This window comes from Xenopus laevis, chromosome 1S, assembly GCF_017654675.1.
Source record: "Xenopus laevis strain J_2021 chromosome 1S, Xenopus_laevis_v10.1, whole genome shotgun sequence".
NCBI lineage: Eukaryota > Metazoa > Chordata > Amphibia > Anura > Pipidae > Xenopus > Xenopus laevis.
This window is the reverse complement of record NC_054372.1, coordinates 162130418-162274596: the sequence shown is the minus strand read 5'-3', so window position 1 is coordinate 162274596 and position 144179 is coordinate 162130418. Positions and strand designations below refer to the sequence as shown.

Genomic DNA, 144179 nt, shown 5'->3' with positions numbered 1-144179 from the left:
AGCGTGTATCAAAAGTTATTTATTGGTGCATGGTGGTACCATGCACCAATAAATAACTTTTGATACACGTTGGATGGCGTTTGCTGTGAGTGCTTTCATGGACTGTAAATAATAAGTATTGATTGGTTAGCACCCAGCAATTGACTATGTGAATGGTGAGTGCCGATTATCTATATATATATATATATATATATATATATACACATATACAGCACCGATTCTGGGGCTGCTGCCACCTGAGGCAGCAGCCCAGATGCCGCCCCCTCCTCTCCCGATCTGCGCTTAAAAATTAAGCGGAGCACTAGCGGAGCCGAATTTCTGGGTTTTCAGCCGCCCCCTTGTAACTGGCCGCTCACTGCCGCCTGAGGCAAGGGTCTCACCTTGCCTCATGCCCGAAGCGGTCCTGTTATATATATATATATATATATATATATATATCCATCTAACACCATAGCACCAGAAGCACAGGTAGCAATTAAAAAACTAAGAAGATTTTAGTAATATAGCTACAGATAGCATTTGCTGAAGAACAAATGAACATGTGGGAATGCCCCAAAAAGCTTAAAATCTGCCTTGCAAATTTTTGCCATACATTAACTGAAAATGTTTGTATGTGTTTAGTATAGGTATAGAGCCTGTTATCCAGAATACTCTGGACCTGGTTCTTTTCAGATAACCGATCTTTCCGTAATTTGGATCTTCAAGGAACTGTTTTGGATCTACAAGGTACTGTTTTATTATTACAGAGAAAAAGAAGATTTTTAAAAATGAATTAGTTACTTATAATTTATTTGCTTATAATGAAGTCTATGGGAGACGGCCTTTTTGTAATTCTGATCTCTGGATAACGGTTTTCCAGATAACAGATCCCATACCTGTATATTAATATATGAGTGAATGAACAGACAAATCATAAAGCCTACAATCCACAGATATGGGACTTAAATTCCAAAATCAGTACATAATAATGTAATAGAGGTCACAAATGCTGGAGTAATTACACCTCCCTAATAAAACTGTGTTCTACATGCAAACACCCCAGATCAATCACAGGATGGAAATCCACCAACAGTATCCCATATGCAGCTATTCTGATTTCTCTTCAGCAATATACATTTTAACTGATCCTGTGGTTTGTTGGATCTCCTCTGGACAAACAGGCAGTAGGGTTGTCACATGCCAACTGCACTCATTTTTACCTCTTGGTGATTTGGATGTGAATAATCAACATTGACAGTTTTCTTTCAACACTTGGGAAAATTTGTCTCAAAAGAATTTTAACATAAAATACAAAACCTAATAAGTTTAACATATAAGGAGAGACATAAAATATCCTATAACATTGATTCTTAGATATTTTGGGGTACGTGGATCAAGCAGCTATAAAGGTCTACCGTACCCTGAAAATTTTAAACAACAAGAATTGTGACATGTTTTAACTAAGTACTTGCATATTCATTTAACCTGTTAAATAAACTATAATTCATCAGCACCTGTGGTTAATTGCCTTGTTGTACTCTAGAGAATTACCTTATTTACAACGTACAAGAATGTTTCTTCATCTGAAAAGAAACAGACTTTAGGGAATACTATATCAGCATGAGAAAAATTAAAACAGAAAGTGTAACAAGAAACACCAAGTGCAAATATCTTACCTATGCAAAATCATTTAACCATTTAATGATGCTGATTTATTTCAAGTGTTTATATCTTATTAACAGGCATACACTATATGTAACAGGATCATCTCAGAGGCAATATTTAAGCATTAAATGAATGTTGAACTTTTGAAACATCAGTCTCCATGACACAAAGAACAATTCTGATACAATACAATTCTGTATATAAATTGTTCTCTATAAAAAAAAGTATGGGCATCTGTTATTCAAAAATCCATTATCAAGAAAGCTCCTTTTCCCTACAGTCTCAAAAGGCTCCCCTTCGCCTGCTTGATTTATACACTGTTCTGTTGTGGAATATCTTAACGTATGTCTTCCTACAGTGCATTAGAGAGAGCTACGCAAAGACGGCTGAGTAGGAGGTGGTAGGGTCTCTGTAATCCCCCCTTACACCCAAATTGCTCCACTTTCAATTCGTTTCAAACCTACTCTTTGTTAATAGAACCAAAGCATACAAATATGGTGGTAAATTAATAAAGGAAGGAGATTAGCTGCTTGTTAATCTATACCATTTATAGGCAGGGAAGAACAATTACACTGTCAGGATCAACTGCAATAAACCTGTTATCCTAAAATACTTCCCCCACCAAAAGTATGGGTTAATAGAGCCCACACTCCGATTGGGGGTAACAGTAGGGGTTTTTTTTTTGTAAAAACTTGCCCCCCTGCCAGTGCTAAGACACCCATGCCAGGAGAGAGCAACTGGTTCTAGCAGCCATGTTGGGGCACACACATGAGCATAATGAGCAAATAACACAACTTTCTTATTATGTGCATGCATGTGATGTCAGATGCTTATTATGCACATGCATGATGCACAACATGGCCACTCATACCGGGAGCTCCCTACTGGTGTTATCGTCCTAGCGTTGGCAGGGACAATTTTTTTTTGTTTTTTTAAAACTACTGTAACACCCAACCAAAGTGTGGTATTAGCCTGCACCTTTGCTAGGGGTAAATATTTAAGGGTAATATGTGCCATTTAATTGGTTCTGTACGCCAAGTACAGCAACAACAATAGCAGTATTCTAGCATTATCAAAAGTAAAAAGGAACAAAATTTCAAACAGGCAATAACTGTTTTCCGATTAGAATATTTAAACTACCGCTCAATTGTTTCCCAGCACTGCATAAAATCTTCACACAGAGACTTGTGCATGATAAAAGATACTTATATGTAACACTAGATATTCTAATTCAGATTTCAACAAATATCTTCTTCCAACAAACACTTGAAGCATACAGAACTAATTAACATTTCTGTGCTATCTGAATTTTATAATATCTTTGAATAAATGCCAGTCAATTTTTCATGCCCTTTTTATAAAGGCATTGCCTAGGGGGGAAGTTTTAGGTTACCTAGAAAAACAGCTTTCTCCACATTAATGAACAAAATTGTAATTCCACTTCTGTAGGAAAAATTATGCAATAAAAAAATAGATAACTACAGATAGATAACTATATTGTAAAGATATTTTATATACATGAACGTTCAACTGATTTAGAAAGACCCATACGACTAGCACCGATACCAAACATATGTATGATGATGTATGATCCGAAGACTGCAGTGACTCCTCCATGCTGCCCATACTTGTTGTTGTAATCTCCCCCCTCGTGGCTTGGTCCTCCTTTCTTAGCCCTCAACCCTCTCTTCTACACTCTTGTCACTCAGTCCTCCATCCTCAGCCCTTCCCCTCTTAACCCTCCGTTAAGACTCATCTGATCTTAACTAAACTTCTTTTACTTAAGTGCCAGTTCTTCCCTAGCAGAGTGCACGCAGGAGCGTGTGTTCTGCTCAACATGTCCTTTCTGTACATTTGCGTCGATCAGCTGACTCGAGTATAAGCTGAGGTAGACTTTTTCAGCACATTTTGGGTACTCGGCGTATACTCGAGTATATACAGTACATGGGCATCTGCCCAGCAACTAGGGAGATCAGAAAGTGTAAAGATTTAAAGCCACAGGGGCACATTAACCATATGGGTCCCTACATATACAGTAAATATCCAGTTACTTCTGGCAGGACATACTTCCAATGAATTCAGCATTTGTCAACCATTCTTACCCTGCCGTAGGTAAGAAAGGATTTGGCAGAAGGCAGGAAATATCATCCCATAAACCTTTCAGTGCTGGTATTGCCTGATGATCCTTTAATGAACAGGACTGTGCATTGCTTAGCAAATTTTAATACTAACAGAACAGAATTGAACTAGAAAATGAAGACTCTATGGTGCGGCACTGAGATACATGTATTGGTCTCAAGGACTTATGAGCATCAGAGAAAACCTTCCTCTCAAAACCCTTGAGAAATCATTCTTAATACAATTACTATACCTTGCAAAGAACGTTATTCTATTACAATAAAAACAAATTCTAGCTCCTGCAATCAGAGATTGGTGTCAGCTTGTAAATAATAATGTGGTCCACACCAAGGCAGCTTACACACAACAGAAACTGTCAAGATACATTTTATTAAATATGGTTCAAATGGCTTGCGTTAGAGATAATGCTATTCCCACGCTACTAAACATAGCTGACCATATATAAAGGAAAATGTTATAAGGTTTAAAGTCAGATGGTAAAGTAACCCTGTATATTGCAATCTTATAAACATAGGGAAACACACTTTATATTTTTCTATTGCCAAAATGTTTAATTTACATTTATTTCATTTTCCAGCCCCTTCCCCCCAACAAGTGATATCTGAGCAGAATCATCCTTCTCACAATCAATACAAAACTAATGTAGTGGGAGATGAACAATCTATTTCAATGTTGTTATTGCAAATGTTTATTGAATGTATAATATGAAACTTCAATAAAATACAAAATTCAGAAACAGCAACAGAGGCATTAGAGGTATGGGACTTATTTTTCAGATAAGGGGGGTTTCTGTGAATTGGAAATATAACAAACAACATAAACATTCAACAATAAACCCAAAAGCATAGTTTTGCCACCGATATGGATGTATGCAGTTTAGCTGCCATCAAGTATAAGGTACTGTTTAATTATGACAGAGAAGAGGGAAATCATTTAAAGCATTTTTTAATTATTTGCTTAAAATGGAATCTAATTAACAGACTTTTGGATATTCGGTTTCTAAATAAGGGATCCCTGTATTTCTGCTACAAAATTTCTTATCAATTTTATGTACAAATGAAATGTACACAAACTAGAGCTAAACAGGATGAACCAAGGAGTTTAGAATTCACTGAACCACAATCTGCTCCTATGAACCATATACAATTTGAATAACTAAGTATCAATTTTGTTTGATAAGAACTGTCACACCATGGATGACAAATGTCACTAAATGAAGGATTAAAATGTAGCAGCTAATCGTTTTCATTAACAATCCCTGCAAGTCCAAATTGCTTTTAAAAGGACCTACAGTGTAATCAAAGGTTTCATAAAGAGGCTTTAGAGCAGAATAAAACACTACTAATACAATAACAGAAATGTTATAAAGTGCAAATGTTATGCAAACAACATATTTCTAAATTATTGAACCACAAATTAAGAAAAATGTGGACACCCACTCCAATGCCTTTACTTTGAACTCTAACTTCAGATATGTCAGTAATACATAATTAAGATAAAATGGGATCATTAGCTTTTATGACTGCAGTTTTCTAATCAATTCCTAACCATGATTTTGACTAATCCAATATAATATTCACAAAATGAGCGATTGATAATATCAAGATGTACGGTATGTTAAAAGGAGCCCAGTCAAATAGCAATGAAAACAAGGTCAAAACTGCATAATAGAAATAGCAAGTGAAACTACAATAGGAACAAAAGATCAATACAATTTTTCTGACTTACATTGTAGTTCCATAATAAAGAATATTTAGCATCCATGGCTTCTCTTAATATTTTTTGCAATGATTTCACAACCTTCTATGATCTTTGTCAAAGAAAATAAAAAGTGTTTGAAAATCAAAAACATTTTAGAGTAGGCATTAAGCTATGGACTAGATGCCCTTTAAGCTGTCCAAATTTTCTGTGACGGAACACAAAAGAAGCTAAATACTAAATTAAAACCAGAAGAGAAGGGGAGAAGAGAGGGAAGGGAATTGGAAGACCTCAGATGTGAGTAAACAGGAAATGGTAGGAACAAGCTTTAGCAACCAAAGCTTAGAAATACACAAGGATCAATACTGAAACACAGAATATAAGAAATATAGCTTTAGGTGGTCCTGTAGTACAATAGCAAGCTTAGTCAAAAAGATATGCTATGAGTAAGTTTTGGCTTGTGATTGTAGCTTCTAGTGGCTTTTGCATAGTAATTCAGAATTGCCGCTTCCAAACAGGCAGCCTTCATCCATTCTATACACTCTGCCTTGGGAAGAGTTGTAAGAGAGAGAAGGCTATTTTAGGGAGCATGGTTATAATGATTTGGCAAGAGGCCTGCTCAGAGGGCCTGTGATGGCTAAGTTGGTGTAGTTCTCCTTGCAAGCCCTGAGAAATATAATATTTTCAAAGGAATTATTTTTAATAAAGTGTTGAGTATGGGTTAGTGCAGTATGGAGGGTGGGATAGGGGTAATAGTATGAAGCTTATAGAGGAACTAAACTTATTATAGCACCTTCTTTGGGATTGAGGCAAAACTACAAAAGAAAATGTAAGCATGTTTTTTTTTTATGCCTCAGTTACTATGCAATATAGTACCAATACTTCAGGTCACTGGTAAATAAATAACATTTTAATAAACAAAACAAAAGAACAAAAAGTAAATTAATAATTCATTTTAAGAAATAATCTTTTTAACGTTCAAAACTTAACTGCCATGATTTTAAATGAAAAACAGACATACCTAAGGTTTATAAAAAATAGCTGTTTAACTGGAATAGCTAGAATTGCAAAAGAGAACAATGAGCCAAGACTAAATACTCTCATTGCTCCTATCAGTGCTCCCATAATCCAACACTGCACCTAAAATGGTGCCAACATTAAAACAAAACAGCTTAGAATATTCCTTGATTTAATGTATCTGTTATTATATAGGTTCAAACACAAGTCAGACACAAATCCCATAATTACATGCACGTGATCTGCACCTAAAATAAAAACAACATTGTATAGGATAACTGTAAAAATAAAGTCTGGCACCATTACTATAAATGTGACCATAATACAGGCAAAACAGACAGGCAGGTTAATTGGTTCCTGATAGAACTGATCATAGTGTCAGTGAATGTGAAATGGTCTGTAGAATGCAGCTCTGCCTGTGAAGGGACTTATGTGAATAATCATTATTGTCTGTTAAGTGCAAATTTCAGCACAATTTAAAATAGAAAAATAATAAAGAGGATAAGAGCAAAGAGCAAGTTAACCCCTCCCCTCCACAAATATAATGAAGTCAACATTATCTGTAATATTTTTCTCAATTTTGCCCAATTTACTACATAATGCTGGAGATATAGGTTGCAAACTCACAAATTCAAATCTATTAAGCATGCTGAACCCTTCTATGTAAACATATATTGAGGGGCACATTTATCAAGGGTCGAATTTCGAGGGTTAATAAACCCTCGAATTCGCCCATTGAATTTAAATCCTTCGAATTTGAACATCGAATTCAAAGGCTTTAGCGGAAATCCTTCGATCGATCGATTTAAGTAAAAATCGCTCTAACAATTTTAAGCGATCGATCGAAGGATATTCGATCAAAAAATTTTTTAGAAAAGTGCTGGGGAAGGTCCCCATAGGCTAACATTGTACTTCGGTAGGTTTAAAGTGGCGAAGTCGAAGTATTTTTTAAAGAGACAGTACTTCAACTATCGAATGGTCAAATAGTCGAACAAATTTTACTTCGAATCGTTTGAATCATTCGATTCGATCGAATTTAACCCATTCGATGGTCGAAGTACCCAAAAAAATACTTTGAAATTCGAATTTTTTATCATTCGAATTCTTCTCTCAAGCTTAGTAAATGTGCCCCTTAGTATACAGGTATGGGACATATTATTCAGAATGATCTGGACCTGGGGTATTCCGGATAATGCATCTTTCCATGATCTAAATCTTCATACCTAAAATCTACTAGAAAATCGTAAAAATATTTAATAAATTCAATAGGCTGGTTTTGCTTCCAATAAGGATTAATTATTAGTGATGATCGAAATTGTCCACTAAGGCAAAAAAAAAATGCATAGACTTCAATGCATTTGAGTGAATTTTCACCAAAGTGAAATGGGTCAGATTAACCCATCAGTATTAATTATACCTTATTATTATATTATATATTATTATAGTTATTATTATTACAGATAAAAAGGAAATCATTTTTACAAATTTGGATTATTTAAATAAAATTGATTCTATCGGACACGGCATTTCCATAAATCAAAACTTTCGGGATATCAGATTTCCAGATAATGGATCCCATACCTGTATATTAAAAAGGTATTTTACCTTACTATTAACTTTTAGTACAATTTAGAACAATTTAGTACAATTTAGTCGTTGTTTTTTTGTAGATTTTAAAACATTTACATTTACAACTCAGGCTGCAAATGTTAACTGCTGTTTGCTAGGGCTTGATTATCCTTGCAACCAAGCAGCAGCAGACTGAAAAATCAATAGGAGATGGCCTTAAAAGAAATATACAGTAAACAATTCAGAACTATCACAACAATAAATTTAAACAATCACAATAGTTTGTTTTTCTTTTTAAGGATTCTATGACCCCCTACAACGACTTTTCAGTAGTAGGTTAAAAATAGAAAGATACAAAAAAACACAGAAATGTAATGTTAAGCACAAGTATGGGCTCCATTATCTGGAATACTCAGGAGCTGTTGTTGTCTGAATAAGGGGTCTTTATGAAATTTGGATCTCCATACATTAAGGCGTTGATTTATTAAAGGAGAAGGAATACCATTTTACAATTGGGGTTCCAAAAGTTAGGCACCCCTAAGTGACTACTTTTACTTACTTCTACTTACTTTCTATCAGCAGGACCAGGGTTCTTCTAGCAAACACCACAAAGTAATCCTCTTCTTGCTTCTTCAATTTTCAAATTTCTAAATAGCTGGCTATTTCATTAAATGTTTGGCTTTTCTCTCTACTGTGCATGCGCAGCTGCGAGAAGACCCAAAGAAGCAGTAAGAGGATCTCTCCGTGGTACTCACTAGAATAATCCCGGGTCAGTGCAGTTGTCACGATCAGCAGCCTAAATCCAGAACCGGTGCTAGGCTCCCTAGTCTCGGCTCTTGCTTCTGCCTTTAACTGCCCCCTTTCACTTGGGGAGGAGCCCTCAGCTAATTGGATGCCGCCAGGTCTTAATAAGAGAGGAGCCAAGCAAAGGGTTCTGGACGAACAAAGGGGCATGATCGTTGTCTAGGTTTTGGATGGAAGGCACAGTACTAGGAATAGACAAAGCGTAGTCAGGCAGGCCGGGGTCAGTGCGGGCAGAGTACTAGCAAGGTCAGACAAGCAGGGTCAGTGCAGGAAGAGTTCAAGCAAGGTCAAACAGGCATGGGTCAATACCGGTAGAATCGTCAGGCAGGAGTCAGGATTAGCAGAGTTCAAAGTAGTCAGACAGGAAGAGATCAAAACCAGGAATCAAACACAGAAGCAGGTGCTTGAGGGGAAAGGACCCCACCAGGCCCTGGTCCCGTTAGACCACCAGGGTAAGCTATTACAGCAGTTTTCTGAAATAGTCATGGAAAAAAAATCCAACTTTTACGGAATTTATTATGCGACAAAATTCAATCTGAAAATACCCCAGCTAAAACCTGATCTTTCTTTGATACATGGTTTTAGAGGTTTTCTGGTGTGACGCCGGCTTTTGTACAATAATACAAAAAAATCATAGTTATTGTGCCATAAGTTGAAAAAGTTGCAGTTTTTACAAATCTTCTGCAGTTTTTCAGAATTTTTTCCCATTCTTGTTTTTTAAGTTTGGATCTTTTAATAAATGTCATGATATTCTTGGTTTTTAGAGAAAGTGAGTTTAGTCATGGTTTCTAAACCTCTAAAATGAGATTGTTGATAAATTAAGTATTAAATAAACCCACTAGGACTGTTTTGCATTCAATATAGATTTGTGCAGCTTAGTTAGGATCAAGAGGTTTTCTATAATTTGGATCATACCTTAAACCTACAAGAAAACATTTAAGAAATATGCAAACCAATAGGACTCTTCAATATGGATAGTCCCTCAAATACCATAGTTCATAACATTTCCATTAGTAACCTGATTATAAATCAACATCTTTGCCTATTGGTCACATATATCAAATTGACCATCAAAATATTCCTATTTGGCACCAAAATTGTTTATGAGACGTTTCCACTTCACTGTCAATTCATTTAAACAAAAACTATATCCACTGTACATTGCACGTCACAATAAAAGTATACTGCATAAAACAGCCCATTTGTAAAACACTGTTTAATCTTAATAAAGCATTATCCTAAAAATATACTTTTCTAGTAGCATGTGTCATTGGATAATTCCAAATACAAAGTAGTCAGACTAGGGAATAGAAAAAAGAAATCGAAAAATGGAATTTCGAAATTTATCATGTACTGTCTCTTTAAAAATTCAACTTCGACCATTCACCATCTAAAACCTGCCGAATTGCTGTTTTTACCTATGGGGGACCTCCTAGAAAATATTTGGAGTCAATTGGTGGACTTTGAGAAAAATTTCGAATCGAACTTTGAATTTGGCCGAATACGGACCTATTTGATTTAAAACGGACCTATTCAACCTATTCAACCAACAAAAAACTTTGACTTATTTTCGGTTGGTCTTTTTGAATTCGAATTTCCAAGTTTTTTCAATTCAAAATTCGACCCTTGATAAATATGCCCCTATGTGTGCAGGATTTTTTTAGCAGGAGAATTGAGGGTCTTTGCTGCTACAGTATATGCTGTATACACAGTGGGTATATAAATATATAGTGAATAAAGTACCCCCTCTTGTCAAATATAAGGATATTATAAGTTACCGAGGAGTTTCATGACCATATAAAAACATGAGGCCGAGGTAACTTCTAATATCCTCATATTTTACAACTGGGGGTACTTTATTTATTATAATACACAAATTTCAGTGAGTCATGTGACAGAAATGACATCATTACTCACCGTTTATAACTGATGACGTCAGAACTCACCGTTTATAAGGAAATAATTTACAAGATATTCATGGCTTTTGTGTATTATAAAGAGATATAGGGAAAAAAATATAGACATATACAGTATGTGTCTTCTATACAGGCATGGCTAGTTATATTGAGAAACATGGCAAAATATTGTGTAGTTTTTTGGAGCACATCCACCCAGAAAATACTATTTGTGTAACCATTCTTTGCTATTCATAATCCTCCAATGCGTAACCAACCCCCCCTAAAATGAGACTGTTGATAAATAGAATTCCACTTCTGCTAAAAATAAATTAAGCATTAAATAAACCCGATAGGACTGTTTTGCATCCAATATAGATTTGTGCAGCTTAGCTAGGATCAAGGGGTTTTCTGTCATTTGGATCATACCTTAAACCTACAAGAAAACATTTAAGAAATATGCAAACCAATAGGACTCTTCAATATGGATTGTCCCCCCACCGTGCCCAGGCAAGGTAAGGGCATGGCATAGCAGTTTTTCAGCAGGTCGAGTTTCTGCCCTTTGTGGCATTACCCCAACAAGTAAAAGGACTTGGAAGAGCGAACAAAGTGTTGTTTTTATTTTGAAACACTGATTTTTTTACATTTATAGGACATTTTGGTATAATATGATGGAAAGAAACGCTAAAAACTTTCATACCTCAAAAAGTTTATACGACGAAAGGAAACATCAAAGAGACAGCATTTCCATCATTCCAAAAGAACCAGATTTAAAGATTTGAAGTACAAAGGGAATACCACCAGCCTCAAAGCAGAGGATGATTCCATAGTCAATAGACCTTTTGTACAAGCAAGTAATTCAACTTTTCAGACCAATAGAAGGTTCTCAAGATAGCACCAGTTGTAATCTTTTTAAAGCCAAGAGGTAGGGATTGCAGCAGTCAAACTACTAAAGCCCCTCTGTGTTAATCAGCTGGCTGTTGGTATGAATTGAATAATCCAACAATACAGTATGTACTCACATAATACACAAAAAAATAGGCAGTTTATAAATTAACTTGAATACAATCAAATGCTACTGGTCAACACGCTCTCCTGGGAAGTATGCACTTAATCGATCATTTATTGTTCAGAGAAGCAAAGATAACATTTTTTTATCAGACATTTACATAACTAGTTTCTTAAACAAAGCTACTTTTCATTCAATTTAGCTAAATAGTATGCTGTTATTTAGAAACAAAAGTAGTCAGAATAAATGTATGCTCTAGTCTAAATGGTGGTATTTGCACAAGCTACAGGAGTACCATATTATTTTTAAAGACTTATAGTGCCATCCACCAACATTTTCCTTTTAGCACCAGAAGGCAGAAGGAGTTTTGGAACCTAATTGTGTGGATTCATTTTTATACTTGAATATTTGTATTTGTCTGCCCGGATTGCTTTCCTGACATAGTGCTGTTTGACCTGTGAGGGGACCCGTTGTGGTAGGGGGTTATTTATCAAAGTCCGAATTTATCTCAATATTTACTGCTACAAACTCAGATCAAATCCACTCAGGTTTTTTACACTTATTTATTATTACATTTTACCGAAAATTTGCTTTGCTGGAAAAAATCAGATCTCCAAGATTCTCACGATTTTTTTGGAATTTTCACACAAAAAACTTTGGGATATTGCACAAAATCCAGCGAACAAAACAAAAAAATCATTGGGGATTCTACCATTGACTTATATGCAACCTCGACAGGTCTGAGATGCCGGATTTTCAGATTCTGACTTTTCCATCTGAATAAATTCCGAAAAATGTTATGATATTTTAAAAGTCCGATTTTTGCATTCGGAGTTTAGTAAATAACATATTAACATATGCAAATTAGGATTCGGCGAATCTTTCACTAATGATTCAGGGTTCGGCCGAATCCAAAATAGTGGATTCGGTGCATCCCTAGTAATCTCAGCCCAGAGCTATGAATGAGCAGGGAGAGACACAGGCCGGAAGTGATGTCACACCAAGGTAATATGGCAACTGCTATGCTAAACAAACAGAGAACACTTCTAGAGCTGTTTGCTCAGGTATGGTAAAGCATTCTACAGAATAAATATAGTGTTATAGCTTGCACTATTGTGGTAATCTATTGGCAATAAACTGCCCCGTTAGCTTTCCTTCTCCTTTAAATGGCTGGTGCCGTGCAGTTTGCTGGTCTCCCTGCTAAACTGTGAAGGTTAGAGAGTCAATTTCACATCTACATAGCAAAATTATCTTATTAATACATAGTATAATTTAGCAGATATTTTTCAGATATTTTCTAAATATAAAATGCCATATGCTTTGAAATTTTTTTTAGCAATAAATCATCTTGTGCACCAGTCTTTGGTGTAGGCTAGGTGTGTAAGGGTGAGATTGTATGCCTTGAGCCTGAGAATAGGAATGTATAATTAACTTTTCTGTGACCTTGATTTCTAGTGATGAACTCCACCAGGGCTGCTCCTACCATGAGGAAGAGCTCTCAGCAGCATTCCAGCTGGCAATTTCAGCAATGTGGTTGCTAGGGCCCAAGTTCCCCTAGTAACCAAGCACTGATTTGAATACGAGACTGGAATATGTATATGAATTGGAGAGGGCCTGAATAGAAAGATGGGTAAGAAAAAGAAGCAATAACAATAAATATGTAGCATATACTTTTTAGATGGGGTCAATGACCCCATCTAAAAATTGTCAGACGAAGAACAATTGAAAAGTTGCTTCGAATTGGCCACGCTTTAACATGCTAAAATGTAAATGTATAAGTGAACCAATCATTTAATCGGCTGCATAATAATTTGTCTGGAAGCAATTGAAATCTTTGTCATTTCAAAAAGAATACTAAAATGTCACTTATAATAGAAACATGAATAAATTTTAAAAGAACAGAAAATACCATGGGGCACATTTACTTAGCTCGAGTGAAGGATTAGAATAAAAAATACTTAGAATTTCAAAGTATTTTTTTGGCTACTTTCGACCTTCGACTACGACTTCAACTAAAAATCGTTCGACTATTCGACCATTCGATAGTCGAAGTACTGTCTCTTTAAAAAAAACGTTGGCCTCTAATTCGCCACCTAAAACCTGCCGAGCACCAATGCTAGCCTTTGGGGAAGGTCCCCATAGGCTTTCCTAGGTTTTTTTGATCGAAGGATTTTAATTGTTTTCCTTCGATCGTTCGATCGAACGAATTGCGCTAAATCCTTCAACTTCGATATTCGAAGTCGAAGGATTTAACTATCCTTGATAAAGGCCCTAATGTGGGCCGAAACGTTGGACACATGAGTGATGTTGAAATAAAACTCTTTTGATTGAAAACTTCGGTGTGCTGGTCCACTTTGAACATTATATATATATATATATATATATATATATATATATATATATATATATATATATATATATATATATATATATATATATATATAATCAAAATAAGCCATAAATAACTAACAGAAGATTTGTAGATGTCAGTATGTTTCTATTTCCACACAGATAGGGGCAGATTTATTAAGGGTCGAATAGTAAATTCAAATTTTTTTTGGTGTTGAGAGCCACACATTCGAATGTTAATGCCCCAATGTATCACACCTCGACTATGGAAACAGTTCTAATTTGAATATTCGCCACCTAAAGCCTGCGAGTTCATTTCTAAGTCAATGGCAGCAGTCCGTTTAACCATTTGAAGATGTTAATTGCCTTCCTGACATTTGAGTTTTTTTCAGAGGGAAAACTCGATTCGAATTAGATTCGAATTTGATTCAAATTTTCAGGTAGGGACTATTCGATTGAATATAAGACAATTTTTCTTAAATAACCTCCCATTCGAGTTGTGAGTATATTCACATAAATTGGAAATTTCACCTTTGATAAATCTGACCATTAATATGAACCAAATCAACTTGCCGTTGTTCCATTCTTAGCAGTTGTTAAAATGTGTAACTTTCCTTCTTACTCAATATCTGCACAAGATTTCTTATGGAAGGAAAAAATATTTACAGTTGATACTATGCTACCACCTAATGGTGACACGGAATATCTAACATTTCAACACTAACACATGCATCATGTATAGTATAATCTCTTCCAGATCACAAAACAACTTTATAAAGCCCAAAACTGCTGTTTATTTTGCAAGCATGGGCAAACATGAGTTTATGAACATGCCAAATATATGAAAAATAAAATAAAATGTGTGGATAGCACCTCACTTCCTCTCCAGAAACAGAAGAAACATTAAACCCCCCAGGAATATTTTGAATTATGCATTATGGACTGTAACGGGCAGAATTATCAAAATGTGAGATTAGAGATCACCACAGAAATACTTACCTGCTTTCTATTCAATCATATGGGATTTTTAGAATGACAATTATCAAATAGTGAACTCATACTTTCACCCATTGATAAATACACTTCTAAAAATCCCATTGGTATAAATAGAATGTAGGGAAATCTTTCTGTGATGAGCTCTAATCTCACATTTTAATATATCTGCCCATTACAGTGTGGTGGTATATTAAAGGGATATGTTATACAGCTGCAGCTGGTGTTACCTGATTATTGTACAGGTATGGGATCTATTATCCAGAATGCTTGGATAAGGAGTATTTCTGTAATTTGGATTACTATACTTTGTCTACTAACAAATAATGTTAATATTAAATGAATCCTATAGGATTGATTTGCCTCCAATAAGGATTAATAATATCTTAGTTTGGATTAAGTACAAGTTACGGTATTATTATTACAAAGAAAAGGAAAACGTTTTTAAAATGTTTTTATTGTTTGATTAAACTGGAGTCTATAGAGAATGGCCTTCCTGTCATTTGGAGCTTTCTTGATAATGGGTTTTCGAATAATGGATCCCATACCTGTATTATGGAGGCAAAAGCATTATGGACAGTTTATAGGCAGTGAAATATTAAAGGGGTGTATTGTACAGTCGTAAGATAAAGTGTGTGAACCCTGTGGTGTTACCTGATCACTGTATTAAATACACACAACGGTAGCACTTTTAGTCAATGCTAATCATGCCTGTGCAATACTAACTAGAAACACACTTACATATTGTTCATCTCAGTTTGAACCATCCTAAAGAGAACTATTAGCAACAACCCTAAAACAAGAGCTGCAAATGGAGCCACACTGGGAACTAGCGAAGCAGTAGAACGCCGGCAGGTAAGCCTATCGCAGGAGGGAGAGCCGTGGAGTCAGGAACCACAGAGGTCTTACCCCACTGTGCACAATACCGAGTGGCAAGTGCCGACACAGTAGCCAGAGACGAGTCGGGGACAGACCAGGACTAACGCTATGAGCAGTTAGGAGATTCAGCTAGCAGTCTCACAAGCAGCAACCTTGTTTGCTGAATTGCCACTTTTACTGGCAACTGGCCCACATGCACATGGGCTCTAAGTAACCTTGAACAGCCACTGATTGGCCAGTTGCAACCCATTTAACTCCTGCTTCACTGCAGTGAGTTCCTAACAATAAGCAACCCCACAGTGAATTCAAACAAATAGTACCGGCCTGGGAAAAAAGTAGTGTAGCATCACAATGGCATCACAATCTTTGTTAACTTTTCTGTCTACTGTACATGTACAATAGTCTAAGTCTGTGCTAGTTATAGCTGGAAAAGTTAATAGAGAGTGCTGAATGCAACACAAATAGACAAAAGCTATTGGATTCACTGGGGAGGGTTGATAGCATATCAGAATCCAGTGAATGTGCTTTTCATTGACAGACATAACTGATCTGTTCAAATTGACAGCCTCAACACAAAATTTCCCTAACATTTTTGCCATCTATGCAATGTTCAGCTCAGCAAGCGTGTAATATGGGTGGTTTACTGCCTACTTGCCAAGCTTCAAATCACAATGCAACCTCATCCTTCATGTAATTTTGCACAATCCAATCCAAAAATGACCTGTGTAATTCTTTCATCTGAAAGCTTTTCTTGGTTTCCCACATGGATTTTTTTGCAGGGACGGGCAGTGAGTGGCAAGGCAATAAGTGATATGTCAGACAGTTGCTTACATCTGCATGCAGTGTATTCAACCAGTCCGGGACAAATGTTCTGTTATGTTTTGACTTCTAGAGGTAATTTCTTCCAGAACATTATCTTTAATCTAAAATGGAAAAAATACACATTAGAAACTTGTGAAAAGATTGATGTTAAAAAGATTGATGTTACTATAAACTTGGAAGGCACAATCATATTTCCTTTTGTATGCTGAAAAAGTAAAATGCAAATATGAAATAAAGGCTAAACAAAACTTTAATAAAAGGTAATGGTTAACACATTCCACTTATGTTTAGGGCGAAATTACAATGTGCATGAACGTACTGTATGTATGTAGTATGCAATCAAACAAATTTTCAAAATAGTAGCTACAGAACAGAGCCCCCATGGCCAGAACTAATGCGTAGGATGAAAAAGCAGAAGCTTTATAACTTGTATCTATGTCTAATATCTGCTTCTTCTTTTTAAAATTCACTCTCTGTTTGAATCTGTACTAGCACACACATGTGAATCTGTTAGCTGATATTGTTTACCACTGTATTTAGTTAGTTTAGGAGCAATCTCTTTCCATACAGTGTGCATCTCAGAAAAAATCAAACAACAAAATTCACCTGAGCACACAGGAATGGAGGCAAATGGAGGACACGTGTTTCTAGAAAAAGAAGTGAAAGAGGTACCCTGTTCCTAGGTTGGGCATTGAATGCACTATCCAGCTCAATAAAGAAGGAGGAATCGTTCCATCACTATAATATAACCTTTATGAAATAACTAAGACAAAAAAGGCTATAAGACACATTTCAGAATCAGGGATCTGTATTCAGCCAATCACCATCGGAAAGGATAGCTGTAGACAAATGAGTGTGTTCAACAAGCTCATTCTCCTTGGCATACAGTATTTGACCAAATTGAAGGAATAGTAACACCAAAAACTGAAAATGTCTTAAAGGAATGCTAATATAATGTAGTGTTGCCCTGCACTGGTAAAACTGGTGTGTTTTCTTCAGAAACACTACTATAATTTATATAAACACAGTTAATAATAACAGTTAAGTTCTGAAAAATCACACTGTATACTACAGGGTTTATCTGTTATCTGCTGTGTATCCTGTGCCTTTTCTCCTATTTCAGCTTTGAATGGCTGCCCCCGTGGCTATACAGCAGCTTATTTATATAAATTATTATATAGCTTCTGAAGCAAAAATATCAGTTGTTACAGTGAAGCACAACAGTACATTATATACAGTATTTTTTATTACTTTATAAGACTTTCATTTTTTGGTGGTACTGTTCCTTTAAGTATTTACTGTATTATATTTTAGCAGACTCTGTAATCTAAACATATGGTGATGTACTTCATACTAATTATCTGATCCAGTTATTGCCAACCAATGACTTGAAAGCAACATTGTGACTCCCTTATACGTATTACTTTTCAAGTGTGAGACACCAGCTGATACCTATGATTGTTCTATGTTCTGTCATTTGGTGCTGTATTATGGAAATGCATCACGTTGCAACAATGTCTGTATACCTATAACGTTCACCGGAAACAGGCAGCATGCAATATGTAATCCTGTCACACACTGCAATATAGCTCAGCACTGTCTGCTAGTCATAATGCCTTAGTTTAGTTTACAACACATTACAACATGTAAATATCAACTATAGTAAAGCAAGTCAAAAAGTGAAGGGTTTCACACAGAAATGACAGGGGTGATTAATTGCATCTTAATGCACAGTGCATAAAATACATTAAATATAATATTTCAAAGAAAATAAAAATATACTTTTACCCTCTTTTGTACTTTACTTATTTGTTTTTCATTTTACTACTCAAAACAGCAATCACTATGTTTTTGTGATCTACACAAAAATAATACCCCAGTGTGTAGTGTTAGCCTTCCCATGCCTGGCATGGCCTAAGGACCCCCTCATTTCATTTATTTTCTTAGCCTAATGATGGTCTGCTTTACGGGTACTGTTTTACGGTCACCGTGCATCCCTTGTTTGTGTATTTGGTACATGTGGCTCTGGGTACTGCAACCATCAACTAGAAACCTATATATATCATCAGCTAAAATAGGTTCAAATGAACTGTCTCTTGAGGTTGTGCTTGAGCAAGTTAAGCTTTTAGTAGCTTACCCTGTGCAGAGGCTTTGCTTATAAAGGAGGTGATTTCTTAACTCTCAAATTCAAATTTGACTTTTCAAACCGTGAATGTTCAAGATTTATTAAGCACAAAAAAACTCGAATGTAAAAATTTGACATCTGAAAGCTGTCAGATGTCTGGAAGAAGTTGAGTTGTAAGCAAAATGTATGTGATTTTTTGAAAGTTGATAAACTTAGTAAAATGAATTTGCTTTATGTTACAGTTTTTTTTGGGGGGGTGTTGTTCAGGTTTTAAGAGACTTGAGTTTTCAAAAAATAATATTAATTTATAAATATGCCTCCCATTGTTATAAATTAGTTATAAAGGCTACATTACCCTCTTAAATCCACAAGATGTCCTTCAAACTGCAAGAATCACACTAGCAGAAATGATTTAGTAAAATAAGCCAAAGAAAAGCAGACTCTAGTAAAATCTTATACTATAAATCATTTATACATTAATTAAAGTCATATTGTATTTTTTATATAAAGCTCTGATAAGATGAAATGAGATCTGTGTTAAAGGAGAATTAAAGCTTAACAAACAAGTAGGCTAGAAATGTACAATATGTTTTGTACCAGCCCAAGACATCCACAGCCCTTTAGCAGATGATCGAGACCAACTCACGATATACAGTATATAAAAAATACAAGTCACAATACAGAGTTGATTAGTAATTAATTCAGATTTTCAGTACAATTCTGCATCACAATGCAATAATCAGCCCTATAGCATTTGCTTCTATGAAACAGGAGTTTCATCTAGTGCTTGATGATTTTCAACAATCCCGCCTAAGCTATAGATAAAACTGAGCTTGTAGCTCAGCCAGCTGAGCAGCAAAACTCATGAAATATCCCTTGGCATAAAGATGCCTTCTCCCAAGGTAAATGTGTTGCAGTGGAATCTGGCAGGTCCTGGATAATGGCATTTGTTAAGAAATGTTTATTTTAATAAGATAAGAAATATTACATGTTCATTTTGTGGCAGTTCCCCTTTAAAATTCTGACCAAAAATAATTATTTGGTATTTTATTGTAAGGCTACTAAAACCCTGTGATACCGACACTTGTCCTTCACTCAATGACACTGTCTTGTGTTTAACTGGAAGTGACACTCATGGACACTTCCAGGCAGCTGTAACTTCCAGGCAGATGTCAAACCAGCAACACCCTCTATCCAAGCTGACTACTATAATGGTCTGTTAACAAGGACCTCCTTGGGAGATAGCTAGTCGAGAATCCTTCTTTAGGTGACTCCGGTGCTCCCCTGCAACTCTGGTTTTCACCAACGCCCTTTTTCGGCCCTGGAACTTTCTGCAGAGGAGACAACATGGGACTAGAGCATTACAGCTGTGAAGCATGGTACAGAAAAGGAGTAGGCAGAAAGCAAAGTCAAGGTCAGGCAGAAGTCAGGTCAGGCAGCAGGTATGGGTAATCAAATAAACAGGCTGGGGTAAGAAACTGGATCAAGGACAAACATGGGCTTAAGCAGGTACTGGGAAACAGACGCCAACTTGGGCCAACAGGAAAAATAAGGAGCAACATTTAAAGGGCAAGAAACCAATCAGGAAGTAGTAATTAGTGATAGACAGGCAAGGGACCAATCAGAACGAAAGAATTCTTTGTTTATAAAGAGAGCGTGCACTTTAATGATGTCATTGTGGTTGATGCACATGTCATGCACATACTGATGACATCACTGTGCTCGGCGTGCGTGCCGACGTCATTGCATGCCGACGTCATTGCGGGTGCAGGACCCCTGCCCTGCACCGGCCAGTCAGCGAACTGAAAGGTAAGGCAGCACATCTGTCCGGCAGGGAGGATTACAACTACTCCGTTGCTCTATCATTGCTTTTTATAACGCATAATGACAGCAGTTAGAGCACAAAGAGGGAAATAGGTTCAGGAAACACTTCTGGAAAACTTACAAGTAACATTTTAAAATAGTTTTTATGATGATTTGTATACTGAGTAAGCTAATGCTCTTTTTTTGCTGTAGTTCAATGCATTCTAACATGGAATAGTGCTAGGGTGAAAAGGGTTGAAAAATAATTGTAAATCCTGTAACATAATGTAAAATGTGTGTTATTAAAATTATAATTGATGACACTGAATTGGTTTTCACCTCTGTGATAGAAATTTGTATTTTTCTTTAAGGTCAAATTTCAGAATGCAAAGCTAGAGAAGCACTAACTAAAAGTTGCAACAAAATTGTGCATCAATTCAAATCAAGCAATGTTTTTGAATTGTTGACCCAAAAATTGACTTTATGGAATTGAGACTCCTGAAGGTCTAAAACATACTCCAATTGGAGTATTTTCGATTCTGATTATTAGCAGCTTCAGAGCATAATAAAAATTGAAAAGTTTTAGGTTTTTTTCCCCTCTAAAAAACGTTTTCACCCTTTTAAAACTGGACCAGAAAAATTACTTTTGGTTTTTCCAGTAGAATTCCAAAAAAAAAAGTATCAATACTGTGGGATACCGAGGCTTTTTTGGCAACTTTGGACTATGTCAAACGTGATATTCTCACAACCAGTGTAGAAAATGGAAAATTTTTGTTGAGAAAAATAGGGCCCAAATTTCCACAAAAAATACTACTCTGATGCAACCATCAAAAAAAGGCCCTAAACACAAGATTACTTTTGGTCAACTCAACAATTCAAAAAATGAAATAATCAGTCAGAGGGTTGCACATGACCCAGACCTTCAGCAGAGGGAGTTCGCACCAGAAATCATCAATGCAGGGTGGCACATACCGGACCAATATAGTATAAAACCAGGAGCTAAAGATAAATGTTAAGAAAAAGTTTAACATGTATTTTCCATTATGGCTAAAACAAAAAGCCTTATGTGTTTAGTGTCAAGAGGATACTTAATCATAGGCTGTTCACATGACATAAATTTTAAAGGAGTGGGAGCCAATAGTGAATAGGTGGGAGGGACTAGCAAATAACCAATCCTAAAGCACCTTGAGCATTCCTAATGGTCAATAGATATTTACAATGTAACATCATAAGGAAAATATATGTGATATATAGATAAATACTGAGAAACAAGTATAGCTATACATAACAAGACACATCAAAATCAATCTAGTACCCAAAAATAAAATCCACTTTATTTCCTTTTTTAGGAGTTCAGAAATAATGTTACCTCCTTGTATATTAGGAATAACTCTGTCTATACCAACTACTTTTAAGAAGGAGAGAGTTCTATTATTGCATGCCTCAAAATGTTTAGCAATGGATGTTTGACTGTTTTTATTAGTAATATTTAGAACATGTTGTCTAATTTTTTAGTTTGTCCTACATATTGTTTTACTTGTCACAAGTAAGGAGGTAAATTACATTTCGAGTATTGCAGTTAAAGGGCACGTAAAGTCTAAAATAGAATAAGGCTAGAAATGCTGTATTTTGTATACTAAATATAAACATGAACTTACTGCACCACAAGCCCAATCAAACAAATAATTTACGCTTATAAAGTTGGCTACAGGGGGTCACCATCTTATAACTTTGTTAAACATCTTTGCAAGACTAAGACTAAGTGCACATGCTCAGTGTGGTCTGGGCTGCTTAGGGATCATCATAAACAAAACTGCTTGAGTTCTGCATGGCTGGTATGTAAGGCGGGGCTCCCCCTGCTGTTCATAAGTATGATTGTTTCCCTGCTCAGCAGTTAGGGACCATCTGACAATTCCTATCCACAGCAGTAAATGAAGGGAAAATTAAATGCATACAGTCAGTATATATATAAGTCAGTGTATATATAAATATAAAAGTATATATGGGATTTTATTTTTTTGCCTTTACATGCCCTTTAACATCATGTTTTGTTTGATATATTTTATTAGTACCGGTTGAGGTGTGGGATTTAGTAATGTGTATGTATTTGCAAGTAATGCATTGTGTTGAACCACATTTAGAACTACCTTTTGTAAGTAACCAGGTATTGGGTGTAGTGGTGCTTTTTATGAGGTTAGGTGACAACTTATTCCCCAAAGTCGCGTTTTTTTCTGGATACAAACTTGTATCCTTTTCTTATAATTAATTTTAGTGTAGGATCTTTTCTTGCTTTTAAAAGGTTTTTTTCAGAATGTCATGACTATAACCCCTTTGCAATAATCTTTCTTCTAATTCTTTTGATCTATCAATAAAGTCTGTAAATTTAGTGCAAATGTGTCTTAGACATAAAAATGTACTATAAGGAATATTCATAATCAGGTGTTGAGGGTGACATAAAGTGGCATTGAGAATAGTGTTGGCTGTGAATAGTAGTCTTTATGTGAATGTTAATTATTACACTATTATTTTCCCAAAATAATTAATATCCAAATAAATAATGGATTGTGCATTAAATTCACATGTGAATTTCCAATTCAATGTATTGTGATTAATGTAAGAGATAAACCCAGTGAATTGGTCAAAAGTACCTGAACAAATAAGCAACATATCATTATTCCATAGTACTGAATGTGTTCAGAAAAGCTACAATCTTGAAAAATATTTTGTTCTTCCCACCAACCTAAGAAAAGATTGGTGTATGAAGGGGCAAATTTAGCACCCATTTCTGTCCCTCAACATTGCAATTAGTATTTGCTGTCAAATAGAAAAAAGTTATGTGTTAATACGGTAAATAATTAATAAATGAAGAATAAAAGTGATGAGATTTGAATCATAAATGTAGAATAGATCTAGTCAGTTCAATGTCCCTTCCCCAAGAGCTCTTATGTCCCCAAGTAGTGCTACCTGCCCCAAGTTACCTTTCCCTTTGAAAGTAGTAGCCACTCCCATGTGGCAGGTACACAAGCAATACCTGTCCTCACCCTGGGGAAACACAAAGTGGCGAAAGTATCCACAGGCAGGAAATTGGAAACTGGCTCTCCCTAAAGCTGAAATACTTTATCAAAGTAGAGGAAACACAGCCCTTCTCCCTGGAAAAGCCTTGTAAGCAGCACTTCTCTTTTTGAAGTGTATATGTAATGTTGGCTCTGCGCCTCTCAGTCTACAGGCTAAAAGCAGCAGAGCCAATGCTCTATTTGCCTTCAGTTGTAGAGCAAGCGCATACTATAGTGTAGGTTACAATTCTCTATGCTAGCATTTTGTAGATAGATAGATCTGCAGCTCCGTAGACTAACAGCAAGTCAACACACAGGGAATCTTTTCAATAGACACACAGGGTATGTTTTTAATAGAGGAAGTGGAAGAGAGATGAGGGAGGCATGAGGATGGGCTATGCTTTAGTCCCCCTTTAATCTATTAAAATACAATATATTGATAATGTTTGACTTTAGTGGACCTCTTGTGTGTGTATATATATATATATATATATATATATATATATATATATATATATATATATATATATATATATAGCCTCCGTGCAAGTCCGCACACGTCACTTTGTCTATTACTTCGGGTGCAGTGTGTAGATTGTAGTACACAGCGTTCCAAGGTTACACGCACACCGTGTTAAGAATCAATAATTTATGGTTTAATATATATATATATATATATATATATATATATACAACCTCATAAAATATGAGTGATACTATGCTATATTTTCCTTACCTATTTTCTTCTCCTGCTTGAGCTCAGCACTAGTTCCACATATCCATTTTATATATATGTGTGTGTGTGTATACAGGGGGTTATTTATCAAAGGTTTTTTTAAACTCTAATAAATTTTATTCACAATTTGAATGGTATGTTATTATGATTTTGAAATGTGATCGAATTGTCCAGACCCAAAAATCTTGCATCGAATTTAAATAGAATTTTCCTCCTAAAAAAAATCTTGACTTTTATGCGTCAAATTTTTTTTTGACGCGCATCAATTTTTTTTTTTTTTACATGGGTAAAACATTTTTTGACATGTGACTTTTCTTTTCTCCCATTGGAGTCTATGGAACGTCATTTTCGCAGCAAAACTTGGCAAATATTTGGCTCATCACTATATCTTCACATAGTTCAAGGGACCTCTGCCATTTACTTCTACATGAACTCTGCAGGTTTATGTGGAGAGTAGTAGAATTTAAATTTTTTAAGGGTCTGACTGTAATACATCTCACATTCGAAATCATATTTGAGTTTGAAGCCGAGCTGTGTCGAAATTGTGAGTTTTTACCAAAAATTCCAACTAGGGTTGCCACCTTTCTGCCAGTTTAATGCTGAAATGTGGACGGGGCAGTGATGTTGCAGGCAGGCCCGGATTTGTGGGAAGGCCACCTAGGCCAGGGCCTAGGGCGGCAGGATTTTAGGGGGGCGGCATGCTGCCCAACCACACCCACATTGGTTCAAAAACACTGGGGATGCACAGGAGATACAATCTCCATGAAAATTTGCACGAATAAAGGGGAGGGGACAGGGGCGACAAATGGCAGTGGGCCTAGGGGCGTCCGCTATGTAAATCCGGCCCTGGTTGCAGGGGCGGGCCATGACATCTCAGGGCGTGGCTGTGACTTCGCAGGGTTGGGCCATTTGTCAGGGGAAGGGTTATGATGTGGAGATTGGCTGATTGATGCGTCAGTCATGGGGAATCCTTCCTGGTTTTCCTAATTTGTAAAACCGGACAGGTAGTTTTGACCCGGGCAGCCCTTCAAAAAACAGGGCTGTCAGGGTCAAAACCGGACAGGTGCCAACCCTAATTCCAACTCAAACATAAGAATTGGAACCTTAGTAAATCTGCCCCATAGTGTATCATATACTCATGAATATGTTTGTCCAACAAAGATGCATTTTTAAAAAAAGTTTCTTAGGTTGAAAAAAGTGCTGGGATGGTATATAATAATAGATCAAATATGTCTTGAGGAATTTTACAGCCCCTCTGTGGGAAATTGAAAAACAAGTTAAGGGTTTCCAACCTTCCTCTGGAGCAACTAGCCTTTTGTGTGGATTAAGTTAGGAAAATATTTTTAAACCTATTCTGCTTTTTGTCTCAGATTGTTGTCTGACAACATGGGCTGAAGGCAGCAGCACACAAGTGGTTTTACTATGAATATACTTCTAAATTACATATGACGTTTATTTATTAGTCAAGTGTATAATGATCTAGTCAGGAGTTTTGAATGAATTTAGGTGCCACTTCAACGCTGTAAAATAGTAAATAGCTATTTTCGCATACTACAATAGCAACCAGGACAAGTTATATGCCGCTGTGATTGCCGGCGATTGTTATTGGCTGACGATAGCACGTGATCCAACACGCTGCGCGGTGACGTCAGGGGCGTCTGAGGCAGAAAGGGCAGCACGGGTCCGGAATCGCCGGGCATTAGGATTGGCTGATTTCTTTTTTTAATGTTTTTTGTCTTTTTTTCGGGGTCCGGAGGAGTGTACTAAGTAGCCGGTAGTGAAGAGGGAAGATGGCTGCCGCATTGAAGTACATCTCTATCGCATCGTTCTGGTAATGGAATTTATATTTTAACATTTTTTTTTACTGTACAGTTTAAAGGCATATAACATTACCACCACAAAGGGAGAGGTGTCAGAATCACTTTAAGCCTGTCAAATTTGACTGTCATTGTCTTCAGTGGTTGCGAGACTTGCACAACGTCTCTTGGTTCACAGTGAGGTTAGAGATAAGGAAGCCATTGAGATGATTAGGAACACATTGATAATGTATCAGATTAGGAACATATTGATGTATGAGCCATTCAGTGATTACAGTATAACAAAGATGGCATGTGGCTCTTCATCCCCAATGTCACACTATCTGGCTTGTTACAACAGACTGGGAGTTGTATCTAGGAAAACTCTTGGGCTTCTACCCAGATCTCATCCAGGCTAAGCACTGGCCATAGATGCAAAGATCCGATCGTACGAATCATCCAACGACCGGACTTCCCCATCTCCCGACCTGCCACTAACCATTCCGATCAAATAAAGTAGTAAAAGAACAGGTCAGCCGATGTTCTGCCCCTGACAGCAATCGTACGATAGTTTATGTCCGCCAAAAGCTGGTGACAGTCTCCCTCTTAAAATCGTACAATCGGCAATACATGCAGAGATATTATCGTTAGCCGACAATCTTTTAACCTGTCCAATCGACCAAACGACCGATCCCCGCCAGACGAAAAAATGTCAGGATTCTCCACACACGGTCCGAAAATCTCGTACGTTCAGATCTTTGCGTCTATGATCAGCTTAAAGCTGGCCATAGACGTGAGGATTTACCTTCATATCGGAAAAACTTTCAAATCTCCCGACCTGCTACTAACCATTCACATTAAATAAAGTAGTAAAAGAACAGATCAGATGATGTTCTGCCCCTGACAGCAATTGTATGAAAGTTATGTTCGACAAAAGCTGGTGACAGTCTCCCACTGATATCGTCCGATCGGCAATACATGCAGAGATATTATCGGCAGTCGACAGAAACTGTCTAACCTGTCTGAACGATCGATGGCACGAAAAATGTCGGGACACTCCACACACGGCCCGAAAATCGTACGAAACGGAGATCATACCATCAAATCTTTGTGTCTATGGCCAGCTTTACTGTTGGGGACCACTGATGTACATCCTACCGAAAGTTACACATATAGTAAAACCACTATACAGTAGCTAGTAAAGTTAACAGAACAGTAGCAACCAAACTAAAAGTGTTTTAAAGTAAATAACATATCCTATACTGTTGCCCTGTATTGGTAAAAGTTACGTGTTTGCTTGAGAAATTCTACTACAGTTAGTATAAACAGGCTGCTGTGTAGCCATGGGGCAGCCATTCATGCTGAGCAAGGAGAATAGGCACAGGTTACTTAGTAGATAACTGATAAGCTGTATCAGAATACAGTGGTGTTCTACAGAGTGCATCTGTTATCTGCTATGTATCTGTTCTTTGAATGGCTGCCCTTGCGGCTACACAGCAGCTGGTTCATAAAAAAACTCTAGTATTGTTTCTAAAGCAAAGACAACAATTGTATTTGTGCATGCAAAAGTACATTATATTTTAATTACATTAAACTAATATCATTATTTGGTGTTACTGTACCTTAAAGTCTCAAGCAACTGGACTTTCTGAGGTTTCTTGGAAACATTCCACTAGGGATGCCGCGGAAATGACGCCCTTAGACTTGTATGGCGCAATGCGTCAAATTTTTTTTTTATGAAACTGGTAAAATTCGCCCATCCCTACATTTCACCACTCATCCAAGTAGCTTCTTTAGTTCAGCATTCAAACCATTAAGCGTAGTAAAGTTGCACACATCCAATCACAAATGGTGTTGCCTGAAATTTACAGATGTGTGAAAGTGTAATCTTGTCACAATGGTACCACAATCTTCATAGAGTCAGGTGTTAATTTTTCAATGGAAGTGTGAATTGTTGGGTAACGCCAGGATAAGGATGTCAAAGCAGCTTTGTATGTTGATGACAAGTGTTGTCGATTTGACATTCTTACCCTGGCTTACCGCTACTACATGATGTATATCATGTCCTGGAAGAATGAGAATTTCCATAGACATATAGTGAAATGGGAAACCGAAACTGGTTAGAGTGAGAAGGACTAAAAGGAGCCAAAAAGCCTTTCATAAGCAATTACATGCAAAGTGAAGCCTTCTGAAATCATAGACATATAGTAAAACTAGTAATTACAAATGCCCTGCAATCGTTATTGCATATAATGTATGCTTCTGCATCTTTATGTATTTATAATTGTGTTTACTGTGCTGTACAGTGTTTCATTCAGTTGTAGAAAAGCAACCTCAGCCAACTATCCGAATTCATGAGGTTAATACTTACTAGAAAAGTGCCATGGCGTGGGTAAGGCAAAATTAGCGATGCAAAGGACATCTCTAATCTTTTTGTCTGATATCTAAAAAGAAGGCCTCTAAAAAAATTTTTTAAAAAAAAAACAGCATTGGTTTTTAAATTCTGAAATATGCTGCTGATTGTAATTTCTCATTATCTTGTGCAAAACCAGATCTGTTAAGGATGTATTTACTTAGAAATAAATTAATTCCTGTTCTTCCAGCGTCTCAGCGTAAACATTATGTTGTGACATATACACATTATGCATACTGTAAACAAGTCAGTAATTGCACTGTATAGAACTGGGTCCTCTCTTGCCTGCGCTAGCTGTAGTTGTTTCTCTTGTCCAACCAAGCTTGGCTGATCATCTTCTTGATGTCATGCTGTTTTACAAGGTGGAAAGGTGACCATATGTGTAACAATTCTGATCTTTGGTTGCAGGAAAGATTGTTCTTTTCAATACAAATGTTTCAATACAAATGTGTTAGAGCTGAATTGTCTGAAATAAAGGTGGAAACGATAAAATTCTACCTGTATCTGACGATTCAGCAATAACACTGCGATGTTATTCTACAATATTGTTATTCGTTACGGTCAAAAGCCTTTAAATCTTTATTGGAATTGTCCCGATAATTCACAATGTTGAATGACAGACTAGGAAGCAGATACTAGCTGCAGCTAGACTTTCATATGTAGTCAAGTGGGTTTTATTGTCATAACAAGTGATACAGTATATAGTGGAAACAAAAATAACGTTCCTCTAGAACCCATGGTGTTGCATATTAGACTACAAGATACAAAACTTCAATGTATAAAAAGTTCAAATGTGCAGCATTAGAAAAAAAAAAGAAGACATGAGACATATAAGGTACATAAAGGGGCAGATTTATTTATGGTCAAAACTCTCAAATTCGAATTATAACTTATCCAAACTCGAATTTTTATTTGAATTCTACTATTCGCCACCTAAAACCTGCTGAGTTCATGTATAAGTCAATGGGAGAGGTCCAGGGACCAATTTGGACAAGTTACCAGCCTTCCTGACATTCAAGTTTTTTTCGGGGAAAAAACTCGAATCGAGTTTTCGATTTTTTTTTTATTAAATAACCCCCCAATTGAATTTCCAGTATATTTTGAATCTATTAGAGTTAAAAAAAACTCACATGAATTCAGAATTTGACCTTTGATAAATGTGCCTCAAAGTGTACGTATGCAACATTTTGATGAGAGAAGGCGTGTAACCCTGACAGGTACACGGTCCTGCTGGGCAATAAAGTGCAAATAGTGAATAGTGCATATATGTAAGGCAATAAAACCAGTTAGTGGTAGTAGACATGCATTTGTGTAAATATTTCAGAGGTTAATTCAGTGTGTATTCAGTTCAATCCTTGAGAGTTGAGACACCTAACAGCTTGTGGAAAAAAAAACTGTTGCACATTCTGGCAGTCAGTGCCCAAACACTGCAGTATCTCTTCCAGATGGCAGAAGGGTAAAGAGTTTGTGTGAATGGTGTGTGCCGTCACCAACAATGCTGGTGACTTTCTGGATACAGTGAGTATGTTAAATATTTATAATGGGAGAGAGACTCTGATGATCTTTTCCGCTGTCCTCACCAACTTGGGATCCAATACAGTACCCCCGAATCTTCACCTGTGCCACCACCCTAACAGGAGTGTGGCTGGAGCACCTAATATTTTATTTGGCTCTCTATAATTATACTATTGGTGACTACTCTGGAGCACGTTAGAATCTGCTTCACTTGATCTTAATTATTTGCTAGATATTGTACCTTTCCCAGTAAACATAATGGGTTTATGGTAATCACCATCTGGCATGCATTAAAGTCAAATCAAAACTGTAACTGATAAGATAAATTTTAAGGGGATAATATCTGTATTTACCGTTTTAATTGGCAGTAGCCTGCTTGTTTGTGAGGTAAAGCACAATCTAGCTGCCAATTACTGAACCTAATTCAAACCCTAAATATGCTGACAAATTCTGATCTGAGGCCTGGATTTGCGACATGCCTAATTTATTGTTCCTTCTGTGTTAACTTCTGTAAAACAAGCACTTGGTTACGTGAAAGGTTAACGTTTCCTAGTCAGTGGAAGCTCCGTAGTTTTTTTTAGATTTGAGATTTTTAAATGAGAAAGAAAGTTTAAAAAAGATGTTGGCTATTATTGCTTTACATTATGTTTTGGGCTTCTGTACCAGCCCAAGGCAACCACAGCCTTTTACTAGTGATGATCTGCTGTCACTTACTGAGGTACTGAGCTTAGTGACCAGCACTTGATGTAAGGTTAATTAGCAATTAATTCAGATACACATTACATGGCAGTTTTACAACCAGTGCGTTCTGTAATTTACAAATGAGCCCTGTATCATCATGGCAGATGAACCTGGTTTTAGCTTCTCATCAGTTTCAGGGTTACGATGCATCCATATGTATGCTAGCACGTGATTTTGCTCTTCTCTGTCATTTGTGCTTCATTCATGCTTTCCTTCTGTGCTGTTAATAGTTTGGGATATATAAACGTCACAGATTTACAGATCAGTGAGTGCAGTTTTTCTTCCTCAATGACCAATGGACAAGACACTTTTCAATACAGCAAGTGAAATATTCAAATATCTATTTATAATTTTATTTGTAAAGCACTGCTAAGGAGCCACGGCACTGTACAGTGCATAAAAGTTCAATATATATAATGGTATACACAGGGAAGACAAATCATACAATAAATATACACAGAATTCATATCAGGACAAAGAGACTTAAATGCTATGTGGTAACAGACACAGAGCTTACCGTTTAAGTAAATATAACAAACCATCTGTAATAAGGCAGCATCTCAGGGTAGTCTTTTAAAACTGTCATATATACCCAAATAGTTGGACAGTATGGTTGAAGTTGGCCAAGCTGCCCAGCCAAATCTGCGCATTTATGGTTGTCTTTAGACCAAACCATTCAACTAAGCCAACTATCAAATGAAAATATTTATTGCGGTTGGATGAATTTAATTATTTGTTGATCTTCATAATAAACAGGACCAAGAGAAATTACAAAATTACATTGTGTTTACTCAAATAAAAACGTCTGCTGACTTCTCTAACCAATAAGAATATTAAACAAGCAGAGAAAAATGTCTTTTGAATGTCTGATAGTGTCGGAGCTCCCTAGTGAGCTTACAGTTCTCTGGTTATCGGACGGAAACATTGCTTTGTTAGCAAGTTATCTGTAATATGTACAGTCCTCATTTTCTCTTTATATAGATAGTAAAGGAACTTCCTGCTTCTGTGCTCCTTTGTGAATGTCCTGTTCCAGCGTGAGATTCAGCCCATGGCATAGCATTGCTATTCATAAAGCAGTTCTATGTTTAGCTGAGAAAGGATCCCAAAATGATTAAGAATTCCTGACGAATTAATAATTTGAAGGACCAGCATGCTCCAGAAATGGTTTAGTTTGCATTTTAAATAGGTTTATTAAAGGAGGACTAAAGCTTAACAAAGGAATAAGTTAGAAATGTTGTACATTGGGTAACCACAGTCCTTTAGCAGATGCACATACTCGGTGCTGCTGTCAGTTACCTGAGCTTAGGGACGGGTTCACTATACTCAAGTCACGATACAAGGCTGATTAGTATTTAGTTCAGATTCACATCACACGGCAGCTCAGAAACCAGCACATTCCGCATCAACGTGTATTCAGCCCTTTAGAATTAGCTTCCATGAAAGGCAAACCTCATTTTCTACTTGATGATTTGCTATGACCCCTAAGCTTAGGCTAGGGCCAGGCAACTGTGGATCTCTGAGTTTTTCCACAGGCTGAGAATCCACTCCCCCATTGCTTCTCTGCACCTGCTCTGCCTGCACCCAGAAGCATTGTCTCCGCTTGGGTGCAGGAGATGCGTTGGATTTCTATGCCGAAATGCGACATTTTGCATTCCGTGCTGAAATCCACCTGCCGTTTAAAAGACAAGGGAAGCAGCAGATTTTCCACCTGTACAGTCGTATGCATTGTCTGGCCCTAGCTTTAGCTTCTCAGACAGCTGCAGCATGTCCCTGACACTCCTAACAAGGGCCAAGTTGCTGACCCCCTGTGCACAACTTTGCAGGTTTGGATTATTACTTGTTTACCTTCAAACACTTTTTCCAATTTAGTTGGTTTCAGACAGTTCACCAGAAATCAAGACTTTTTGCAAACATTTTCTATTTGTGATCGTTTTTTTAATATTGAAGTGTAAAGTTAAATTTTTCACCTTCTAAAGCAGCTCTGTGAGGGGGGTCGCTGACTCTTTAACTGTTCTAAATTGTTACATATATTTGATACATTTCTTGTATTTATCCCTGCTGACCGGAATCCCTGAATTTCATTAAAGGCAGCTGTTAGAATGGATACAAAAGTTACTGCTGAGAAATGTATTCTCTCATGTAGCCACTAAATGTAGCAAATTGTAACCGTTCAGATGGAAACACTAGAGACATGAACATTTAACTTTAAACTTCAATTTTGGAAAAACGATTAATAATGGAAATGAGTTGAAAAAAAGACTTTATTTCTGGTGAACAATTTGAAAACAACTGAACTGAAAAAAGTGTTTGAATGCTTTAATTAAAAAATGTGTACTGTTTTATAAGAAACCTGACTGTTTTACTTGCTCTGACTGCTGCGGATAGGAAACTTTTGACGGTCCCTAACTGCTCTGCAGGGAAACCGATCATACTTTCAAATGGCAGGGGGGATCTTACTTCCCAGAACTCAAGCAGCTTTGTTTGTTTCCCTGTAGAGCAGCTGGTGACTGTGTAGAGAAAACACTGTGCGACTATATAGTCATAAGAAGGTGAAAAATGCAATTTTATACTTCAATATTAAAAAAACAGTCACAAATAGAAACCCCCCTAGAATGCTGCTGGGTGGTATGCCGCCCCTACAGTCTTGCCACCCTAGGCCCGGGCCTTTGTGGTCTCGCCACAAATCCGGGCCTGTCCGAGACCTGAATGCACCGGCATGCAAGCAAATGAACTCCTGTACTCAGAATACAGGATACCAGATTCCAGGTTGTCCTCTTAATGTTTTACTAAAATTATATTGTCCTCTTTTTAAAAGAGGTTATTGTGGCTTCTTGATGTTATTTTGTAACATTCTGACCATTGCACTTTTAGAAGTTCCAGAATGTGACAATGTTTAGAAACAAGCTTGAAACATTTAGCTGTACGTTGATGGTAAACTTGTATGCAGTGATGGGAGGTAGAAGAGCTTTTCAAAGGAGGGAAGGATGTAACTGTTATTTTGAAGAAAAACAGAGGAAACAGAAAAAGCCTATTGTTTTCTGTGAAACAGAGAAGGATGCAGCGCTGTGTTATATATATATATATATATATATATATATATATATATATATATATATATATATATATATATATATATATATATATATATATATATATATATATATATATATATATATATATATATATATATATATATACACATACACCACTGGTCATCCCTGAAAGAAGCACTGTATATATAATGCTGATAGCTCAATGCTTAATACTAGTACTGAAGAAGGGCTGATATTTGGCAGCTTCTCTGACATTGTTTTACTAAAACTCCCAGCATGCCTGTGTTTTTTATTTTTTTTTATGTTTATCTTTTTATGTTACATTTCACGCTGACTTATTTATGTGGTGTAAAAAACAATGGAAGCACACTTCACCTGGCATAGCAGTGTAGAAATGGCATAATCTTTTTACACACTTTTTCTTTGCGCACCTTCTGCAGGAACTTGCTTTCAACTGTTTGAAGCAGTGGAAAGTCTGGCGTTCGCATGGCATAACATATCGCACAACTTGGGGGTTAGTTATCTACATAATTATTTTCTGAAATACTTTGACCGAATCCGCACAGGTTATTTTCCCTTATTTATCAATACATTGTCCCGAAAAAAAATCCAGTTTTTGAAAAAACTTGCGAAAATCGCATGATAATTCGAATCGCACAAATTTTTCAGATTTTCCCCCCAGAACTCAGATTTTTTTTTTTTTTTAGTATTTTTGCCCTAAAACCACAAAAACTTGAAAAATTTTGAAAATAGCACGTACAAATTTTTCTGATTTCTTCTTTGACCAGCTTCTTCTTTGCTACCATGTCTATGCCACCAGAAAAATCAGACCTCATTGGTCTATTAACATGGTTGGTTTCCTGATGGACCTGCAAAGGCATGTATAAGGCTTTAAGAGGCATATATAGTATAAGATATAGTAAAAAGATAAAAACAAAGCAAACTCTGTCCTTGCACTTTTCTAAATATGCCCCTAATATTCTAGTCAAGTGAGTAGAAAGAGAAAGAGTTTTGCTCTGGTGAACTGTGTTTTTCACTTAAAGGAGAAGGAAAGCTCCAAAACAGTTTATTGCCAATAGATTAGCCACAATAGTGCAAGCTAGAACACTATATTTATTCTGCAGGATGCTTTACCATACTGGAGTAAACAGCTCTAGATTCTGTTTCTGTTTGTTTAGGATAGCAGCTGCCATATTCGCTTGATGTGACATCACTTCCTGCCTGAATCTCTCCCTGCTCACTCATAACTTTGAGCTTAGATTACAGCAGGGATAGGAGGAGGAGGGAGGGGGAGAGAGGCAAACTGAGCATGCTCAAGCCCTGCCCTGGAGGTTTAAGCTGAAAACAGGAAGTCTGATACAGAAGCCCATGTGTATACAATAGAAAGAAAGAAATGTGTTTTTTCTTTTGACAGAGGACTCAGAGCAACATTACTTTGAGGGTTTACTGGTGTGTTTATATAGACCTTTCTGATAAAGCTTACTTAGTTTTAACCTTTCCTTCTCCTTTAAACGACAAAACGTGTCTGAGATAGTCTTTCACTGCCTTTAAAGAGGTTTAAAACACAGACACAAGCACTGCATTGCAATCTTCCTTTGAGTCATATGTGTTGTATTGTTGTTGATGCCAGATGATCTAGTTCTTGGCATCGATAAAGAGGAGTTATCCTCATTAATGTTTAAGGCCTTCTGCAGCAATACCATGCCGTAAGGATTTTAGCAACAACTCTTTTCTGGATGGCACAGCTTGTATCATCCATTGGTAGAATATATTAATAAAGCTATTTGTAAGTGATCCTTTGGGTTTAAAAAAAACAAAAAAGTAATCTATAATTATAGTATAAAGGAAAACAATCAAACAAGCATGTATTGCTTTAAGGGTGATGCTGGCCCTGAGCCCTTTAGAAGTAAATGATAGGTATGTCTAACACATTACACCTCTGCCAAGCCAGCAACCTGGATGGGTGTTAGTGGAATCTTAAAGTGATGCTTTCCAGCAAAGCAAATGGATATAAAACTGATTTTTCATAGGATACCATCCGGTGGTTACTGCTTTTAATATAAATATTTGAAAAAAGTGTTTATAAAATACAGGTATATGACCTGTTATCAGGAATGCTTGTACTTGATGTTTTTTAGATAAGGGGTTTTCTGTGATTTAAAGCAACAATGGTGCAAATTAACTTATAAACAATAAAACAATAGGATTGTTTTTCACCAGTCATAAATGTATTCTATTTGCCATAAAGTACAATGTAGAGTTTTATTGTTACAGGGAAAAAAGGAAATACGTCAAAAGAATTGTTCACAAACACTTTTTTTCATTTGAGTTGTTTTCATATTGCAGAAATATGCATAAGTAAATGGGGGAAAAAGTCTTTATTTATAGTGAACAATCTGAAACCAATTGAACTGGAAAAAAAAGTGTTTGAAGGCGAACAACCAGATATAAAACTAATATAAGAAATAATTTCCTATATTTCTGACCTTTTTTGTGTTTTTTTGCAACTATAGCTTTAAGAAATGTTAAATTTTTAGCAAAATGAGAATTAATGGCATTGGCACAAGGGGCCTAAATATGCATTCCTCAAAACTCGCCTAAATTGTCCTCTCCACTTTTTTTGAATCTTTGAACAAGCACTTTTAGGTGATTGTTGTAGAGGACAGTGGGAAGTGATATTTGATATCCTGGCTGTTAAAGGAACAGTAACCCCAAAAAATGAAAGTGTTTTAAAGTAGATAAAAAATAATGTATTTTTGCCCTGCAACTGGTAAAACTGATGTTTGCTTGTGAATCGCTGTTATAGTTTATGTAAACCAGCTGCTGTGTAGCAATGGCGGAAAGTGAAAAAAGGCTATATGGCACAGGTTAGATAGTGGATAACAGATAACACCATTATGTTCTACAGAGTTTATCTGCTATCTGTTGTTTACCAATTTCTCCTTTGAATGGCTGCCCCCATTGCTACACAGCAGCTTATTTATATAAACAATAGTAGTGTTTCTGAAGCAAACACACCAGTTTTACTAGTGCAGGGCAACACTGAATTATATTTTTATTTCTTAAAAACTCTTGCATTTTTTGGTGTTCGTGTTCCTTTAACTTAAAAGAGTAGCTAGCTAAACAACTGGAATTGTGCTGTGTTCCTTGCTCTAATAGCTTGATTAATCTGTTTGTCTTTAGCTACAAAGTAACCAATCTCTGCTTCTTGAGTTAAGCTGACATATATAGTTCAGTATATATACATTTCTAGTGAACTCGTGAATTTCCAGTGGCAATGCAGAGTGAATACTTAAGCAGTTCCCTTTTTTTACTTAAATCTTGGTGTTTCTTTCAGACATCCGGGGATGTGTTGACCAAAACGCATTTCTGTAATCCTCATAGCGTCTAAGTGGTGTGGGGAAGATGGGCTTTGGCAAAGAACTCAGATCTTCTCATGATGCCTTACTCAAACTACAAGACTGGGAGCTGCGACTGTTGGAAACTGTGAAGAAGTTTATGTCGTTGAGAATTAAAAGTGACAAGGAGTATGCTTCAACTTTACAGAATCTTTGCAACCAAGTGGACAAGGAGAGCGCTCTCCCACTAGATTACATAAGCAATGTATCCAAGGTAAGGCTTAAAGGGCAAGTTAACCTCAAACAAATGTGCATAATAAAAGAAAAGTTTTCCTATATAGGAAAAACTTTCCAATATACATCTATTAAAAATGTTTCAGTGCTTTTAAAATTATTTGTAAAGACAATTGGCATTGAAAGCAGCATTTGTATAACTCCTGGTTGTTACTTTTTAAACAATGTTGCAAAAGTCTTAGTTCCCCAGCAAATATATGCAAAGTGATGGACTCTGGAATCAGAAGGTATTTACTTGTCTCATTATATTTATATTTACTTAGAGACACACACTCTTCGGGAATTTTTTTTTTTTTTTTTTCTCCTTCATCCTCTGCTTCCATTCTCCACATAAAAATTACAAATTGGGGATAGGACGGATGAAACGGGTTGCTAATATGACTGGAAAAATATGTGGGCTTTAAATGAGAGGTGAAAAGCCTATATATACTTAGAAGCTTCAAAAGAGAGAAGACCCTTATAAAGAAATATAGCCAAAAATGGAGACAAAAAATGATTAATTATGTGTAGCCCTTCAATGGACATCAAACGAGCTTTGTTGTTGTTTTTGTGATGTTTTGTATCTGTAATTGTATTTGGATGTATTTTCTTTTTTCTTTGTTTGTATTCTTATTCTTTTTATCTGAAAAACAAAGGAAAAATTTATTAATAAACTATAAGTAATAAAAAAAAGAAGGTATTTACTTGTCTCATGCCATACACACAGCACTGCCTAGATACCAAAAATTAGAGTTTTGATTCTCCCATAAGGCATCATGGGCAGAGACATGCAAATCACTCCTTTGTGTCCCTTTGGACAACTATGCATCCAGAACCGCTGGTTTATAGCACAGATACAGCCTAATGCAGGCATGTCCAAAGTCAGGACCGGGGGCCAAATGCGGCCCGTTTTCAAATTTACACCGGCCCTCAGCCTCCATATGAAATTAATAATAATGCGGCCCTCTAGTACAGTGCCAAGTACTGGCACTTAGTGACGCGTCGCTCTCTCATATGTCTTTCGTTTACTGTACTGATCAGTACGTCTTCAGCCCTAAAGAAGTATGTGAGATCACTATGTGCCAGTACGTGTTTATTGGTAACACCCTCAGCACACAGGCAGTAGTATAGACCAAGTGGCAGATTATTTCACTAATGTGCCCAAATATTACTGCCACGCGATGCCTTGTTTGAATGAGTTAAATTATGTTAATGGTTCAAAGAATGTCGGGTCTAACTGGTCGGCCCCCACACATTTTCACCTCACCAAATCTGGCCCTCATTGCAAAAAGTTTGGACACCCCTGGCCTAATGGTTCAGAGCCATATATCCAAACTTTCAATCCTGTTAGATCTCATCAGTGCAAGATATTGTAAAGTGATGCCTTTTGATTCCATAAGGCATCACTTTTGCATATAATTGCTTTTGGCTCCTTTCAGCCCTTCTCACCATAACCAGATCTGGTTCCCAATTTTGCTACTCTCCAAGTCCTACCTCTCAGAAGCCATGTTCCAATATCTTGCACTGATGAGATCTAACAAGATCGAAACAGGCTGTCTGCAAGTTTGGATATATGGCTCTGAACCATTAGGCTGTATCTGTGCTATAAACTAGCGGTTCTGGATGCATGGTTGACCAAAGGGACACAAAGGAGTGATTTGCATGTCTCTGCCCATAATTTTTTGGTATCTAGGCAGTGCTGTGTGTATGGCATGAGACAAGTAAATACCTTCTGATTCCAGAAGGCATCACTTTGCATATACAGTGGTGTGAAAAACTATTTGCCCCCTTCCTGATTTCTTATTCTTTTGCATGTTGTCACACAAAATGTTTCTGATCATCAAACACATTTAACTATTAGTCAAAGATAACACAAGTAAACACAAAATGCAGTTTTTAAATGAGGGTTTTTATTACTTAGGGAGAAAAGAAATCCAAACCTGTGTGAAAAAGTAATTGCCCCCTGAACCTAATAACTGGTTGGGCCACCCTTAGCAGCAATAACTGCAATCAAGCGTTTGCGATAACTTGCAACGAGTCTTTTACAGCGCTCTGGAGGAATTTTGGCCCACTCATCTTTGCAGAATTGTTGTAATTCAGCTTTATTTGGGGGTTTTCTAGCATGAACCGCCTTTTTAAGGTCATGCCACAACATCTCAATAGGATTCAGGCAGGACTTTGTCTAGGCCACTCCAAAGTCTTCATTTTGTTTTTCTTCAGCCATTCAGAGGTGGATTTGCTGGTGTGTTTTGGGTCATTGTCCTGCTGCAGCACCCAAGATCGCTTCAGCTTGAGTTGATGAACAGATGGCCGGACATTCTCCTTCAGGATTTTTTGGTAGACAGTAGAATTCATGGTTCCATCTATCACAGTTTTCCAGGTCCTGAAGCAGCAAAACAACCCCAGACCATCACACTACCACCACCATATTTTACTGTTGGTATGATGTTCTTTTTCTGAAATGCTGTGTTACTTTTACGCCAGATGTAACGGGACGCGCACCTTCTAAAAATTTCAACTTTTGTCTCGTCTGTCCACAAGGTATTTGGCAATCATTGAGATGTTTTTTAGCAAAATTGAGACGAGCCTTAATGTTCTTTTTGCTTAAAAGTGGTTTGCACCTTGGAAATCTGCCATGCAGGCCGTTTTTGCCCTGTCTCTTTCTTATGGTGGAGTCGTGAACACTGACCTTAATTGAGGCAAGGGAGGCCTGCAGTTCTTTAGATGTTGTCCTGGGGTCTTTTGTGGCCTCTCGGATGAGTTGTCTCTGCGCTCTTGGGGTAATTTTGGTCGGCCGGCCACTCCTGGGAAGGTTCACCACTGTTCCATGTTTTTGCCATTTGTGGATAATGGCTCTCACTGTGGTTCGCTGGAGTCCCAAAGCTTTAGAAATGGCTTTATAACCTTTGAAATTGAACTCAGGTGTGATAAACCACAGTTAAGTTATTTTTTAACAAGGGGGGCAATCACTTTTTCACACAGGCCCATGTAGATTTGGAGTTTTTTTTCTCCCTTAATAACGTAAACCTTCATTTAAAAACTGCATTTTGTGTTCAATTATGTTATCTTTGACTAATAGTTAACGGTTTTTGATGAGCAGAAACATTTAAGTGTGACAAACATGCAAAAGAATAAGAAATCAGGAAGGGGGCAAATAGTTTTTCACACTACTGTAATTGCTAGCTAAGGGCTTTTTGGCTCCTTTCAGCCCTTCTCACCATAACCAGATTTGGTTGCCCATTTTGCTACATTTCTCCAGCAAAGACAGATCTATTAATCAGCTGCCTTGTCTCGCATTGTATCAACAATCTGAGCCATCAGGGCAGAGAATTGAATGGGACAGACAAACGCTGCTTTCAGAAGCAATACATATACAAATAACTTAAACAGCATAGAACATTTATAATGAATGTATATTGCAAAATTGCTTAGAATTATGTTTTTGGTTTATGATTTTTGGGGAAGTTGACATTCCCTTTAAGAAATAATAACAAAGATTTCTTTTTTTATTGTTTCTAAAATCTCAATTTGAGAAGAATTCAACACTGGATTTTTGGATCAACCATGGTTTAAAACAACCTATGATCTTTGAGCTGCTGGATCATGCCTGGAAATTTACTTTATCAACAAATGGAGGACTTCATATTGGTGTTGTTTAGCAACTCACTCCATTTCTGCATAGTTTGTAGCCCTGTCCTTGTTATATTTATCTCTGTGTACAGAGTTTTGTTTCACAGTGAATGCATGTACAATAAAACTTATAATTATAATGCTTGGTGTGTGGGAAGTTAATTGCTCAGTGATGCAAGGTGTTGACATTGGAATCCAAACATGGGCAACTAAATATATTGGTTAAAAGTACTTCCTATTTTAGCTTTTAGATGCTTTCCCTGAACATTGAATTGTTAACCGTAAAAGGGAAATGTATTTCATGCTAGTTTGTGAATAGTCCACCTCTGCCAGTTCTGCTTAGTTGAGCATCAGACTTGCATCACAGAAAATGGGCTAAGAAGGCTGAGAAAGATGAAGTGAAGCTGCAGCTATTCACCCACCTGAAATAAAATTAACAAAATTTATTTTTAACTTCCTCAATTTTAAAAGTTTTGAAACCTAGAGGCTCTTTTTACCTACAATTACTATTACTTGTTGGGTCTAGTTTAGAACTTGAATGTCTGCTTGCCTTAATACTTTTCTCTGTCATTAAAAAAAAATGAAACCTCTGTTTCAGTGGTTGATGGTGTGAATGCAGAATATCATGTTTATACTCTGCATAGGCTATATAAATAAAGCTGGAACTACTGTATGTACAGAAATGTTTTTTTTCCCCCTGAATTCATGGCTGAATAATGTGCACGCCAGCATTAATAGCAGCATGGCATTTATAAACATTGGTGTTTAAGGTGACCATATTTAGCTGCCACACTGTTAAACAATTATTTGAGAAGTAATAAATTGTTTAAGCGGAATGTGTATGCGCTGAACAGTCACTGGTGCAGGGACTGGTTTAGCCTGAGTGTGATTTGCAGGAGCACTGAGGAGCTAGTATTGATTTCTTATGTAACTAGTATAACTGAATGTAGGGGAATGTTTTCAGATGTAGTATTAGGAAACACAACAAATAAACAGTGTTCTGCTCTCTATTTTAATTTGAAAGAACTGAAACTCCTATTTAGGTATTTAAATATAGCAATGTGCATGTTAGAAAATATTAATACTGAAATAATAACGTTTGTTTAGGTAGTCTAGTCCCACACCTTAACATTTTGAAGTTCCACAATTGGGAGTGTTCACTTAGAAAAGGGCAATTTCAAATGCAATCACCATGTTCTTTTCCCACAATACACCATTTTTTCCAGGCGCAAATGAGGAATTCTCTTGATGCACTTGTGCTGCGCCTACTGCAGTTGTGTCTGACTCTCCAAAGTGGGCACAACTGCAAGTGCGCTTAATTGTAAATCAGACTTACTTGCGCCAAATATTTTCTAAGTCTGTTTAGTGTTGTTTCCAGTGTTTGCTGTGTGAGTGATCCACCCAAGCTGTTTCTGTGCCATGGGAAGTGTTATATTTGCACCACACTATTATTTAAAGGGGACCCGTCACCCAAAAAAATTATTAAAAATCCTATTTTATCACATTAGTCAAGCAAAATGAACTTTAATTACACTGTTTAAATGAATTGAATCTTGTTTCCTTCAGTCTGGGAATTCAAAATGATAGCAAGCAGGCAGCAGCCATTTTGTGGACACTGTTTTTAAGGAAAGCTTTGCATCATCTCAGAATCTTGTTTGTGCACCAGAATGGGGGACTTGATGTCCAATCCCATGCCCTGGTTACACAATTAAATGGTAAAGAGAACGGGGGAATGTGTGGAGAGCAGTGACATTTAGGAAGTGCTGAATGGAAAGTGAAAGTAATTGTCTGCCCCACCTCTATGCCCATGGCATAGAGGAGGGGCAGACAGTATTTGATTGACATCTAAGATTTTTAAATGAGCTTACAGCAGCTATGAATGCTTTGATAAAAATAGAAATAGGGTTTCATGTTTAATTTGAAAAGGACTTTTATTATACAGATTTTTGTTTCTGGGTGACAGGTCCACTTTAACCTTTGCTCTATGTTGGTCTCATCTGACCTCAAAACCTTTTCTTCAAATAACAACTGGATCCATGCTTTTTACATGGCATTGGATCCTTGGTGGTGCATCAATTTAATGATACCCTTTGCTCTATTATCAGATACTTATTTCTGTCATTGTGATAGTTGTGCTCTCTCTGTCTTCCCTCACAAGAGTTTTTAGGGTGAACTTCTAGTTAGCTTATGTAGCTTCTTCCTCCTGATAATTTAGCCAAATTGAAGGACAACCCAATACCTGGAGATCATTTGCACTATTTTTATATTACTTTATCTCTCAATTCTTTGAAATGATAATTTTGAGGCAGCCCTTCCCAAGTCATTTTCTGAATAATGATCCCTGAGCAAGAAACTGTTGACTGATTGAATCTCTGGTACAGGTATGGGACCTGTTATCCAGAAAGCTCGGGACCTGGGGTTTTCCGGATAACGGATCTTTCCGTAATTTGGGTCTTTATGCCTTAAATCTACTAGAAATTCGTTTAAACATTAAATAAACCCAATAGGCTGGTTTTGCTTCCAATAAGGATTAATTATATTTTAGTTGGGATCAAGTACAAGCTACTGTTTTATTATTACAGAGAAAAAGGAAATCATTTTTAAAAATTTGGATTATTTGGAGAAAATTGAGTCTATGGGAGACAGCCATTCCGTAATTCGGAGCTTTCTGGATATCGGGTTTCTGGATAAGGGATCCTATACCTGTAGTAGGCAATTGTGTACTCAGTAGAGAATTGTGTATCACCCATGTAACTTACTGTTTTCACAACAGATGAAGAACTTATTTAATCAGCATCTTTCTGTTATAAAACAATGCACATTAAGAAGTAATATTGAGTATCAATACTTGAAATAAAAATGCTACTGGGAATATGTCAGTGTAGGATTTGTTAAATGAGGGAATGTTGAACGGGCTTAATACCTTTGAGTAAAAGGTGTAGAAGGCTTTTTTGCTTTTTGTCTTCCTTGGCTTTGAAAAGCTTTTTTTTGTTGTTTTTTTTAGTCATGGTTGCACTTAGTGCAGCAGACAGAACAGCTGAGCAAAGTTATGAAGACACATGCTGAAGAACTCAATGCTGGACCACTCCACCGCCTTACCACTTTGATTAAAGACAAGCAGTATGTAAAAAAGAGCTACAGCAATATCAACCAGCAGATTGAGGCTGAACTGTACAAGGTAGGGTATATTTTTATGTATATGTGTGTATATATTGTTTGTGTATGTGTGCGTGATATATATCATCTCTTCAAGTCATGAACCTGGTACATATAGCACTGTTAATTGGAACTGCTATAGCACAATTAATTGGAACACACACACACAGCTTTAATATGGGTGCTGCTTTGAACGCAATAGGTGCCTTGAACGTACATAAGTTTTACTGAAGCTCAACGATTAGGAATTGTAGCTCATCCGACTGGGTATTCTGTGCTGATATCCCAAACGAATTATTGCCTTGAACTTGTTCTACGTTAAACTCATCTGCTGTGCTTCAACCAGTATCTGCATTTATTTCGTTTGGTTTGGAGCATTTTGAAAACCCTTTTTTTTCCTATATTCATATTAATTATAAATGCTGGCATTTGCCAAAGCATTCATTTAAAAATCCCCTTTAAATTTGGTCAAAATGTTTTGTAGACACGGGAGACATTATTTTAACTTTTAATCTCATTGCATCTGTATTACTTGCTGTTTGGTTTTACACTTGAAGTAACACATTTAATCTTCTTTGCAATCAGGTCTCAAAAACAGAACTGGAAAAGCTGAAGTCAAGCTACAAACAGTTAACAAAAGAAGTAAATTCTGCTAAAGAGAAATTCAAAGATGCATCAGTCAAGGGTATGTGTTTGAAATAGTTTTTTTTTTAGTGGGCAGCATCATGCTACCACTGGGGTTCTAGGTTTCTACACAAAAATTGTGCAACTTTTGACTATGCAGAGAATTTAGCAGCTCTTGTAGTAGCTGAGGTGTTAATAGCCTCTGCAAAGGCACTGTGGCTGTGGGATTGCATGTATAGCAGGGCAAGACTAGAGTAACACTTTTACAATTGCATTCCTTGTTGATGTGTTACCCTTGAAAATTTCTCTGGCAGTTTTTTTTAATGATCAAAAATTGGTTGCTGCAAAATGGCTCTGACCTCTCCACCACTACCAGCAGTTCTGGTATTTACAGTGAAACTTAAATTTTAAAAACCCTGATTTTAAGTTTTCACACATTTAACATTTTATCATTTCTTTTTTTTTTTTAAATGCAATTTATAATTAATTTCATTGTATCCATTTACCTTATTTTACTTGGATTTTACATCAAAAAATTTTGTCCTGAGCTTTTAACTACTAAACATGCGAATATTATGCCATGGTTTTGCCTGTAAATAGTTAATTCCAATTGGTCTTCACCTCATACAGTCATGCACAAATCTTGTATTGTTGCAAATTTTTTTTTCCTGGTCCCCTGAAAAACGAAAAATGGGGATTCTACTTTATATTGATTTTATTTATTTTTATGTACTTATTTTTCTATGCAGGTAAAGAGACTGAAAAGGCCAGAGACCGATATGATAAAGCAAACATGAAGCTTCATATACTTCATAACCAATATGTGCTTGCTGTAAAAGGAGCTCAGCTTCATCAGCATCAATATTATGACTCCACTCTCCCACTTCTGTTGGATTCTTTGCAGAAGATGCAAGAGGAAATGATACAAGCCCTGTAAGAAATATGCATTTTAGTTATTAAACTAAATAATGATCGTTTGTAGCGTAGCTGCTGGATATATATTCTTTCTTCAGGCTGTATTGCTTAAACGAGACATATAGGATAAATGAAAAACCACTAATTTTGTAGGCAATTATGAGTAATATATGGTGTAGCTTTTACATGGTGCTAAAAATTCATATTATCTTTGAAAGTAGCCCCTTTATTGGATCTCCGTATAGATGTTCTCTGGTCCCTGTCTGTGTTTCAAATGAGGGGTGGGCGTGTCCGAAAGCACAGTAGCAGGGGGACAGCCAAACACAGCCCTGCAGTCACACAAGCACAGACAGGCTTCAGTTTCCTATCAGGTCCTGCTAGCAGCTGATTGGTTCCTGTCCTACAGTGCAGTGAGCTGAGAGCCGCCGGCTCCTTTGCACAGCCTGGGAATTCAGGGAGCAGGAAGTGGAAGAGAAGGGAGGGATTATTAGTGTTTTTGCAGAAATATTCAATAAATCAGCCTAAAACACTACTTTTTTTAAGCACAATTCTTCTATATCTAAATGAGTATAATGCATTGGTACATTGTTATTTTTTACACAATATGTCTCCTTTGATGCCATGGCTACATATGTTTTTTCACCTAAAATGACAGGTCACAGTTTCAATAATTGGTAAAGGAATCTATAGTGTATTTGGACACACATCACTAAATTTTCAACGCTAGTAATATGTTTTGTTGGCTTTTTTTTTAATGCATGCATAATTACAAACAATTCTCATGATCGCAATTCATTCCATGCATTTGGGCTACCTTTCCCTTTCTTCAATGAAAGTCCCAAAGGGCTCTTTAGAGAAAACCGAGCCATATTTTTGGTGACTTCTTTTTCCTCTTTGTCCTTTTTTTCCTTTATTATTTGTCTGATATTTGTAACCCTATGTAACTATGTAACCTAGATAGGAGGGGGAGAGGTGAAAGGCCTGTGTAGTTTCCACAAGTGTAGTTAACTTGTGTCTCATCATTTCATTACCTTTTATGCCCCAATTTTTTCTTGAGCATGTGAATGGAGCTCAGAATTAGAAGTATTCGTTGTCAACTGCCTTTGCCATGGTTGAGAATTTTTTCTTTAAAAATTGACCCTGCTGTGGTGAGCTTATGTAGAGCTATACAAAGTAGAAAACAACCCTAAAATGCAATGGCCCATGGAAACAATCTAAGAAGATTTCTCAACTGTGTTTTTTTAGCAACACAAACAAGGGGCACAAAATCACCCTCCATTAACTAAACTTAACTAAATTAACTTAGCTAAAACATTTTTTAAGAGCTCAACAAATAGATATGTCATTTCACAGACTAAGCAATAAAGTTGTGTGGGAATAAGAGGCCTTGCCAGTCATGCTCTGTAAAAATATTATTACCCCAGTAGAAACACTAATTTTACAATAATGGTGCTTACGTTACCATTGTCGAACTGGCGAGCCCACTAGGGCTGCCACATCAGGGGCCCACACACACCACCCGAGCCAACGCCTTCCCCATCGGCAACTCCTGGGCCCCCCTCAACCCAACCCTCCTCTATCTACCCCACTCTGGTCAGCGCATACCTGTTTTTCTCAGGCAGGGAGAGGTCAGGGAGTTTCTGAGAGGTAGTGGGGAGCGCATCTGGGCCAGCGGGGCCCACCATGTCCCTCCTACCCAGTCCAACACTGTATGTTGCCCTAAGGTATTTCAGCAATGAGTTTGCTTAATGTGTCATTCATAAATGATCTTCTCTGTCTGTTTTTCCTGATCTTCCAGTAAAGGCATTTTTGCTGAATACTGCCAGATAACCAGCCTAGTTTCTGAAGAAATTGTTGCTGTTCATAAGGAGCTTGAGACCTGTGTTGAGGAAATTAATCCAAGCACAGAGTATGATAACTTCATTGAAAAACACAGGTAAATATTTTTTTTTTTTTTTTTTTTTTTTTTACCATTTTAGTATTTAAATTTTGACTAAAATGTGACTCAAGCGTAATTTGCCTGTTTGTTTAAGAGATTAAGCAGTTCCCAAATCATGCACCAAATTTACTTTATACCTGTGAAAGATTCTCCAATTTAGGTTAAGGTCACACCTGGAGATTCGGGGAGATTTAGTCGCCTGGTGTTTTCCGAAGTCGCCAGAATTTTCCTCATGAGGCAATTTTGGGCGACTTTGGAAAACGAAGCGCTGCGAGTGCCATGCCGCACGCGTTTTTTCATTCTAGCATTCGGCCGGGCGACTAAATGTCCCCGAATCTCACAGTGTGACATTACCCTTAGCAATCTGACCATGCAAGAAACACACTGTAAAAGCCAACACTGCCTACAGACAGGCATGCGTGGAGCATATCGGACCATTGCACTAATCCAGTGGACTGATCTTTGGGCTAATTTAATAAATTGAGGTCTATACATAGTATATTGGTCAGCCTGGATTTCAGTTTGGGCAAGCAATATTTGGTGCATTGTTGTCTGTATTGTGTCAATGGGCCTTTGTCCAGTTTCAAATCAATTATATAAAGGATCAGTTCCAGTGTGGAAGCCAGGAAGTTTTTCTGGTCTCTGTGAAACTCGCCAGTTGTGAGAGGAGGTCACAAGTGCACCGCCCTTAACCTCCAGCGTAGGGAGCGGACCACCGTGTAGAAAAAAAGAGCAGGCACTTCCAAAGACCAATCCTCCAGGCAGACTTGTCATATCATGACGGTATACAAGGATACAGCCTTACCCGTTTCATATCATTCAGATACTTAATCATAGGCCTATGATTAAATAAATGAATGATATGAAACGAGTAAGGCTGTATCCTTGTATAACGAAATAAAATTACTCATGATTTGACAAGTCTGCCTGGAGGATTGGTCTTTGGAAGTGCCTGCTCTTTTTTTTTTTCTACACGGTGGAAGCCAGGAAACATCTAGCTTAAGTGAGAGTCACTTTGTCATGCAGAGGTTTAAAATCCAGCTGTGATTGTGCATAGACCTTTCAATACATGCAGCTTGACCTGTGGTTTTAGGCTGAACTGCACATAACTCCTGTCAACCCAAGCTAAATAAAAAAAAAAAAAAAAAAGGTGACACATTGAGGTAATATGTGCTAAACCGAAATTTTTGAATATTCTACTTTTTTTTCTAACAGGACTGAAGAGACCAAGGAACCAGATATAGAATTTGACACATCTTTATTAGAGGAATTAGAAACTCTGCAGGCTAATGAAATCATGTGGAACAATCTAACTGCAGACAGTCTCAATTCAATGTAAGTCATGTACTTCAAGCGTGTTCAGTTGTTAACTACTGGTATTCATTTAACTTGCTATTTAACAGAATGGCATGACATTTCACAATCATCTTCTTGTTCTCTGGCTTAGCAAGGCATATATTACAATTTATCTTGTAGGTTAAAAACAGCAACCGATGAACTATCTCGGACACAGCAAGCCCTTTTAACCAAAGAGGAACAACTGTCTAAATTAGAAGTGAACCTAGAAGAATCTGCTAGCACTTGTGAAAAAACATCTGAGTAAGCATTTTTTTTTTTTTTACAAATCTGTTTTAGAACTGCCATTTGCATCTTTTTCAAGTCTATATCATGCATAATTAGCAACTTTAGTGGATCAGGAATTTACAGAGAGATTTTATTGGTTCTTTAGTTACTTATGCGTCCTTGTATTTGCATAATAATTTCTTTGTCTTGAAAATTGATTGTTTTTTTTTTTTTTTTTTTTTTTTTTTTTACAGTCCTAAATGTCTTATCAAGCACTTCAGTTTTTGTTTCTTGCATCGTTTATATATATATATATATATATATATATATATATATATATATATATATATATATATATATATATATATATATATATATCATTTCACCCAGTGATAGACTAGTGCAAGACAAATGAACTGCACACCCCAACCAGAAGTAACATTGCAAATGCAGTGATGAAGTGGTTATTGACATTTCAGCTATGCATTAGCACAGTCTTTGATAAATCCTACTATGAATGATGAACTTAAAAAGAAAGTGTAAAAGCATAGTTACCGGGGCGTGGCCTAAGCACGCGATGCAGTAGCAGCACTTTCACATCGGCTCCCGGGACAATCTTTCTATTAGCCTCTTCGGGCTTGCTATTGGCAGTGGCCAGAGTCTCAGACTACTACCAGTGCTTCCGGATCGGCTTCTGCTATGGGTAGGGTGAAAAAGAAGCAATCCCCGCTCAAACTCACCTCTTTTTATAATAAAAAGCCGGAGCTGGATCCCATCCAAGATGGCGCTGAAACGCACTCTGAGGAGTCAGCGTCGCAGCACAGCTCTCCGGGCGCAGAGAAGCTTATTCCCTCCACACCGCACCGATCCTCTCCCGCTGAACAGCATATTAAAGATATGCTCTCTACCTTTCGGGCAGACCTGCAAATGGACTTTAAAAACATGCTCAAGGAGCTCAAGTCCGAACTCACTGCCTTGGGAAATAGAACGGGCCACTTGGAGGACAAGATGGAGGAAATGGTGAGTGCGCACAATAGTTTGGTGGATGAGACTCATAAATCGGAGGAGGCCATTGTTGACATTAAGCGCAAGTTAATGGATATGGAAGACAGATCCAGGCGCAATAATGTGCGAATCAGAGGCATCCCTGAACAGATATTACCCGCTCAGTTACAAGAGTTCTTTATGGACTTCCTACGTACTATGTTACCTGAAGTGGAAGGTAACTTTCTACTTATTGATCGGATCCACCGATTGTATAAACCTAAGAATGCACCCCAATCTGCACCCAGGGATACGGTTGCCAGATTGCATTTTTTTCACGTAAAGGATCTCCTGCTAAAAACGGCTCGGAACTCAGAATCCAGGCCTGAGAGGTACAAGGATATAGAGTTGTTCACCGATTTGTCTCCAATGACTCTACAAGCCAGGAGGGAATTTCACGAAACGACGTCCATACTCAGGCAGCACAATATCCCCTACAGGTGGGGTTTTCCTTTGCGACTGGTGATCCTGAAAGACGGAGCTACTACCACCATCCAATCTCCAGCGCAAGGGTGTACACAACTCCGCACTTGGGGTTTAAAGCCGATACCTCATCTGCCGCCTGTAGGAAAAGAGGGATGAAGTTCTGTTTCTGGTCTTAGATCCATTTTCTGCAAGTTCTAATTTTTTGCCCGACCGGGCATCACTGTTTTTCATCATATCTCCCGGGAGCTGTGTTAAGTGTGTTAAGTATATTGGAATCAGTTACTGTTTGCTTGGTTAACCCCTCGATACAGACTTTACCCTGTGGGCCATTTGCTGGCAGTAGGCCCCACGGTTCAGTGGAAGTATCCACCTTTATATTATAATGTTTTTTTCCTTTCTGTATGTTTCTATTATTGTTTTCTCTCTTCTCCTTTCCCCCCTTCTTCTTGGGTATGCGTTCCTTAGGAAATTGTATATGCTTTGTAATGTTATGCTATCTGGGTTCGATGGTGACTCTCTATGTCTGACTTTATGCAACCGACATTATATTTATGATGGCGTTTAATGTTTTAACAGTTAATGCTAAGGGTCTGAACAGCCCTTATAAGAGATCTTCTTTATTGTATGAAGCCAAACAGCAGCGGGCTGATATTGTGTTTGTTCAGGAGACACACTTTACTCCTTCTACTACTTGTGTTCCGACAAACAAGTTGTATAGTATATTCTATTCTGCCCCAGCATCTACGAAAAGAGCAGGTGTTGCAATAATGATAAGCTCTTCCTTATCTTACACATATGAGAGTCACCATGTGGACCCTAATGGTCATTGTATTGTGCTGAATTGCTACATTAATCGGAAACCTTATACTTTGGTCAATATCTACTCCCCAAATTCCTCTCAACTTACATTTCTTAGAAAGGTATTGCATAAGATAATCTCTTTGAAACATGGGTCCTTGATCTTAGGTGGAGATTTCAACCTTGCCCCTGATCCTGTAGTGGATAGATCGGGTACTCCTAAGGGCCAACATAAGCTGAAACTCTCCTCATTCCAAAGCCTTTTACAAAAATATGGGCTTTATGATTCATGGAGACTTTATCATCCTGGGGAAAGGGACTATACGTTTTATTCCCATGTGCATCTGTCCTACTCGAGGATTGACCTGATCCTTGTCCAGAAGGATATGCTAGACTATATCACACAGTCACATATTGGTCTGATTTCGTGGTCGGATCATGCCCCTGTGCTGTTATCCGTGGCAGATCAGGTGCAGCGATCCTCTAGGGCCCAATGGAGGCTTAACCCTTTACTGATTACCAGACCTGTATTTAAAGAGATAATCTCTAAGGCTATAGAGGAGTATTTTGGACTTAACGATACTGGTCAATGTAGTACCTTTAGTGTATGGAATGCCCATAAGGCTTATTTGAGAGGGCTTTTCATTAAATTGGGTTCTAAATACAAAAGGGATCAGATTATGCCATATCGCACACTTTTGTACAAATTATATAATTTGGAACAAAGTCATAAACAGTCACCTGTTCGATCTACTGCAGTCTTGATTGCTGCTGCTAGAAAGGAGCTTCAAAACTTAGCGATGGTACGAATTCAAAGTAAATTGACGTTTCTTAAAGCCTCTCATTACAGGATGGGCAATAGAGCATCTGCGCTTTTGGCTAACCAACTACGCGCTAGTCAGGCCAAAAAACTTATTCACATGATTAGAGATAACCGCAACAACCCCATTTATGACCCGAGAGCAATAGGGAATAGATTTGCTGAATTTTATACGACTCTTTATAATATAGCTGACGACCCTGCTACCCCTCAACCCACTTTGCAACGCATAGATGATTTCCTAGATTCCATTCAGCTACCCCGACTTACTCAGACTCACTGGGAACAGCTTAAAAATCCTATAACTGAATTGGAGGTCTCGAAAGCTATAGCATCATTCCCTAGTAATAAGGCCCCCGGGCCAGATGGGTTCACGCATTTATACTATAAAACGTATTCCCCACTATTACTCCCACATTTAACAAACACCTTCAACAAAGCTTTTGCCACAGGTTCTTTTCCCAAGGAAATGCTTCTATCGCAGATTGTTACCATACCTAAGCCGGGGAAAGACCCATCCTCCGTACAAAATTATAGGCCAATCAGTCTACTGAACGCAGATATTAAAATATATGCTAAGGTTATTGCTTTACGTCTCCAGTCCATTATGCCAGCAATTATAGATCCGGACCAGGTGGGATTTACTGTCGGTAGGGGTGCCCCTGATGGTACTCGTAGAGCCATTAATATCTTACATTGGCTGGGGCGCTGTCGGACGCCTTCTCTGCTTCTTTCCCTGGATGCGGAGAAGGCGTTTGATAGAGTTAATTGGTCATATTTATCTAGGGTTCTGGAAAAGTTTCGCTTCCCCCTGGAATTAATTACTGCAATTATGGCGTTGTATAAAGGCCCTTCGGCACAGATCAACACTAATGGGACTTTATCTGCCCCCTTTGACATAACTAATGGGACCCGGCAGGGGTGCCCGTTATCTCCTATTATATTTTCCTTGGTGATTGAACCCCTTGCCCAAGCCATCCGCCAGGACCCGGATATCCAGGGTATCAATATAGCTGGTCAGATTCAGAAGGTGGGTCTCTTTGCGGACGACACTATTATTTATATGTCACAACCATCCCACTCCCTAAATAAATTGCTAGGCCTACTACGAGCATATTCTGAGGTATCATATTACAAGCTTAATGAAACCAAAACGCAGGCGTTATGTATTAATCTGTCGGAGGCTGATACCGAGTGGTTTAAACGTAATTATCAGTTTCAATGGAAGGGGAATTCAATAAAATATTTAGGCATTGATATTATGCTTTCTCCCAGTGATATGGTCAGGGTAAACCTTACACGGTTGTACCAGGAATTATCTGCTGATGTTAAAATGTGGAAGTGCCAATTTTTGTCTTGGTTGGGACGGCTGCATGCTTTAAAAATGTTGGCATTGCCAAAGGTTTTGTATGTGTTTAGAACTATGACTGTACACGTACCACCTGCCTATATTGTGAAACTGCAATCACTTTTCAATTCTTTTTTGTGGGCGAACCAAAAACCTAGAGTTTCACAGAAAATTATACAATTGTCAAAACGCAAGGGGGGTCTCAATGCCCCTAATATATTGAGCTATTACACAGCGGTGACTCTTGATCAACTAAAGGCTTGGATGACACTAGATATGGAGAAACGGTGGGTGCAAATCGAACAAAGCTCTGTCTCCCCGCTTTTACTTCCACAGCTTATGGGCACCCAGACGCCACTCTCTTATATTAATCCGCAGCAAGTTCCTCCAACTGTCTCCCATTCGTTGGGCGTGTGGCAGAATCACAAAAAATATTTTAACACCTCTTTGCATGTGTCCCCCATTGCACCAATTGCAACAATGGAACTGCTCATTCCGGATCTCAATCTAACACAATGGGGTGACTTCCGATTAGCTCCCATTCACTATCTTACCAAAAAAGGTCAACTTTTGTCTTTTGAGGAGCTTCAACGACAATTGCTCCTTCCGAAAATGGTGTTTTACCAATATCTGCAGATAAGACATTATTTAGGGTCAACTGGCTGTATCCCGCTGAGGACACCAACTGTGTTGGAACGCTGGCTTACTACCCTAACACCTCTGAAAGGAGGAATATCACTTTGGTATAGAGCACTGCAGCCTTCGGTTGAGATTAAGAGCACTTCCACAATCCTCAGGTGGGAACAGAGATTGTGCATATCTTTGTCTGAGGACGACTGGTTGCATATATTTACTATTCCTACCACAGTTTCTAAATGTATTTCTCACCTGGAGACTTCTAGGAAAATATTGTATGATTGGTATATGACCCCCAGTAAACTCCATCGCATTTACAGGACTATACCTAATACGTGCTGGAGGGGATGTCACCAGAAGGGTGATATGCTCCATATCTGGTGGGGATGCCCTAAGCTTCAGCAGTTGTGGCAGCATTTGGAGGCCTATTGCAACACTTGGTTGGACTTACAAATAAAGTTTACCCCAGAAACTGTTCTCCTGGGCCTTCTGGATCCAAATGTTCCGAAGGAGTGGTGCACGACCGTGCACCATCTGATCTTTGCAGTGCGGCAATTGATTGCAAGGCAATGGAAGTCCGTCACGGTTCCCACGGTTCGGCAGATTATCAAGGAAGTGGACATTCATTATCAATATGAGAAATTGGCTGCCTTGGCTACGTTTAGTGCAGCGAAATTTTATAGGAATTGGGAGAAATGGTCCTCTGTCAGACATAGGCTGGTTTACGTTGATCCTCAGCTTCAGGTGTCCTAGGAACGCATACCCCCCCCCCCAAACCCCCCCCTTTATTCTTTCCTCTATGCTATGCTTTTATATTTTAATTTATTTTTCCTTTATTGCATCTATGTGTATTGTTTTCTTTTGAAACTCAATAAAAAATTACATTTAAAAAAAAAAAAAAAAAAAAGCATAGTTACCACAGATGCCTGGCCAAACAAATATGATCTGCGAGGTACGGCATGCATAGAAAACTGCCATGTGAAACTGCCATTACTGCTTTGTGCTTTCTCTCTTAGCACTGTGCTTTTGCTAAGCCAGAAGCAAGCCATTGAAGAACTGAAGCAGTCAATTGAGAATCTGAAGTGCACAGAGTCAAAACTTTCAGCCCAAAAGGAGCTACTGGACAGGAAGATTCAGGAAAATGAAGGAAAAGAGCCTCCTCTAGTGGTTAATTATGAAGAAGATGCCAGATCTGTTTCTTCTGTGGTGAGTAGCACATTTTCATTCAGGACATCATTTTAGAAGTTAAAAACACCGGTTTTAACCAGTACAGGGCAACAGTACATTGTCATTCATTTAAAACACTTTCATTTTTTGGTGTTGCTGTTCCTTTAAATTTTTATTCTATTGGCATGTTTTTCTATGAAAACTATCAAACTGTCTATTTTGGTTTAGAAATAAAAAAATAATGCACAGCAGAACCCATTTCTGCAATCACATCAGTCTTTAATGGCTTATTGGTTGCATGTTATTGGGCCTCTCTCTAAATGCATGCAATTGTGCAAATAGTGTAAACATGGGCCATTTATCAAGAGTTGGCGCATCAAACAGATTTTATGTGCATACATACACGTTGGCTGTACATGAATTAAAAATTCACAATCCAGACTTCCAGATATAAATAACATGCTTGATTCCATAGATCGAAGGAAACCGTGATAACTCCAATGAGTCCAATTTCCCAAGACCCCTTATGCTGACAGTATAATGAGTATAATGCAACCTCCGCCCTCATTTTGTTCCCAAGTAAGGATTATGGGACTTGATAAGCAATGGGTTGCCTGAGAGAGAGTGCATGTGGGAGTGTGTGGGGGGGGGGGAGATGGAATATACCCAGACAGAGTAGCATGTTTTCATTTAATCACCCTTGTACAACGTTCTTAAGGGCAGGGGCACACGGGCAGATTCGGGCAGATTTAGCCGCATGGAGACTAATCGCCTCTTCCGCGGGGCGTCAATCTCCCCAAACTGCCTTCTGCCTGCCTGAGAAAACGCCTGCGCCATTGCACTTGCATCGATTCGATTTCCGAAGTCGCGCAAAGTTTCCTTGTGAGGCAACTTCGGGCAACTTAGAAAATTGAAGCGCCGCGAGTGCCATTACCATTATAGTAGGCGGAAGGCAGTTTGGGGAGATTGACGCCCCGTAGAAGAGGCGATTAGTCGCCAGGCGACTAAACCACCTGAATCTGCACGTGTGCCCCTGCCCTAAAAACAGAGATAGCAACTATCTCTGTTTTTAAGAACAGAGTGCAAGGGTGCAGGAAAAAAGCCAACAGCACAGAAAGGAATAAAGTGAAGCCGATGGAATCAGAGGGAAGGGTAGAAAACTGGAAGAGAGAACACTGAGAAAAATAGAGGAAAGGTGAGGGGATACTAAAATAAGATAAACATAAGAGACAGCACAGACAGATAAAAAGTGTATTAAGGAGAACTGAGTAAAAACATTGGGCTGAAAAAATACTGGCTGTCAATCAACACTATGACCGTTTCCTGTGGGAGAATAAAGAGACACTCCCATGCCTCATTCCAGCCTAAACGTTGAAGAGTAAGCATCTCTCATCAGCTCTTACATAATGATGTTTTTCAGAAGTAAAATGTTTTTAAAAGGTTTTTATTTTTGCATCACTGGAAATTGCAAATGAAGGGGGGATATTATATTAAAAGATCAGTATGACACAATATGTCTCCTTTAATAATATACTCTGGCTGCAGTTACCGTGTATATGTAAACAGTTATTCCTGTTTGTATTATTTATTATTTTTTGAGGGCTAAACCTAAAACTGAAGGTAAAATTATATTCTACTTCCTTGTTCATATTAGCACATTCAAAATAAATCACCATTCCACAGCAAAGTAGTTAAATAGGCTGTGCAAAATAAATATAGTTTTTTTTTCATTATGGTAAGCCAATAATGTAATCTATAAAGGCTGGTGTTAACGGATGTCTAATGTAATAGTCAAAATACAACATCCGATTTTTCAGCTCTCTAACCTGAGATCAGTCAGTAACGAATCACACATAAGGGGAGCCATTATGTGACATACTGTTTATGCCCCCCTTTTAGGTCACTGACTGGTTACTGACTGGTAACCAATAAGAGAGCTGCAAAGCAGGAAGTAGTGTTCTGGCTATTATGTTAGACATCCAGTCACTCCAGCCTTTATACATTACATTTTTGGCTAACTAACTATATTAGAAACATTTTTTATTTTGCACAGCCTATCTATTTACCCAGTTTTTATTTTTACACTGACCAATTCCTTTAAATATGAGAAGATTTGGCAATATTAATTTGGTTACTCTGTAACTGTTTAGTTTTAAGACATTTTTATAGTTAAATGTGTATTTTTTTCTGTAGAGATATTGCGTAAATACTATACCAGTGCATTGCTTACTGTCCACTGTATTTTGTGTGTGACCTGTATGAAATTCCTTGCTTGTTACTATGAATAAGGTGCAGATTGGTTGCTTCTATATGCATCAGTGATGTTGCTCTGTTTGAATTGGTAAACACATAATTATATTGTGAACATTATAAAATGCTTAGACTTTTATACGTTTATTTTTATTTGTGTACACTTGGATTTCTAGCTACAGGACTCTTTAAAGAAGCAAAAATAGCCTCCCTCACTAAACAAATTTTTAAACTTGCTCTAGACAATTATGATTATTATGATACAAAGTCTCTCACACAGACTACATTAAATATCTCAATAGTTCAGTTAATTTATTAAAGGCATGCTGCATAAATTAAAAAAAAAATAGTAATAGGACCAATATTAACGGAGTGAAATAGTGTCAAAAAGGTGGCTTACCATTTTGCTGTTCTTTAGTTCAACAGAAATATAAACTTTTTTTCAGTTATTTTCTATTTTCTGTTTGTGACTATTTTTCTAATAGAGGTATCGGATCCGTTATCCAAAAACCTGTAATCCAGAAAGCTCTGAATTACAGACAGGCTGTCTCCCATAGACTCCATTATAATCAAATAATCCAATTTTTTTCTCTGTAATAATAAAACAGACCCTTGTACTTGATCCAAACTAAGATGCAATTAATCCTTATTGGAAGCAAAATGTAATATAAAATTTACATGATTTTCTAGGTATGAAGATCCAAATTATGGAAAAATCAATTATCTGGAAAACCCTAGCTCACAAGCATTCTAGATAATGGGTCTGATATCTGTAGATATCTGTAGACTTAAAGGGGTTGGTCGCCTTTAAATTAACTTTTAGTGTGATGTAAAGAGTGGTATTCTGAGACAAGTTGCAGTTGCTTTTAATTTTAATTTTTTATTTGTGGTTTTGAGTTATGTAGCTTTTTATTCAGCAGCTCTTTCTTTTACAATTTCAGCAATCTGGTTTCTAGGGTCCAGATCACTGATTTGAATAAGATACTGAAATATGGACAGGAGAGGGCTTGAATAGTATGAGTATGAGTAATAACAAGTAGCAAAAACAATGCATTTGTAGTTTTGCAGAGCATTTGTTTTTTAGATGGGGTCAGTGACCCCCATTTGAAAGCTGAAAAGAGTCAGAAGGAGGCTAATAATTCAAAAACTATAAATAAGAAAAAATCAAGTCCAATTGAAAAGTTTCTTGGAATTGGCCATTCTATAACATACTAAAAGTTACCCTAAAGGTGAAACTCCCCTTTAAGGTATGTATGAAGATTCAATTTATGGAGAGATCAGGGGAATCCCCTTCTCCCTAGAATTCTGGATAACAGGTCCCATACCTATATTGAATTTTAAATTTTAATTTTGCACCTTTATTTGTATTTTATTTTTGGAGCAGCTCGGGGGACACGGATTCTGAATTGATTCTAAATTGATTTTAAACTGTTCTAAATATTTCTTATCTTTGGCCCTGCTTAGCAGAAACCCTGAGTTTTAGGCAGCTGTTCTAAAATAAGAATTTGAAAAAAAAAATCTGTTCCTGCATTACTGAAATGCCAGACTGAAACACCAGAGACAGAAATGTTAAATTTTAGACTTCAGTTTTGTTAAAACTGTATGTATGATTGCTGCTTTTACATGCATGTGGGGAGTGTCATTGTTTCTGAGTGGTGCAGTATTTGTATTCACTCTGGTTACTCTTTCTGGAACAGTTCTTTACATTTATTAAGAGACCAATGTATATGGGAGCACATTGTGTGAGGTTTTACCTTATACCCAAAGATGGAGCTCTTTGCTAGTAAATAAAGACCTCTGAAGCAAATGTTCTCCTATTTAGGAAGTAAAAATCTTGTCCGCCAAAAGGTATTTTCATGTTGAAACTTCTTGCAGATAATCTGACTAAAATTGCATTGAACAGAGAGGGCTCAGATGCCCAGTACAATGTTTCAGTCTGGTTCGGTTTAATGGCATTCTGTTTCAGTTAAACTGTTTGTACTTCTATTTGTCCAATAAAGGTATACTGTAATTCTTAAAAAGAGAGTGGAAGACCTTCAATAAAAATCTGTTTCTAAACGTTAGCCAGGAAAAAAAAAACTTCCATAAATTACCATGCTGATATTTTAAAAGCTTACAAAGTAATGCAGTTACCATAAGAGAGCGCTTAAAATAAATTGAGTGGAAATAAAATATATTGTTAAATAAACCGTTTGTATTGAAGAAATATGGACACTCGAGTTTCATTAGTAGAGGGCCGTATGTTCCAGTGACCCACATGGCTTCTTTTTATTTTATCTGTTTATAGCTGACCAAGCCCCAATGCGCTCAGACCTAAGTTGTGATTTTTAGTCCGATATGATGTTTGTCCAGATGTGCAAAGCTCATAGACACCTATGGATATAGACTTGAGGGGGCCCATTCACTAAGCTCGAGTGAAGGAATAGAGGAAAAATAGTTCGAATTTCGAATGTTTTTTTGGCTACTTCGACCTTCGTCTTCGAATCAAGCGGTTCGAACTAAAAATCGTTCGAATATTCGACCATTCGATAATCGAAGTACTTCGACCCCCTAGTTCACCACCTAAAACCTACTGAGGCCAATGTTAGCCTATGGGGAAGGTCCCCATAGGCTTTACAAGGTTTTTCTGATCGAAGGATAATCCTTCGATCAATGGATTAAAATCATTCGAATCGTTCGATTCAAAGGATTTAATCGTTCGATCGAACGAATTGCGCTAAATCCTTTGACTTCGATATTCGAAGTCGAAGGATTTCAATTCGGCAGTCGAATATCGAGGGTTAATTAACCCTCAATATTCGACCCTACGTAAATGTGCCCCAAAGTGTCACCTACACATAAAAAGCTGTATAATGAAAGTACTTTGCAAATTAAACATGGAACCCAAACTTTTTTTTTTTTTATAATATAAACAGCCTTGTCTGTTATAAAGGTGGTTAAATATCTGAGCTGTCAATCAAATATTGTCTGCCTAAGGCATAGCGGCTGGGCAGTCTATTACTTTCACTTTCCATTCAGCAATTCCTGGATGTCACTGGTGCAGATTTTGAAGTGATACACAGTTTGTCTTAATAACAATATGGCACCTGCCTGCTTACTGTGAATGTGAATTCCAAGACTGAAGGAAACCAAATATAACTAATAAATATTGTGTAAGTAAAGTTTATTTTGCTCAACTAACATGATAGAAAATAATTTGGAATTATTTTTCAAGGTCCCCTTTAAGGCTGACATTAATTCTGTATTGATTCACTTGATCAGCGTAGAAAAAAGAAAATGACACACACTCCAACACTCGATTACAATGTTCTTTGACAAAACATATACATTTCCGGGAAGGGGGGGGGGTTAGTTTTTATAGGTACTGTCTCTGATCAGAAACGTGTGTTTAAATATGTAAATAGTTAAATAAAAATCATATAGCTTTTTAATCATAGCAGCTGGTTGACAATGACTTGTTAAGTTAAGTGGCTCTTGCAATTACCAGTATTTGATTTATGCAGCAACAAACCTTTTTTTCACTTCTGATTGAGAGTACAACTTTAGAATTGGCAAACACAGATTCTGGGAAAGTGTTCTTCACATTTAACTCCTGTTGTACTGTTAAATAATGCATGGCCCCTGTTTTGTTGCCCTATTCACATATTGATCTGAATACTCCAACCACAGCATTCTAGAAACTCTATTGCTGTAAATAACACCAGTATCACCCAAGTGCCTTAGGCTGGTAATTGATTCTGCCCTCCCCTTCACTCCTTATATCAAATCATTAACTAAATCATGTGCCTTTCACCTAAGGAATATCTCTGAAATACAACCATTTATCACATACGATTTCACAAAAATTATATTTCACTCTCACATCACATATTAACTGCTGCAACTCTATTGATTGGCCTTCATCTCAAGCGACTTCACCACTCCATTCCATAATAAACATGGCTTGTGACTTCCAAGCCAGGCAAGCACGTTTCAATCAACCAGACCACTTCAATCCATTTTCTAGTTCTAGTTCCGTGCTGGATAAAATTCATAATCTTAAGCCTGGTGTCCAAATCAATTGACAACTATGCCCCAACCCTATATTTCTGTACTAATATCCAAGTACTTACCAAAATGCTTATTATTCTCCTCCAACAATCTACTCCTGAGGCCTTACTCACTACTTCAGACTTTACTAGAGCTGCAATCAATTTTATATATCTGTATTTAGGATTCAGACAACAGAATTCAGAATACTTCTACAATGTTCAATCAAACTCCTTCCTGGCTATGTGTGCAAACACAAATCTTTTTAATTGTGTGAGGATTTTTTTAAACTGTGTGCTTAGCTCAGAATGGAGGCAAAATGCTTTTTGCACAAAATTCTTTGTGCGCACCAGAATTTTTGTGTGCACTGGCTTTAAATTGTGTTTGCATGCACAGGAGCACACAGCCTAGAGGGAACATTGGATGTGTGTGCCTTCACTGGTTCATTAAAATTCTCTGTTAAAAAATACTGCTGTTGTGCTGTCTGGATCCTTTAATACATATCTTTATGTTTGATTGTTGATAGGTGGAGCACAAACAACATTTGGTTCAGCAGCCTTTCAGATTTTCTTATCAAGATAACCAATACAAACTCAGAATACTGTATGCTATACTAGATTTGCACCACTTTCTCACCATGTTCTACCAGACTTTCTCCCAGTATCGTTTTCTGAAAACCATCTCCTAAAACATTTTTCTTTAAATTAGCCTATCATTCCTTCATTATACACTGTATGGTAGTTGTGTATTATTTAAAGCTACTCTGCTAGATGACTTAGAATAGCAAAAGAAATAGAGTTATTTTCTGATATATTCCTTTTATTGCAGACCTTACCTATCCTAGCCTTTCATAATCATTCTACCTTTGTCAAATTCCAGCATTGTTTCATGCATAGGTGAATCAGCACTGACTTTTGGGAATTGCCCGATGGGGAGATTTGTTGCCCACAATAAAAATGCACAAATGTGGGCAACAAATCTCCTGAAAATGCTTCTCCACTGGCGATAATTTAAATCACTGGTGGTTAGTGATGAGCGAATGTTTTCACCAGGCAGGGATTTGTGGTGAAATTCCATACCCTGTCATCTGCAAATGTTTTCACAAAAATCTGGCTAAAAAAATTTTGCAAAGCAAAATTATCACCAAGACAAAAAAGTTGCAATAAGAAAATAACAGCCATTGACTTTTATGCATTTGGAGTGAGAAAAAATTGTTCCACCCAAAGTTGCCTCTCAAGGAAATACAAAATACCTACATATCTCCATATGGAATAAAAGTCACTATTTTTGCCCAAGTGCTGTAACCCATATTATCCAATAAAGTGTTTGCTTTTAAACATGTGACCAGGAAGTGCTACCTGCTGGGTTACAGCACCTGAGAAAACTGTCTTTTATTACACAACCCCATAAGTACCACAAAAAACATGTTCTACATACTGAAGTATTGCAGTGCTGTGCAGTGTACATCTAAGTTGTGCTGCCACAGGCTATGAACACAAATTGGCTCTGCCAAGTTGACCTAACCTGTCCCTGCAAAACCAGTGCCAAACCCCTAACCTGGTGTGCTCCCCTATTTATATACTTACTCCTGCCCCTCCCCTGTGATGCCATGTAAGGGGTGGAACACGCAAGTGTGAGTATTTAAAAAGGGCGCATCTAGACGGAAGTTGGAGGAGGCACTAAAAGGTCGCAGATGGGGTGAGCGCCAGCTAAAGTTCAGCCCACACCCATCCACAGCCCCCAAACATTGTGCAGAAATTGGTCTGAGCTCTGGGTCACGCAGGCTTCGGGCTGGGCTGCACGTCACTATTATTCTTTACACGGCCATTATAACCACGTCTAGTGTGTAGAATACTGTAACTGTATTTAACTGTCCCTGTTCACTAGTCATCACTTCTAATATAAGTCATTAAAAAGCTTCCTTGTCTGATTCACACAGATTGATAACTGATAACAGGTGGACCTTCTAGGAAAAATATTGCTTAAAGAATACGTAAACATTTTTCTATCTCTAAAAGAGGTGATTTTCTCTATGTTCTAGTTCTAAATGTCCTTTGAGCAATGCTGTAATGGCTGTATTTCAGCTATTGGCAGAATGTTACCTAATTTCTGTGAATTTTCCCTAAAACAATTAAATGTATTTCTTTCCAGGATAAAAAGGAAAAGGTATCAAAATTTTATACTTTTCGACATTCAATAGCGGGAATTATCAGATCACCAAAGTCAATGCTTGGCTCCTCATCGGTAAGTTCTTAATCTATTGTTTACCTTTTATAATAAGTATGAGCTTTAGGGATATCTTCCTCTTCCCTATTTAAATTATTAATTTTAGACATTGTAACAATAGTATGAATCTGTAAGCACTGAACATTGCACAGCTGGTTGTCCAGATATGAATGTCACTTAATTCAAGATGCAGTTACATTTATAGGAACTGAGCCGTCACAAGGGGGTTTGTGCCTTACAATTAACCTTGTGTTTTATGGCTGATTTCTGACACTGGGACTTGGCATATTTTCAGTACCAGTGTCAGACATTGCATTCAAATTCCGATTCAAGTCAATGAATGCAGTGTTTGGGTTGCCCTTACAAACATTTTATTTTATATGCAAAGACATTCCAAATGCACTTACATATAAAAAAAACACTTTTATATCGTGCTTGAAAGTCTGTGAACCCTTTAAAATTTTCTATATTTTTATTTAAATGTGGCCTAAAACAACATCTGATGAAATTAAGAAAATATTATTGTATTTGGTCCATCAAGTTACATACCCACTCACCAACGTGTTGAGATGAATTGCAGGTGTCACATCGGACGCGCTGAATCTAAGGTAAGTAAAAGGAATGTCGGACATTGTCGCTGCGTGCATCCAACAGTCGTGTCGGATGTACGCAGTGACAACGTCCAACATTGCTATTACTTACCGTATATACTCGAGTATAAGCCGACCCGAGTATAAGCCGAGGTACCTAATTTTACCTACGAAAACTGGGAAAACTTATTGACTCTAGTATAAGCCTAGACACAACTGCAGCCCTGTCTCTCAGCAGCGCACATTCTGCCAAAGCGACCCCCTCAGCGATCAACCAGACTTCTTTGCAAAGGTGATGGTGACAGAGAATTGCCAAACGGATTACTGTGTGCATTGTCCCACTGTCCCACTACCATGTGCAGAGGGTGCTGTTTGATATTGCCATCACTGTTAATCTTTCGTATAACCAACAGAGGGCGCACTGTTATTCTTTCATATAACCAACAGAGGGTGCACTGTTATTCTTTTATATAACCAACAGATGGCGCTGTGTGATATTGCAGTCACTGTTATTCTTTCATATAACCAACAGATGGCGCTGTGTGATATTGCAGTCACTGTTATTCTTTCATATAACCAACAGATGGCGCTGTGTGATATTGCAGTCACTGTTATTCTTTCATATAACCAACAGAGGGCGCTGTGTGATATTGCAGTCACTGTTATTCTTCCATATAACCAACAGATGGCGCTGTGTGATATTGCAGTCACTGTTATTCTTTCATATAACCAACAGAGGGTGCTGTGTGATATTGCAGTCACTGTTAATCTTTCATATAACCAACAGAGGGCGCACTGTTATTCTTTCATATAACCAACAGAGGGCGCTGTGTGATATTGCAGTCACTGTTATTCTTTCATATAACCAACAAAGGGTGCTGTGTGATATTGCAGTCACTGTTATTCTTTCATATAACCAACAGAGGGCGCACTGTTATTCTTTCATATAACCAACAGAGGGCACTGTGTGATATTGCAGTCACTGTTAATCTTTCATATAACCAACAGAGGGCGCACTGTTATTCTTTCATATAACCAACAGAGGGCGCTGTGTGATATTGCAGTCACTGTTATTCTTCCATATAACCAACAGATGGCACTGTGTGATATTGCAGTCACTGTTAATCTTTCATATAACCAACAGAGGGCGCACTGTTATTCTTTCATATAACCAACAGAGGGCATTGTGGAATATTGCAGTCTCTCCCCAAGTGAACTGTTGGTATAGGAATGATTAAAAGTGACTGCAATCTCAGCTACTCGGGTCGGGTACCGCTGACCCTAGTATAAGCCGAGGTAGACTTTTTCAGCACATTTTGGATGCTGAAAAACTCGGCTTATACTCGGGTATAGAATCAGCGCATCCGATGTGATGCCTGCGATTCATCTCAACATGTCAGAACGGATGCTATGGCAGGTAAAAGCGATTGTGCAATTCTACCCTTAAATGCATTAACATAATCAGCCATCACAACATCATCTGGCAGTGCATTCCACAACCTCATTGTCCTCACTGTGAAAAAACCACCTACGCCGTTTTAAATAAAAGTTCTTTTCCTCTAGTCTGAAGGGTTGGCCTCTGGTGCGGTGATCCTCTTTTTGCGTAAAAAGGTCCCCTGCTATTTGTCTATAATGTCCTTTAATGTACTTGTAATCATGTCATGAAACAACGATGCAGGGGATACAGGTATATATGGCCCTGGCCTAGCCACTCGCCAGTAGTAAATCCAAGAAAAAGTTACGTAGCTTGTAAAATGGAAATTTCTATTTCGAAGGTTTATAAGAGGATGGGTGCCAAACTTTTGTTTGGTTTCTTTGCTTTCCTACCTTCTCTTCTCTTGTTCAAAAAGGAGATTTAAAGAAAAAAACCCTTTTGTAGATAAAATGAAACCTGTGGGCTGTTTCCAAGCTATTTCCCAGCTGCAATGATTGAATTGTGCTCAGCTTGAGCCTGGTTATTAGAAGCCAAAGTGGAACAAAATGTGACAAAGTTTGCTTTATTTTGACAGGTTAACATTTACCCATTGAACATGTTACTTGCTTTCACACCAGCACATGCATAATGTACTTGTCACTTTATATTTGCTATTAAATGCTGTTAGATGCAATTTTCTGGATTATTTGGATGTTCTACATGTAAAACAAAGTTGTTTGTTTACTCTACTGTGAAACTTTGTTGAACAAAACAAATTCCTTCCTCTTATGTAACATTATGTAAATTCAGCATAAAACAGTCCGGCTCATTATTTAGTTTAAAAGCTGGGGAATAACTTCTGCCCCAGAGTTGAGAGTTTTGTCCCTCGCTTGTAGTTTTCAGCATTTTAAATGTATATTTTTTTAGAATTAGAAGGATGGAGTTTAAGATTAATTCCTTATCATAGAAAATTACTTCATCCCTCATATTATGTCTGTACCGTTGCAGTTGCTTGATGGAATATCAGCTATCGACAAGCCTCTATCTGAGCAAGATTGGTACCATGGTGCAATTCCAAGGGTGGAAGCACAAGAATTGCTAAAGCAACAAGGAGACTTCTTGGTGCGAGAAAGCCATGGGAAACCTGGTGAATATGTCCTTTCTGTGTTTTCAGATTCACAACGGAGGCACTTTATCATTCAGTTTGCTGATGTACGTGTGTGTAAAGCTGTATTGTTTGTTTTCGTATCTATAGTATAAATACGAGATTAAATATTTGTCAGATGAATTACAGATATCTTGTAATTGGAAGCTGTGGTTAATATTTGCTGACACAGAGTAAAGTATCGCCTGGAAAAAAAGACAAAAAGGACAAAGATTGTCATAGTACAAATTTGCTTAATTCTATGAATATTTCCCCTGAACAACATGGTTTCTAAGGCTCAATACAGCTAGTTGTAGATGTAAGCTACCTGTGATGAAAACGTTACCTAGAAGTTTGGCTCAGATGGTTCATTATACAGCTGCAGTTTTGTAATGTGTGCAACCACACTGAGAGACAAATGTGTATACTTTATACATGCTTTAAAACATAAGATATGTGCATGTTTCAGTCAGTTACACTGTTTCCCCCCGTGCAGAGTGCTGGTTATGCCAACACAAAGTTACAAAGGGGAGAACAATTTTACAGAATAGATGCCCTTTATGTATATCCTTATCACATTTTTTTGTATTAAAATGAATAATGTGACATATTGTGCTATGGTGTGATGGGTAATGGCAAAACACAGTTTCATCCAACTGCTTATTCAGAGATATTGCATTGTTTATAATAAGTGCGCTCATTTAAAATGACAAACTTGAAATAATCTTCTTAAATAATCATTTTAAAAGCTACCAAAGGCTGTAAGGGGGATTTAAGGTGTAGTATAGTATCCATCTCCTTTATCAGTCCATTTCTATTCTGATACTTGGAAGCCATGGGGTTGGGGTTAGGTGGCAGACAAGGCAGCATTTAAATGTATAGTTACTTATAATCTTGGATGTCTTCTTCTATAGCTTTATCATACATCAGAGAAGTAGTGATAATTTCTGGTAAGAGAAGCTCCAGGCCATCTGTACTAAATAACATTCCACTTTGTTCTCACAAACATAAAGATAGTTAAAAATAAGTCTAATTGGTAGTGAAGGATAAAAATACTAAAAATAATAATTTTAATGTAATATTGTTGATTCACTTTTGCCTGAAAACAATGTGTTGTATTTTAAAGGGGACCTGTAACCCCAAGAAATAATCCAAATCCTTTTCTTTCATGTCAGTTGAGCAAAATAAACTTTATTTATTAAAGTTTTGTTTCAATCAGTCATGGAATTCACAATTACAGCAAATAGGCAGGTGTTATTTTGTGGTCATTTTTAGGGAAGGGAAGTTGTATAACACTCCAAACTTTTGTGTATGTGCCAGAATGGGGGGCCTAACCCCATGCTCCATGCCCTACACAATTAGAGAGCGTGAGGAGTGCAGGGATATCTAGGAAGTGCTGATTGGAAAGTAAAAGTATTTGACTGCCCTACCTCTATGCCTCAGGCATAGAGGCGGGAGAGGCAATGTATGATTGACAGCTCAGATTTTTAAACACCTTTATAACAGGTATGGATGTTTTAATACAAAAGAATTTGGTTTTCAAGTTTAATTTACAGCTTTTTATGTGTGGGTGACAGGTTCGCTTTAAGTATAAACCCTGACCAGGACTTTCAGATGGAGACATATGAAGATTACCTTTTAATTACTGCTTTATTATGTGGTTTTTTTAAGCGACTGTCACCTTGCATATATTTTCAGATCTTTATATTTTCAGTTTATTATTAAAGGGGTTGTTCACCTTTGAGGTAACTTTTAGTATGATGTAGAGAGTGATATTCTGAGACAATTTGCAATTGGTTTTCATTTTTTATTATTGAAGGTTTTTGATTTATTTAGCTTTTTATTCAGCAGCTCTTCAATTTGCATCTTAAGCAATCGGGTAACTAGGGTCAAAATTACCCTAGCAACCACGCCTTTAATATGAATATGAATAGGAGAGGGCCTGAATAGAAGGATCAGTAATAAAAAGTAACAATACATTAGTAGCCTTACAGAGCATTTGTTTTTTAGAAGGGAGTCAGCAACGCCAATTTAAAAGCTGCAAAGAGTGGGAAGAAAAAGGCAAAAAACAATAAAACTATAAAAAATAAAGATGAAAAACAATTGAAAATTTGCTTACAATTGGCCATTTTATAACATAATAAAAGTTTTCTTAAAGGTGATCCACCCCTTTAACACGTATTTCTAAAAGGTCGACATATGCCTCAGCGTCGATAAAATAAACCTATATAAAAAACATAAAAATAACAAATACAATAAGTTATATGGGGCCCTGCCAAAAAGATCTTAAATTATAGAATCTTCATTTGCAGAATAAAACCAAATTATGTAATACCTGGCACAGTGTATTAAAATTTGTGCAAAAAATGTAATTAATTTTATATACTGTATAATTTTACACAATTTGTTCAGTGTTCTCCCAAGAAAAAATACACCTTAGTCTGCTTCAGCCTCGCCCACTGTAATAGAAGACTTGTAATAGGCTATGTTAGGATTGCACACTTCTGCAAATATAGTAAACTGACAGGCAAGTACAGGCTTTAAGGCGCCAGGCACCCAGCAGAAACCGCCTACAGAGAACACTTCATTTTATTATAGAATGTCTTAAGCCTGTTTACAGAGGGGGCAGTTGCGCTGTTGCTTACTGTGATTTAGTAAGGATATCAGATTTGTCAGCTGAGTTTGTTTTAAAAATATATATTTTTTCTTTTAACAGAATCAATATAGATTCGAAGGCACTGGATTTCCAACTATACCACAACTAATAGAACATCACTACACAACTAAACAAGTCATAACAAAAAAATCAGGGGTAGTTCTGCTGAATCCGGTGGTTAAGGTATGTATTCTGTTTTTTTTTTTTCTGTGAGTGGGCTGGGTAGGTGAATGTGTACAGCCTCACAATGTCACATGGTATAATCATATATAGCAATACATTTATGCTTAGATTATTTTTTCTTAATTTCTGCTGCATTAAAGGCATTGTTCAGTATACAAATAAAAACTGGGTAAATAGGTTGTGCAAAATTAAAAAAAAAATTCAATATAGTTAATATATAAATGTAATGTATACAGGCTGAAGTAACTGGATGTCTAAAATAATAGCCAGAACACTACTTGCATCTCTCTTCGTTTCCACTGATAGGTTACCAGGCAGTATCCAATCAGTGACTTGAGGGACAGATGGGTCATAACTGTTTGTTTTGAATCTGAGCTGCATTCCGAGGATTAATTGCAAACTCACTGAACAGTTATGTCCCATGTGGCCCCCCTTAAAGTCGCTGACTAACTCAGTTAGAGAGAGTTAGAGAGCGGAGAAGCAGGAAGTTGGGTTCTTTTCTGTTCTGTCCTTCACTCCAGCCTTTAGAAATTACATTTTAGCTAACATTACATTTTGGCTAACTATATAAGAAACTTTTTTTTTTTTGCATACTCTTATCTATTTACCCATTTTTATTTTTTACATTGAACTGTTCCTTTAAGGGTTTTCTATAACCGTGATAGCTGAGAACTTGAACTCTCTCCTGGCGGTGGTTGAACTGGCAGACCCAGCTTCAGGAAGGGGTGGGATGGGATGTCTATTTGGCAAGTATAAATATACAGGGTCACCAAAACTAGCTTTAGGATAAACTGGTCCAGGGACTGGTCTGATTGCCATCTTGGAGTCAAAATGGCATTTTACCCCTTCTGGTTTTGCATCACTAATTTTTCATTCACATTATTGTTTATACTGCAAGCTGCACGGTTAGCTGCCTTATACAAAACAAGGAGACCAAATGCATCCACCCCAAAAATATTTCTTACTAAATCCACTTCTAAAGACATTTTAGGAAATCTTTTCTCCCAAGTTACAAGGCCACATATTAGAAGCATCATCGTGTTTTGTTTTTCTGCTTTTTAGAATAGAAATGACAAATATTTTTATAATTGCTATGGTTTTTACAGGATGATCGTTTCATTTAAAGTTTGGGTAGAAAAGCAGTAGAATGCATTAGCTGAAATGTGTTTTTCCATATTTTGTCTGGCTTGCTTGAAACAACAGATGCAATAATAAAATCCAATTTTCAACTTCGATTTAGATTTTGATGACTATAGAAAAACGACAGTGTGCCTTCACAGGTATAAAGGAGTATAACTGTTTATTATTTTATTATGTCATCAAATGTGGCCTTGGTATGGTGTAAAGTACCTTTTTAAACAGTTTGAAATATAGGCCCCTTAGAATTATATTATACAGTGGAATCTTAAGTACAGATCATTATATTATTGTACCTGCTTTGCGTCATGTCAAAATCTTGTTTATGCACCAGAATGTGGAACCTGAAGCCCCTGTCCATGCACTGGCTACACAAGTAGATGGTGAGGAGGAAGGAAGAATGAGAGGAGGGCAATGACATCTAGGAAGCCAGAATGGAAAGTGAAAGTAATTGCCTGCCCCACATAGAGGAGGGGCAGGCAATATGAGATTTTTAAATACATTTATAATCGGTATGGATGGTTTAATTTAAAAAAATATTTTGGTTTTAGTGTTTAATTTAAAATTTAAATTTTATTACCGTATATACCCGTGTATAAGCCGAGTTTTTCAGCATCCAAAATGTGCTGAAAAAGTCTACCTCGGCTTATACTCGGGTCAGCGGTACCAAACCCGAGTAGCTGAGATTGCAGTCACTTTTAATCATTCCTATACCAACAGTACACTTGGGGAGAGACTGCAATATCCCACAATGCTCTCTGTTGGTTATATGAAAGAATAACAGTGCGCCCTCTGTTGGTTATATGAAAGAATAACAGTGATTGCAATATCACACAGCGCCATCTGTTGGTTATATGAAAGAATAACAGTGACTGCAATATCACACAACGCCATCTGTTGGTTATATGAAAGAATAACAGTGCGCCCTCTGTTGGTTATATGAAAGATTAACAGTGACTGCAATATCACACAGCGCCCTCTGTTGGTTATACGAAAGATTAACAGTGATGGCAATATCAAACAGCACCCTCTGCACATGGTAGTGGGACAATGCACACAGTAATCCGTTTGGCAATTCTCTGTCACCATCAACTTTGCAAAGAAGTCCGGTTGATCGCTGGGGGGGGTCGCTTTGGCAGAATGTGCGCTGCTAGGAGACAGGGCTGTAGTTGTGTCTAGGCTTATACTAGAGTCAATAAGTTTTCCCAGTTTTCGTAGGTAAAATTAGGTACCTCGGCTTATATTTGGGTCGGCTTATACTCGAGTATATACGGTATATAGTTATTATATTAACCTGGATGACAGGTCCCCTTTAATAATTGGGACTGGCATCACATTTTTGTCTGGAGTGCTGTTGCTTTAGGGTAGGATCCTATCACAGATATTAGAGAGCTGCTGCATGTTTTGATATCTTGAAGCGATTATTACTGGAAAGGCACACTCTTGTCTTTGTCGATAAGAGCATATACATGCCATAGCATACAGTTTTGTGAAATAGATGGTCAGCATTTCTGTTGTTTTCCTAATTAAGATTGTATTTGAACAGGAAAGGGACTTGCACGAAGAGAAAATAGAAATTCCATCTAATCTTTGACCCTGTTGAGTGCAAGACATAACCAAATAAATACAATAAGAAAAGAATATGTTCCACAACTTCTATTTATTGAACAAATGTTTAAAAGGAGGAATAATGTAATAACTTAGTATTCCTGGTGTTCTATGGGTCCAAACTCTTATAATAGTGCTGCAATCCAATAAACGATTCACTCCACATTTTGGCAATTGCATGTGTTCAACCCATAGGTTGATAGGAAGAAGAATATAATACACAAGAGCCATGAATATCTTGTAAATTATATCCTTATAAATGGTGAGTTCTGATGTCATCAGTTATAAACGGTGAGTTCTGATGTCATTTCTGTCACATGACTCACTGAAACTTGTGTATTATAATAAATAAAGTACCCCCAGGATATTAGAAGTCACCTCGGAGTTCCATGACCTTCGGCCTCGTGTTTTTATATGGTCATGAAACTCCTCGGTAACTTATAATATCCTTATATTTTACAAGAGGGGGTACTTTATTCACTATATAACACACCTTGCTTCATTTATAAGTGTTGCGACGCGTTTGGGCCACTTATTTTCAGCCACAGATCATTGCATTGTCCAGTTACCATCATCAGTGGTGGCAAACATTTTCTAATTGATGGTGCTGTTACTTTGCCTTTTAGGGGTCATTAATGACATTGCAAAAATAAATCCGTAGATGTTTTTGCCTGCCTCAGTATGAGCTTCTAAAGAGTGGGGTCGAATTTATGTGCTTTGTTCAGTCTTCCATCTTTCACTGAAATATATATAAAAATAATTTTTCAGGATTTGTGCAAATAAGTAATCTGACTTCAAGTCCCAGCAACATTGAAAATAACCGTTATGAGCGATAAAATTAGTGCAGTGACTAACATCTACAGTTATTTGATTTGTGGTTAATTATATGAAGGGAAATTGCCGTGCTTTCTATTTTTTGATGTTTGCCAAAATTACTAAATGCTTAATTAAAGAAAAATTATTGCGTGATTGACTTATAGCAATTTAATAAACTTAAAAAACATACTTGTGTCAGACATAGCATCTTATGCCCATGCTGTTTGCTGCCAAGGCAATTTAGAAAATCATTGCTCTCATTTTGTTTGACTTGACTTCCCGTGTGTACGGTTACGTTCACTTCTCCCATTCTATCATTTTGCTTTTCATTTATATGGGCTGGGCTCTTAGTAAAGGTTAATGTCCGTGTGAGCAAAGTATTGTACACCCCCCCTATTCTATGCCTCACATTTTACTACACTGCTGCTATGTCTAAAAGTGATGGCACATGCCAGAATAATAGAATATGTCCACATCTACTGATTTATGATGCAGATAAATGCAGATTATGGGGAGGGGAGTTAGATATTCCAATGTATGTTGTTTAGGAATCCGTTCATGTATGTAAGAGTAATAAAGGTTTTGCCATACACCGTACTCATTGCTATTGGTGCACAGTTTTTGGAGAAGGGTGTCAATCCCTCCTGTTACTAAGATTGAAATAAAAAAAAAGCTATACTGCCAGAAGCGAGTAGTTACATGCTAAAATCCTTCATATTTATTCCATCATGATGTAGCATTTTGGGGGCACACCCCTTCATCAAACGAAAAGTCAGATGCTACAGCATGATGGAATAAAAAATGCAGGTATACATATTTACCGTCAATTGTTATAGTTTTGTTTTTTCCGTTAAAGGGTAGTTCTGGTATGGGATCTGTTATCCAGAAACCGTTATCCAGGAAGCTCCAAATGATGGCAAGGTCATCTCCCATAGGGGCAAATTTACTAAGGGCAAAGTGACTAACGCGGGTGAAAATTTGCCAGCCAGCGTGACATCATTTCGGTACTTCAGAGATTTACTAACGGTCACTGGCGTAATTTCGCTAGTGAAGGAGATAGACTCTAGCGGTACATCGCTCTCTAACGCCTGGCGAATTTGCACTCTGGCAAATGGACATAACTATGCAAATTCACCAAGATGCGGATTTTACTGAATGTAACCTCTTGTGCCAGACTTGCCTTCGCCACCTCAGACCAGGCGAATGGGAAATAGAGTAGATAGGAGTTCCTAAAAAAATAGTTGTAAATTTTTCTAAGTCCCAAAAAACGCTAGCGTCTTTTCCTTTTTCAGGGTGATAGGCTGAAAAATAGCGTTACATTTTTCTGGGGTAATCCGCTTCCCCCCCTACATTTCCTAACATATGGCACATAAACTATACACCGGCTCATGTGTAGGGCAATATAACAACTTTATTTTATTAAGGTTTCCCGGACTTGTGTAGTGTAATGTATTGGCTGCAACATATACGTCCATTCAACTTTAACTTCCCGCTGTATGCAAATTAGGCAACGGTAGCGCAACTTCGCTTGCCGCAGTAACGCTAGCGTTACTTTGACCTGCATTCAGCGCCCTGACGCAACTTCAGATTTTAGTGCATTAGCGTTGTCCTGGCGAATCTAAGTGTTGCGATGTGAGTGAAGCTGTCGCTGGCAAATTTTCAGAGGTTAGTAAATTTGCCCCACAGACTCCATTATAGGCAAATAATTCCAATTTTCTAATGATTTCCTTTTTCTCAGTAATAATTAAAATGTACCTTGTACTTTATCTCAACTATGAATCCTTATTAGAGGCAAAACAATCCTTAGGGTTTAATTAGTTGTCCGGAAAACCCCAAGTCCCAAGCTTTCTGAATAACAAGTCCCATTGCTTGAAGGTGGTGTAATCTTTTAGTGCAAACTTAACTTTATCAGTAAGGGCTCTAACAGGCGTTTTTTACATGTTTTTCAAACGCATGCGGAGAATGAAAAAAAATGCAGATATTCTGTTTAAACACTTTTTTAATGCAACAAAGTGCATTTTTTTTAGTTCCAAATGCAACCCTCTCTTGTGATCGCTGAATCTGCTTCAAGTGCAAGAAAATCCAGACAAACACACTGAAATGCAAATGGAGTAAAATGCAGCTCAGACCGCTCAGGAGTACAGACTTGCACAATATAATGGAATCAATAAGCAAATGTGTTTATTTGCACTCAAACCAGCATTTAAATGCTCGTTAAAACCCAGAAAAAAACACCCATGTGTAAGCTCCCTAATAGGTTTTATTATATCCATTGTGCACTAATGCAAACTATAAAAGATTTTCTAGTAGACTTAATGTATGATGATCCTAATTATGTAGATATCCATTATCCAGAAAGCCCCAGGTCCAGAGCATTCTGGATAACAGGCTCCATATCTGTATTAGATTTGTGCAAAGGAAAATGTGTTTGTGCAAAGTAATACATTTTTGCATTGTGAATAGTTTTTCTATTACCGACTTGTATTACATTCCCCTATTAATGCCAAGCAAGAAATTAGATATCTACACTCTATTTCCTCCAAAGAATAAATACAACTTAGTAGTAATATCCATCAAAAATTTTGTAAGATATGTATGCAGCTCCATCTTTCGTCTCCGTTAACAGAGAATATTCTCGTTAAATCGCTTCCAAATCTCTTGATGTGCTGGGTGACACCAATGGTCATTTGCCATTATTGCATTAATAAAGTACCGAAGGTTAAAGGATAATATGCAGTTTGTCTAAAGATTTAATTACATTTTAAAAAGCAGTTACTGGGAATATCTGTATTTCTAGTTAAATCAACCAGTCAAGCTTCAGAGAAGCCCTTTCCTGCTGCTGTTTCTTTCAATTTTACAAATTTTAACATAACCTTGTCTGATGTTTCTTTTCTACACTCTCGCTTTCCATTTAGCCCCCGATAACTCAGCGGTTCATATTCTGATCCTGTGAGGCAAGTTCTTTGGATGCAATTTCATTTTTCCGCCGCACACCTGTAATTCACCAATACTGCAATGGTGGTGCTGGTCCTCCGTTTGGAAACAGATCCACACACACTCGAGATTATGCAGTCTGGGAATAGACCCCTTTTATTATGCCACCAGATATTCAACATTTCGGGGAAACGTTGAATTTCTGGTGGCATAGTAAAAGGGGTCTACTCCCGACTGCATAATCTCAGGCATGTTCTTTAGGACACATCTTTAAAGTGATGGCAGTTCCTCACTTAGAATAATTTGTGTAATGTTTCCCTTTTTCCTTGCTCATTCTTGCTAAGCTTCTAAAAAGGCAGTTTGAGCTCTTTAACAGTACAGTGCATTATTGAATCAGAGAGGGTACAGAGAAGGGCAACTAAGCTGGTTAAATGTATGGAAAATCTTAGCTATGAGGAAAGACTGGCCAAGTTGGGGTTGTTCAATCTGGAGAAGAGGTGCTTAAGGGGCGATATGATAACTATGTATAAAAATATAAGGGGATCATATAATAATCTCTCTAATGCTTTATTTACTAGTAGGTCTTTCCAGCTGACACATGGGCATCCATTCCAATTAGAAGAAAGGTTCCGCCTAAATATTCAGGAGGGGTGTTTTACAGTGAGAGCTGTAAATATGTGGAATTCTCTCCCTGAATCAGTTGTACTGGCTGATACGTTAAATTGCTTTTAGAAGGGGTTGGATGGCTTTTTAGCAAGGGAAGGAATACAGAGTTATGGAAGATAGCTCATAGTACAAGTTAATCCAGGGACTAGTCCGATGGTCATCTTGGATTCAGGAGGAGGATCTCGGGCAAATTGGAGAAACTTCCAATGGGGGTTTCCCTTCCTCTAGTCTAGATCAACAAGCAGTTAGGCAGGTTATATATTGACTTAAAAGTTTGAACTTGATGGACATGTCTTTTTTTCAACCTAAATTACCGTGTTACTATGTTTTCTCGGATTTGCACAACCTACTAAACAAAAGAAACAGCTCTTATTGCCTTTACTATAGATAAAATCGATGGAGATGTCTAGGAAATTAGCAGATATCTTAAACCCCCTACAACTCAAGTTCATGTAACTTTTTTTTTTTTGCTTTGAGTTTCTTTTCAAAAATGAAATCAATATTTTTGTTTTTATCATACAATTGAGGTTGTTAAATAAAATATTTAAACTCGATTTATGAAACGTTTATTTGAATCATTATGGAACGATACATAGTCTGCTTTGCCAAGAAACACAAGCTCTTGTATTTCAGGCTTTGTCTCATTGTGCATTGCAGTGATGTAGAATTTAATATTCTGTTGTGCTTCAGTATTATGCAGCATTTTAATGCTATTTTAATAATCTATTTGGAATGTAACTTTATGCCATTTTGTAAACTGATTGAGCAGTATCTTTTCGGAAGTGCATTTTTTTTAATTCATATTTTAAATTTTGTTATTTCAGGATAAAAAGTGGATTCTGAATCATGAAGATGTTACCCTTGGAGAATTGTTAGGAAAGGTAATAGATTATGACGGGGCAGAACAAATTCTAGTCAATTTCACACCCAAAAGTGCCATTGCAGCCTCCAATTGTATCCCTGCTGATTCAGGTGGTTTTTGACCTTTAAAATTCTCAATAGGACATTTTCAGGCTGAAAAACCACATGTACCAATGGTCCCAGAGTTTTTTTTATTTTACTTAGATTTATATTAGTTATAAGTTATATCTAAAGTAAGTTGCTGGTATCTGCACAGTTATCCTGTAGATTTGAGTGGATATAATATTAGAACTCATGACTTCTCCTAATGACATTACTTTTATATTTTATACTTTAGGGCAATTTTGGGGAAGTTTATAAGGGTACTCTAAAGGATAAAACACCAGTTGCTGTGAAAACATGTAAAGAAGATCTTCCTCAGGAACTGAAAATAAAGTTTTTATCTGAAGCAAGGTAAGCCATAATACTAATATATACAAAATCTGCTTTCTACTGCCAATCCATAACTAGGAATGAGTAAAATTGTTTGCACGTTTTGCAGAGAAAAAACAGCCATAAACTATAATGGATGGTAAAAACAAAAGTTGTGCGGTTAGAAAAGTTTTGCACAAAAAAAAATGCCCAAAACAAAGCGAAACGTGTCAGATTCGCCTTATATTATCATAGCTGTTATAAACCTACTATTTCACTTGCAGTCTCCGCAACTAATATTGCATCTAGTAATCTACTTGAGATAAATGGACAGTTCCATATGACATTGACATCAGAACAGAATGTGTAGAATTCAGCAGTTGGAAGTTTGCAATAATTTTCCTTAAACAAAATGAACATTCCGTATAATCTTAGATAGGACTGTTGATATTAGTCCAGACTCATGGAAAAACACCTTATATTTTGGGTTCTGTAAAACAAACAAAGTGGTGTTTACTGACCGACAAATATAAACAGCTGCCATTGAATATAGGTAATAGTGGACAGTGGTAGAGATTATTAAAGGGCATGTAAAGGCAAAAAAATAAAATCCCATTTTTACTTTAATGAAAAAGAAACCTATCTCCAATATACTTTAATTAAAAAATGTGTACCGTTTTTATAAGAAACCTGACTGTATGCAGTGAAATTCTCCCTTCATTTATTGCTGTGGATAGGAATTGTCAGGTGGTCCCTATTTGCTGAGCAGGGAAAAAAACATACTTATGAACAGCAGGGGGAGCCCCCGCCTTACTTACCAGCCATGCAGAACTCAAGCAGCTTTGTTTATAGTTACATAGTAGTTACATAGTTAAATTGGGTTGAAAAAAGACAAAGTCCATCAAGTTCAACCCCTCCAAATGAAACCCCAACATCCATACACACACCCCTCCCTACTTTTTATTAAATTCTATATACCCATACCAATACTAACTATAGAGCTTAGTATCACAATAGCCTTTGATATTGTCTGTCCAAAAAATCATCCAAGCCATTCTTAAAGGCATTAACTGAATCAGCATCACAACATCACCCGGCAGTGCATTCCACAACCTCACTGTCCTGACTGTGAAGAACCCCCTACGTTGCTTCAAATGAAAGTTCTTTTCTTCTAGTCTAAAGGGGTGGCCTCTGGTACGGTGATCCACTTTATGGGTAAAAAGGTCCCCTGCTATTTGTCTATAATGTCCTCTAATGTACTTGTAAAGTGTAATCATGTCCCCTCGCAAGCGCCTTTTTTCCAGACAAAACAACCCCAACCTTGACAGTCTGCCCTCATAATTTAAGTCTTCCCTCCCTCTAACCAATTTAGTTGCACTTAGTCTCTGCACTCTCTCCAGCTCATTTATATCCCTCTTAAGGACTGGAGTCCAAAACTGCACTGCATACTCCAGATGAGGCCTTACCAGGGACCTATAAAGAGGCATAATTATGTTTTCATCTCTTGACAATCCCTAAGCAGCCCAGACCACACTGAGCACTTAGTCTTAGTCTTGAAAATATGTTTAACAAAGTTACAAGATGGTGACCCCCTGTAGCCAACTGTGAAAGCATAAATTATTTGCTTGATTAGGCTTGTGGTGTAGTAAGTTCATGTTTATATTTAGTATACAAAATACAGCATTTCTAGCCTTATTCTATTTTAGACTTTACATGCCCTTTAAAGGATACAACTACAGCTGATCCTTTACTGATTTTATTTAAAATTATTATTTTTAATTAAACTTTAATTGCTTCAATTAATTGAGTGTATTGTAGTTGTATAATCGTCCTTAATAACCATATGCACAATTCTCTTGGTAAATTGCATGTTTGTTTTGTTTTTCTTGCAGAATACTGAAGCAATATGATCATGCGAATATTGTTAAGCTTATTGGAGTATGTACCCAAAGGCAACCAATTTATATAGTCATGGAACTTGTGCCAGGTAAATATTTCATTTGCAACTCCCATGGCATAAATTGTCCTTTATTCCTAAATTTGGTATGCATATAGATTATGATAAACTAGTAAGGACATTTCATTTTCCTGTAACTTTTAAAATATTGTTTTGCAGGATGCACATATCGGTGATAGATTATATGTTCTAACAGCCTGAGGAATACTGATTGTTTCTATTAGATCGTGCTTCCTATACTGATCAATTATGAATTACTTTTCAACCACAATGTCAGCTGTGCTTTACAATGAATTGGTTTAATCTTCATTAAAACTTTTGAAAAAGTAATTTGAACTTAATTCTCTTCCTGACATTTGTACCAGAAATGTTATTAAGCAAAAGGGTGGATGTTTTACCCATATCGTTTTTCCCATTATACTCTGCACTGATATTAATAGAGCTGGGACTGTTACCACATTTCCTGTCCTATGTTCTCTACTGGACTTAAAGGAACAGATCAGTGTAAAACTAGAAACTGGGTAAATAGGCTGTGCGACATAAAAAATGTTTCTAATTTAATTAGCCAGTCACTCCAGCCTTTATACGTTACATTTTTGGCTAACTAACTATATTGAAAACATTTTTTTATTTTGCACAGCCTATCTATTTACCCAGTTTTTATTTTTACACTGAACAGTTCCTTTAAAGGGCATTAATCACCCTTTATATACAGGACAGTATGGGGTAAATTTATCAAAGAGTGAAGTTCCGCCACTAGAGTGAAATACCGCAGCTCACAATTCATTTCTATGGGATTTTGAAAGGCATATTTATCAATGGGTGAAAGTGAAAGTTCACCCTTTGATAAATACGCGGAATTTCACTCTAGTGGTGGAACTTCACTATTAACTTCACTCTTTGATAAATATACCCCAAAGTCTTTTGGACCATTGTAGCAAACCCACCAAAACCCAGGAAGAACCAGTAGATTGTGGCCTGTTTGGAATTAGAAAAAATAATTAAACAGCATTCTGATTTTTGCTCTAATGACCTTATGGTATTTCAAATTCTTTGTTGGTTGGAAATGAATGTGGGAGGGGGGGGCAAATCCATGCACAAACTACAGTACTTCAGTATGTATAAATTACCTCCATCTTTGATAGTGTTACCTTCCATTAGCTAAACTGCTTAAGTTTAATTTTCTAGCATTTATAATTATTATAGATCTAGAAATGTTTGATTATTGCAATAAGCATGCATTGATTGTACATATATTTTTGCATTGCAGCAGTTCTTATGTGTTATTTAAACTAGAACAATAGGAGTTAAGAGAAGTACAATTCCAAGCACTGGCATATTGTGTTGTGTGGTTTGGGTGTTGTGATGTTTCATTTAGTGCTTAATATCCCTAAACAAATGAGGATGGAATAGCTTGAGCTGCCCAGATGTTAACACACACATTAATCCTGCAAAATGGGAGTTATTTTCTTTAATGTGTCTGTTACAGGGGTTTGGAGCCTTCTGGCAGATTACCTGGCTTTAATAATGGTGATTTTTGCATTGCCCTTGTATTACAATAATGGCAATATTCCCTTTTCTGATAGAAATGTTTCCATACTTTTGTTATGCATAATATGTTTTTAGAGTTGAGATTGGTTTCCACTGTTATCTGTTCTAACGGATAAACTTTGTATTGTTGTAGCAGTGTCTTATTTCTGCTAGGTCAGTGTTGCATGTATGTAAGGTTAAAGTCCTTTCTTTTAATTTGTTCTGGTATAAAGATCTTCTACATGTGAAAAATATAGGATGTAAAGCAGATGTTTCTTTGGCCTAAAAATCCTCCATTCTTCAACAACTTATTAGGAACCATGTTATACATCTAAACCATTGTTCAAACCTAATTTTGACACTAAGTGCATGTTGTACTTGTTTTAATTCAGTATCATAATTCATACCTGCAGATCCTCTGTAAGGTTCTGTTTTTCTAAGACTCTGTGTACTACTTTGGCAGAAGTTGGAGAGTTTATTTATTAACACAGTTGTTAAATTGCAATTGTACAGTTGCCAGTAGAAACCAATCAGCATTTTTTTTAGTAGACATTGATTATTATATCTTGCCATGAATGGGCAGTTTAGTTCTGATTGTATTTGTGAGACACTGGGGGTCATTTATCAACACTGGGCAAATTTGCCCATGGGCAGTAACCCATGGCAACCAATCAGATTGCTGAATTCATTGTTCTACTTGCAGCTGGCGTCAAAAAGCTAAGCACTGATTGGTTGCTATAGGTAACTGCCCATGGGCAAATTTGCCCAGTGTTGATAAATGAGCCCCTGTCTGTCCTTTCTCACACACCTACCTCCTTCCCATGTAGAACACTGTACCATTTTTGCTGATATTCGTACAGACGGGGATGCTTGTTTTTGTATGTAACTCTTGCATGGGATGTTATTTCTACAGCAGGTAGTAATAATGTAAAATAAGTATAATTTATCCTAAACCAACTTTTGGGCCCCCTGAGTTAACGTTTAAGAATCCATGCCATAGACATCACATAATTCTATATTTAGTACAAAAGAAAGTGAATGTTGCCAGGTATAGGTAATTTTGTATTGATAACTGTGGCTCATATGCCTTATGGTTTTGGCATTTGGAGTTTTGTATCCCCATGTGAACACATGAACACAACTAAGAATCCGTAAAACCCTTGAATGTGTTAGAACTGCAGTCTTACAATCGATTAATGTTGTGTCGTAAAGATACTTTGGGAAGCTGCTGCTCAAAATCATTTCTAAGGTCTTGTTAGTGCACTAAGGATTTAACATTGGTTTTGATGTATTGTGAAGCTTCTAGTAAATGGGGGAAAAAAAAATTTCAGTGTTTTAATCTTTGGATGAAATCATCTGCCCACTGTAGGAGAAACAGCCACTATAAAACTTCTGAGCGATAGCTTGGGGAGAAGCAGGTGTAACATACCAGGAGCTGCCATTAAGCAAAGAAACACATTAAGGTCATTACCTCAGGAGACGTTGTTTTCTTCAGAAAATGTAATTCTAGGGCTGGCACTTTGGAGAAAAAGTCGAGATGATAACGATTAAAATGCAAATCCTTCTTATAAACACTCCAGCTTAATATGCAGGGTCTGCCGAGGCTCAGCCAGCCTGCTCTTAAATCTGTTTAATAACCTTGCATTATCTTGTTTATTGTCAGACATAAGCTATACCTTTATAGGAAAAGTCTAATGTAACTTTCTTGTAGACACATTCATTTAACACAGTGTGTAACAAAGTATAGCTAATTTTAATGATATAGGCACAGTGATTGCATAAGAGCTTGTTAATACGTTGCAATGTGATAAGTAAAACTTTTCAAGCTCACTAGCTGAACAATTTATTTTCTTGAGTGGAAAGCTAGGATAGTTTTGCCTTTTAATTTAATTCATTCCTGCTGTAAACCCTGAGGTTCATAGCACATGGGGTCTATTCTTTGGTGTCCTATTCCAGCCAGAGAAGCACCAAAATCCAAATGTATGAATCTGATCTTGAGGTTCGTGGAAATCCATTGTTGGGCTTGTTGATTTGGTGTGTGTGTGTGTGGGGGGGAATTGGTGTTTTTTAAATGTATTTTTTCTCAGGTGTCTGTTTTTCCAAAAATAAAAATCTAGCCCTATTTTAGATGACAAGCTTTTTAACACCAAACCATGTTATTTATAATATAATATACTTGTTTTTAAATTTACATGAGAAGATTTCACTTTAATATAATGTCTCTCAGAGTTATACCCAACTATGAGCTAATAATAATATAGCTAATACAGTTTAGGGGTGGGTTTAAAAAAATGCAGCTATCCTTACTATAGTTAAAAACATTGAGTAGAAAGAATTGAATCTAAACAACCATCTGCATTTGTTACAGAATTTTTTACTTACGTCAGTATCTGCCAGAATGAAAGTTATAAAATACAGTCCATATAACATTGATGCAGCGGTTTTATTAGGAAATTATTATTTTTGAGTTTGGGTGGGAGAAACAGGAGCAACCAGAAGAAAAGACACAGACCCAAGGAGAACATACTTTGCAAATAGGTTTCTGGTTGGAATCAAAGTCTGTATTGCAATGCTAATCATTTAACCACTGTGAAATCTAGCATGGCTTTTAACTGTCTGTGTTTATTAAGGTGGTGATTTTCTGTCCTTCTTAAGAAAAAAGAAGGATGATATGAAAACAAAGCAGCTTGTGAAATTTTCCTTGGATGCAGCTTCTGGGATGGCCTACTTGGAATCTAAAAATTGCATTCACAGGTATGTTGGAAAATATATGTACTGTATAATAAAAGGAGGAGAAATGTCAGTTTTTATCTATACCTTAAATAATATGTACTAGGTGCTGTCCCTAGTTTAATACTGAAACATAAAACAGATATCGGACAGTATCTTAGCCAACTGTGCAAGGCCCACTTCTCTTTCTGATCCAACAACACTATCTAATGCAATGTATCAGAATGTCTTATGACCTTAGCATGCTGCTGTTTATCTAGGTGCTATTTTTCCTTGACTTGATTAGTTACTTTATAAAGTCCGAAACACTGCTGTGAATCCTATAAATACTATCCACTATAATTATGGATTTGCATTCTTGTGATTAAGTATATTGCTCGTCGTTTATTACTTTTATTCTCCATGCTGGAATCTATTGCCCTTTTCCTTCTTTTTTAGTTTAAACTACAGTACCCTTGAGGTCTTTCTTCTGTCATTCAGAGATTATGCTAAGCTGCATTTTATTCAGTGCTTCTAAATTAAACATATTTCTTACAGCAGTGTGAGAAAATGAAATAAGTTTGAACGCCATTAGCACTTCTTCTTATAATGAACTCCACTATCTTGTATTTAAAAGGGACCTTTAGATAAGCATTAGTTACAGAAATGTATAAGTTGGCGTGAGGGCAGATGGATGTTGGAATATTTGTTTTTGTTGTATGCTCTGTACTGGGGCAATAAACAAATTAAATGGATATAGTATCCCTTTAAAAGCAGACTCTCATACCTTAACGATTTGTAAAGTCAAGTAAATACTTTATAGTGTATTGATTATAAAGTGCTGAGTCTTATGACCACATTACAATACTTCACCTTAAGCTCAAGAACCAAATAAGACATTTTACTTTACAGTTTATGATGTACCTTTCCAGCTATGGAAAATACTAATATCCTTGCAGCTGAGGAAATGTTGACCATAAGCACTGCGTATCTTGACAGCGCTATATAAATAAATGATGATGATGACCATTTTGATCTTTGCTATCCGTTCATTTCATGCTAACTTTAGTCCTATCAACAGAAAGGGAGAGCTTTCTATTCAGTAGCACAATTCTGACTCTTAACACTGTGGTGTGTGATTAATCCTGTAGAACAGCAAAGAGAAAATTAGTTTGCCACAGGAATTTGACCTTTAGCTTGTCGTACATTTGTCATATGTCCACCTAATCGCTCTACAGCAGCTTCAGTGGGAATAGTAGCTAAACACCATTTCCTTACTTTATATCATAATGACTGATCATGTGATATTGTCCGTAACATTGTATAATATACCAGTGTATGCACTTGCTTCTTGTTGGAATATATAGTTAATAATTGTTGCATATCTCCGTTTACGAGAGTGATACACAGTGCCTTGCACGATTATTCAGACTCCAAAGCACTTAAACTCAATTATTTTTATAGTATTTTTTTTTATACTTGCACTGTTACTTTGTGCTACTGTTTTGTACTTTTTGTGTGGCCTAGCTTTGTCCACTGTTCAAAAAGGCTTTTGGTGGTTCAGGTAAGTCAGAAGACGCGTTTTAAACAGCAGCTGGATTCAAATCAGGACTTTGATGAAGCCATTGTATAACCATCTTTACTTTGTCCTGCTGATTATGATTATGAACTGACTTCAAGGTTTCTGTTTTTATCAGATGAAACAGGTTCTCTTTCAGTGTTTCTCTATTTTGTACCATTATTGTTCTTATTAAAATGCTATTTTAAAACGCCAAGATCTTCAGCAGTGCTGTACATTAAATGTGTGTATACATTGAATATACAAGATAACATACCAAAACAACCAATAATCGATGTAAGAGATTTAGAGGGCTTCCCCAAAAGAGCTCACCGTCTGTCCCTGTGAAGAAAATTCATCAGAAGGACAGCAATCTCACAAGGATAAACTACCACCATTTTTTAACCTAAAACTTGGGTAAAAGTTTTAGCATCTCAGAAATCATCTTTGAAATAATTTTTAAATAATTTTTCCTGTGAATTAGTCAAGTGCCCATGCACTGTGTATGTCTTCCTCTGTAACTTGTAATCAGCTTTATATTGGTAGTTTAGTTTTCTTATATTGAAAAGCTACAATGTTAAAAAGTATTTTAAGATTAACTTTAAATCTAGTGACTAGTTAAAAAAAAAAAGTATCTATCTGCTTTCAACATCTAAAAAATAGTAAGCCCAAAAACATTGTTAGAGTTCAGTTTAAAAAAAAAATATACAACAATTACCTCTGTGAAAAATTATAGCTGTTTCTTTATAAGCTATAATTAAAAAGTAAAATGTTGCTCAGAACAATAAACCTGCTTTTTGTGAATAGAGTACAATTGCCAAAAGGTTGCTTGGGCTGCTAGTTTGTTTACTAGTTAAGAATGGCAGTCCAATTCTTTGTGTTTTGTACCAGTGATGGGGGTTTTTTTCTCTTCACGCTCAACTATGAAAAATTTGTCAGAAAATTTCTTGAAAATACAAGTAAAGCCAAAAATAATCTTTATTAGAGAAACATACTTAAAGGGGACCTGTCACCCTAAGAAATAATTCCTAATTCTCATGTTAGTTCCGCAAAATAAACTTTACTTACAGTATATTTATTTTATTTTTTCTTCAGTCTTGGAATTACATAATCACAGTAAGCAGACAGGAGCCATTTTGTGGACATAGTTATCAAGACAAGTTGTGTACCACCCCAAAATCTTGTGTATGCACCAGAATGGGGGACTTAACGCCCATGCATAGTGCCCTGCACCGTTATAGAGCTTCAGGAGGAGGGAGGGAGATGTTCAGTGACATATATCAATTGCTGAATGGAAAGTGAAAGTACCGTATATACTCGAGTATAAGCCGATCCGAGTATAAGCCGAGGTACCTAATTTTACCTACGAAAACTGGGAAAACTTATTGACTCTAGTATAAGCCTAGACACAACTACAGCCCTGTCTCGCAGCAGCGCACCTTCCGCCAAAGAGACTCCCCCAGCGATCGACCGGACTTCTTTGCAAAGTTGATGGTGTCAGAGAATTGTGCAGAGAGTGCTGTGTGTCATAAAACCATCACTGATCTTTCGTATAACCAACAGATGGCGCTGTGTGATATTGCCATCACTGTTAATCCTTTATTCAACCAACAGATGGCGCTGTGTGATATTGCAGTTACTGTTATTCTTTGATACAACCAACAGATGGCGCTGTGTGATATTGCAGTCACTGTTATTCTTTGATACAACCAACAGATGGCACTGTGTGATATTGCAGTCACTGTTATTCTTTGATACAACCAACAGATGGCACTGTGTGATATTGCAGTCACTGTTATTCTTTGATACAACCAACAGATGGCGCTGTGTGATATTGCAGTCACTGTTATTCTTTGATACAACCAACAGATGGCGCTGTGTGATATTGCAGTTACTGTTATTCTTTGATATAACCAACAGATGGCGCTGTGTGATATTGCAGTCACTGTTATTCTTTGATATAACCAACAGAGGGCGCACTGTTATTCTTTCATAAAACCAACAGAGGGCATTGTGGGATATTGCAGTCTCTCCCCAAGTGAACTGTTGGTATAGGAATGATTAAAAGTGCTGCAATCTCGGCAACTGCCCGCTGACCCCAGTATAAGCCGAGGTAGACTTTTTCAGCACATTTTGGATGCTGAAAAACTCGGCTTATACTCGAGTATATACGGTAATTGTCTGCCCCACCTCTATGCATAGGTAACTGTTTAGAGAGCTGCAAAAGAGGAAATATTGTTCTGGCTATTGTTAGGCATCCATTCACTGGATTTTGTATAGCGTATCTATTTACCCAGTTTTTACACTGAACAGTCCCTTTAATTTTAATGTTCTAGTATGGAAAGTTATTTTCAGGAGATTTTTTGCCAGCGGTAGGTAGCGTATATTTAACTGTGGGTTACAAATCTTATTGTGTGTCATCACCCTATAGAAGAAAAGAACCATGGTAACATGTAGCTGACCAAAAAAAGTGTTTGGATTGCAAGTACATGATCCAAATTTTTAAAAATGCACGATTTAGGTTTTTTAGAAGCATATTTATAAGTGGGTGAAAGCTACAGTTCACCATTTGATAAATATACTTAACTGATTCCTATGGGATTTTTAGAAAAGTGGATGTTTTTCTGTAGTAAATTGTAATACCACATTTTGATAAATCGGCTCCTTAATGTGTCGAGGGTGACACCAAGTTTGAACAGTATTAAACATTTTTGGAACTTTCTGCAGCTGAGAAATAATTTGAAGACACTAAGTGGTAACTCTGTTACTTATACTTTCGTCCACCTGCCTCAGGATGCTGAGCTGCTATTTTAGATTTTGAGCTAGGGGAGTGTCATATTACTGGTAATTTACATGTAATTGGATGGTTTGTTTTGCACGAGAACGTCACATGAAAAATTTAACCAAGCAATTAGAGCAACTAACTGTCTCTAATTGAACTAAATTACAGTATTGCAAAGTATTTAATGTAGCAGTTTGTGTGGATTGGTCAGGACTTTGAGTTTAATTTTTTTATGAAGAAAAACAGGGACCCTTGTTGGGTACTTCATATTACTATATTGTTAGGTTTTTGATTTTGTCCACCACTCATAGCTGAGTGGTGTCTCTAGGATATAAACCAAATTGTCACTCATGGTAATGCTGTCATTCCTTTACTTACACAGTCCTGGCCAACAAGTTTTCAGATGGTTCTATATGTGCCACTTGTTAGTTCTGCATTTGGCAAGTTTACTTTCATGCTGTTTCATAGTTTAACATTTTTGTCTTGATAACCTCTTGAATTTTTTTCTATTTTACAAATAAGTAGTTCATGAGTATTATGAGTGTTATAAAATTTGATGAAAGAAAATCTTTTTATCACCATGGCAATGCTAATTTGTATTCCACTACAGTGTGTTTTGTCTCCTGGTGCTTATCTACTCAATGTTTTCCGAGTCTAATAATGGGAAACTCATAAAAGTGTAAAATTTATCTTATATTATTTGTAGATGATAGCGACTGTCATTACATAAGCTTTTATTTGTGCTGACAGCAATTGTAAATTATATTTAACGAGAATACTGAAGTAATAGCAAAGAAACTCCAAGCATGAAAAAGTGGTAGGGAGAAAACTAAAACTGGCCAAGAAGATATATTTATTGCAAAATTAATGAAACTATATTTCTCAGATATAATTCAACTCCTGTGTCCTAAAGCATTTGCTGCTTTGCAAAAAAAAAAAGGCAAAACTGTGATATAGGATTTTGTCTGAACAATATTTTGCAAGAAAGGGTTTCAAAACTTAGATTAATTCATTCCTAAATATCATCTTTTCATGTCCTTTCTGTCAAAGAAAATGTTTTGCATGCAGCGGATCTTCAGTCGTTGCCCACATTTTACAAGGACTTTTCAGATGTCTTTTGCAAGAAGTCTGCAAAAATTCTCCCTCCTCATTCCTCCTATGTTTGTCCCATCGAACTTCTTCCTGGTACCATGCCCCCGCCCAGAGGTCTTACCTACCCATTGTCTCCTGCCAAGACTTCAGAGATGAAGGAATAGATTCAGGATAACCTCCAGCAAGGCTTCATTAGACCTTCATCTTCTCCTGCAGGGACTGGATTCTTCTTTGTGGAACAGAAGGATGGAAATTGTATTGACTATAGGTGCCTCAACAAGATCACGGTTAAAAAACTATATCCTCTGCCTCTCATCTCTGAGCTCTTCCATCACTCAGAGGGGGCAAAGATAACTAAGTTAACTAAGATAACTAAGTTGGATCTTCAAGGAGCTTACAACTTAATCCACATCCAAAAGGGGGACGAATGGAAGACAGCATTCAACACCAGAGGTGGGCATTAGGAGTACCTAGTAATGCCCTTCGGCCTCTGCAACGCCCCTGCCATCTTACAAGAATTTGTAAATTACATTTTCAGAGATCGTCTGAGCCAATCCGTAGTCATGTACTTAGACAATATCTTGATCTACTGCAGAAAAGTTTATATCAAAAACGATATAAGTCCCAAGGCCTCTTCAAGTAAAAAATATTAATTTATTGTTATTCACATTAAAACAGTAACTAGTACATACTACCCCACATACCCCACCTTACGCGTTTCGCACCATCCGGCGCTTAGTCATAGGTGTATATTAGGTGTTTTTGATATAAACTTTTCTGCAGTTGATTGCCTTTTTGAACTGGGGCGAGTCCCTTGGGCCTGGCTGAATAACTATATGGACTACCGATTTTGAATTGAAATATCTTGATCTACTCCAGAGACTTGGAAAGTCACCGAACCCAGGTGAAATAAGTACTCTCTCGCCTGAGGGAAAACTCCCTTTTGGCCAAGCTGAAGTTGTGTGTTTTCGAGGTCTCCAAGATTCCCTTTCTGGGTTACATTATTTCTCAAGAGGGATTCGAGATGGATCCTTCCAAAGTCTTGGCAATACAGGAGTGTCCTCTTCCCACAAGTACCAAAGCCATACAAATATTTGTCTGGTTTGCTAATTACTACCGACAATTCATCAAGGGGTTCTCCTCCCGTATACAGTAGCTCCTATTCTGACTCTCATCCATAAGGAAGGAAAACATAATGCTTGGCCCTCTCATGATCTGGAGGCCTTCCAGTCCTTGAAAGAATCATTTGCCTCTGCTCCTGTCCTCCAACATCTTGATCTTCGGCAACCCTTCTTCATTAAAGTAGATGTGTCTGATGTTGGGGCTGGTGCCATTCTCTCTCAGAGGCAAATTGCACATCCTTGTGCGTACTTTTAAAAGAATTCTCTCCTGCCGAGCAAAGTTATGACATGGGGAACTGCAAACTTTTGGCAGTTAAGCTTGCACTCGAGGAGTGGTGCCATTTCCTTGAAGGAGCACCCCATCAATATTTACATTGATCACAAAAACTTAGAATTCATCCAGACTCTCAAGAGACTGAATGCTTTATCAAGTGTGGTGGGCGCTCTTCTTCACACAATTCAATTTTGTCCTTACATATCGTTCCTTGCTCCAGAAATCGGAAGGCAGATGCCATTTCCAGAAGCATTGTTCCTGAGGGTTGCATCTGTGAAGATCAAGAACCATTTGTTCCTTCTGCAAAAATCCATCCGAGTTCCTCATTCCCATCCTTCAACAAAGCCACTCTTCCAAGCAAGCCGGACATCCAGGTACCCAAAAGACCTTTGAGCTTGCCAGTCGACTCCTTGGTGGCCAACTCTTCAGAAGCATGTGAAAGACTTTCTGGTAGCCTTTGCCATTTGTGCCTCTTCTAAGTCTAGTCATTCTCGACCTTTGCAGTCTGTAGCAACCTCTACCCATTCCTTCCCGTCCTTGGACTCACTTAGCTATGGACTTTATTGTCGAACTGCCACTTTCCAAGGAGAACACTGTGATATGTGTAGGTATTGACTGCTTCAGTAAGATGGCACACTTCATCCCTCTTCAAAAACTTCCCTCTGCCATTGAACTCTCTCTTGTTTATTCAATATATCTTCTGACTGCATGCCTTTCCGGTGGAGATTGTTTCAGACATACAGTAGGTTCACAGTCTGTGTCCAAGTTTTGGCACTCTTTGTATAAAAACCGGAGTATCGGGGCAGCTGAGAGAGTAAACCAAGCGCTGGAACAATTCCTGAGAAGTCACGTATCCCTCTGTCAGGACAATTGGGCCAATCTACTTTTCTGGGTGGAATTCTCTCATAACAATGCTTCTTGTGCCTCCACTGGTAGATAGCTCTTCTTGACCGTGTATGGGAAACATCCGCAAGCCTTCCCTCAAGACTTCCTCTTTTTAGATGTTCCAGCAGCCGATTATCATGTAGCCCACATGTCCGCCATTTGGTCGGCTACTAAAGCCAATTTGGAGAAAAGTTCCTTGACCCACTTGAATTATGCTGACCGCAGACGGAGCTTCAGCTTCCCCCTCAGATGCAAATCCCTAATGTGTTCCATGTGTCTTTGGTGAAACCAGCAATCGCTAATCACTTGTCTTCAGAACAATCTTCTCCTTCTTCCGTGGATGGTCAACAGGAATACGAGGTAGAGAAAATTTTGGACTCAAATTCCTGATCCAGTAGAAAGGTTTTGGTCCCATGGATTGCTCTTGGATAAAACAGGCTAATTTTCATGCTCCATTGGTACGAGAATTTTACAAACAATTTCCACGAAAACCAAGATGTGGTGGTCCAGTGCCCCCCCCCCTGGGGGAACAGGGTATTGTCCTCCTCATCCAAGATGGTGGCACCCAGCACCGCACACTGACATAGCGTTGCGCTGGACTCGATGCAGCTGATATACTTTGTTTTGATTTCCTCTATTCTGCATACTGTATTAGAGCTAAGCATAGGTAAATAGTAGTCATTCATCAAGGCTGCTATATAGTTCAAGCTATCTAAGGTCATGGGTAATATCATTTTAGAATTCATAAATAGAGAACATTTAGAGAAACAAATGTGTTCGTTAGTTACATGACTACAGTGCTGGTTAATCTATACTGAGTAAGAGGTAAACAAGTGCAGAGGAACTTAAATGCTGTATGAAAACTCCCACAACCCCTTATGTCCTGTATAATCTACCAGGACATACTTGACAAGCTGCATTTGTATGTTATGTAAGACTGTTTATAACACAGCAGTCTGTGTATCTGAGTAACAATTGCTTTAGTACAACCCATTTACAGGTAACTGCCAAACAAGTGAATGGGGCAAAATTCCAGTATTTTGTCGCCTGCCTAAAGGGCTAATAATTACTGGTTTAACAAAATAATTGCCTGGTGCCTTTAACTTTAGAGGGACATTACTGTACTTCTAAAATGTAACTGAAAGTGGAGGAGAGAAGGTTTTACCATCATTCTAGAAAGAAAGCCTTTACTGTAATTGAACCAGAGAATTCCTTTGTGCTGGGGATTATTATTATTATTAGCTTGGGGTTTGCATTTTATTCACCATGGCAATTGTCCTTTAACCTTAAAGCGGACCTGTCACCTACATATCAAAAGCTGTATAATGAAAGTCCTTTGCAAATTAAGCATGGAACCTAAATTATTGTCTTCATTAAAACATCCATACCTGTTATGAAGGTGTTTTCATATCTGAGCTGTCAATCAAGTATTACCTGCCTCTATAGAGACATAGAGGTGAAACAGCCAAATGCTTTCACTTTCCATTCAGCATTTTCTACATGTCGCTGCACCCCTCAAATTCCCCCTTCCCTTCTCACACTCTCTAATTGTATATGGCACTGTACATGGGCATTAGGTCCCCCATTCTGGTGTTTACACAAGATTTTTGGGTGACTCACAATTTGTCTAAATAACAGTGTCCACAAAATGGCACCTGTCTGCTTAATGTTATTGTGTAATTCCAAGACTGAAGGAAACAAAATGTAAATAATAAATATAGAGTAAGCAAAGTTTATTTGGCTCAATTAACATGATAGAAAATAATTTGGAATTATTCCTTAGGGTGACAGGTCCCCTTTAAGTGATTTATTTATTGTTTAGCCATCCTTTCTTTGTGTATATTGTATAGTTTGAATGGAAGCAGACAGTATGTAATTAGTATGGCTAAGTGGTAAACATTCAGGTGGTGCTGAGACATATTTTATATTTACAACCTGCAAAAGACAGAGCAAGAAGCAATACTGGAGCAAGACTAATGAATGTAGGTCCTGAGAATGGAAGAGAATCTGTGGCATTGCCGGAGATGAAAATGAAGAAGAAGGTGCTTTCTCACAAAAATCTAACACAGCACCTAAAAATAGCTATATTGTGTGGCTAGCTGACTTGCAAGCATAAGATATCTGATTGCAGCATTCTCTCCATTTTATTTCATACTGTAAATATATTCCCCAAACTTGCAATGAAATTTAAATGTATTGCCTATTATTTTATGTAATACAGTGAATAAGTGTGGACATTTCATTAAAAATAGGACTGAAAGCCTCCATTTTGTTTAAAATATCTGCAGGCTACTAAAATATCTTAATTACATCTGGTTGTTTGACTGCTCATCTGCTTATTGTCAGTTTAAAAGGCTGAGCCTCTTATATTCCTAATCATTTGTGTAGTTGAAACATTTCCATACATAGGCATTATTTAAACTTTTTTTTTACACTGAGCAATTCCATATTAAATAACTTGAAATTTAATTTGTTCTACTGTCAAGAAATGTTGATTGGCGAAATAGGTTTGCAGTCATAAATTGTGAAGTAGAAGAAGCTTGTCATTTTTATACTCCCGTAGATCATAAATAAAGCATGGAAATAAATGAAGTGTCCCCCTGCATATGTGGATATGAGATTTCTTATGCTCTGTTTTAAAGGCAAATTATTTAGTATGTTTAATATTAGAAATAGTAGTAGTAGTTTCTTCCTGGTACACATTATCCAACTGTCAAATTACAATTCCTGGTTAAAGGGCAGTATAATTTTCTTTTTTTCCACCCTATGGGTTTCACCTATTGGAAAATTTTGAAAGTTGATGGTATGGCATCTATTATTCAGAATGATTGGGACCTGTTTTTTTTGTTTGTTTGTTTTTTCAAATAAGAGATTTTCTTGTAATTAGGATTCCTAATAACGGAATAAATAAACCCAGTAGGATTGTTTTGCTACCAATATGGATTTGTGCAGGTTATTACCATGAAGTGCCAGTTACTGTTTAGTTATAGGAGAGAAAAAAGTGAAATTATTAAAGCATTTAATAAGAGCTTTCTGGATAATGGTTTTCTGGTTGCACTGTTAGTGCCACAATAAATATAACGAAATACAATAGGATTAACTGAGCCATGTGTGAATGTAATCGCACCTTGAATTAATTTTGGAAACATCACCAGTATGAATTTCTTTTCTTTTTATGGTATACATACATGACGATCCATATTATGGAAAGATTTATTATCCGGAAAACACCAGGTCCCAATCATTCAGGATAACAGAAATGTCTTAACTTGGGGGTGGCAAAAATTAGGCATCCCAAGTTATCACATGTACTTACCTGAAACTCCTGGCCGGTGCTCGTATCAGAAGGAAACTGCACTGACCCAGTATTCTTCCAGCAAGAACCATGGAACCATCGTCTTCCGGCTTCTTCTATCTTCACATTTCCTGGGGCAGACACATGTGAATGAAATTGCTTACTTTTTCACAGCTGCGAGAAAAAGAGAAGCCAGAAGACAATTGCTCCGTGGTGCTTGCTGGGGGTTTCAGGTAAGTACGTACAATCACTTGGGGTGCCTAACTTTTGGCACCCCCAAGTTAAAATACCTTTCCTTCTTCCTTTAATACTTTTAGGGGCACATTTACTAAGCTTGAGTGAAGGATTCGAAGTAAAAAAACTTCGAATTTTGAAGTTTGTTTTGGGTGCTTCGACCATCGAATATTCTACTACGACCTTCGACTATGACTTCCATTCGATAGTCGAAGTACTGTCTCTTTAAAAAATACTTTGACGACATACTTCGGCAGTTTAAACCTACCGAGGTACAATGTTAGCCTATGGGGACCTTCCCCATCAGTTTTCTAAGGTTTTTTTGATCGAAGAAAAATTCTTTTGATCGATCGATTAAAATCCTTTGCGGTAAATCCTTTGAATTCGAATTACTTTGAGGGTCGAATTTGAGGGTTTATTAACCCTCGATATTCAACCCTTAGTAAATGTGCCCCTTAATGTGTTGATAATCCAAGTAAAAGCAGCCACAAGGGGGCTTTACTGGGTGGTTATGGGGTTTGGTATAATGTCATTGATGTGTCCAGCAGAAGCAGCTGTGTATTTGTGTGCACTTGCAGGTCTTTTTTTTAAAAATGAGACAACATTTTTTCTTCAACATTTCAGTCAGATATTGAAACGTAACTCTGTATCCAAAACGTTAAAAAAAAAATAGGATTTTTAACATTTTTAGAAAAGACTGTAAGTGCTATCAGTTGTGATATTTATAGTTCTTTTTGCATTCACACTAAGGCAATTACATGGAGTCTATGGAGTGAATTCTATTTGCTTCGCAGATATATCATTCTATGTTTTTAACTAAGGATGGTTTATAGAGAAATTTTGCCAAATAGCAGAATTTCTTATTGCTACTTAGGTTTATATTTTAGACATTTTGGAAAGGTGTTTTACTGAAAAAGATTTTTACAAGTGGAACATAAAAATGGCTGGTAATGTAGAAGTTCCTTTGAGGCAAGATGTAAAGTTTTCATTGTTTTTCGTCTGTAACATATTAAGTATTTTGTGAAACAAAATGCTGTGTTTTTTTGCTACAGGGTAAAAATCTGTAGAATGACTTGTTTCTGTGAATCTGCTAATCATAGTAAATTCAATTCTTCGCTGACACTCTCCTGTTTTTCCTAGGGACCTAGCAGCACGCAACTGCCTGGTTGGTGAGAATAATGTTTTGAAAATCAGTGACTTTGGCATGTCTCGTCAAGAGGATGATGGGATATATTCGTCTTCTGGTTTAAAGCAGATCCCAATCAAATGGACAGCCCCAGAGGCTCTCAACTATGGTAAGAAATGTAAAATTTTATTTTTAAAAATACTTCCAGCAAGACAATCTCTGGATACATACTAAGGGGCACATTGATCAACGGTAAAACTTTCAAATTCATGTGAGTTTTTTTTAAACTCCCTTAAATTTGAATTAATTCAAAATTCAACTTGGGGAGATTTATTTAAAAAATCGGATTTGTAAAAGTCGGACCAATTTAAACGACCCGAAATTCAAATTGAATTTAATCAAACTCGATTTGAGTTTTTTCTCTGAAAAAAAACTCAAATGTCAGGAAGGCTGCAAAAATCTCCAAATTGATCCCTGGACCTCTCCCATTCACTTAAACAGTAATTCAGCAGGTTTTAGGCGGCGAATTGTCAAATTTGAATTCTTAAAGGGCCAGAGTCTGATAAATCTTGAAAATTTCATCAAATTTGACGGTTTTGACAATAAATAAAATTTGAATTTTCAATTCAACCCTTAATAAATCTGCCCCTTAGTGTTGTCTTTTAAAAGGCCACTGAATGGTATTAGGAGTCACTGAGTACTGGATTTTAATGTATTATAATGCCCATAGCGCTAGAAACCACTTAATGGAAGAAGAATGGCCCGATTTAGAAGAGTTGAATAGTTATCTGCAAGGCATGGCACTAAAGTGAATGCAGATGTTTTTGATACAGTCCCGTATCAAACTGTTAAAATTATGGATTATCATGGATAGACTATTGATTTACAGAGCATGCACATTAGTTATCACTCACTCATTCCAGTAATGCATGGTTTTATGGCAGGGCGACATTTGTTTAACTAGTAAAATGAAAATCAAGTATATGTAGAAGTACTTAAGAAATACTAGTACCCTGCATTGTTTCATTTATCCCATTAACTTAAATAAACACTTGTCAAGAAGCAGGGGCTGTGCTGCAAATATGGTAAAGAATGGTATAAATGTTTCATTGTGCTTTAGGGTTTTTTTTTTATATGTATGCTGTTCGAATGCTGAACCGCTGAAAGAGATTAATGCACAGTGCTGTGGTGCTTTTTTTTAATATGTCTTCAAATTTTTCAACATGTATAAGAAACATGCTGTACAACAAGCAATACAATTTCCACAATATTATCACCTAAGAAGAAATGTAATAAATGACCGTGAGATGAAAATGGTTTTACTTTTATTTATTTTTTATATTTTCAAAGAAAAGCGGAGTAGGGTAGTCATTTCCACAGGGGTATTGGAGAGGTGGTTGTTTCTAAAGACAGATAATGATATTGTGTCCAGGGAGACCGTTCTAATTCTTTGATATACAGTATATTCTGTGATAACATATTATTCTAATAAAGTCTTCCAATGTTCTCTGCCCCCTTTTTCCTCATTAATAATATAATTACATTTTGTATATACCTATGAAATGAATGGAGTGTAGAATTATAACATGCCTGGTACTTGCAGAATGGTTAAGTAGATAAGGAAGCCAGTGTGACCTCCACTAGCACATTAAAGATGCTTAATTACCGTGAATGAAACTATTTATCACAGTTGGAACATGTGCTCAATGTAAATGCACACAGAATCCTCTGATGCCAAATATTTAACTTATTACTTTAATGGTTTATTTTAGTCTGCTTTATAAAAATAGATGGTTATTCTCCAAATTATGTTTAAGCAACAGAGCAAGAGGTACTTAAAAAAACTATCAATTTACCCTTTTTTCTTGGCCAGATTTTGTCAGAATTGCATTTACGATTGTTGTCTTAAAAGTCAGTAGGTTCTTGCAAATACTCCTATAAATGAAAGTAAATAAATATATATATATATATATATATATATATATATATATATATATATATAATTGCAGAAAGGACCCGCACTCCGTTTTCCAAAAAGTCCAATGATTTATTTTAAAACTCACAGTGTCTCCAACGTTTCGGCCCTCTTTGGGGCCTTTATCAAGGATCCTTGATAAAGGCCCCAAAGAGGGCCGAAACGTTGGAGACACTGTGAGTTTTAAAATAAATCATTGAACTTTTTGGAAAACGGAGTGCGGGTCCTTTCTGCAATTATATATACTCAGCAATATCGTTATATATATATATATATATATATATATATATATATATATATATATATATATATATATATATTTAAGAATGCTTTGAGTATGAGGCATGAGGACTTGTAGCTAAGCAAGAGCATAGAATTAATATAAATATTCAATATGGCTTGGCAATGTGTTGGCTTTTTGCCCAATATATCTTGTTAACTAGCTGGTATAGCTTCTCGTGAGTGCTCATTTTGACCTAACATTAACACCCACCACTTAATTACAGAAACCAATGGCCCATTACCATTTTGTCTGCACCAAATTCCCTTTCACTAGTAAACATAATATAATCTTTTCATTTGAACATTAATTAAACTTGAAGTAGAGACCAGTAAAGTTTATGATCAGATATATTTAAAACATTTTATATGTGGGCCTTAGTAAAAATGTTAACCGCTATCTATAAAGCAGGCTGGTGTGGATCATTGAGTTTAACTGTGACAGTTCTATTGCTTTTCATATAATTTTAATTTTCAAAGATAAAGTAAGGGTAACATCCTCTTTTAATGTGCTGTATGCTTTGCTTAGCTTTAAACATTTCTTTGGCTCCCCTCTAAAACATTTTTAAAGAGGTGGCTGTTTTTCTGTAGACTACTCTGAATACAGTCATAAGAAAAAGTTTGGGAACACCTCTCAGCCTGCATAATAATTTACTCCACTTTCAACAACAACAAAAAATAACAGTGGTATGTCTTTCATTTCACAGGAATTGGGTGTTTTCTGGAGAATTATTTTTAGTGAAGTAGGATTCAGTTGTATGATATTTAATCAAATGTTTAAAAATGTCTGTGCAAAAACTTGGTTGCATGTAACTGCTCAATACTAATTACTGGCAACACCAAATTTGTTGGATTGGCTTGTTAAGCCTTGAACTTCATAGGCAGGTGTTTCCATTCATGAGAAAAGGTATTTAAGGTAGCCAATTGCAAGTTGTGCTTCTGTCTCCTCTGAAGAGTGACAGCATGGGAACAACTCTCAAAAGATCTGAAAACAAAGATTATTCAGTATCATGGTTTAGGGAAGACTACAAAAAGCTATCTCAGAGGTTTAAACTGTCAGTTTCAACTGTAAGGAATATAATCAGGAAATAGAAGGCCACAGGCACAGTTGCTGTAAAACCCAGGTCTGACGGGCCAAGAAAAATACAGGAGCGGCATATGTGGAGGATTGTAAGAATGGTTACAGACAATGCAAATACCTCCAAAGCCTTGCAAGAACATCTTGCTGCAGATGGTGTATCTGTACATCGTTCCACAATTCAGCACAATTTGCACAAAGAACGTCTGTATGGCAGGGTGATGAAAAAGAAGCCCTTTCCGCACTCACGCCACAGAGTCACTTGTTATATGCAAAAGCTCATTTAGACAAGCCACAGTCATTTTGGAACAAAGTGCTTTGGACTGATGAGACAAAAATGGAGTTATTTGGTCATAAAAAAAAAGTGCTTTGCATAATGGAAGAAGAACCAAGAAAAATACCTACTGCCAAATTTGATGGAGGTTCCATCAGGATATATTTAAAAAAGGTTTTGGTTGTATATATCCTACAATAGTACCATGGTGTAGTTGCTGGAGCTCCAGCCCCATGTAATGAACTCTGCAAACTGGCACCAGGCTAAAGTTATGGGTTGCTTTCCCACCCATATCTACCAAGGGATCTGCCACATATCTGTTAGGCAGGTTTGAAGATCCCATAATGCAAAGAGTACATTGTACCATTTGTGCCTTCTTCTTAAGTCTCTTTATGGACAAGGGGGGCAAACAGTTGGATAAACACAAAACTCAGGCAGAAGGCTGTTGCTTTGGGGACCTCGCCAAACAAAAGAGCTATTTTATAAATTCTAATGGAATGTAAGCTACTGTATGTCTTATGAAAATAAGAAACATTCTGAATACAATCAAAAAGTCTGTACAGTTTTTGAAATGATCAAGTTATTTTTCAATATTCCCCTCCAAACAATCTGCCTGTACATATAGTTGTTGTGTTTTGGAGTCTGTTATACTGCAGGCACAACTAGCTCTGATTCATGCCTATGCATAGAAAGCACAGTTAGGTGTTTGATTTTTCAGTGAAACATCCATTAGATGAAGTTTATGTTAATTTAAATTTTCATGATAGTTCCCCTTTAAAATGAAATCCAGCAGATGAATGTATTAATGTTCTTTAACTGAAGTAGGAATATTTATATGTTTCTTAACACCTTAAAGGAGAAGGAAAGGCTTGGTGCACTTTGTGGGTGCCAAATGTTAGGCACCCCAAGTTATTGAATTGACTTACCTGAAACCCTGGGCCGGAGCTCCTGTCAGCAAAAAACTGCGCTGGCCCGGGGTTATACCAGAGAGCACCATAGAGCGATCCTCTTCCATCTCCTTCTCTCTTCAAATTTCCCCGGGCAAACGCATGATGCGCAGTTGAACGAAATAGCTGGCTTTTTAGTTAAATTTCGGCTTTTCGTTTCTACTGCACATGCGCAGCCGCGCAAAGACAGAGGAAGACGGAAGAAGATCGCCCAGTGGTGCTCAATGGTATAACCCCGCCCGGTGCAGTTTTCTGCTGATAGGAGCACCAGCCTGGGGTTTCAGGTAAGCATATAAAATCACTTGGGGGTGCCTAACATTTGGCACCCCAAGTGCACCAAGCCTTTCCTTCTCCTTTAAACAGGTGTTATTTGCAAGTGGCATAAAGTGCTAAAAATTTAAAGGTAGACATTCCTTTTTTTGTTTCTTTCTCCTTGAATAGCAGTATGGAAATTATTTACAGCTAGATGTAATGACTATATTTTACTTGTAAATATCTTTGGCAAGTGTTCTTCAAATGCAAAGGAAATGTTGGCTGCTAACAGGCAAAACAACAAACATGCAAAGAAAGAACGTTCTGCACATACAAATAGCGGTCACACTAGTTATTGTTTGGTAAAACTATTATATATAATCACATCAAACAAAAACTAAACGAACTAAAAGACTAAGGGGCCGATGCATCAAGGGTCGAATATCGAGGGTTAATTAACCCTCGATATTCAACTGGGAATGAAAATCCTTCGACTTCGAATATCGAAGTCGAAGGATTTTGCGCAAAAAAGTTGATCGAACGATCGAAGGAATAATCCTTCGATCGAACGATTAAATCCTTTGAATCGAACGATTCGAAGGATTTTAATCCAACGATCGAAGGATTATCCTTCGACCAAAAAAACTTAGCCAAGCCTATGGGGACCTTAGCTTTTCGGTAGCTTTTAGGTGGCGAACTAGGGGGTCGAAGTTTTTTCTTAAAGAGACAGTATTTCGACTATCGAATAGTCGAAAGATTTTTAGTTCGAATCCTTCGATTCGAAGCCGTAGTCGTAGTTGAAGGTCGAAGTAGCCCAAAAAACACTTTGAAATTCCAAATTTTTTTACTTCGAATCCTTCAGTCGAAGTTAATGAATTGGCCCCTAAATGTATTGTTTAATACAGTTTATGGCAGATTGGCAGTCTGTTAAATGTGTTTTAACACCATGCTATTTTGGTTACTTAAAGCTCCTCACTAAAGTGCCCAAAACAGTCCTAATTCATTAGTCTTAGAAGACTGTACAAATAGTGGTTTCCACTGAACTATAGCAAAATTATGGGAGAGTAATAATAAAGGGGAGACGGTAGTGTTACTGTATATATTGGCACTATATTTTTCCACTCAATCTTGTCTCTGCTCCCTTAATTTTCTGGGTAATTAATGGTATAGTAAAACATGAGTTAAGTTTAACTACATTTTGCTGGTTTGCTGCATTAATTAACATTGAGTATTCTATGCATTCATAATGTGTGGTGATTAAGTTAGTTTTCTTTTTCCTATCTCCTCCAGGTCGGTACAGTTCGGAGAGTGATGTATGGAGTTTTGGCATACTTCTCTGGGAAACGTTCAGCTTAGGAGTCTGCCCCTATCCTGGAATGACCAATCAGCAAGCACGTGAACAAGTAGAAAAGGGTTAAGTAAAATTAATAACATAGAAGGGCTAGTAGAAAGCATTGCGCAAAAATATATTTTGCTTTTCAGTAATATTTGAGCACATTTGATTATTCTCTTGTTATTACTAAAACAAATTCTGCTAGATTTTTTCTGACATTTGCATTTGAAAGGTCTCAAACATAAAATTATTTTTATGTAATATTGCTCAGTTAAAACATCTTAAAGGGCTATTAACACAGTTAAAAAAAACAACATAGTCCGTTAAGTCCCCAAAGGGAAGTATTATTAAGTTATCATTTGCATTGTATAGATAAGGTAGTGGGATTAGTTTTAGACCATTTAAGGTTTTCGATTTTCACTGCTAATACAGAGGGCAAGAGGCTTCTGTTAATTAGGGAGAAATCAGTATGGGTGCAATGGTTGTGAGGTTTGGAATGGAATGTAAAGTCTCAGCTTTAGGAGTGCCGGAGTCGCCAGGGGTCATAAAGTCAAATTTGGTGTTAAATGTTTTGTATTTTGAGCATAGAATGAAAAGTTTTGAGATTTTAGAGGCAGTTTCTATCAATTAATGGGTTTGTAGCATCATTTCAATCTCCAGCTCAAACTTCAAAGCTAGGGAGCCACTATTTTTCACTGTTTGTCAGTGTTTCAGCTGTTCACAAAGGATTATTCCAAAACAAACAGTGTGAAAACTGAAAATACTGTTAAGCTTCTTGGTTCTTCTTTTTGCTGACCACTAGGGTTTCCACATATTAAGAATACAGTTACTGACCAGCCGGGGGAAGGAAAAATGTTGAAGAAGTGGCAGTCTGTGATGTAGAAGGGGCAAGATGATGATGAATGGGCAGAGTTGTGTCTTAATTTCACCAAAAGCATTGGGGAAGGAGAAAAATAAATACATCTTCTCCTCCGTAAAAGAAGCATCTTTGCAATATACTCTATGTAGAAATTCAGTGGCGTTTTAATAAAATAAGCATTCTTCTGCTGACGTTCGTATCCTCTGACTCTCAAAGTTGCACACTGAAAACCTTTTCCAATATAAGCATCATCAGTGGAAGTATACTTAAAAAGCCTTTATTCATTACACGGCTTGGATCTCCAACAAACAACGTTTCAGGCCCAAACACGGCCCTTTCTCAAGTTGTGTTTGGGCCTGAAACGTTGTTTGTTGGAGATCCAAGCCGTGTAATCAATAAAGGCTTTTTAAGTATACTTCCACTGATGGTGCTGTTACTTCTATTGGAATTGTATTATTGGGTTTGAGTGAACAACTCTACACATGCACCTGCAATTAATCCATTGCATCAAAACTTTGGTAAGTGCTGACCAACTGCAATTATTCACTGAAATCCTTTGAAAGCTTAATGGCGGCCAGAGCAGTGCGAAAAGATCAGATACTCTGCATTCATAGGGCAGAGAAGCAGCGCGGGAGATTCTTTCCCCCGCCTCAACTATAAATCAGTGCATAGATAACAGCCCTGCTCTGCTTCTCTGCCCTTCTGAATGCAGAGTATCTGATCATTTTGCACTGCTCTGGCCGTGAAGCTTTCAAAGGATTTCTCCAGTTGACCAGGGGCTGAACTTCAGGGTATTACACATTTAACAGTGTATACATTGCCAGTACCATATCTAAATGTTTCTTGACTTTCTGTATAAGTTTTATTTGTCTGGCTTTTATTTTGTAGGATACCGAATGTCTGCTCCGCAGGATTGTCCAGAGGAAGTGTTTAGAATAATGCAAAAGTGTTGGGAATACAAACCAGAGAATCGTCCGAAGTTCAGTGAAATGCAGAAAGAACTTTCTTTTATCAAGAAGAAAATAACATAGTGGAAACCAAATGATGGACTTTTGTTTTGTATCCTAGTATTGTATTCGGGTGTGTTTTTCTTACACACAGGGATTTAACCAAAACACATTTTGCTGCCATATTTAGTTTATCTGCATGTGCCTTAATTGTTAAATATAAAAGGCCCCACCAAAGGCAGCAGTTTTTATGTCTTGTGAGACGTCACTAAACAATGTCAATATCAAGATTTTGTACATATGAGCCTAACCCTCAGAGTAATGCACTATAACCCTAAATGGTTTCAATCATTTAACTGCTTACTAGTTCACTAACAGTACTGCACAGTGTGCCATTATTTATCATTTGTCATCTTCCCTTTCCAGGAATGGGGAGAATATTTAACCTTTGCACCATCCTATAAGTATGGACCATAGTTTGCTGTTTACCAATGTGGCTACTGTGGTTCCCTTCCTGCTTTTGTAAGAGGGAAAGGAACTCGTTAAGATTTGATTTCATAATACCACTGTGACTAGATGCTACCCTGTTATCTATTTGAGTTCCCTCTAATGCACTTTTTAAATACAGTACCTGTGACCTGTATTCATCGGCTTTGAACCCAGTTATTCAACAGTTTGTTTTCAATTGGATTGAAAATGGTATACTGTTGGTAACTAATAATTCAGGGCATTTAAAAGGTTTTTCTTTTGCTTTAGAGCCTAAAAGGGGCAGTATATTCCATTTTTAATATGAGTTCAAAAAACAAGGCCTGCTCTGGACATACTTTTTTCCTGTTTTAATCAGAAACATCGATGGTGTTGTTTATTCACTTAAAAAGGAAAAATATAAATATTCCATGTTTGGTCATTGCAAGATAAATAATTAGGTTCCCAATCTATTATCTAGGAGGATTATCTGTGTACTGGTGAAATAATTATCTACCTTGTGAGGACCAAACATGGAGTAGTTTCGGTTTCCCTGTTTAGCTCAAAAAATATCAAAACCCATAGATTTTTGGGAATAAATCAATAGGCATTCAAGTATGTTCCACTTATTAAATCAAACTGTTGAAGAGGGGTTTATGCAAGACCAAAGTCTGAGTTTTATCCCATGTTTTTCTATGAATTCAAAGAACTAATACTTTTTTTCATTTCTGTTTTAATAGTATCTTGTTTATTATTATGCTATTTTATGTGGGTCACAATTTTCGGTAGAGTGAAGATTCATTCTACAAAAACACAGAATGTATTCCTTCGTATATATATTAATATTCATTAAGCATTCATCTAAAGCAGTGATCTCCAATCAGTGGCTTGTTGGAGCAACATGTTGCTCATCGACCCATTGGATGTTGCTTCCAGTGTCCTCAAAGCAGGTACTTCTTTTGGAATTCCTGGCTTGGAGGCAACTTTTGGTTGCATAAAAACCATGTGTACTGCCAAGCAGAGCCTCCTGTAGGCTGCCAGTCAACATAGGAGCTACCAAATAGCCAACCACAGCCCTTATTTGATATCCCCAGGAACTTTTTTGCATTGCCTTCCAACATTTCCAAACGTTGCTGTCCGACGTTTTTACATCTGAATGTGGCGCATGGGTGAAAAAAAAGTTGGGGACCCCTGATCTAAAGGAATTCTTGGAAGGCAACGCTGGTTACCAGATTTAATTTAGTTTAAGGGAAACTTACTTGGAGAAATTGTAGTAAATAATTACCTGCTTTACCACCATTTGAGCAGGAGTTACTAATACACAGCATGTAGCTGCCAAACTCCTCCTGATTCATTTGATTGGTCTTGTATATTTTATCTATTGCAGTGTGTTCTAGTTTAACTCTACAAACCCTTCAAGAAGAACTGAAATGTTTACTATATTTGCACAGCTATCTTATTATTGTTAGTGTATTTTGTTATTATACTGATGTCACAATAGGTGGGCAGGGCAATGATCTGGTAAAACAGAACTTGTATACATTAGTGCTCCAACCTATTGAGTGCTTGCTCTGCTGCCATGCCCCACATTACACCTTTGGAAGTAAACAAATAAGACTTATCGGTGACCAATTTAATTTACAGAAGTTTATATGGTGATGCATTCTACTCCAAAACAATTTTTTTTTTTTTTTTTTGTTTATAAAAAAAACCTTCATTGGTATGAAAACACTGTACATTTTCCATTGTTTAGAGAATACAGAGAACCCAACTAATGACTTGGGTAGGTGTAGTACTACTGTCCTCCAAGCCTTCCAGCAGTATATGACCTTGGATCTGTGAATGCCCTGACCTTATGTTTTACAGAATATCAGACTGTAGTGTCCGTGTTTAGAAAAACATTCTCTATAATGAACAAGGAAAGTGCATGTTGATAGGAATGAAAGCTTTTTAAATGAGATGCTGGCTCAAGGTAAGCCATTAACATAAAAACATGAAACATTTTGTTTTCCTCTTCAGGTTATTATTTTGTCCAGTGTTGCATGTAACAGTCCTTGTTCTCTTATGCCTGTTCCTTCTTTAGATTAACATAAAAACATGAAACATTTTGTTTTCCTCTTCAGGTTATTATTTTGTCCAGTGTTGCATGTAACAGTCCTTGTTCTCTTATGCCTGTTCCTTCTTTAGATTAGGCTCCACATAAACCTGGAGTTATTTTATTTTTTCTAATTACACTTTTGACCTAAGACATGTTGCTTGTGTCTTTGTTAATCCGCAGATTTACAGAGAGATATATTTTTATAAAACTAATTTTTCTTCACAGAACTATAAACATGGACAGAATTTGTAGTTGATGTTTAAAGTTACTTTTTTACAGTTGCTTTTTATTTTTTCCTTATAATACAACTGTTACGGGCAGATTTATCAAAGGTCGAGGTCAAGTTTTGAAGTGAAAAACTTTGAATTTCGAGCTATTTTTTGTGTACTTTGACTAGGGAATAGTCATACTTCGACTCGAATTTGAAATTCGAAGGTCAAATTTTTTTGAAGTACTGTCTCTTCAACCATTCGCCACCTAAAAGCTGCCAAAGTGCTGTTTTAGCCTATGGGGGACCTCCTACAACCTGTATGGAGGCAATTGGGGGAGTTTGGGAGATCGAAGGTCGAAGTTAAAAAAAACTTCTAATCGAAGTACTATCGTACGATTCAAAGTAGGCCGAATTCGGCCCACTTCGACCCCAAAAAACCTTCAACCTCCATTCGATTTGTCTTTTTGAATTCGAAGTTCAAAGTTTTTTTTAACTTCGACCTTTGATAAAAATGCCCCTTAGCGTGCCTTCTCAACCCAACATATTTTTTTACCACCACGAACATAGCTTGGTTGTACAGAACTGCTTTGCAAATAACTGACCTATTTGGGAATTATTCTGTTAGTCCACGTGAATTTTGTCATGACTTACAACGTGATTGTGATATTAATATAGATATGCCAACGCCATTATTTTATGTATAGCTAGTACCAAATATTAACCCTTCTTTCTGAACCAAATTTGAACTGAAATTTTCATATTTTAGCAAAATACCCCCAACAATTGCATCATCCAAAAAAAAATGGCCACCTTCAAGTGTCAAATGCTCCAAAGTTTGCCTTGTGGTTCTTCTTTTGGGCAGCACTTGAGTCAGTCAGACTTGAAGTTTGCCGAAAGTGCTCAGATTTGGCAAAAACCTAATTCTAAATGTTAGGTGTTAGAAGCTGAAACTCTCTGTTCATGTGCATATATTCCAAATAATATGTATTATTAGTGCTTTTGTTCTAGCCTTATTGCACTCCATCATTAGCACCAGTGTCTGCTGGTCTCATTGTCCTACACGTCCTACGAGTTCTTTAAAGATTTGTGATGTTCGCTTACATATACCTTTGTAGTGCTTTTACACTCTAATACCTTTTTATATTTAATATCTAAAGGGCATTTTTCCTAAACTTTGTACTTTCAAGTAAAGAAAACGGCAACTAACTTTGTTTCTTAAATGCAACTTTATTTCATTGAAGAAATGCAATTGAAAAAGTTACCCTTGAATGACAATGTGCTCGAAATTACGCTTCCTGTTGACTTCTGTGGCATTTTGACAGGTTTTAGATGACTTTCATTTTTTATTTTAACTTTTTCTTTGTAATAAGTCTTGAAAAGTATTTTTCAAGTCTAATTCCTCTGTGACCGTCAGTCTTTGCAGCCACAGTCATTTAGAAAAGAAATCACTGTGGGCGTTACTTCAAATAACATTACAATAGTCTCAAAATAAAAGCACTTTTGTGCCCTTGAATTATTGCCTTATAACCTGTGACACAGTGTGCACTGTACTGTACATTAAGGGGCACATTAACAATGGAGACAAACCTCACCGGTGATGTTGCCCATAGCAACCAATCAGATCTTTGCTTTTGTTTTCTAACATATAGGTGTCTGTTCAAATCTTGATTGGTTGCTATGGGCAACAGCACTGGTGATGTGTGTCTCCAATATTAATTAATACACCCCAATATGTAAAGTAAGCTTTCAAAAGCATTGTTTATTGTTACTTTCCCAGATCTGATGTGCACTTTTTCAAATTTTTTTTTTATAAAGGATTTTTTTTATCAAAAAAAACTAAGCTTTTTTTTTTTCCCCTTAAATATCTCCTTGTATAATAAGTTAATAATACAATGATGGGGTATTATGTTACAATGTTGTTGCAAAAATATTGGTTCTTTGCTTAGTTGCTCAATATGTCTTTATATAAATGCTTTTAATATAAAGGGGTTTTTTTTGGCAATTCCGTTGAGAAAATTGACTGTTTTTGTAAAGAGATTGGGCTTCTACCCTTGCATCAACATAACCTACTGCACATTGCTCCATATTTAATTAAAAGATAAAGTTTTTGCTTTTGTATTAACTGCTAAAGGAATGGCTCAGAAGAGACTACTGTTGCCATTAGTAGTATTTACCACTTCCTAAGTGAAGTATTCGAAGTAAAAAAACTTCGAATTTATGTGCTCCTCGACTATCGAATTGGCGTAAATTCGCCTGAGTAGAATGATTCGAATAGATCGAGCGCAAAAACGCTGCGACTATTCGCCATTCGATAGTCGAAGTACTGGATCGAGCGCAAAAACGCTGCGACCATTCGCCCATTCGATAGTCGAAGTACTGACTCTTTTTTGAAAATACTTCGACTGCCTACTTCGCCACCTAAAACCTACCGAATTGCTTTAAAAGCCTATGGGAAAGTCCCATAAGCTTGTTTTCCAAGTTTTTGATCGAATAAAAAGGCATTCGATCAAATGAAAATCCTTCAAGCAAATATTCGATCGAGCGCCTATTCGCCTGGCGAATATTCGCCAAATCGACTATTCGCCAGCGCGTAAATTCACCCGAATTGCCTATTCGATTCTATTCGAATCTATTCCCCAGTGGAATTTCGAGGGATGTAACACCTCGAAATTCGACCCTTGATGAATTTGCCCCTTAGTGTTTCAAAAACAATTTAACCCTTTTTCCTTCCAACAACATAGGTGCTACATCAGCAGGGGAAATGACATAGAGCCAACAACATAGTAGCATCATTTAGGGTTTACGGTTACGCTATGGGAAAAACCCGCAACAATGCATCTTTCCCAATGCATATAGACAAATAAAAGAGTCCTCTGCACTCAACCCATTATCAATATATTTAAGACAGAGACATTTTGTGCATATAGCTACTGAAAAATGCCTTACCCTTTAAACAAAACTTGTTTGTCCATATATTGCAATATCTTTCCCAATGCACAGCTAGCCTGGCCAGGTAGGAAAAGGGTACAGGATAAGCCTCACATCCATCACTTGGTAAGAATATACAATATCACTGTTGTGTCTATTTTTTTTTTTTTTTAATTCATGGCTCAAGGGGATTTTTGGCCCATGTATTTTATTAACCTTTAGTAGCCACTCGTTCCCTCTACTCAAGTATAGGTATTGTTAAATCTTTGGGTTGTACGGCACTTGTCATATTTTACTAAAGTGCTTATTTTGTGTGAATATTTTATGATATTCTTTCAAATGAGCAGAAAGAATAACATCTTCATTTTAAACACTACAACAGTATTGGGGTCCCTCTGCGTTGGTGGAGACCTGTTACTTCAGTATTTTGTGCACACATGGGGCTTATTTATCAACACTGGGCAAATTTGCCCATGGGCAGTTAACTATAGCAACCAATCAGTGATTAGCTTTTTAAAGCCAGCTGCAAGTAGAACAATGAATGCAGCAATTTGATTGGTTGCCATGGGTTACTGCCCATGGGCTAATTTGCCCAGTGTTGATAAATGACCCCCATTATCTTTTTCTTAAGTGTCCATTACTAGAAAATTACCCTATTACTTTGATTGTTTCCTGTGGGATGCAGAAAGCCTGTATCAGGGCATTCGCTTATGACCCTTCGAAATTACGCTTTTTCTGCCTTCTGTGTATGTCCCATGCTGCCAGTATAATCGCACTGGAGAAGGCAAACCTTGACTCACCATATGTCACAAGCATATTTTTTCAGTTCCACTGATGATGTAATACAGATAGCTGTGGCTCTGCAACATTTTGGAGTTCTGACAATTTTATATCCTCTGCATTTTATGTAGGGATGCACCGAATCCACTATTTTGGATTAGGTCGAACCCCCGAATCCTTCACAAAAGATTTGGATGAATACCAAACCAAATCCTAATTTGCATATGCAAATTAGGAATGGGAAGGGGGAAACATTTTTTACTTCCTTGTTTTGTGACAAAAAGTCACGCTATCTTCCTCCCCACCCCTAATTAGCATATGCAAATTTGGATTTAGTTCGACCGGGCAGAAGGATTGACCCAATTAGAATCCTGCTGAAAAAGGCAGATTCCTGACCAAATCCTGGATTCTGTGCATCCCTAATTTTATCCCACTCTATTAATTGCTACTTAAATTCTTTCTATGTGACTTTTGTGCCCTGCAGAAATATTTCAAAGGAATTTGCTTTGGGCCATAGAGATTGATTTTTTTTTTTTTTTAGTTAAAACTAAAATAGAATGTGTTCTCTCGTGAAATATAATTTTGAAGTTCCTTGGATATAAATGTGCATTTTTTTGGATAATGCCACTGTTAAAGGAGAACAAAACTCTAAAGATGAATATGGTTAGAAAAGTCTGCCCAGCCTAAAGGTGCTCACCAACTTTTTAGTGTCAGCCTACAGGATCTCACCATCTTTATAGTGTCAGTGACTATAGATATGCTCAGTTTATTCTTGCCAGCTGTTTGAGAAGCTAAGGTTCTCAAGATGAAAATCAGGTTTGAGAATTAGAATTGCACTTAATTCTGAAATTCTTCAAATGTGATAAATGCAGAAAATCAGGTTTGCCTGTCATAGAATTGCACTTAATTCTAAAATTCTCCAAATGTGGTAAAAGAAGCTAAGTTTGCCCAGGGGCAGTATCCCATAGAAATAGTTTGCTTTTAAACAGATGTCTTGCTGATTGGTTGTCATAGGTTACTATACCTGGGCAAATTACTGTCTTTTATCACATAACCCCAATAGAGTGTTTGATGTAAAATTGGGCACATTGCTTTTTTTAGGTGTTTTGCTCAAAAGAAAATAATGATCCCAAACAATTGTGTAATTTAACAAAAAAATATTTTAATGTTGGGAACAAGCCATGTATGAGACATATCAAGCACATTCCATGCCCTACATAGCTCTATAGTAAAACAGATATAGCCAAGCTGCTCAAGAATTCATGTTTAGACCAAACAAAAAAGGTAAAATGCTGTAAAACATAAATTGGGGTAAGGTAAAATCAGGTTTAACTGTATAAGCAAATATGCAAGACAAGACTTAATATGTGAATGTTTTCTGTATTGCAAATAGAATTGCCAAATCAAAAATCTTTCCTTTTTTGCCACACTTAGCACCTATTTTTTTTTTTTTTTTTGCACATTAATTACTCTGAGGCTGAAATTCACCATCAGGGAAAATGCTCTGTGTGCCATCAGTCCAGGTTATGTTCTATATTATGTTTAGGAAGACTATGGGGCCGATTCACAAACTTCGAGTGAACTACTTCGACTACGACTTCGAATCGAACTATCCGAACTAAAAATCGTTTGACTAATCGACCATTCGATAGTCGAAGTACTGTCTCTTTAAGAAAAAACTTCGACCCCCTAGTTCGCCATCTAAAAGCTACCGAAGTCAATGTTAGCCTATGGGGAAGGTCCCCATAGGCTTTCCAAAGTTTTTTTGGTCGAAGGATAATCCTTCGATCGTTGGATTAAAATCCTTCGAATCGTTCGATTCGAAGGATTTAATCGTTCGATCGAAGGAATAATCCTTCAATAGCACTATTTGCGCTAAAATCCTTCGACTTTGTTATTCGAAGGATTTTAATTCCCAGTCGGATATCGAGGGTTAATTAACCCTCGATATTCGACCCATTGTGAATCGGCCCCTAAGAGTAAAGAAAGATGTTTGTAAAGATATCAAACATTTGTGGATGGCAATGGTGCAGCTAATGAGTTGTCCAGGGAAACTGTTGTGTTTAGCTCTATTGGCAATAGTTTTAGAAATATTTATACACATTTATGTAAGTTTTCAAATAGGAAGTATTCTCCATGCACTCCAACCACCCCACCCTTTTCTTTTTCCTTTACATTTTGCCAAAGGTAAGAGCTAGAATTTCATTACATGGTTAGAAAACATTTTTATGTATTCTTTTTTTAATAACTCTATTGTTTTGTTAAAAAAAATAATATATTTTAAAACTGAAAACATACTGTTACACTGGAAAATAGGTGCTTCTTCTTCCAAAAAATATATGGCAGATTACTAATAATTTTAATGACTTACTTTTAGTTTCACCGACCGCATTAAAACAATCAGCATCGGCCTTTCAATACTATGAAATACACCTGCAATTAGGCGTTTTATTTATTGTCCAAGGTGCAGTACACAGTCATTTTTAAACTAACATATATCTTTATATAGGTATTTTCATAAAAAATGTTTTTTGTTAATTATGTACAATTATTCCTTTTTTGCTACAGTGGACCACTAATATATCTGCAGTACTTATATTGTATCCTTGAAATAAATGTAACATATTTGTACCATGCTGATTGTAGAGATTTTTATTTGATTTTTTCTGCAAACGTATACAATATACCAATCTCAACATAAAAATGTGCAGGAAATTAATTTTACAGAACAATGTTTCAATTGTGTTAAGAACAATAGCAGTGCTCAAAATCCTTATAATAGATTTTATTTCCATATATACAAATGCACTGGGAACTCTGCACATTCTAATCCAAATCAAAACATGAAGAAACATTTATCAAATTTGTTTTATTCCTTTACAGAAAGTGAAGAAAAAGGAATATTAAAAAATAGCAGTGTCTGCATTCTTCTTTACAAACTCAAACATTCACTGTATAAACTGAAAAATGTTTCAAGATTTTGCTTTCTTTTGAATCACTGAACTAATTGTTGTATAATCAGTTTTATAATCAGTGTTTCTGAGAACTGCTGCACATCTGTGTTACATGGAGTCCATTAACTTCTGGCACCTGTTACATTCCACAATTCTTCTGCATTTCTTGGTGTTGCCTCAGAAACAGCATTTTTGCTGCTCATTTCAGGCTTTTAGTTCAATCAGACCAGAAAAAAATCAGTTTAGTAAATAACCCCCTAAATGTCCAGCTGCCTTTGGCGTAATTCTAGTAGATACTAGAAAAGAAATATAGGAAAACATATTTATAGAGAAGTTTTAAAATGGCAGGTTTGACTTATTGCTAACTAAGCTTAGGGTATGTATCCTACAATGAGGTGTGCCCCCAGTGACTCTCTAGCTTTTAACATTTTGAAACCGAATTTGACACACCTGTACCTATGTACAGTATGACGTGATTTAATTTCAATATCTCTCTTTGTTAGTTCATATTTAAAATATAACCAAGGGGATTATTTACTAAAACCCTAAATTTTCTGGTCTGGGTTTTAAAGGGGAAAACACACGTTTTTCGAGGGGGAAAACAGCTGAGATCATGTAGAAGTCAGTGGCAGATGTCCCATTTACAATTGGAAGATTTCATGATCTGTGCTGGGTTTGTACAGTAATGTGAAGAATTTGTGGTTTTCGGGCATCCAATCTGAAAAATGTAGGATTCTATCAAAATATATTGCATAAAACAGCTCATATGTAAAAACCCTGCTTCATATAAATAACCCATTTTCATAATAATATACTTGTTTAGTAGTATGTGCCATTGGGTAATCCTAAATGGGAAAATTGCCATTTTTAAAAATAAGGGCCGCCCCCTGGGATCCTAGAATTCACGGTGCACACAAACATACCATACATGTTAGGTCACCCGAGCCAATTAACACACCGAGTTCTGTCTTTTGCTTCCACACTTCTTCCTGTTACAGTTAGAGCTGCAGTATTTCTGGTCAGGTGATCTCTGAGGCAGCACAGAGAATATCATAAAATGGTGGCTCAAGGGAAAATATGCTATAGGGCAATATTTAAATATACTGTATACCTGTATTCCAGTTTGGTTAGATTCTTTAATATGCCACTTTATTTGATATACTTGCTCAAGTATTCATATTTTGTTTTCTATTAGACTATAAATATTTATAATTTACATATGAATTTGTCGAATACAAGTATTAAAGGTCCATATGCACCATTGTGCAACGTTTTTTAAGTTCAACATAAAAATAGGAATAGTGCTGAACATGCTTAATGCCTATTGTTGTAATCACAAAAAAACATTTGATTTTGTGATTTCTATGAAGCTATTCCGTATTAGGACCTTGAGAGGTCAATAATTACCCGTAGAAAGATAACCCCCCCAGCAAACGCACTTCTGTTTATCTGTGCAAGGCAATCATCTTTCTCACAAGGACCAAGCATGGGGGGGTCTTCTGTAACAAAAACCATATATTTTCTTGTGATTAAAACAATAGGTAAAATATATGTTCAGTACAAGTCACTGCATTCATGTTGAACAAGGGCTTCTACTGCCCATTTAAGACCTAACCTATTTTTTTTTCCTTTCACAATTTTCCATAATGGCAATAATATATCATATTGCAGTTTGACCCTCTAAGGCAGACTCACTGTAAGCATTCTTATAGCCCCCATTGGCTAACACTACGAGAAGCAGCAAGGGCTTATGGTCTTGAAGTCCATGCTCATGGAGTGATGGACTAGGGAAATTGCATTTTCCATAGTAGGGACATCTCCCTTGGATCTCTTATAACCTGTACAGAGACAAATTATATGTCAATGCCAGTATTCCTGAATGACCTTGGACGGTAACCAACATGCAATCAGTTTCTCGTATCATATGGCGTGTTAATCTGTTTCCTGTCTACAAAACAGGGGAATCAATGTATCTTACATTTATCACTTGCTCCAACAGAGAATGGGAAATCCAAACTACAGGTCTTCATCTATCATCGAATGGAAGCTTCTAAGTATCTTTATTCCTCAAGCTTTCAGTGCTTCCAAATAAGCCTAGTGCCAGGAGGCAGCATGCACTCAAGATATTCCTGTCTATGTCTTTTATTTTATATGGCCTATTACTAAATTGCAATTGTATCACCATTAGAACAATATTTTTACTTATGATACAGAAGTTGCGTAGCCTGGGAACTTCGTATACTCCTAAGCCAATGGTCGATGTTATATTTTATATATGTCTTCCAGTATATCATTTTTTTCCTTTTGATTAATTTAGACTAAAGTAATTTTAGTGCTTATGTTATGGTAGATAATTTTTTTATGAATGCCTATTGTATTTGACTGCACAAACCTGATTTTCTATTTCAGGTGAAAGAAGTGATGAAACAATGGGAATCGTATTTTTCATTTTAAAATATGAGAGAGATGTATTATTTATGTATGAGTCAGCATGTTATTCGGCCAAGAACACTATGTTCAGTTCAGACAAACAGAACATGCCTACAGTATAGCGGGAAAGGCAATATGTGAGACAAATGATAAAGTGCAAAATATGCCTAGAAATTGCCAGAGGGGATTTTTGGCTTATGTCAGTACTCATGAGGAAGATTTTCACACAGTGGTTTTATTGTTAACCTCTGTTAACAGACCAAAGTTAAATAAGAGAAGGTTGTCTGAAGGAAAGTAGGAGGGCTTTGCAAAAGTGGAATATGGGTAATCGGTTTTAGGAAAATATCCGCAATATATAAATGTAACTATGTGAAAAAATTGGCAATTACAATTGGGCACTCAAGGCTTCCCAAATCCAACCACTGTCCACTCGTTGAAGACCACTCACTACATGGCCATTAGCACCAGGCCCCTGGTCCCCAGTGGTCCATGTAGAGAGGGTGCAGAAGAAGTGGTAGGATTTTTCTCCCTTGATGTACCCTAGTGATAAATGAGGAAATTATCAAAATTAATGTTTTGTTTATTTAGCCACTAGTAGAATTTAATTATGTCCTCAAATCAGTGATTGTGCTGTCCATTGGTAGGCGTATAATCGGGAAAGAATGCCATTGATAAATTCTGAGTCAATTTAAGAGTCAATAAAGCAATGTATTTAGAGAGGAAAATGATTGTAATTATCTTTAAATCGATTCGCTTTTGAGATTATTAACAATGACAGGAGTATTAAAATTGCATCTTAACATGACGATTAGCCTTTAGTCCATCTGCCCTAAAGGGCCAACAGCACAATGGAGATTACAAACTGACCTCATTGCTGAAATTTACTCAGACACCGAGGGGCCCATTTACTTACAGTAGCTCGAGTGAAGGAATAGAGGAAAAATAGTTCGAATTTCGAATGTTTTTTTTGGCTACTTCGACCATCGAATGGGCTACTTCGACCCCCTAGTTCGCCACCTAAAACCTACTGAGACCAATGTTAGCCTATGGGAAGGTCCCCATAGGCTTCCTAACAATTTTCTGATCGAAGGAATATCCTTCGATCGATGGATTAAAATCCTTCGAATCGTTCGATCGAACGATTATTACTTCGATGGTTCGATCGTAGGAATAACGGTAAATCCTTTGACTTCGATATTCGAAGGATTTTACTTCGACGGTCGAATATCAAGGGTTAATTAACCCTCGATATTCGACCCTAGGTAAATGTGCCCCCAAGTGTTCATTTTTGCAGAGTGAAAGACGGTATCTCCATATATCTACACTGAATTTTAAAATGACTTCTTCTATAAGCAGAAACGATTTATATTTTATTTCATAGGAAGCGTTTCAGGTTGTATTGCATTCTTTAAAGCAGTTGTTGCACTATGCTGGTGAGAAGCTTTCTCCAGCAATATCTGAGATGCAAAAGGTTAACATCTCAACAAGTCAACAAAAAAAGCATGATAAATTCCTTATCCTCTTATGTTAACGAGATCTGTATTTCATTAATTCAGATTATAGAGAAAATATATATTCTATATGAAACACTCCAAGGAGTTTATCAGTTCTGTATGTCGGTATAGCACTTTTAGTTTTGGATAGTGTCGAGAATTAAGAATATTTCCCCTCTTTATAAATAATAGATGATACAATTAAGTAGGCTAGTGAATGAGAATGCTCTTGTGCAAAACAAGGCTGTAATCTGCTTTCACAGGGCAAATATGCCCTATAGCAACCACTGAACAATGACTTTTGATCTGTTTACTGAAGGTAGAATTATATTGTGTACATGTGTTAATGTCATCCAAAATACATATTGTTAGCATAAATACACCTGCTGATAAAGACTCACCAAGTAGAGGGATGGCCCAGGTATTCTAGCCCCAGGCTCTCAGCTCAAGGGAGCGGATATAAACTGTATAACAACAAAAAATAAAGGGTGTAGGGCACACTGGAAACCACACCAGCTCAGAGCAAAAGTTAAAGAAAATGGAAAATACTTTTATTGAGCAATCATCTGAAGCCTTTCATGTCCATCTGACACTACTCGTAGTCTCTAATCATAGTCTCTTTAACTGGCTTTTGACTTAACTGAACATAGTGAATGTGATAGGAACCTTAGATTGTAAATTCTCTGGGGCAGGGACTGAAGATAATGATGTATAATCTCTCTGAAGCACAGTGGAAATGTGTTGGGGCTATAGAAATTACAGGAAATAAATACATTTGTATTGTACTAAACCCATTAGACAAATATTATTAGAGAAAATGTAAAAAAGAGAAAACACATTTTGCACAAATAAGAATACAAGTTTACATTTCACAATATAATATTCTTCAATAGACTGCTATGGCATATTGAATTTCAATTTTGCATTGCGCACATTTAAGGCATGAAGGTGACATGATCTTTTGCAACAAACGTAACATTTTTTAGTAAGAAGTTGTATTACAAACCCTGTTCACTGGCACAAACAACAACATTCACAATATTTCACAATAATGTTAGAGTTGGAGGTGGTTACAGTTTCTGGGTTCATAAAAGTTATATTAAATTTGCGCAAAGAAAAATCTGATCTGTGCAAAAGCTCAATTTCTGCATTGCAAATATATATCTGTTACCACTTTTATTACATTTTCTCATAAAGGCTTACATGTAGTATTAAAGGCACAGCAACACCAAAAATAAAAGCTTTTTAAAGTAATTAGAATATCCTATATTGTTGTCCTGCATTGGTAAAAGTTATGTGTTTTCTTGAGAAAATCTACTATAGTTTATATGAACAGGCTGCTGTGTAGCCATGGGGGCAGCCATTCATGCTGAAAAAGGGGAAGAGGCCCAGGTTACTTAGTAGATTGCAGATCAGCTCTGTATCAGAATACAGTGGTATTCTACAGAGTGCATCTGTTATCTGATATATAACCTGTGCTTTGAATACCTGCTCCAATGGCTACACAGCAGCTGGTTTATAAAAACTATAGTACATTATATTTTAATTACATTAATACACTTTTTTTCTGATATTGTTCCTTTAAATAAGTATTTTTAATTTGCTTTTTTGTGCCAAAATGTAGAAACTCAAATTGTATTTTCAAATCGAGCATTTATTAAAGGAACAGTAACACCAAAAAATTTAAGTGTTTAAAAGTAATGAAAATATCATGTACTGTTGCCCTGCACTGGTAAAACTGATCTGTTTGCTTCAGAAACACTACTATAGTTCATATAAACAAGCTGCTGTGGAGCAATGGCGGAAATTGAAAAACGGCTATATGGCACAGGTTAACTAATGGATAACAGATAACACCATTAGACAGACAGAGCTTATTTGCTATCTGTTGTGTAACCTGAGCCTTTTCTCCTTTGAATGGCTGCCCCCATTGCTACACAGCAGCTTGTTTATATAAACAATATTAGTGTTTCTTAAGCAAACAGCAGTTTTACCAGTGCAGGGCAACACTGCATTACATTTTCATGACTTTAAAACACTTTTATTTTTTGACGTTACTGTTCCTTTAAGTTTGCCATCTAAAAGCTTGCAAGATCATGTTGACATTAAAAGGGGGCAACATTTAAACTATTTATTCAGTTTGAGTTTTTTCTAGTTTTGTTTTGAGCTAATAAACTCACAAATTCAAGATTTTTCAATGATTTTATTCATTTCAGTTTTTTAGATTTGGATTTTTTTCAATAAATAAAGTAACATTTGTGGGTTTTTTTTTTTTTTACACAACTCCGAAGTTTGATAAATATGGCTTTATGTGTAGCTGGTTATAGCGAGTGCATTATTATAAAGAACAATGTATATGACAAACAGTCCTTATGTAATTGTTGTGCTCAAGCTCACATGGACACTATGGTTACTCAACATCATGGGGCAGATTTATCAAGGGTCGAATTTCGAAGTATTCGAAATTCGACCATCGAATTGAATACTACGAAATTGGAAGTTGAATTCGTAGGAATTTTTGCATCGTACGATCGTATTCCGATCATAGTACAATTGTACGATCGTACTCCGATTGTACTTCGAATCGTACGATTCAACAATTTTATCGTACGATCGTACGATTATCTTCGAATACAAAAAAACTTAGAAATCTGCTCTGGAAGGTCTCCATAGGCTAACATAGCACTTCGGCAGGTTTAAGTTGGCGAAGTATTGAAGTCGAAGTTTTTTTAAAGAGACAGTACTTAGATTATCGAATGGTCGATTAGTCGAACGATTTTACTTAAGTCGAGGTCAAAGTCGTAGTAGCCTATTCGATGGTCGAAGTATCCAAAAATTACTTTGAATTTCGATTTTTTTTTTAACTTTGAAAATTCCCTCGATTTCACTTCGACCCTTGATAAATCTGCCCCTATGAGTTCTGATGAATTTTTTTATACGTCTATCACTCAAGGACATCTGCAACTTTTTTTAACACTGCACATGAATGCCTTATTATGACAGTCAAACTGGCTAATGAACACGTGTAATCTGAATACGTCAGGAGAAATTGCTCCCAGTGTTTTTTGATGAAAATACAAACCGGTTGAACAGATTCTATCTCCATAATAATTACGTAACCTAGCAGTTTTGTGCTCGCTTTCCTCATCTCTAAGGACTGATCCATTTCAGAGCCTACTTTACTTCTCTACACACTATGTAATATAATGATTACCTGTATAATTTGCAGTGGGCCGTGCCCATAGTGATAATGCGTTAAGTGGCATGACCTTGCAAGGTGCAGCCCACCCAAGTTTCAAAAGCACTTTTCTTAATTTGTCTGCCATCACTGAGATGAGATTAATCCAAGCTTGATTAAAAAAAAAAAAAACATGCATTAGTGCCAGAAAAACAACATCTCTTGAGCTGCAAATGGTAAATTCCCCCATAGAGCAGTAAAACTCATAAAGACACACAAACAAATTTCTTGCCATTGCAGGAGATAGTTGGGATTTAAAAAAATGGATACTACAGGCAACTATTGATATAAAGGCAACACTTTTGTAACAATAGTGATTTTGCTGATTTTTCTCTAGCAATGGTGGCTCTGGAGATGTTGATATGAAAGTGTAAAGGAAAGACAACAATGCTGGGACAACTGTTGATGAAAGAAAGAACTCCTTGGCCACAACCTTGCGTTTTACATGCAATATAAAAGTGAAGAACGCCTCTGAATCAGCAGTAAACGGGCATCATCACCAAAATATTTTCTTATTAGATTAAGACACTATAAATCAGCGCTTCCTTTATTTTTATAGTTACATTTACTTATATTGAGAAAAGGATCTAGGAATAAATGCTAAATGTAAGTCAATTTTGATCTACAGTGTTATGGGCCAGCAAATTATTGTCCATTATTGATTGGGGTAAAGACTAAAATAAATTAGTTTCTCTTTAACGTTAACGAGATGATAATGTAGTAATATCTGCTCTTGATTAATTGAGAAGACAGCAAGGAATGATCAATGAACTTGTCAATCCAACGCATACCCATAATCCTCTGCTCTCACTGGCTTTTGTCTGGTTAGAACTCCCCATGAGCTCATACTATCAGACAAGGACAGAAGAAGTTGACAGTTAAAAGGGACAGATGGTGTGTCTGTGGGATAGGAAAAGAGTGAAACAGATGAATTGGTTGCCACAGGTATGATGTAGGAATGTATAGGAGTAGTATGAGAAAATATAGAAGTCTATTGATGAATGCATGCTTTGTAGACCGAGTACATCTCAATTATATACTTTGTTGATTATAAAATGCTCATGTTCACTATCCCATGGATGGAATACAAATAATCTGTTATTTTATTGTTATAATTCAGAACTGCTAATCTTTCCTTTGCTGAGCATGACAGCAGGTAAATAAATGGCTTTTGTGAAATGCTGAACTGACTAGAGACCTTTCCAAAATTAGGAGCATCTTTCTCTGTCAGTATAAAGGACTGAAGGAGTCATAGGATAATGCAATAGTAGCTCCTTGTCAGTGGGTGGTCACAGTCATCCTCTTTTATCATTTAACTGTAACAAAAAATAGGGCTTTATCCTGAACATGCAATGCAATTTCAAGCTCTACTTCACAAATCTACAAAATGGTCATGGTATGGTTGGCTAAATTAATAAATGGAATGGAGCTGCAGAAAAATGTGGTGCAAACCATGTATTTTGTACTTTTGCAGCCAGACCACAGACTTCATACCATGGACACAGGGAGTGCACTTTAGAATGCAACTCCTAGACCTATGCTACCACAATGGATGTAGGTGTCCCCTTTCCCATACCATACCCACCCCCAAACATGATCTACAGTCAGTGTAGAGGGTGGTTGTTAATGGTACATTCTCTACTTGGAGTAAGGTTCTTAGTGGGGTCCCCCAGGGCACGGTATTGGGTCCACTTTTATTTAACTTGTTCATTAATGACTAAGTGGAGAGTATTGTAAGTAATGTATCAGTGTTTGCAAATGACACAAAACTATCCAGCCCAATTAACTCTGTCCAGGACTTGACATCCTTGAAACAAGATCTTGACAAACTGGCAATCTGGGCAGCTAAGTGGCAAATGAGATTCAATGTTGATAAAAATAAAGTCATGCACCTGGGATGTAAAAATATCCAAGCCACTTATACCCTTAATGGGACTGCACTAGGCAAATCCATTATGGAAAAGGACCTTGGAGTCCTTGTAGATAATAAACTTGACTGTAGCAAGCAATGCCAGTCAGCAGCATCAAGGGCAAATAAGGTCTTGAGCTGTATTAAAAGGGGCATATATTCACAGCAGTTTTGGTCTCCATCTCTCAAACAGGACATTATTGTATTAGAGAGGGTACAGAGAAGGGCAACTAAGCTGGTGATAGGTATGGAAAATCTTAGCTATGAGGAAAGACTGGCCAAATTGGGGATGTTCACCCTGGAGAAGAGGAGCTTAAGGGGTGATATGATAACTATGTATAAATATATAAGGGGATCATATAATAATCTCTCTAATGCTTTATTTACCAGTAGGTCTTTCCAGCTGACACAAGGTCACCCATTCTGATTAGAAGAAAAGAGTTTCCGCCTAAATATTCAGAATCGGTTTATTACAGTGAGAGCTGTGAAGATGTGGAATTCTCTCCCTGAATCAGTTGTACAGGCTGATACATTAGGTAGCTTTTTGAAGGGATTGGATGGCTTTTAGCAAGTGAGGGAATACAGGATTATGGGAGATAGCTCATAGTACAAGTTGATCCAGGGACTAGTCCGATTGCCATTTTGGAGTCAGGAAGGAATTTTTTCCCCCTCTGAGGCAAATGGGAGAGGCTTCTGATGGGGTTTTTTTGCCTTCCTCTGGATAAACTGGCAGTTAGGCAGGGTAAAAAAAAAAAGTTAAAAGGTTGAACTTGATGGACGTGTGTCTTTTTTAAACCTAACTTACTATGTTACTATGTTACTCCCACTGTGCTGCATAAATGATCACTGAGGGGCACCTATTGAAAATAAAAAAATAAAAAACCAGACTCCTTTAATATACTGTAAATATTGAAGTAACCTGCAAATGACTGGTGGGAGAACTAGGAAGAATTGCAAAAGGTCCTGGAAGAAGTGCAACATGAAAAGAACATATTGCTCTACTTATAGGCAGCCCCAGATCTCAGTCTTCTCATCCCTCAAAGTCCCATCTTTTGCATAGATAACTGTATACGGAGTTGAAAAAGATGCCAAACATGCTCCACAAATGTAGATATTTTGTGTACAAATGTCCTATAGGAGGGCTAAATAAGAAAGTTATTTTACATAAAACTAAGAGATATTTGGAATCCAAGTTTGTGAAAACATTTGATTATTACCAGGGCTGTATCTGACTGCAAAGTTGTTGCCTATGTAAATGGATGTCTGAAATTCAATAGCTTTATAAAAAAAACACCTTCCAGAAGTGTTGGACCTCTTTTTAATCAGTGGGAAGAGCCTTGCCAAATATGTTTTTGGAAAAACATTGATACTTTCCTTTCAATGCATTTAAAATAAGTTGGTTGTTTTGTTTAAAAAAAAGGAGAAACCTTATCAAATATTCCTCTGCAAGCACAGTTATTATAGCAAACCATTATAAAACTGTCTTATCTGTAAGAATTACAATAGTATTCAGTTTTCCATTAGAAATTAATTTAAAAAATAATTGAATTCATTAAGTAAAATCAGCCATAATTTAAATACTATTGACATAATCTGCTGCTCACGCCACTAATTTATGGCATGACTTTACAGAATAATCAACCCAATTTATTTAATAATTACTTCAATTGAATGGGCAAAAAAAACTAAATTATGCCTCATTTTCTGGAAATCAACCAAGTGTCTAACAGAATGGACATTCATGCAAATCTGAAAAATTAACATTTAATAAATATTTTAAAGAAACATTTACAATTTTCTTTATACTTTTGTATTTGTTGAATACTGTATACATTTCTGTTAATCAATTTAGGAATGCGTATTGTTTGCTCCTATTTGAATGCATATCAGTGCATCATGTGGATGTCCAAATCCGATAATACTTAAGACACTCCTCAACCTCTGTGTATTCACCCCAAAACAATGGTTTCTAAATTGCAAATCTGAGAGATTCAGAATCATGGTGAGGGAGCCCTTCAGAATAATCCTGGGTAATTAAATAGGCTGTGCAAAATAAAAAAATGTTTTTAACATATTTAGTTAGCAAAAAATGTAATGTATAAAGGCTGGAGTGACTGGATGTGTAATATAATAGCCAGAACACTGCATACTGCTTTTTAGCTCTCTAACTCTGAGTTAGTCAGTGACCCCCAAAATGAATATTTAAGCAACAGATAGTTTATATCAAATTAAGCGGCATATTAAAGAATCTTACCAAACTAGTATATACCTGTATATAAGTAAATATTGCCTTTTTTACATCTCTTTCCTTAAACCACCATTTTGTGATGGTCTGTGTGCTGCCTCAGAGATCACCTGACCAGAAATACTGCAGCTCTTACTGTAACAGGAACAAGTTTGGAAGAAAAAGATAGAACTCTGACTGTTAATTGGCTCATGTGACCTAACATGTATGGTTTGTTTGTGTGCACTATGAATCCTAGGATCCCAGGGGGCAGCCATTATTTTTCAAAATGGCAATTTTCTAGTTATGATTACCCAATGGCACATACTACTAAAAAAGTATATTATTATGAAAATAGTGAGAGAAAAGCCGGTTGTGTTCTGTTCTTATACAGCCTTTATACATTACATTTTTGGCTAACTAACTATATTGAAAACATGTTTTATTTTGCACAGCCTATCTATTTACCCAGTTTTTATTTTTATACTGAACTGTTCCTTTAAAAACCCATATGGACATATTTTGAGTTAAGGCCTGTTGTACTAGATAGAACTTCTTGTATTTGTCTGTATGGAGGACTTTGTGGTTACAGCCTCATTGCACACCCGCTTAGTGGCGAGCACAACTTTCCCTTGTTTGTACTAGATATACCTGAAAGTTCTATTAGAGCATGATTTAGGGTAAACCAAGATGTTCTTAGGGCTATGGCTGAATGGGTGATACAGCAACATTTTTATGTTTGTAACTTTGTTATGAGTTAAGGAACTGTGGCCAAATTCAGAGCTGCTAAAGGGAATCTTGATCCAAATAAATCTAAAGACCATTGCCCTGAGGGAACACACGAATCCATTGGCCTGATAATATATCTATAATATTTTGTTGTATTATGTTTGTAAATTCATGAATACTATTCAACAACGCTAGGACTATTGCTTGAATTAAGAAACATATGAAAATGACTGGATCACATCCAAACATTTAACAACATTAGCAAGAGATGCTATGCAGTAAAAAAAGAATAAAATGGATCGGCTATGGTTTAAAATGACTTCCTGTGGCTGCTGAAATATAAATGTCCTTGATTTGTAATAGTTTTATGATAAAAATGTGCCAGCCGTGAAGATAAATGTATGCAATAAGGTGGCTGCATTTTTTACAGATTTACATAATTATACTGTCATAACCGCACAAATGACAAAACTAATGGCATGATCTGAGCTAATAAATGTTAGAAGTGAGGGATGAGACATTGAAGTTCACAGAAATTCCACACTTTTCCCCATGAATACAAAATAGTATATTCAAAGCTAGATCCTGCAGTTAATTGACATATTCTGCAGTATAATGGGCAGCTGGGTTTTTTTTATTAACAGCCTCCAAGGTGTGTCTTTATTTGAGTATCATCATGCCTATGATCAAATTAAATTCGAATTGAGCTTTCCCTCGGAAAAAAACTCAAATGTCAGGAAGGCAATTAATATATTCAAATTGTTCAACCGACCTCTGTGTGATGTGCGGGTCAGCGTTGACCCTAAACCGCCCTGCTGCAACCCGCACCGCCCAGGGGTCCTTTTATAGACCCGACCTGCCCGCCGATGAGGTCACAATAGGGGCGGGGCGAGCAGACGCAAGATTATAAAACTGGAACCCGGAAGTTGGATGCCGGCATTTGAAGGTGGCGGGCGGGGAGAGCAGGAGAAGAGCTCAACCCGCACCCGCCACCCACGAGGAGCAGTGCGAGGTTGACCCAAACCCGGCCGACCCGTGGGTAAACCTGCGGGTCCCGCGGGTATCGAGTTGGCCCGCACATCACTAGACCTCTGCCAATGAACTCGCCAGGTTTTATGTGGCGGATTAAAACTGTTTCCATGATTAAGGTTTGATAAATCTCACATTGGATTTACATTCGATTTGGGGAATTGAAGTTCGAATTTTGACACCAAATTCTTTTTTTTTTCCAAAATTCAAATTTACGATTTGATCAATAATAAATCTGCCCCTTACAGTCTTTCTTGAAAACATTTCGCAGCTCATCCGAGTGGCTTCTTCAGTTCAACTGAAGTGGTATAGAATTCCCTGGCATTTAAACCCTTGAGGGTTGTAAAGTCACTGACATCCAATCATAATGGTCCCGTTGAACTTCAGTAAGGTGTTGGCTGAAACTCACAGATGTGTGAAAGTGTGATCCAGTCACAATGGTACCATGATTTTCATTGAGGCAGATGTTAATCTTTCAATGTACAAGCAGCATTGTATGTTGATGACAAATGGTGTCGTAGGCCCCCTCCTCTGTTCAGGGATGGTTTTTCCACTTTGAAATAAATGGCCTCTTTCACACCTCTTTCAAACCATCTGTCCTCTCTATCCAAAATGTACACATTGTTGTCCACAAAGGAATTGTCCTTTTTCTTGAGTCAATTCCTGAGGAATAAGCCCTTCTATGATGGGCCATTCTCTTACTGAGCAGTTGTTTGTCTCCCCAATGTATAGATCGAAGCACTCCTCACTACACAGGACAGCATTGGACCACATTACTCTTCGTGTGCTTTGGTGTTGGGTCTTTAGGCTGCACCAACTTCTGTCTTAGGGTGTTGCTGGGTTTGAAATACACAGGAATGTCTCTTGAAAATTCTCCTAGTTTTTCTAAAATTCCGGCCACATATGGGATGACTATGTTGTTTCGTCTGTTAAGCTCTTCCCCGCTTGTTACTTGGTTAGGTCGTTTTGAGAGCTCCTTTCAGATGTTGGTATTTCGCTTCTGCACTGATTGCCACAGTTTCAGCCTGATGGTGTAAAGTTCTCCTAACCCCCAGTTTATGCTCCAGAGGGTGATGGGAATCAAACAACAAATACTGATCGGTGTGATTGGGTTTCCTGTATACTTCAATAATTAGGTTTCCTCCCTCCTTGATAACTATTGCACAGACGAAAAATGCCAGTTTGCCATCTTTCACATATTCCCTAGTGAACTTGATGTTTTTGTTTATGTTGAGTGAAAGCTGAAACCTCATGTGCTTTAATTTTGACCCAGGTGTTGTCCACATATCTGAACCAATCACTTGCTGTTGTTCCCTTGAAGGTATTCAGGGCTTTCTTTTCACTTCTTCCATGTAAAGGTTCTCTACTATTGGAGATACATGCGACCCCGTGGCACAGTCATGTTTTTTCTATAAAAGACTTCCTTGTGCTTGAAATAAGTGGTATTAAGGCATAGTTCCAGTAAGGAACAAACTTGTTCTGGGCTCAGCTTTGTTCTGCTACTGAGGGTGGTGTCTTGCATCAGTCATTCTCTCACTGTTCCAATTGTCTCAGATGTGGATATGCACGCGAATAGAGATGTAACATCATTGACACTATAGTCTCATTGGTCTCCAGTTTAACATTGTGCACTTTGTTGACAAAGTCCATGGAGTTCTGAATGTGGTGTACTGTGCTGCCAACTAAGCGGGGACAAGATTTTGGCCACATATATTGCGATGTTGTAACTCATGGAGTTAATGCTGCTGACAATAGGCCTCAGAGGAGCTCATTCCTTGTGTATTTTTAGGAGTCCATATAGGCATGGAGTGGCTTCACCTGGGTAAAGGCGATGATACAATGCTGGACTGATGACCTTGTCATTCTCAAGCTCTTGCAAGCAGTCTATAACCCTTTTCTTGTAGCTGCTTTTAGGGTCCCTCTTGAGTTGTTCATATGTATTGGAATCGCTGAGTAATGTGGCCACTTTAGAGTGTTAGTCATTAGCAAGCAATGTCAGAGCCCTTCTCTCCTGCAAACTTAGGTCATCAGTCTGGCATTGTACCCAGGTGAAGCCACTCCATGCCTATATGGACTGATGACCTGAGTTTGCAGGAGAGACCACTGCCTGGTTTCTCTTGTAATTTGAACCCTAAGAACCTGAAATTCCAAAATGGTGAGGTAAAAACAAAAAAACAAATAAAAACAAAATAACTTTATATTCACAAAAAAATCAGAAATGAGGTCCAATTGCAATATGTCTTAGAAAATCAGTAGTAATATAATTACTGGTAATTTATCGGTGAACTAACCATTTTAACAATATACTTTCCAATTCAACTTGAAATATAATGATCTAATTTTCTCTAATTTTAATGTTGGGGTTTACTGTTAAGATCATTAAAAGAAAGCAGTTTGGTAGCTTCAAATGCACACTTATCCCATATGAGAGTGGCACCAATCATTATTTAGGAATTGCAGTGATTTATGCTTTTTTGTAATTCTATGATATTTATTCATACCCATGGAAGCCCTCATATACAACCAGCTTCTGAAAAACCTGATATGTTATTGTAATATAAGTTAATATACAGTAATTGCAATATGGAATATTAAAGCTGTTTATTGTATGTGCGTCCTTGAAAAAACAGGCACAACAAAATTTCAACATTTGTTCATTTTTGTTCACCTTTTTGTTTTAATTTGGTTTACTACACCCCCTTGAAAATTTGGAATGTTTAAAGGGCATGTAAAGTCTGAAATAGAATAAGGCTAGAAATGCTGTATTTTGTATATTAAATATAAACATGAACTTACTACTTGGCTACAGGGGGTCACCATCTTATAACTTTGTTAAACATCTTTGCAAGACTAAGACTAAGTGCACATGCTCAGTGTGGTCTGGGCTGCTTAGGGATCGTCATAAACAAAGCTGATTGAGTTCTGCATGGCTGGGAAGTAAGGGGGGGCTCCCCCTGCTGTTCATATGTATGATTGTTTCCCTGCTCAGCAGTTAGGCACCGTCTGACAATTCCTATCCACAGCAGTAAATGAAAGGAGAATTTCACTGCATGCAGTCAGGTTTCTTATAAAAACTGTACACATTTTTTAATTAAAGTATATTGGAGATGGGTTTCTTTTTCATTAAAGAAAGTAAAAATGGGATTTTATTTTTTTGGCTTTACATGCCCTTTAATGGAATGCTATGGTGCCCATACAATTTTGTTCTTATATACTTTTCACATTTAGTCCGCTCTAACATAAATTTTCTCAGTTTCACATAAAATGTATTGATGCCAGCAGTGTATAGCAATAAAGATTTTTCTCCTTTTAACATTCCAGTTTGATACTGTGTCTTGCTTGAGAACACACTGACATATATAATATAGGCAGGCTGCGGATAATTTGCACTGAAAACATTTCTGATATTGTTTTAATTTCATAAGAATTAGTTTCAGTCACAGATTCAGTGTTCGTTACCGGTACTAATAATAATGATTATGGAAGCGCAACACACAAGTAAAGGTGGCCACACTACTAGATCCACTCTTTTGGCAAGATCGCCAAATGAGCGGATCTTAACCCGATATGCCCACTAATGTCTGGGTGATATCGGGTGAATCCGAATGTTCGGGCCTTGGGCAGGACAGCATCAACCAGCCGATGCAGTCCTAGATAGTGGAAAAAATCAATGACCAATCGATATCTGGCCGGATGACTGCCAACCTGTCTCCTCATATCATCATATTAGCCCATGAATATAGAATTACTTTTCAGCTGTATTAGAATGTATAATTCAGCTGTGTAGAATGTATATATTAAGTATAAGGTCCGCAACTGTCACCATCTTTAAGAGGTATTGCAGTTCCTGTTCCAGAGACTTTGCTTTGACTAACAATGGCGGTAATAATTATACTTGTAGATGTCAACTTGTCCAATAGGGCAACTGTTTATCTCTCAACAAATTCCTCTAGTAATTCTTCCTTGTGTCACTATAAACAAGTCTGATACATGATTTACCATTAGAGGGCAAGGTTTGATATCAACGGGGTTATACTCAGGACTAAATGACGGCTGATGGCAGAAAATAGCACCTTTAGTTTTCTTATAGCTTGTATAAGATAAATATAAAGGCTATTGTCCACTGATGCATTTACCCCAATCCATTGTCCACAGCTTGGCCTCTCATGATTAGATGCTTTTTACATATATATCATAATTTAACAACCAGTGCATAGTTCACACACTGACAAATGCATTACCTTTAGAGGTTTAGGCCTAAAGGAAGAATAAGCAGGTAGTCAACTTTTCTTCCATTGAGTTTGTTAAAGCACTTTCACAAACTCAGGTGCTGCTGACGACATTATTTACAACTCAACCACAATCACTTACATTGGGAAGCACTAACACATCCAAGTGCAGACAATAGGATACAGGTTCATACATTAAAGGGGACCTGTCACCCTAAAAAATAATTCAAATTCTTATCTATTGTGTTTGTTACACTATATAAATTATTTAAATAGTGGTTGAAGTCAGCCTTGAAATTCACCACCACAGCAAGCAGGCAGCAGCCATTTTGTGGACACTGTTATTTAAGACAAGCCTTGTAGCACTTTAAAATCTTATTTATGCACCAGAATGGGGGACTTGATGCCCATGCCTTTGCATTGGCTACACAATTATAGATTGTGAACAGGGAGGGGGAATGCGGGGAGTGTATCAACATGTAGGAGATGCAGAAAGGAAAGTGAAAGTAATTGCTTGCTTAGGCATAGTGGAGGGTCAGGCAATATGTGACAGCTGAAATCTTTAAATGCATTTATGGATGTTTTACTGAAAAAAAGAATTTAGGTTTTGTGTCAAATTTGAAAAGGACTTTTATGTCTGGATGACAGGTCCGCTTTAAAAAATGCAGGTTCCCAACATGTCACAGATTACTTACAGTCATTCACTGTATATTACCTAGTCCTATGTATACTTATATTAACTAGTCTTCCTCCTTCCTCATCACCCCTTTAGGGAGCTTACTCCCCACCTGTCCACAATACAGTCCGGTGTTTCTGCGATGACAACTGCAAAAGGTTCTCTTTGTTAGTCCTAACCTATCACTGTGGTCCATTCCTAAGGAATATCTGTTGGCCACAAGTCATCTACCTCCTCATTGGAGTTTCGGGCTACCCATCCTGTATATCTTGAGTACCTGGTACTTGCTCCACTTGGGCTACCCTTCTGTCTAATCCTACTGCTCTGGACAAAGTAGGTCTGACCTTCACCTCAGCTTGATGTTCCTGGTATCGCCTCTCTGGCCAAGACCGCAAACTAGGTGTGGTTCCCCCTTTATATACCCTCATATCTATATCTATATCTAGTGGCCGGGCATACATTACACCCTGTGTCCAATACCAATACAGTAATACATCTAGTGGCCTAAAATACACAAAACCATTAAGAGAAATAATTATTGCTAAACACATGCATGTATTACCATTGGATATCTGTACATAACATTCACACTAGTGCTATCATCACATTCCAACTTCTTACATGCCTATATTTATAATCCTGCTTTATATATTTTTTAACACGTATTAAGGCAAAGCTTGGTATAAAGTTCTTTTTGTCATTTTCAGTAAATTCCATCCAGTAATTGAAGGTTATGCAGCAGAAAACACTCCTTCAGTTACCAAGACAGATGGTATGTGTTTTCTAATAACTCAGAAGTGTTCTGTTATGATGACATGTTCTAAGACGGTCCAGTTCAGTGGCGGAACTACCGGGTGGTGTAGGAGGTGCAGTTGCACCAGAGGCCATGCCCCTGCACCCCCGATTGGGCCTGCAACCCAGGAGAGGAGTACTGGGTACTCCGTGGCAGCAACAGAAAAATCTGTTCCTGGCCTGCTGACAAGCAGGCGCGCCGGTGACGTCACAAACAATAGCGTGCTGGCGTCAGTGCCAGGCCTGCCGGCCTTAGAACAACTACGCCTATTGTGCCTATTGGGGGGGTTGAGAGAGTGCGGGGGGGTTGAGAGTGTGCAGGGGGGTTGAGAGTGTGGGGGGGTTGAGAGAGTGCAGGGGGGTTGAGAGAGTGCAGGGTAGGACAAATGACAGCAGGGGAAAAGGGCGCCAATAGTTCATATTGTCCAGGACTGTAACAGGCCGGCAGGATTGATGGCAGACAGTGCTGCTGCTGCTGCATGTTCCTGCTCTCCACCCACCGCCAAGACTATTAGTGAAGAAAGAAAGAAGGCAGGCTGGTAAGAATACAAATCACATTTATTACAATGACTTGTGGTTTTTAACCCCTTCCTTGCGTTCAATAACAAAAATTGCAGTTGGGCCCTCCTATTATGAAATTTGGGCTATTTGTACATGGAATTGACAGTGTACCATCCTTATGTTATTTCTGGGGTTATTTACTCATGGAATTGCCACTGTATCATCCTACTATGAGTTCTGGGGTTGTTAAACATGAAATTCTTACTGTGTTCATCCTACTTTTAGTTCTGGGGTATTATACATGGAACTGCAACTGTGTTTATTCTGCTTAATGTTTTAATAATTAATTTAGGTACAGCAAAAGAAATGTTTAGCTATTAATATATTTAATATTTCTACCATATTGGGCATGACCTAAATTCAGCAGAAACAGCCCCTAAGTTTGCTCATGGCCTGTACATAGAGATCCCATAAAACTATGGCATCATAGGAATTCCCTGTACTAAGCACAGTTCAACAGGAACAGCCCCCTAAGTTTGCTCATAGTCTGTACAGAGAGATCCCATAAACATAGTAAGTAAGGTTGAAAAATGACACATGTCCATCGAGTTCAACCTTTTTTTTTTTTTTTACTTGTACTAAGCACAATTAAGCAGGAACAGCCCATAAGTTTGCTCATAGCCTGTACAGAGACATACCATAAAACTATGGCAGCATATGTATTCCCCTGTACTAAGCACAATGGTCACAGAACCCCTCAGTGAATTCTAATATACTTATCATTTACAGTAGGGGGTACATTATCCCTTATAATACGAGTGATACTCAGAGTTCCCTCTATAACTCGGCCTGCAACCTTGTGTCTTTATATGGTCACAAAAACCCTCAGTGACTTATAATATTCTTATCATTTTCAGTAGGGGGTACATTATCCCGTATATAATTATAATACAGTGAAACCTCAATTTTACGTGTCCTTTTTACGTGTAACTTTTACATTAACTGATGTTGCTACTTTTTAATGACTGATTTGTGCATTCAGACCCTCTCCTTTTCATATTTCAGTCTCTTATTCAAATCAGTGCATGGTTGCAAGGGGAATTTGAACCCTAGCAACCAGACTGCTGAAATTGCAAACCAGAGAGCTGCTGTATAAAAAGCTAAATAACTCAAAAAACACAAATAAAATAAAATGAAAACCAATTGCAAATAGTCTCAAAATATCACTCTCAATATGAAGTCAACTCCTAGGTGAACAATCCCTTTGGGGGGGTGCCCAGTTGTAAATTTCTGTACCGGGCCCTTAGGGGTCTAGTTACGCCACTGGTCCAGTTTCTTGTTTATAGTTGAAATAACAATATTATGTAAATGTGACATTATAAAAGTCAGTCATCACCAGAGAAAAATAAGAGAGAAACTTGCAGTAAAAGGTTAATAAAGTCTCAGGCAACAACTTCCCTGTTTAATGTTCTGCCTAATGAGGCTAGTATCTGTAGAGAAAACATAATATAATATACCTACACCAATATGAAAACGTAGAAGGAAAATAAAGATTAATGCTTTGCTCTGAATTGCTCTGTGTTTTGGGATACACTGAACCTGTTTTATCTGTCCACAGCGTAGGTGCTGTTTATACAAAATATGTCTCCCAAGCAAGATGTAATTCTAAATCCAAGGATTGTTTACTGTGGCTTTAGAGAAGGCAAAAAGGGCATTTTTTCCTTTTTTATCTACAAGCTATGAAATTGTATCCAGAACCATCTCCTCTTTGTTGAATTGTTCATCCACTAAATGAAAGTTCTCTCTGTAACACTGAATGGAGGAATTGCATGGAGTTGTGAGTAGATAGATAAGCTGTGTATTAACTGTTAAAAACATTAGCTCATTTATTATTAATTTGCCAAGTATCCATGGACTTGATTAACTGTTTCCTTTGACAATGAAAGAAACAGAGAGTTGAGTTGAGCAGAGAGTCTTGTATCTTATAATGATGGATTAACTCTGTAGAGCCTTTTCCACAAATGTATTCTTAAAGGGATACTGTTATGGGGAAAAAAATTTTTTTCAAAATGACTCAGTTAATAGTGCTGCTCCAGCAGAATTCTGCACTGAAATCCATTTCTCAAGAGCAAACAGATTTTTTTATATTCAATTTTGAAATCAGACATAGGGCTAGACATATTGTCAATTTCCCAGCTGCCCCAAGTCATGTGCTCTGATAATCTTCAATCACTCTTTACTGCTGTACTGCAAGTTGGAGTGATATCACCCCCTCCCTTTTCCCCCCAGCAGCCAAAAAAAAGAACAATGGGAAGGTAACCAGATAGCAGCTCCCTAAAACAAGATAACAGCTGCCTGGTAGATCTAAGAACAACACTCAATAGTAAAAACCCATGTCCCACTGAGACACATTCAGTTACATTGAGAAGGAAAAACAGCAGCCTGCCAGAAAGCATTTCTCTCCTAAAGTGCAGGAACAAGTCACACGACCAGGGGCAGCTGGGAAATTGACAAAATGTCTAGCCCCATGTCAGATATCAAAATTGAATATAAAAAAAATCTGTTTGCTCTTTTAAGAAATGGATTTCAGTGCAGAATTCTGCTGGAGTAGCACTATTAACTGATGTGTTTTGAAAAAAACATGTTTTCAGATGACAGGATCCCTTTAAATATTAATCTCTTAGTCTTAGCAGGGAGTGTCAAAGTTTTCATACTGGCTCTGTACACCAATCCAGAGGACACATTGCAGCTGGACCACATTATGCATCCCACCACTTCAGAAGTGCTTTTGTGCCGTGTAGTGTAGTAAATTCGGCAGGCGGAAAAAAAATTGGATACGCTTCGGAAAAGTTGTTTGCATCAAAACCGTTGCGCGTCACCACTATTTGGTCGCCCATTGTTTTTATCGCCGGCGTCAAATTCAGCGCAAATTGACACGGGCATCAAAATTCAAGTTTTGTTAATTTTTCGCCGTTTCCCGAATTTCGCAGGAAATTCGCAATTTTTTCAGCAAAAGTAAATGGGGGAAATTTGCTGTAAACCCACAGGTGTCAGTTCTAGTGCATGGAGGTCCAGCACACTTGGGGGCAGATTTATCTAGGGTCGAATTGAAAAATTTATTTTTTAAATTTGAATTTCGAGGTTATTTTAGTGTACTTCGACTAGGGAATATTCCAAATTAAAATCAAATTTGACTTTGACTATTCGCCATCTAAAACCTGCTGAATTGCTGTTTTAGTCTATGGGGGACCTCCTAGAACCAACTTGGAGTACTTTGGTGGAGTTTGAAAAATCTACGTTTTTTTGGGGAAAAACTTTGAATCGAATTTGATCTAATATGACCATGTGCGGCTGCGTCGTGTTGATGTTCCTAGTAGTCCTGTCAACATGTGCCGATGTTTGGTCGTGATGGAGTCCTGTCTGCGATCCCATCTGCTTCCTCGTGTTCCCTCTGACTGGGAAAGACACACAAAGAGGGTTTGGGATCCTGACGTTAAGGATCCTATGTACCTGTACACACAAGGACACTCACAGGAAGAGAAACGGGAGATCACGGAAGTGATGGGAAAGACGCAGGAGCAGTGGAACACAAGGAAGCAGACGGGATCGCAGGCAGGACTCCATCACGACCAAACATCGGCACAAGGAGACAGGACTACTAGGAACATCAAAACCAGAACAAACAACACCACGCAACCGTACACGGGGATCCTGTAAGTATTAACCAAGCAGGAATACAATGCTAATGTTTCCTTCTTGTGTTTTTTCTGAGGCTGAATGCAGGCTGGAAAGGAGGATCGTTAACAGCTTGGGAATTCAGCGTTACATTCTCAGAAACTTACGGGACTGCAAAGGCACAAGAAAAAAAGTCGGTTGGGGGGAGTGAGTAAGTACAAAAATAATTCATGTTTATTTTTTTTCTCCCCAGCAATCATGGATTTTGTCTTCTGCCGTCCTGATGAGGCTGCTCTACCCAACAACTTCAAAATATTCTGTATTTAAGCAGTGTTTGTAATAACATTTCTAATTTTGTAAATAGACACAAAATACAAGGAACATATACTTATGAGTATGAAGCTTGACAGTACTGTTTATTTAACAATATAATGAGTGTCTTACTGCTAAACCAGGTGATGTGGCAACTCCTATCCAAATATAAAAATGCAGGATATGGCATCTATGGCATCCTACTTTATTGCTTGGAAAATACAAGGAGCAGGAAGCATACTTATAAATGTGAAATATTTCATTTTAATCAGTTATCAGTTGACGACAACTGAGTAGGGAATACAAAAGAAAAAAAGACCAAAGTGGGTTCTTAAGAACCATAGTGTATGCTTTGATTAATATCCTTGTGCTTATTACCTGACTTTATAAAATAAATGACATAAAAATGCCCATGACAAATCTGCTATGAAACTTATACTGCTAGAGAAATTCTGTTGACATTTTTCAGCTGCAGATACTAATAGAAATAATGCGAATGTTGACTTTGGCTCTGATTTCAAGTTGGTTTCAAATATGTTCAGCACTTAATGAAATCAATTCCTGATTAGTGGATGGTTAATTGACTGGAACAGAACAAGTCTGACTTGATTAACAAGACAATAAACATCAATAAACCTATAGCTGGTGATACATTATAATTCAGTGCAACTAGGCACAGAGTGTACTTGAATTGAAGATGTGCTCAGTGTGCTAATGTTTACCAAAGCAAATCAGTATGCATAAACATAGTCCTATACTGCAACAACCTTAAATGCCAAAACACGCTACTAAAATTATTTAAATTTAATACAGATTTATTTCACTTAATATATCACTGTAGTCACATTAAAATTAACACTTTTGCAAGGGTGGAGCCAATGTTGGTAATTGTTGCTTGCACAATAAAGACAACTCTAGTTGTAAGAGAAGTGAGAAATACACAATTGTTAGAACCTGCGTTTGAATTCTTGCCATTGCTTTACTCTGTAAAAATTAAACTATTCAAGGAAACAATCTAATCAAACTATGTTTTGTCTAGGTGCAAAAGTTAATTTATGCTACAGTAATTCTGTGATTGATAGCTCTACCCTGCTTGTGTCTGCCATATATCACAGCCCCATAAGCAGATCAGTGCATCAGTTCAACCTAGCCAGAATGAGTGCAGTGCCCTTGGACTGCCATGTTTAATTATGCATTACGCAATCGAAATCTGCCAATTACTCTGGTGGCTCCTGTTGTAGCATAGAAATATTTCACACTGAGTGAAAAAAGCTCATAGAAGACACTCCCTCCCTGCTTTGAATGGGCACTGTAAGTAATCTCAGTACAGATATGTGAATTCAGCAACTTACTGTATTTTTGCTATTTGGGATATTACATATATATGTAAACATAAAAGAAGGGGTGTGCTCCCGTCGTGAAAAATTGAATCAGCACCTTTATTCAAATAAAGATATATTGCACCTACAATTTAGCAGAGAATATTTGTTCATCAAAAAAAGTCTATCAAATCAGTTCCCAATTTGTTTTGTCATGTCCCAACTTTCTCAAGGGTAATGGAGTACTGTATATAGATAATTATATGTTGCAAAAAATACATGTTTTCTGATTTCCCCTTTACCACACTCATCTTGATCCTCCCTTTTCCCACAATCTCTTTTGCTTTCCCCTTCTCTTCTCCACATCAAGTTTTCAGCTGCCCTTCCTGTCTTGCTTTATGCTCTCCTTTTTACAATTCCCTGTGCCTCATTATCTGCATTTTGCTAACTCTCTTCTCTTGTTCTCTTCCATCCCATTAATATACCTGCCCTTTGCCTGCCCTATGATCACTGTGCTTCGCCTACAAGAGCGGAACATTATATTACAGACAAGAAAGAGACACAAGGTGACTGAAACTGAACTGTGGGTGATTTAACTTTGAAATGCAGCTCTAATCTTGATGTGATAAATGTAAGTGGAAAGAGAGAATCATGGGCACGCAGAACAAAATACCAGTGGTAGAATATTACTGTACTGATAATTCTAAATTATACAACTAAGAAAATAAATCCAAAGTAAAGTACCCCATAAATATATCACCTCTACTATTTAGTGATCAGGGAAATGGGAAGGAAAACCCCTTATTAAAACATTTTAATTTTTATTGCACAAGTTAAAACCCTCAGCCCTGCCCCCAATAAAACCAACATAGTTTGAAAAATTAGCCATAGAGAGTAAGCAGCACTAGATTTGATAAGAGACGATTGTGCAAGAAAAAGAATTTTAGGACCCCGCTGACAAAATTATTGACTTAACCTTAGTAAATGAGAAATATACATTTAATACAATAGCTAGGAATACCTAGATGTCTCTCCATCCCTCAGAGTGATTGCTATCCATAATTACCCACTAGTTCACCATTACCCCTTTGAGCCTAGAAATTCTCTTGTATTCCTGGAAAAACTCATGTCTGTTTAACCCATATGCCTCAAACCCAATCAGTCACATCAACTAACACCACTTCGTAGAATTGCAGAAAAACTCATTATCAGTGCATTGTGGCAAAAGACAAACATCTATCTGGGGGTGCACTGCTAAAGTTTAGTTTCAGTTTGATATATATTAAACACAAAATCACACTCCTCCTATCTGAGCAATCAGATTTCAAGTTTCATAGTGCTGGAGGACAACTGAACAGCGCGTTGTGCTTAAGGAGAACACAGTTCCCCTAGATACCGAGCTTCAGTCTGCCATAAGTGTAACCCAAAATATCAAGCCTTAGCACCACTCTATAGTTTTAAAGGACTACACAGCAAAACATTGTGGCAAATGACAAAATATTCACCAAGGGATTTTCAAAACTGCTGAGCTTCAGTTTGACATATTTTTACCACAAAACACATGCCTACCAATTGACCAATAAAACTGGTCCAATGAAACTTCACAAGAGTGGATTGTATGGGGTTTACAAAGGTGCTTGGTTCTGCAAACCTGATTGTTTATTAGGCAATAAATCTGCAGATAATTGCAGTATCAGACTGGGATAGCAGGAAAACTCCCGGTGGGACCAGGTGTCTAATGGTTCTAACCATTTGCCCTATTATTGTATGCAAACAAATTGGGTAAACAGATGGAAGTCATTCAAAAACTGATCCGCACACACACAAGTTGATGCAGTTGGGGGGTTACCCAATTTATTATGCCACCAGTATCAGTATCGATACTGGTGTTAATTCTGGTGGCATAATAAAAGGGGTAACCCCCCGACTGCTTCAACTTGTGTGTGTGTGCGGATCCGTCTTTGAACGACTGTTGCTAGGGGACCCGGCCGGGTCGATGAAGGGCCAGCACCACCAGTGCAGAGAGGGGTATTACAGGTGTGTGGTGAGTTATCAAATTTAAACAGTTGGAAGGACAGAGTAGAATGTAAAGAAAACAGATTATGAAAAAAGAGCTTGAGTGAGAAGAGGAGAAAAAAATGTTTGGAGAGGGGCCTATGGTCTAAGGTGTTCTGGTAGCCCCTAACTTCCCAGTCCGACACTGGATACTTGTAAACAGTCCCCTGGCTGGAATCAAACTCAAGATCCCAGTGCTACCTATTGAGCCATTGTGCTACTCTATGGTTGAAATCTAAATATTTTTTTTCAACCAAAATAAACTATATAACTATACAGACAGGGAGACCCCGAAAACGTACAAACAACAGTACTGTATTGTAAAAAAATTATTGTATTTAAAAAATAATTATGAATTTCAAAAATGATTTGCAAGTTGCTGCTGGGAGAATAAGACTCTGGCTATGTAGGTAATTTGTATCACACAAAGTGCCTGTTTCAGATCTAGTCTGGCTCAGTGAACAGATCTTTATATTATATATATATATTGCTTGTGGCAGTTTTGGGATGTTTAGTGCATGTAAGCCATACACTGGACACTCATCCTGATGTTAGGGCACAAGTAAGTTACTATTATCATATTTAGGAATTAAAATCCCAAATGATTGTTTAATATGCATATCATTTGCACAAAAAAAACTCTATGGATGTAGCCCAGTATAAAAGTAGTTTAAATTGTACTACAATTATAGATTGCAGACTATGGTGCAGGGTTTCACAATGATTATTGCTGCTGCCTGGCAGGACTGAGGTCTTGCAATTGTTACTGACTAGGGAAGTATCTGCATCATGTGTGTATGTTTTTCCTGGGTTTAATTGTTTTCTGGTGCTCTGGTGGATAAATTGCCTCCTGATGATACTGACCCTAGTGTGTGACAGTGATAGGAAAATTAGATTGTAAGCTCCAAAGGGTCAGGGAATGTGTGGATATTGCAGTATGGTTTGTTATATGTTTGAGCTGTATAAAAAAAAGGACAATAACAGGTATGGCATCCTTTTTCTGGAAACCCGTTGTCCAGAAAGCTCTGAATTATGGGAAGACTGTCTCCCATAGACTACTTTTATGGAAATAAAGTTTTTTAAAATGTATCTCCTTTTTCTCTGTAATAATAAAACTTTTACTGGATCCAAACGGAGATATAATTAATCCATATTGGATGCAAACAATCCTACTGAAGTTATTCAATTCTTAAAGGAGAAGAAAAACCAAAAGTAAAACCTTATCCCCCCTACTATACATACAGGGGCGATCCTGGCCATTTTGCCACCCAAGGCAGCCTTCGTTGTGTCGCCCCACCCCTCCCCACGGCACTCATATTTTCAGCGCCGGAGAGGGTCGGGGAGTCTACGTCGCTAGTGCAGAGATCGCAATTGCACTCTCTGCAGTAGAAGAGCCTGGGTTGAAATGTAAATGCTGCTCTTAGTAACCAGGAGCGGCAACGAGGGGGCGCTGCAGTCTGAGGTGAGTTTCTCAACTCTCCTCATTGGCCGAGTGCCCCTGCCTAAATAGACCACTTTCCCTCAACCCCCCTGGCCTAAGTGTTACCCCAGGCAAATGCCCCTAACTTTTTACTTACCCTTCGCTGCAGATTCAGGCATCGGAGTTCACGGGCGCCATCTTCAGCCGCTTCGGTAATCTTTGGAATGAGACCTACACTTCAGCAATTTTAGTGAGTTTTGCCACATGTGCAGTTGTTGTGAAACAGAAAATTGCTCCAACTGCGCAAACGCCGAAATCATTTTAAAGAACATATACTGTATACTCATATAAAATATACTTATTCTAGCCTTGAGTACCCTATCACTACGATATTATTTCCCAATATTTTCCTGAATACATTTTTAGATTCAAATCCCAGCATATCATTTACTGAGAAACATACTTCTGCCTGAAATGTGTTTTTTTTAATATAAATTGTTCTCTCATATCTACACTGATGTCAACTGATAAAAAAAGGTCAAGGAATTCTCTGTGACGTGTCTCATGGGGAAGATTCCGAAGGCATCCTTGTATATATTTGATTATACTTCCTTGGAACCTTAAATAGTCAAGATTTATTAAAGTATAAAAAACAGAAAGTTGCAAGAAAAAGACTTGGGAAGAAACAGCTGGTAGAAGTCAATTTGAATTGTCTCCAACAACTTCATGTCTCAGGTATTGAAATTTTCAAAATTTTGCAATAGAATAATGTGATTTTCACTTTCATAATTTACCCTCTGAACTATGTCTTAAACATCCCAATACTTTGAGGCTCATCCCAATACTTTGTTTCCTCAATTTCCTATCCTGTTGTGTTTCATCAGTAATATTTTGAAAGTTATGACATTTTAAATGCTGTATTTTTCAAACTATAGTCATTCATTCCCCTCAGTATGTTAATATGTTTGTAGTCTGTTGCTAAAGTGTAGCACTGTTCATGGTATGAGCTATCTAGAACCCAAACTTCTATGTGACATAATAATAATATTCATGTTCTATATTGAAAACCATATTCAATGTTACAGGTTATTATAACATTCGAAACCTAACAGTAATAATGGTTTATGTTCTGCACGAAAGGGCCAATTACAATGATTGCATTTGAGAGCAAATATCTTATCTCTCAGCAGGATATTAGAGCAGAGCTAATATTTTTTTACAGGTCACTTGAAATCTCACTTTATAATTACAACAGTTTCTCTATGCACTTAGCAAAGCTATTAATGTAGTACAAGCTCCTGGACATTATTAGAATGTACTTGGGTATTTTAAAACAACTCACATTCAGCCTCCAAAAAATACATGAAAATATTTAAAAAAACTGTTGCAAATATGTGTGAATTTGCACAATTATAGATGATTATTTTATATTGAGACTGTGAGATTAGTCATCGTGTGCTGTGATCAAAAGGCTCAACCTACTGTCATTAGCAGACCTCACTGATATTCAAGCTCAGATGCCAAATTTACTTCCACATGTAACAAATGAC

General features: G+C 37.2%; 1 protein-coding gene across 4 annotated transcripts; it reads left to right on the top strand.

The window, feature by feature from the left end:
• The first annotated feature begins 26157 nt into the window (after nt 1–26157).
• fer.S (fer (fps/fes related) tyrosine kinase S homeolog) lies at nt 26158–107873 on the top strand. 4 transcript variants are annotated; one of them, XR_005965090.1, is made up of 20 exons: nt 26158–26366; nt 37391–37665; nt 44299–44472; nt 45036–45135; nt 45824–46007; nt 47788–47925; nt 49144–49263; nt 49405–49527; nt 55580–55769; nt 64161–64253; nt 67248–67457; nt 70100–70222; nt 78208–78264; nt 78582–78697; nt 80548–80642; nt 84773–84896; nt 97233–97387; nt 103314–103436; nt 105104–107646; nt 107751–107873. XR_005965090.1 is itself a non-coding variant. In XM_041580445.1 (19 exons), exons 2-19 carry the CDS (start codon nt 37459–37461, stop codon nt 105244–105246), a joined length of 2475 nt encoding a protein of 824 aa, XP_041436379.1. In that variant the 5' UTR covers nt 26158–26366; nt 37391–37458; the 3' UTR covers nt 105247–107873. The 4 variants fall into 4 exon arrangements, 3 of the variants coding, with proteins under 3 accessions (XP_041436379.1, XP_018099820.1, XP_018099821.1); XM_041580445.1 differs by having other exon boundaries at nt 105104–107873; XM_018244331.2 differs by having other exon boundaries at nt 26160–26366; nt 67248–67451; nt 105104–107873.
• The last annotated feature ends 36306 nt before the right edge of the window (nt 107874–144179 follow it).

Bases quoted from the DNA above. Each gene is read 5' to 3' on its own strand.
- fer.S (XM_041580445.1), top strand. From the start codon at position 37,459: ATGGGCTTTGGCAAAGAACTCAGATCTTCTCATGATGCCTTACTCAAA. The intron at 37,666-44,298 runs GTAAGGCTTAAA...TGTTTTTTTTAG, and splicing joins ACATAAGCAATGTATCCAAG to TCATGGTTGCACTTAGTGCA. The intron at 78,265-78,581 runs GTAATAGATTAT...TTTATACTTTAG, and splicing joins TTGGAGAATTGTTAGGAAAG to GGCAATTTTGGGGAAGTTTA.